This window comes from Magnolia sinica, chromosome 19, assembly GCF_029962835.1.
Source record: "Magnolia sinica isolate HGM2019 chromosome 19, MsV1, whole genome shotgun sequence".
NCBI classification, from domain to species: domain Eukaryota; kingdom Viridiplantae; phylum Streptophyta; class Magnoliopsida; order Magnoliales; family Magnoliaceae; genus Magnolia; species Magnolia sinica.
This window is the reverse complement of record NC_080591.1, coordinates 67,744,870-67,889,048: the sequence shown is the minus strand read 5'-3', so window position 1 is coordinate 67,889,048 and position 144,179 is coordinate 67,744,870. Positions and strand designations below refer to the sequence as shown.

At 40.4% G+C, this 144,179-nt stretch overlaps 3 protein-coding genes across 4 annotated transcripts; all 3 read left to right on the top strand.

The window, feature by feature from the left end:
* Window positions 1–8,209: 8,209 nt before the first annotated feature.
* Window positions 8,210–9,910, top strand: LOC131235196 (dof zinc finger protein DOF3.5-like). Its single transcript, XM_058232342.1, has one exon. It carries the CDS (start codon window positions 8,231–8,233, stop codon window positions 9,122–9,124), a length of 894 nt encoding a protein of 297 aa, XP_058088325.1. The 5' UTR covers window positions 8,210–8,230; the 3' UTR covers window positions 9,125–9,910.
* Window positions 9,911–38,073: 28,163 nt separating this feature from the next.
* Window positions 38,074–89,060, top strand: LOC131235707 (uridylate kinase PUMPKIN, chloroplastic). Of its 2 annotated transcripts, none has more exons than XM_058233012.1 (7): window positions 38,074–38,334; window positions 50,974–51,154; window positions 60,596–60,649; window positions 74,638–74,729; window positions 86,509–86,735; window positions 87,513–87,689; window positions 88,655–89,060. In XM_058233012.1, exons 1-7 carry the CDS (start codon window positions 38,168–38,170, stop codon window positions 88,759–88,761), a joined length of 1,005 nt encoding a protein of 334 aa, XP_058088995.1. In that variant the 5' UTR covers window positions 38,074–38,167; the 3' UTR covers window positions 88,762–89,060. The 2 variants fall into 2 exon arrangements, with proteins under 2 accessions (XP_058088995.1, XP_058088997.1); XM_058233014.1 differs by having other exon boundaries at window positions 38,079–38,334; window positions 51,010–51,154.
* A 31,696-nt stretch (window positions 89,061–120,756) lies between these two features.
* LOC131234397 (actin-like) lies at window positions 120,757–125,492 on the top strand. The gene is made up of 5 exons (XM_058231245.1): window positions 120,757–120,909; window positions 123,489–123,559; window positions 123,669–124,062; window positions 124,153–124,766; window positions 124,873–125,492. Exons 2-5 carry the CDS (start codon window positions 123,500–123,502, stop codon window positions 124,936–124,938), a joined length of 1,134 nt encoding a protein of 377 aa, XP_058087228.1. The 5' UTR covers window positions 120,757–120,909; window positions 123,489–123,499; the 3' UTR covers window positions 124,939–125,492.
* The last annotated feature ends 18,687 nt before the right edge of the window (window positions 125,493–144,179 follow it).

Here is a 144,179-nt window from a genome sequence, read left to right as displayed (position 1 = left end):
TTATTAGATTAGCTTTGTGCTACCTCTCTTATTTTATATCTTAGACATGTGTCTTGGAGTTCCAAAACTCTCATGGTTTGACTTATTTCTATATTGATGTAAGTCATGTATTGAAGGACTCACAACTAGTGACTTGTGTGTGTGTGTGTGTGTGTGTGTGTGTATTGTGGATGTAATGCACTCTGAGTAATAACCCTTTTGGTCGACGCGTAAATCCTTTGATTTAGTTAGTGGTGCACAAATCAATGTACGTAATTTGCAAGTGAGTGATAGATCACTTTCCTAGGATTAGATCTCGCAATTAGTCGCTCCATGAGCAAATTGTATAACGCAATTCTTCCAATTCATGAGTTGTACCGTCTCGAGATATGCACATAAATCCACGGTAATGTCGGACATGCTAACGAATCTCCATAGTTATGGGATGTGGAGCAAGTCAAAATTTTTATGAATTATTTTCCACAATGTGCTGATTACTATGTATGATGAGCTACACATGCTATGCTAGGCATGCATTTATGTAGATTGGTTGCGCATATTGATACTATTTGTAGTGGTAGTGTACGGAAAGTATTGGAACCTTTATATTATCTTACTTTGAGGAATTACTTGAATTGTGTTAATCTTTAATGATAACCATAACTTTTAGTAGGGCATTAACCCTCCCGAACCATATAGATAATGTAGTTGATGCACAGGCTGGAGATATGAGTGATACATGATCTCCCTATAAATGACTACGAGTGACGTGAGATTAAGTTGATGATGCTTTCATTTTAGTTTAGCTTTATTTACGTTTCATGCTATGAATTTGGATATTTGTAATAAGCTCCCACCTGAGTGAGCATTAAATGATTAGTTGAAATTTTATATTAAATGGAATAAAATTTATAGTATGATTGACTTTATTCTCTTGATTAGGTACTTTCATTAATGTGATCTTTAAAAAAATAAGGTGCAATTATGAAGTATTCATTCATTAATTTTACTAACACCTGGAATTCTCAGGCATGAGTATGTACTCAGGCCAGGAAAATTCAGGGTGTTACAAATATAAGTTCTACCATCGAGAAACAAAACTGAGCTCCAAAGGTTTCTCAACAAAGTCAATTTTATATATCAATTTATTTCTAATTGTGCAGAAAGAACTAATGTGTTTTCTCCATTGTTGAAGCAAACAAGAAGATGAGTTCAAGTGGGAAGCGGAACATTAGTTGGCTTTTGACAAAATTAAAGATTATTTGACAAAGCCATTGATGTAGATGCCACTAGTTAAAGGTCGACCGCTCAAGTTGTATGTTGCAGCTTGTGCACAATCGGTTATCATCTTATTAGCACAAGATGATGATAATCGAAGGGAATGAGCCATTTATTATCTTAACCGAACATTATTGTATACCAAGAGGTGGTATTCTTCTATAGAAAAACTATGTCTATCATTGTACTTTGCAACCACAAAATCATGTTATTATTTATTAGCCATGTCAGTCAATGTAATTTCAATAACTGATTTAGTTAAATATATGTTGAATCGGCTGAGTTGGCAAATCGGTTTTAGCATTGTCAGAGTTTGATCTGACGTATGTGTCGCAAAAGGCGGTGAAAGTGCAGGCCATAACAAATTTATTAGTTGATCACCCTTCAAATATTGAAAATCAACTTCCTCTAGAAGTGTTGGACATATATATGATATACCAAACACCTTGGAAATTGATATTTGATGGTTCAAGTATCGACAGAAGATCAGAAGCAGAGATCATCTTGATTAATCCAGCTGAAAGGAAACATGAATATGTATTCTAGCTCGAGTTCAGTTGTACTTATAATCAAGTTGTAACAACCTTGATTTTCATGACCTACTTGAAACCCTGACTAAAATAATTAATATTTAATTTCATGTTATTAATAAAAACTAAGCACTTAGCCTAGTTAGTAAAAAAAAACTCTTAGTATAGGGATAGGTCAATGAGTTGAATCCCTACGCCACAGGAATTATATTTTTACTACAAAAATTCACCAAAACCTAGTGGAATCTTCTAGAATCAGGGCTCCCAGTCTATTTAATGATGAGATTTGTAAAAATTCCCATAGAAAACCCTAAACCTAAGAGCATCCAAAAGAGAGAAAGAAGCCCTGAGAAAGGAGAGCCTCCACTAGTAAGATTTCATCTTCTTACTTTTATTTTCCTATAAATTCCTAACTAAAAACCCTAAAGCTAACCAATGGATGTAGCAACTTAACCATACGTCCATCGTTTTGATCTATGGAGGAGCTTTTGAATAAGGAAAACAATTCCTGCGATATTTTTGTGTATTTGGAAGATCAACCTAGAGAAATCCGATCGTATCAGTCTAGGAGATTCAAATCTATGGATCATAAACTCGAACCATGTTAGGACCCCGAATCTTAGAGTGATCCGACTGAGGAATCCCACAACGACTTGTGAAGTCGTATAATCTATTAAGAACTTTTTTTGAAAATAGTTTTCAACTATCAATTATGCCATATATTCGGATTTAAGCAATTATTTGGTTTCTCCGAATTCGACTATGATAAAAACCAATGGATTGGTTAGACCCAATTCCACAATCAATGGAATCCATCAAAACTAAGAAAGAAGAGAAACCCTAAAAAATTTTAAAAAGTAGTATGTATAAGTGAACTCACTCTACTTCGGTTGATCGATCAAAGTCAATGTGTGATCGATCGAGATAGGTCAATTTTTTCCAGCAACCAATTTTTAAAATTCATAACTTATTATTTATAGTAACTGTTGAGGGTCAAATATTGCATATTAGACCCCATTGATTGCATGGATTTACGATTATAATATTGCTTAACGGCCTGAATTAATCGTGTTTGTAATGCAGGGTGTGTTTACGAGCTTGAATGGAAAATGATGCTAAAAGGATGGATTTAACACTTCAGAATGCACCAAGGTAAGGGACAGACTCAGGGACCAAGATCTACGGAATAACACGCCAGGGATCCGCGAAAATCGAGAAACTCAAGCGGCCTAAAAGTCAACTAGAATACAAGATCACAGGTTTCCACCATCTGTTCAGTTCGAAACTTTATACATGGTTCGAGGACCAAAACTAACCGTACACGCCAAATTTCAGCCATTGGATCCCTCGGAAGTGGCCCAACGACAGATCAGGCCATAAATCGCTGATTTGAGGCCCACCGTATCTGAAAATGCTTCAATTTTGTTCTCAACGCCTTAAATGGAGTGACACAGCAAATGGATGGAGCAGATGTCTCACAAACATCACTATGGATCCCACATGTACATTGAATGTACGTAAGGTGCAAGTGCACCCACGGCGCACCGGACGAAGTCCCTTGGTCAAGTCGGTTGACCCGACCTTCTTCACAAAGGAAACAGCGTGCATGATCAGAGTTGTCCATTCACTCCATAGATGGGGTAAAACCCTGTCTTAGCTTTCCTTTTCAGCCCATACACGTGTACGCACGTGGATCGTCAAAAATGCAAGATTAACGGCTAGTTGATTTTATACAATGGACAGCATTAAAACTCCACAAAAACTAGTCATTTCTGACCAAAATTTCAAGAGGAATCCAGTGGACGGAATGGATTTCTCAAAAAAAATCGAAGTGGGCCCCACCGACTTCAACAGCGAACCCATCCTTGCGCAGGGCTTGTTTTCCGCGTCCGGAAAAACCAGAAATTGCGGACAGTTGCGGGCCACCGTCCGTGATCGGATCGATGATCCATACCATTCAATCTCTTGAAAGGGTGGTCCTAACTCTATCCATGATGTTAGTTTCGAAAGAATTGAATAGTCAGTCGAGCAAACAGAGTTCAAAAGCAGGGCGTTTTCACTCATTTTTGTGCACGCCGTTTCTCTACTGCGGAGGCTTCTCATCGACTGTTGCTGCGAAGGCTCTCCACCACTCCTAGCAAACTATAAAAAGAAGAGAGAGTGAGGGAGAGGGGGATTTTGGGGAGGGATCTACGGCTGGAAGGTGGAACGTTAGACAGGGAGTTAAAAGGAGTTTTTATTTTTCTTTTTTTTATTTTATTTGTTTTGGATCCAGCCCATTCATGTTGGGCTGAACCTCTTAGCTAGGGCCAAGAGGTGAAGCTTGTGGCGTGATGGGGTTGATCCTACGGCTTGGATGCATGTAATGAACTGACGTTGATTTTAGTTTGATTAAATGGAATGCTTTCAAGTTTTTAATGATTTATTGTGACTTAAATTACAATATATTTGCGATGGCTTTGAGTATGTCCATTCCCTTATTGTGATTATGCAGTTAGGAAACCTTGTTGTTCACCATCGCCCCTTGGACATGGTCGGATGATGGAACTCTTCCTGACATTCATACATCACTCAGATTTGCTGTGAATTGGTTTAATTTTGTTGTCTGCTTTGTCTCATGGGCATGGTTTTGTGATGGAATCCATTCTAATTTACACCGTCCATCTCTTAAAACTAGATCAAGTAAGTTCGGTTTAATTTCCATGATTCTTGATGCATAAGATCTCCCGATCTCTACAAGTGGATCCTCCGAATCCCTAGTTTCTTACCTCGAATTCTTTAAGTTTTAGATAATTATTCCACAATTATTACTTAAATTCTATTTGATTTAGGTTACATCTTAGTCTAGTTCTAGTTCTACTTCAGATAACGTACAAGTTTCTATCCCTTGGGATTCGACCTCGGTCTCACCGAGTTTATTACTACATCACAACCCTATACTTGGGAGTGAACAAGTCCTGAGGTTCGATCGATCAAACTCATTCGATCGAGGATGATGAAAGTATTCTAACAAGCGCATTGATTTAATCCAACCATGCTCGATTGATTAACGAGTAAGGTTCGATCAATTGAAGGTGGCCAAAAGTGTCCAGTGACTTAAAAAAGTTAATTCAAACTTTCATCGATCCATGGTCGGTTGATTAAGAGATCGATCGAGGGTTCTGGAGCAGGCTCAAACGATTGATTATATTGATTAACTGTCCCTTTTGTTTTTCAAATTTGAAGTTCAGAATTTATGTTTGGTCATCATGCTTGGATCAAGGGTGGACCCCATTTGTTGGAATAATATGATGTAATTGGAACATGCTAAATAATCTTAATAAGGATTTGAAGTATAAGTTTATGAAGTGTTTGATTGATTTAAGGCATCGACCCTACCTCAAATAGGTGAGTGAATCCCAACATGTCTCATATCAATATGATTAAGATAGATGATTTAATGACTGAGATTGTTTTGATTGATATGATTGTTGTGTTATATTGTTTGTGTTGTTCTTACTTTATGATTCTGGTATTGAGAGAATTTTTTTATCATGAAAACATGTCAATCATTGATAATATGATGATTCATTATTCCTCTCAGAGAGAGATACATCTATTGACAATACGTACTGATGCATAGACATTAAGCATATATTACATGCATCCAAAATGGAAAGTATTGGTCGATCAACTCCATAAAGTTGAAGCTGCTACAAAGAGGAAGTCATTGGTTGGGTATTCCTGCAATGAAAGGCCAATACAATTATAGATACCAATATGTTTCCATCTAAATGACGACTTATTTATTACCATAACAATCCAATAAAGAAGGAAAATGTTTGAAGAATAGCTATAGAAAAAATATCTATAAATAGAAAGAAGATTAGAAGGATACAGATATCCAAATCCAACAAGCAAATCAAATATATCAATTTATCTTAGCTCAGTATATCTTAAAAGTACTGATAATTCAGTAGCGGTAATTTCTTAGTTATAATCCAAGTTTATCTCATACGTTGAACTTGATCATTATCCAATACAAGTAGTTCTTTCAAGAAATGCATTCTTGAAGTTGTTGATCAACTATAAGTTTTTCCTTTTCTTTGATTGCAAAGGTATACTGAAAGGTCATCTTTGGAAGAAAAACCCCACTCTTTGATTATCGCTTGATCATTATAGATATTCTACAAGTGACTGAGTAGGTGACTGATCACCTCAAATTTGGTTATATACTGTCAAATTAAATTTGATGTATCTACATATTTTTGTGCTTGGGGTTAAAGTAGATCGGTTTGAATCGAGCCGCTATATCGATTTTGGCATGCTAACACACACCACATGTGACAGGAAACAAACTGAGTGCCAACAATCTCAGTCCAAACTCCAGGTCAAGCCCACCAGGCTGGACATCTCATTGCTACCCCTACTTCATTTGTATTTAAGAAAGGAAGAGTGTGAATTATAGTTAGTTTAAGAGACTTTCCAAAAGATAAAACGCTCCCTTGGGAACGGTAACAAATTCTTGACGAGAGGGAGGTGTATGGCCCCCTATGAAAGCCTTGCCAAGCAAGTTACATGTGAACCCCACTAAAGTGGTTGCTTAATGCAGGCTATGCGGTTGATTCAAGAGATGCCCAAGCACAAAAATCACACATCGTGCCATATATTAGTTGAAATTCCACTGTACAAATTGCGGGACCTACATATAATGGTTCATCATTCAAAAAGTCAGGTCGATTAAATTAAAGGATCATATCCTTTACTTAACACCACTGGATATCCAGCAATCGGCTAGTTATAATGCAATTAAATGATTGTAATTGGTTGGTTTAAGAGTAATCTAAATTAAGGCTATGAAACTTCCGTTTCTACAATTGTTAAAAAAAAATGAATAAATGAGTCATACATTCTAATTATAAGAGATCTAACCTTCACATTATAGTATAAGAGATGAAGATATAAAATACAATATACTTTATTACTTTGTAAACACTATCTCTCAAGTCTCTACACCGGCCCTCTCCATGTTTACAATTCCTCTAAAGGCATGATTATTATTTTTTTTCCATTGTAAATAATAATAAATCAACAATATGACTTCTTACCATTTGAAAGAGAGAAAAATAACTAAGTAATTATGCCTGAAAAATCGAAATCATGTTCCAGAAAATCAGACGGGAATTGCATTAGTAAAATCTATGGATTCCACACCGTCCATCCATTTACTAGCTCATTTTAAGACATTAGCGAAATAATGAGGCATATTATAAATTCAAATAGACTTCGTAACAGAAAACTAGGGATAATGATGTCGACTGTTGAAAGCAAAAACATTCTCAAAGTCCACGGTGATGTGTATCTGTCATCCAAAACCTGTTCGTAAGGTCACGCGGACATAAATGAGGGGAAAATACAAATATTAGCTATTTCTCACAGTATGGTTAATTGCATCTTGAATTTGCCTATTTTTGGGCTCATGCCCTAAAATGAACCGTTAAAACAGATAGATGGCATGGACCAAACACACACTTCACAGTGGGCCCTACAGAATTTAGGGATATTGTATTTTACCTCCCTCATATATATTATCGCTAGCACCATTCCAACATAACATTGTAGGTGTCAACGTTGCAGAGTCAGCTACATGAATTTCTCAAGTAAATGATAATCACTTAATTACAATTATTTACAGGTATTTACTAGTAGTAATTACTTAATTACCACTTTGTACGGGTATTTACAAATAATTAAGCAAATTGTGAAGCAAGACAACTCATACTTAAAAATATAAATTAATTTCAACTCTAATTTTAAAATAAAAATTTATTAAAAAATAAAATAAAAATTAATTAATTCCAATACATTCTAATCTAACTTGGAAATCAAATTTACTTGACTTGTGATTACAAAGTGGCTGTAATAGTTTGGGACGGCAGGTTCGTTTATAGTTGCCAGGTATATGCAATTTTCACAGTAAGTGAATCAAAGTCAACATCGGCCCACCTGATGAAATGATGGAATGCGGCAAATGCGCTTCAATTCGGGAGGTGCGGCGGTTGGGTTGGGCGCGTGCATGCGTTTCTGCCAACGACGTCCTCGCGTTAGTGAGGTCGAGGCCATGCCTCCCTCTCTCCCTGACTCCTTCCGCAACCTCTCGGGTATGCCACCAATACAATATTGCCACGTGTAACCATCAGGGACACGATCTATCCGCCTACGGCCCAGTAATAAATAACGCCTTCCCTTCCTGTTAACGGCTCTGGAACCGCCCACGTCTTCTAATCTCTCGATACTCGATCCAAACATGCACATGCACATGCACATGCATATGAACATGCTCATGTAAAAATATACATAAACTCTTCCTCTTTCCCAAAAACCTCTCTCACGTTGCTCTCTTCTTTCAATCAATCTCCTTCCTTCGCCCATTGTTCTAATCTTTAGGAATGAGGTGAGAGAAAATGAACCCATGCCATCCAAGACCTCTTGTAATGGACAGAAAATGGAAGGCTAATATGGAGTTAGCCCCTAATTGCCCTCGCTGCGACTCTTCCAACACCAAATTCTGCTACTACAACAACTACAGCCTCACCCAACCCCGCTACTTCTGCAAGGGCTGTCGACGATATTGGACTAAAGGTGGCTCTCTCCGCAACGTACCTGTTGGTGGCGGTTGTCGTAAGAACCGACGCGGAAAGTCTGTGAGGATATCAACTGACCACCGTGTCTCCGTCGGGAATTCGAGTTATGGACGTCTGATTTCTGAACCAGATTGTTCCGTTCTTGTTGCCAATGATCCAATTAGGAATTTTCGCCGATCGAATGAGAGCTCCATGGTTCCTTCAACCGACACGTTGAGGTCTGATTCTTCGACCATTGACTTGGCGGCCGTCTATGCTAAGTTCTTGAATCAACACTCGGAACCTGATTCAGGAATTCCTGTGCCTGAATTTCTAAATGAATTCGATGTGTCCTCATTCGATGACTTGCCTAATGCTCCTTCAGATCCAAATCATCAGCTACCAGTACCCATCCAATTCCCACATGAACAAAACGTCTTCGAGTGCCAAGGGACACATGATCCCATTCCAGGAAATTTTGTGGATGAATTTGTTGGGAGTCAGAAGCATCAGGTTTCAAACATGAACATGATCAGCAGCCTTGGGTTGGAAGCACTGCCGGCTGAAGGCGTTGTTCACTACATAGATTGGTCATCAGATATTATGTGGCAATTACCACAACAGCAAGAGTTGGGATCAGTTGTGGAAGATCATCTCAATCTTCATTCCAATCTTCTAAATGGTAGTTGGAGCTCCTTCAATCTACCATCCTTTGATGCTTTCTCTAGGCCCTGAGGTTGTATTAATGTGGCCACACTTACCCTTTCTTTTCCCACTTCCTCTTTTTTTTTTTTGGCTCCTTATTAAAGTTACATATAAACAAGGAAAGTAATTCAAGGAGAGAGTCTGATACACATGTCCATGGAATGATCTGTGGTGTAAACGAGTAGACATTGATACTCGCAAAAATTACAATAATATAACGGATTCTCTTTTGGAAGCTATCTCCTTCTTTCTTTCTAAATCATTCTTGTTTCTCTGATGATCACTATTCCTGTCTTCTCCTTAATCTTTTAGAGCTATCAAAACCCATGATTGGTTGGATCTGCCCCTGGATGGTCCATGCATCAATGATCCCCCAGATTGAAAATTCCTACCAATACAATACTGGGGTTTTCTTTTTATTGATTCAATAAGAATTAGTATTGAAGGGTTAGGATTTTTCCAACAGCCTTTTTTTTTTTTTTTTTGCATTTGCATCTGCCATCCACAGTGGGACCCATCAATAATAATGATTTGGATCGATGAACCGTGGAGCCCAGCCTACTTGCAGAAAACTGAAAGCCAGAATGGATTGTCTTGTACCAACAACAACATTAATCACACAAGTCTAATATATTCATCATTCTTATTTAGTGACAAGCACATGCAAGATGAGTGGCACTGACGTTAATAGCAGTAAAATAGCGACGGAGGAGAAATTATCTTCTCGGAGTGTTTTCTTACCCAAACTTAGATTGATTCTCAACACATCTCTCAATCCATCGTGAGTTGCGTCCAATATTCCAAAAAATTGGCACAGTCGAGTTCAGTCGTTCCTTTAACGGTCTAATTGTCAACCTCGACCATTGGTTAGTTTTGGCCCACTTTTCTTTGACCACCACGAAAATCCAAACATCATTTGCATCCAATAAATGTCATATAAACTGGTCCCCATATAGATCGTCGAATGGATTGTAAATTCAACAGAGTCCATTTCATAAAAATTATGTCTCCAAACAATCATTTTCTGGGTATTTTCAGAGTTATAAAACTCGATTTGTTGAGTCGAGTCGAGTAACTCAGATGAGGTTTTGTGTGTATTTTACAAGTTACATAATAATATACGAATGATCGTAGGTAAGAGTCATAGTGAGTCAAGTCAAGTTTCATTGACCTTTTTTTTTTCTCGAGTAGGCTCTCCTTTCGCTTTTCCAGAGTCTTGATAAAATCTGCTGCAGTCAAGTCGAACTCAGCTAAGTCGATTTTCGTAACTAGGCTATAAATGGGAAGGCCAATCTTTGGAAGGTTAAGATCCTCTGATCACGGCGACCTTTTCATGATGGCCCATTGAATAGGCCGCCATCCAAATTGATGATTAAATTATCTACATGTCTTGATTAAAATAGCCTCAAAATGGCTCCATTCCAAAACCTTGTCCACTTCACTTATTTCCCGGATTCGAACAGCTAGTTCATCCTTATTTTAACTGGACTGCCCTCCACTGGTACCAGTACCACCATAAGCAACCATGGTACAAGCATGGTTTGCTTGACATCTAAGGCTTCTAATACGTGAGCCCCACTATGATGTGCATCCACGTAAAAAAATCAAGCAAATCCAATCACAGGTAGGCCACATCATAGAAAAAAAAATAAAAATGGACAATTGCCTTTTAAAAAAACCCTAAAATTATACGTTAAAAGCCCATGTGATGATTGGATGGGATTGATTTTTGGGTTGTCCCATTTCCATAGCGGTGCAACCGTGCAACCTATTTTGGATGGGTTGCATGCCATACACACACTCTAAATACAATTTGGAGGCTTCCGGGGGCAACTCTGGCCCACTCTATATAATTCGACTTATCCTTTCTTTGGGACATCATGATGGGGCTCACCTGTTGGATGGGTTGGATGTCTCACACACACACATCATATGGGCGTGTGGCGGTGGTGACTCTTCAACGTGTACATGGCATGGTTTCACGGCAGCTCAGTCTGTAGATCGAGCATAACCCAAGACTGCAGTGGGAGGATGATAGTAACTATCTGATCCTTCCTTGGAATTTAGATCCCCGATAAGTATGTTACTTTTAACCATCCATTTGATAGCCATTAATCGGATGGTTAGGATGGTTTCATCAGTGTAATTCTAGATATATGCTCCATCGTGTACTCACAATTTGGAAATTCTGGATAGTCAAAAGTGTTGGGGACCACGGAAGCACACATATTAACCATGTACTCCAATCGTGCAATAATTCAAATACAAACAATCTGATTTTAATGTGCAAAAACCCTTGCGGGAAAAACTTATTGTACAGAGTGATAGTAATGCACTATGAAAGTAGAAAATTACAAGAGATAGATATTACGTTATTCGAACAAGCCTCGAATCTCTCTTACAAGTCCTTAAAACCCTTTGGAATAAATTAGAAAGCTCTGAGATACCTCTATTCCCGATTACATCCATATTTATAGTTTAAATGAGAATCACAATTGAAATAAGAAACAAATTTCATACTTACGCAACTCCGCGCGATCGTTCAATGGCACTTTGATGGCATCGACAGACTATCGATGACATCGAATATCTTCAACGTCATCAAACCAAACACTAAAATGTTCCAACGATAAAACATGGATTTTTCAAAATTTTCTGATGGCATCGAGCAACCTTCGATGGCATCGAAGTCTTCTCGATTGCATCAAGTTATCATCGATAGATCTGTTGATTTTCATATCTGAAGACATCAACAACAATATCCACAATATCTTCAATTATCATTCTTCATAGATTTTTTTTCTCATCTCTAATTTCGTCTTACATTATAGCTCTACCATTACTTCTCCTGCACACTCCGTCTTCCTTTTACGCCTTCGCCAAGTTAAGAGAAGTTGCACGAAACTTGAACTTCTCTATGGGAACCACCTTAGTGAGCATGTCCGTTGGATTCACGCTGGTGTGAATCTTCTTTATAGTCACGCCTCCTTCCTCAAGCATCTATTGGATAAAATAATGACGAACATCAATATATTTAGTAAGTTAGTAATAAACATAATTTTAGCTAAATTGATCACGCATTCAGTGTCACAATTAATCGGTATGGCCTTCTGCTGAAGCCCTAACTGATTTATTATCCTCTTCAACCAAACACCTTCCTTTAATGCCTATGTCACTGCCATATACTCAGTTTCAGCCATGGAAAGAGCCACCATATACTAAAGTTTCGACATCCAATTAATTGCTCCACCCGCTAGCGTAAACGACTAATCGGAAGTCGACCTTCTAGTATCCATACTGCCTGCATAATCAGAATCCATATAACCTACTAACTTGGCCCTTAATTTCTCAAAAGATACGTACCTCAAATGTATCGAAGTAGCAATTTCACCACTTTCAAGGATTAGATATGTATCTGCTAACAACACCCACTGCATGTAAAATATCCAGTCTCATATAATCTATGACATACATCAAACTGACAACTGCATTCGAATAAGGCACTCGAGACATATCATACGTTTCTTCATTTATTTTAAGACACTGTTCCGAAGAAAGCTTGAAGTGAGCTGTGTGGGGAACGCCAATCGGTTTTGCCTCGTCCATCACATACTTAATTAATACCTTTTTAAGCTATTCAGCTTGAGATAACTAAAGTCTGCTCCTCTTCCTATTTTTGTGTATATCAATGCCAAGAAACCTCTTTGCAGCCCCGGATCTTTCATCTCGAATGTCCCTGATAACTGAGTTTTTAGTAAATTGATCTCATATATGTTATGATTGGTGATCAGCATATCATCAACATACAACACCATGATAATAAACTATCCATCACTCAGTGTCTTGTAAGAGATACAATGATTATATTTACTTTTAGTAAACCTCTGACTCACTATGAAAGAATTAAACTTTTTATACCACTGCCTAGGTGACTGTTTCATGCCGTACAACGACCTCTTCAATTTGCAAATCTTGTTTTTTGCCATTTTATTTCAAAGTCTTCTGCTTACTCCATGCAGATATGCTCTTTCAATTCCCTATACAGGAAAATAATCTTCACATCCATCTGCTCCAGCTCGAGATCATATTAGGCAACCAATGTCAACATAAATATGATAGATACTTACTTCATCACAGGTACAAATATCTCCATGAAGTCGATGCCTTCTCACTCACCATATCTCTTCGCTACCAACCTTGCCTTATACCTATCCTATTTCTTCTTAAAGATTCCCTTGCACCCGATTTCATTACGGCCAACGAAAAGCTCCACTAACTCCCACACCTCGTTCTTATACAAGGAGTCAATCTCATCACCCATCTTTACTTTTCACTTTTCAGCATCTAGCTTCCTAAAGGGTAGACAGATCCCCCTCATCTGTAATAAGGGCATGTGTGATATTTGAGTCATTCATATATCTTACTGGTAACATGTGATCCCGTGGCGGATTCCTTCTCACATGTTGGTGCTCCACCTGTCATTGTACCTGTCTATGTCTTTGTCTTAGCTTGTATCTCATCTCTGTCTAATTGAACGTTAACAACCAAATTTTTTATTTCCTCATGCTCATCCTTACAGAACAATGATCCTTTGTCGAATTTGACGTCACGGCTAATGATGATTTTTCGTGTAACCTAATCATACAGCCTGTACCCTTTCACACCACCACCCTAGCCAACAAAGATATATTTCTTGGCTCTTTAATCCAGCTTATCTCTCTCAATTGATGGTACATAATAGTAAATATCACAACCAAATACACGCAGTCCTAAGTAGTCTACCTATTGACTAATCCACACTTCCTCTGGAATTTTACATTCAATGGCCATAGAAGGAGACCAATTCACTAAGTAACAAGCCGTGTTAACGGCCTTAGTCTACAGGTCTTTGCCCACTAATCATGCATTGGGCCCTCTCCAAGAGAGTTTGATTCATCTGCTAAGCCACATTATTTTGTTCTGGTGTGTGGTGCACCATGTTGTACCTTACAATCACTTCATCTTTGCAATACTTATTGAATTCTAAAGAAGTGAGTACCCACTGTTATTTGTCCTTAGTACCTTCACTTTTCACCCTATCTGGTTTTCCACCATCGCCTTCCACTACTTGAAATTGATGAAAACATCGGATTTATTTTTCATAAAATAAACCCATACCTTCTTAGAATAGTCGTCAATGAACTTAATAGATCATAACAACCCTCTACTAGAAATCACAAGCGACGACCCCCATATATCAGAATGTACATGATCAAGAACACCCTTACATACATGTGTTTCTGAATTTAAAAGATAATCTTGAATGTTTAACATATATACAATGCTCGCATATACTTTAATCAAAACTTTTAAAAGTTGGAATTAAACAACGGTCAGAAAGTACCATCATGCCCCGCTCGCTCATGTGGCCCAAGCATGCATGCCACACACGTGCAGACATGGAATCCGCTATAGCCACTGTAACTCCACCTGAAGTGCTTTCTATCAACCTGTAAAGATTTTCGTTCCTTTGTGCCTTCATTACTATGAGTGTCCTCTTTGAAACTTTAAGGATACGATCAAAACTGGTGAATTTACACCCAAGCGCCTCGAGCGCTCCAAGAGATATCAAGCTCTTTATCATTTCAGGAACATGTCTCACCTCGGTTAAGGTATGCTCCATTTCATCAAACATTTTGATGCGTACCAATCCAATAACCATAATATTATAGGCGTTATCATTGCTGATAAATACCTAGCCACTATCACACTCTCTATAACTGGTGAACCAACTCCGATAAAAAGTCATGTGATATGATGCCCCAGTATTCAAAATTCACTCATTCCTACGATCATCGTATAAGTGTCCGACCATAGACACTGACAACACATTATAACCACTCGTACCTTCATAAGATTCTGCAATGTTAACCTCCCTGAAAAAAGTCCCTGAGTTCTTTTTCTTAATCTTAGGATTTGTGCAATCCTTCTTCATGTGCCTGGATATCCAACAATTCTAGCACTTTAACTTCCCTTTGCCCTTGCCCTTAGATTTGGACCTCGATCGAGAAAATCTATTGTCCCGCTTAAAATTTCGTCCCCTCGTAACCAGTGCATCAATAAAGGTGCCCACATCACCACTTTTCTTTCTCATCACCTTTCCTTGAAGGGCTAAGATAACGATATCAACGCTAATGGTTGATCTAGCGATGCATAACGAGTTCTTGAATGACTCATACAATGTCGGGATAGAATTTTATAGGACACATGCTTAATCCTTATCTTTCATCGTTTCTTCCACATCTGACAATTTGTAAATAATCTTGTTAAAATTACTAATGTGGGCCTCAACATCAACCCCCTTTGTCATATTCAAATTAAACAACTGCAACTTCAAATACAGGCAATTCTCAAGAGATTTCTTCGTGTAAATGTCCTCTAATTTTTCTCATGTACTTGTTACAGTTTTCTCTCTCATGACATTATAGAGGACCTCACCTATTAGGCACAATTGGATATAGGTTCTTGCTTTCTTATCCATCTTGTTCCATTCTTCATCTATCATAGATTCTAATCACTTCTCAAGGAGTGCATCATCCAATCCTTGCTGAACTAGGATATCGGTCATCTTGACCTTTCATAGTTTAAAGTTATTTTTTTTTGAATTATTTCTCAACATCAAAGTTAGGATTTGAAGCCATCAATATTATGCTTTCAAATTTAATCTGCGTCCCAATGTTTACTCTGGTAGCACTTGTTGGGGGATCGTAGAAGCACATAGAGATGAATCAAGCAAAGTACTCCAATCACACAATCATGTTCAAACACAAACAATCCTATTTTAATGTGGAAAAACCCTTGTGGGACAAAACCATGATACAAAGTGACAGTAATGCACTACGAAAGCAGGAAATTACAAAAGATTACCCGATTCACACAAGCTTCGAATCTCCCTTAGAAGCACTTGAAGCCCTTTGGAATGAATTAAAAAGCTCTAAGATACCCCATATTCCCAATTACACCCATATATATATATAGCCTTTATAAGAATCACAATCGAAATAAGAAATAAATCCCGCACTTACACAATTTTGTTTAACTCTGCCCGATCGTTCGATGACACCTTGATGGCATTGACAGATTATCAATGGCATTGACAGGTTGTCAATGGCATCGAACATCTTCGATGTCATCGAACTAAACACCAAAATGTTCCAGTGATAAAACATGGATTTTTTTCAAATTTTTCCGATGCATTGAGCAGCCTTCGATAATATCGAAGTCTACTCCATGGCATCAAGCTCTCATCCACAGACCTGTTGATTTTTAGATTTGAAGACATCAACAACATAAAGTAGGTTTTTAAAAGGAAATTCTAGATAGTTTAAAGAAGCTTTAATTTAATTTTATTTTAAAAAAACCTTGTTAAAGTGCAGGTGGCCCGATAAAGAACCAAGAGCAAGGATGGGCACATGATAGGGTTTGAGAGCGCACTAGTAATTATGAAAATGGTTTTAGGGATGCTACCAAATCAATTGCCTTAGTATGCGTCCAAATCAGTTCCATTCAATCAATCATATTCTACCACATGGCCATCTTTTTATATTTAGCATATACATCTAATATCATATGTGTTGTCCTGAGGCATTTGCTATCTATGGTTATGGACTGTGTGCACTTGTGTGGAGGTTTAAAGGGAAGTTTCATATGTAATTGTAGCCTACATATGGGATATCAAACAATCATCACAGTTAGTTTTTAGGACAGCATATGCGCCACAGTCAATTTGATCAGTCGGTGCCCTCTTCATGGGTAAGAACCTTACCTGGATGAATACCGCTACTATATATTGAACAGAAAAAAGAAAAAAAAATCAAAAAATCAAAAAGCACGCTTCCAAGGAAAGTGTTACCTATTTATCTGAACAATTGATGCAATGAACCACCATATGAATAGGTAATTGCTTAAAAAATCACTTATGAGTAGCAGCTAGGCTGAGAAACTTTCCTTAATTTCCATAAAAGTTGCCAATTATTATTAGTGAAGGTAATTGCAACCATTAATCAAATCGGTCGCTCTTAGCAGCAACTTTATGGGAATTCTACATAAATCATTTCAATTATTTGTAATGATAATCAATACCATTAATTTTATGGCTCAACTTGTGGTTATAGCTCAAAATTCATTATTTAAGTCAGTATTAAAAATTTCATGACTTATAAAAATGCTAGCATGTATAAAGTAAAAAGAGTCCAAGAATAATTTAGTTTATGAGATGAGAGATGGGAACTAAATCCTATAATTAAGGGATACTTTGATTCTCCATCCAAACTGAAAAACGTGAGGCTATCCATCTTTAAGCCCACACTTGAGAGGGAGAATTGAGGAGAATGTGAGCTAAGACTGTCAATGCAGTGAGATACCTGGAGTGATGATCAAAGCCCTTGATCTTTAAGGACAAGTAAGGAAGGAGACACCATGCATCATTGATTTGGCATGGCTTAAGGTATGTTGTTGATTTTCTTCTAGTCTGTAGTTTTCTTTCTAATTGATATAACTGCATATATGTATGCATTTCACAATTTTGGATTAGGAAATCATAACACTTCATCTAATTTTATGAAAATTATGTTGGGATTTGTGTTGTGGAATCACACAGATATGGATCTAGGATAGCAATCCAAGAGCACAAGCAAACACAAGAACACAGAGATTTAAGATGGAAAACCCTTGCGGGAAAAAACCATGGAATAAAGCGATAGAAATTCCACTATAAAAAACACAGATTACAAAGATATAGGACTTACCTGGCTTGAACAATCGTCAAACCTCTCATTTTCTCTACCCTTTGAAACCCTTGAACCCTTTTAGAAACCCTAGAATGTTTTAGAATTCCTTTAGAATACTCCCTAGTTCCGTATACAACCCTTTATATAGCTTTAGAAACAAGTAGAACCAGAATAGGAAACAAAAATTGCAGAATCTGCGTTTCCGCAAATGAATCTGCATAAACCTTCGATGGCATCGAACTACCTTCGATGTCATCGAAAAATGACAAAAATAGTCCAGCGACCGGGGCTAAAAATCTCAAAAAACTCAATGGCATCAAACAGCAATTGACAGATTTAAGACATCTGTCAACAACAATCTCCACCATGTCTTCAATCTTCAAATACGTAGCTTCTTTTCCTCTTCTCTTATCTCTGCATCGCATCATAGCTTCATTAACGCTTCTCTTGTACACTCTGTCCTCCTTTTACGCCATCGCCAAGCCCAGAGAAGTTGCATAGAACTTGAACTTCTCTGTACGAATGACCTTAGTAAGCATGTCTACTGGATTCACGTTGGTGTGAATCTTTTCCAGTGTTACGACTCCTTCCTCAAGCACTTGTCAAATAAAATGGTGATGAACATCAATGTGTTTAGTATGTGAGTGATAAATAAAATTTTTAGACAAATTGATTGCTCTCTCGCTATCACAGTTAACCGACATGGCCTCTTGTTGAAGTCTCAACTAATTTATCATGCTTCTGAGTCAAACATCTTCTTTAAACGCTTCCATCACTGCCATACATTCTGCTTCGGTCGTAGAAAGAGCCACCATGGAATGAAGCTTCAACATCCAACTAATTGCTCCACCCGCTAGTACAAATGAGTATCTAGAAGTTGACTTTCTGAAATTCACACTGCCTACGTAGTTTAAATCCACATACCCTACTAACTTTGCTATTGTCTTCTCAAAAGTTAAGACATAGTCTTTTGTACCTCGAATGTATCGAAGTAGTCATTTTACCGCTTCCCAATGTTGCTTGCCGGGGTTTAACATGTATCTATCTGCTCACAACACCGACTGCCTTTGAAATATCTAGTCTCATACAGACCATGACATACATTAAACTGCTAACCGCATTCGAATAAGGCACATGAGACATAACCTACTTTTCCTAATTAATTTATGATATTGTTCTGAGGAAAGCTTAAAGCGAGCCGCGTGGGGAACGCTCATTGGCTTTGCCTAGTCCATCACATACTTGATCAACACCTTCTCAAGGTATTATGTCTGTGATAACCAAAGCTTGCTCCTCTTCTTGTCTCTATAAATATCTATGTCGAGAACCCTCTTTGCAGCCCCCAGATCTTTCATCTTCAATGTCCCTAATAACTGAGTCTTCAGTATATTGATTTCAAACATATAATGACTAACGATCAACATATCATTAACATACAATACTAGGATGATGAATCTTCTATCACTCAGTGTCTTATAATAAACACAGTGATCGTATTCACTCCGAGTAAATTTCTGACTTAACATGAAATAATTAAATTTTTTATACCACTGCTTAGGCGACTGTTTCAGGTCATACAATGACCTCATTAACCTACAAAATTTTTTTTCTGCCCTTTAATTTCATAACCCCTTGGTTGCTTCATGTAGATCTGCTCTTCCAACTCTCCATGCAGGAAGGTAGTCTTGACATTCATCGGTTCCAGCTCGAGATGGTATTGGGCAACCAACGCCAACATGAATTTGATAGACACCTGCTTAACCACCCGCATGAATATCTCTGTGAAGTCGATTCCTTCTCTCTGAGCATAACCATTCGTTGCCAATATAACTTTGTATCTATCCAATTTTCTTTTAAATAACCACTTGCATTCGATCACTTTTTGGCCCATTGTAAGCTCCACCAGCTCCCATGTGTGATTTTGGTGCATCGAGTCCATCTCATCGTCCATAGCCACCTTCCACTTTTCTGCATCACACTCACTGAGAGCCTCCTGAATAGTAGATGGATCCCCTTCATCTGTAATGAGGGCATATATAATATTAGAGTTGTCCCTTTATCTTGCCAATGACCTGCAATCACGTGGTGGGTTTCTTGTCATAGGTGGCTGCTTCACCTACTCCTATACCTCTGTCTGCGCATTTGTTTTTGCCTGAGTATCATCTTTGTTAATCTGGACATTTATGATTAACCTTTCAGGTTCCTCTTGCTCCTCCTGATCATTCTTGCGGAGTAGGAAGCTTTCATCGAATTTGATGTCACGACTAATGATGACCTTGCGTATGACCTCGTCGAATAACTTGAAACCTTTCACACCAATAACATAGCTAATAAAAATGTACTTTTTGGCTCTATGGTCTAGCTTATCTCTCTCAACAGCTGGTACATTAGAGTAAGCTTCACAACCAAATATGCACAAATCAGAGTAGTCAATCTTATGACCACTCAATACTTCCTCTGGGATCTTACATTCAATTATCATAGAAGGAGACTGGTTCACCAAATAGTAGGCGGTATTGGTGGCCTCTATGCATAGGTCCTTGCCCAATGTAACATTACTTAACATGCATTGAGCCTTCTCCAAGCGAGTTTGATTCATCCGCTCAGCCACACCATTTTGTTCGGGCGTGTGGCGCACTGTATTGTGTCTAATGATTCCTTCATTCTTTCAATATTCATTAAACTCAGTGGAAGTGAATTCTCCACCATTGTCAGTCCTTAAAACCTTTATTTTCGCCCTGACTATTTTTCCACCATTGCCTTCCATTGTTTGAATATGATGAAAACTTCAGACTTACGTTTCATAAAATAAACCCAAACTTTTCGGTAGTAGTCGTCAATGAATTAAAAACAAACCATGACGACCCCCTAACGAAAATCTCTGGTGATGGCCCCCATACGTTAGAGTACACATAATCAAGCACTCCCCTACATACATATTTTTCAGATTTAAAAGATAATCTAGATTGTTTACCATATATACAATGCTTGCATATATCTAAATCAGAATTCTTAAAAGCTGGAATCAAACAAGATCAAATAATACCTTCATGCCTTGCTCGCTCATGTGGCCCAGATGAGCATGCCACATACGTACAGACATGGAATCTGCAACAACTGATGCCCCTCCACCTGCTAAAGTGTTCCCGATCAACTTGTAAAGGTTTCTGTGCCTTTGTGCTCTCATAACCACGAGTGCCCCCTTTGAAACTTTAAGGACAACATTGAGACTAGTGAACTTGCACCCTATAGCCTTGAGTGCACGAGAGAAATCAATTTTTTCTTCATATCAGGAACGTGCCTAACATTAGTTAAGGTATGCTTCATTCCATCAAACATCTCGATGATCACCATACCAATAGCCACAACATTACAAGCATTGTCATTGCCTATAAATACCTGTCTACCGTCGCATTCTTTGTAACTGGCGAACTAACTCCGATGAAGAGTCATGTGATATGCCCCTATGTCAAGTATCCACTCGTCTTTATGATTGTCGTGTATGTGACCAATTATGGAAACAAACAGTACATCACCACAACTTGTCTCTTCATCAGATGTGACAACATTGGCTTCCTTGGAAGAAGCCGCTGAATTTTCTTTATTCACTTTAGGATTGGTACAATCCTTCTTCATGTGTTTAGACATCTCACAGTTCCAGTACTTTAGTTTTCTTTTGCTCTTACCCTTGGATTTGGATCTAGGTCTTGAAGATCTTGTACCTCGCTCAGAATTCCTGCCTCTCGTAAACAGTGCATTAGAAGATGTCCCCATGTTGCCATTTAGTTTTCTCATAGCCTTCCCTTGAAGGGTTGAGATAACGGTGTCGACACTCAGGGTTTTATTTGCGGTGCACATCGCATCCTTGAATGACTCATACGATATCAGAAGTGAATTCAGCAACATACATGCTTGTTCCTCATCTTTGATCACTTCCTCCATATCCAGCAATTTGCAAATCAATTTATTAAAGTTGTTGATGTGGGCCTCCAGATCTTCACCCTCTGCCATCTTGGAGCTATACCACTATAGCTTCAAGTGTAGGCGATTTTTATAGGATTTTTTTGCATAGATATCCTCTAACTTCGCCCATAACTTAGCCATAGTTTTCTCCCTTAAAACATTATAGATAACCTCATCTGTGAGATATAAACGGATGGAGGCTAAAGTATTACTATCAAGAGTCTCTCATTCTTTATATTTCATAGTCGATTTTCGCTCCTCAAGAGCCTTAACTTCGCCTTGCTTAGTTAATAGACTAATCATCTTAATTTTTCATAACTTAAAATTATTTTTGTCTGAGTACTTCTTAATATCAAACTTGGTGTTTCCTATTATCGCTAATCCTGCAGATTCAGATCTATGCCCCAATGATAGCTCTGATACAGCTTATTAGGATTTGTGCTGTGGATTCACACAGATATAGATCTAGTATAGCAATCCAAGAGCACTAAGCAAACACAAGAAAACACAGAACTTTAAAGTGAAAAACCCTTATGGGAAAAAATCATGGCACGAAGTGATAGAAATTCCACTATGAAAAACACTGATTACAAAGATAGAAGACTTACCCGACTTAAGTAATCCCCAAACCTCTCCTTTTCTCCACCCCTTAAAACCCAAGAACCCTTTTAGAAAACCTAGAATGCCTTAAAATTCCCTTAGAATACCTCCTAGTTCCGTATACAACCCTTTATATAGCTTTAAAAATAAGTAGAACCAAAATAGGAAACAAAAATCACAGAATCTATGTTTCCGCAAATGAATCTACAAAAACCTTCGATGTCATCGAAAAATGACAAAAACAGTCCAGCGACCGGGGCTAAAAATCCTAAAAAAACTCGATGGCATCGAACTGGCTTCAATGACATCAAAGCTAGTTCGATGCCATTGAACAGCAATTGACAAATTTAAGACATTTGTCAGCAACAAATTAACACATGGAATATTTAGCAAGCACATACGATGCTTTCATATTCGAGCATTATCAAGCTTTTGTGAAATTTGTTATAAAAATAGATTTTGAAACATGTACACACACAGGAGGTTTCAAGTCCAACTGGTTGGACCATAAGTTATAGTTCACCCAAATGAGAAATATCAATATAATAAGAAAATTTAAAATCCAACCCTTCCAATAAGTTAGTCACGTACGGCATGAACATCTCTTGCAAAAGTCAATCTTACTTGATCATCAAGTGTACCATACCGTATAAAACAATTTCTATCCATGATAGATAACAAAACATGATTTTGGTCCACTTAATGAGTGGATGTTTTTTATTTTTGCAAAACGTAATCGTCATAATGGGTCCAACCTTTTGGAAGGTTTGGATGCTTTATACACATGAGAGGTTGGAACTTATTTGCTGGTTAGGCTGTAACTTATTATCCAATAGGTTGGACTTCTACCTCTCTCTCTCTCTCTCTCTCTCTCTCTCTCTCTCTCTCTACACACAGATATAGATATCTAGTCCAATTGGGTGGACCATAGTTTACAGTCTGTCCTATAGATAACTTCCAACTTGTTAAGTGCTTGTGACATCCAATCTTTCTAATTGGTTGGCCCCTCCATGAGGATCACCTAGTGTAAAAATTAGCCTTATCAAATCATCGAGTGAGAAACACCATAGAAAATAGTGTATAATTATTGATAAATAGAAAAATACAAGTGTGGTCCACCTGATCAATGGATGTGGCTTATTTTTGCATGAAGTGTTCCTCATGGTGGGACCAATCTATTGAATGGGTTTGATGTCCTATGCACTTAGCAAGTAAGAAGTTATCCATTATACAGGGCTACAATGTAGTTTTAACTCGGTGAGACCGAGATTGAATCCTCATGGACTTATATTTTTGCATTTTCAAAACACTTTAGAACTATAATTAAAACTATAATTAATTATGAATCTTAAATTTAAAGAAGCAATGATAATAATTAAAATAATGTATAGATAAAAGTAATAAAACAAAACATTAGAGCGCCAAGGATCCACTTGTAGCTTTCTGCAATGCCTAATTCACTTGATTCAATTAAATAACACAACTGGAATCAAAGTCATATTCTATCCAGTCGGATGATAGAGCGGTTAATTTAAAATTCATAACTCAATATAAATATGAACTTCATTTGATTCAGTTCCCACATGAAGTACCAAGTTACTGATCACAGTGAATTCAAAGTATTTATCGTGCCCATAATCTATAATAAATATATGAATTTTATAAATTAATCACTTGCAAAAGAGATAAGTAAATAATCTTAGCCTTCCTAAGCATCCAAAGTGCCCAAGGTCGATAATGGATCAAAGTAAACCAAAACTAAAGCTTTATTCAAACTAAAATTAATGAATTATTCATCATTCAAACCAATAAACTTAAATCAAAGTAAACTAGAACATTAAAAGTAACTATAAGCTTTACCTTTTACCCCTAACTAAAAGATTTAGCCCATCATAGTCATAATTGAACTAAACTAAAAATATATATATAAAAACGAATTTAGAACCGAAAGATTGGAGAAGAGGAAGGATTCCGTATTATCTCCACAACCTCTTGCTCTCTCTCAAACCCTAGTTCGTATCTAGAATAGCCTAAATCATCCATTTAAATAGAAAAATTCTCCACAACCTCTTAAATTTTCACACTTTTGTTCTGCTTCAGTCGCATCGATGATAACCTTCGATAGCATCGAACATCATTTTCATTAATGGGTCTTCTGGTTGTAGCCGTATTTTCCTAAAACATATCCAAACTCTCTGTCTCCTTCAGGTTGCATCAAACCCTCCTTCGCCAAACATCACTTTGGTCACACCTAAGAGTCGAGTCGAATTAAGTCTCAAAATCATTATTTCTTGGTAGATTGTTTTTAGCACATTTGGTCATATTGAACCTACCTTAGGTGGGACCGAGCAGTCTGTTATTTCTGTTATTCAACTATATGATTTTTTAGACTTTTCTTTATCTTTTATTTTTTATTTTCTTGGATCTTTGGTACTTGAATTATTCAATATTGTCCTCCATAGATACAATTCTCCTCATGATCATTTCTTAAACTTTAAATCATTACTTTAATCATCCTTTTCATCTTAGCTCTCAAATCACTTTGCATAGTAAAACACACGTAATTAAATCAATTTAGCACACCTATGCTTATAAAAATAATGCACAGGTAGGGAAAAATATGCAATATTTCACACACAACACACCTTCAACCAACATTTTACTAGTCTTGAGCAAAACAAGTAAAAACTTAATTCAAATTCCAAACTTCAAATGTCTTTCAAAAGAACAATATTTTGTATAATCCAAGGTATATGTAGATATAATTTAGAGACACGGGGATAAGAGATTGTTAGTCTAAAACCTAGTATGATTAGTAAATAATTAAACTAAGTTCTCATTCATCAATTAACTAATAAAATGCATTCAAACATCAAGTTTCTAGTGTGCTCAGTAAATTCCAACTCATCATCCTTAAAACTTAGTCTTCCCACCATAAGGTTAATTATGACGATTACCTAGAAGTGGTCAGATAAATGCAAGTCACTGATTCTGAACACATCTCCTTTACCAGTTGTTTTTCCAGCTTTTAATTTTTCATCGATGACTTTCACACTATCACTTTTCTCATTTCTTCTTTTCTTTCTCCAATTAAACACATGCAATAGGTAGCCCTTATCAATTATACTATTTTTAATTTTTTAATTTTTTTTTTAGTTGATCCTTTTCTTCTTCTTTTTATCAGAGTAGACAGGGATGTCTAGGCTTGGTTCCTAGTACTTTTGAATACTAATCAAGCTAAACACTAGGAGTTCAAGTTGGCCTTAAGGACTATGAGTCAGATGTAAATTGTGAACTAGACTCCATCGATCTTTAAATCTTCCTATTAATTAATTTACCAAAAGAACTTGTTCAAAAATCTACTAATCAACTAGAATCTAGACTTTCAAAAATTACTTTGTATCTTATTATACCATACCTAAATACACTCAGGTACACCAAAAAAATTAATTAATTAATTAATTCAAAAAAAAGTATTTAAAAAGGTTTTTAAAAAATTGCTCAAAAATCACAAAGATAAAGATAATTCCACCGAATCTCACCCCTAACCTAAAATCTACATCGTCCTTAATGTAAAAAAAATATGTAATACATCATAAAATAAGACCACAAAAATAAAAGAGTAAGTGAGAGAGAGAGAGAGAGAGAGAGAGAGAGAGAGAGTACCTGAGAAGGATCAAATGAATTGCATGAAATCTCCATCAACTAAAGGGACTTTTTTCAGGTCATCAAAAACAAAAACAAACTAACAAAAGAAAAACTAAACTACTCTAACTTAACCTAGGAAAGCAGTAAATAGGGAGAGGGACCTCAATTAGACTTGAAGGTCAGTCCTAGTAGACATGATCTTTCAAAGGAATGGACATGTCATCTAAATCAAAGTTCTAAGTAAATGGCTTAAGGTGATGATCGTTCACTTTAAAAATATTGTCATTTTTCGGATTCTCTGTCTCGACAATCCAATGAGGATAAACCATTTTGACTACAAAGGGGTCGGTCCAACGAGATCTCAATTTTTTGAAAAAAATATGAATTCTCAAATTATACAAAAGGACTTTCTAATGTTGTTCAAACTTTTTTCGAATGTTCTTGTCATAAAACACTTTCATCATGTCTTTGTATATCCATGAATTATCGTAAGCCTCATTCCGGATTTCATCAAGTTCATTCAATTTACGCAGCGAGCCAACTTTGTCGAGATTGAAATTGAAAGTTTTTATAGCCTAATACGCCTTATGTTCCAACTCCACAAGCAAGTGACAAGCCTTCATATAAACAAGTCTATAGGGTGACATACCAATAGGGGTTTTATAGGCCGTACGGTAAGCCCACATTGCATCGGTTAGTCAACGTGACCAATCCTTGTGATCTGGGTTAATCATTTTCTCCAAGATTTGTTTAATCTCCCTATTTGATATTTTAGCTTGGCTTCTCATCTATATGTGATAGGGGGTGATCACTGTATGCTTAATACTATATTTCTTCATTAATATTTCAAATGGCCTATTTCAAAAGTGAGATCCTCTATCACTAATAATGGCTCAAGGCATTTAGAACCTAGATAAGATGTTTTCTTTTAGAAACTTAACGACCGTTCAATAATCATTATTCTAACACGGAATTACCTCAACCCATTTAGAAATATAGTCGATGACAAGGAGATTATATATTTTTTCAAATAATTGGAGAAATGGTCCCATGAAATCAGTGCTCAAATAATCAAATGCTTCGATGATTAAGATGAGATTCAGGGGCATCATATTTCGATAGAATATTCCTCCCAATCTCTAATATCTCTCACATGCTTTACAAAATCCATTGGTGTCCTTGATCATAGTGGGCCAATAAAAGCCACAGTGTAGAATTTTTGAGATACTCTTTTCATCCAAAAAGTGACTACCACACACATATGAGTGACAAAAGGAGATACACTATGTTGATCATGATTGGGAACAAATCTATTTATAATATGATATGGGTAATCCTTCATCTCGGTTTATGTGACCTATCAACAGGTTGGATGGCAAATAAAATTACCTGTGGACCTAGGAAATTTTTAATTATAAGCGTTCAATGATCACTATTTCCTAGTTTGAAAAAGATGGACTTAGATTGGTTTGAATAGAAGTTCAAACCAAACCAAGCCTCACAGTCAAGCTCGTTTAAAAGAACAAACCAAACTCAGACTAGGGTAGTATCGGCTTAGCTCGGCTCGATTCGGCTCGGTTTGATTTGGCTCGTAGATTGTATGGACAATGTTTCTTGTGGTGTGATCCTCTTGAGCTTTGGATATGATTCAATTTTGGAATCATGTCCGAAAATGATATGTACGAACAATGGATGGTGCGGATAATACATATACATGATGGCATGGATAATACATAATACAAATACATGAATGCACACTATTTCCTGTAGTTTCGTCTACTTGAGCTTTGGATATGATTCAATTTTAGATAATGCCCTAAAATAATATGTTAAAATGGATAGACAGCAAGGATAATACATATATATGACAGTGGGCCCACGAAGTTTCCTCAGTAAGCTAAAGCGGGATTTGAACTTGGCTTGGCTTGACTTTGATATTTGGACCAAACCAAACCAAGCTCAAGCTCGTATAATTTGAACCAAACCAAGCTTAAAAGGTATGGATAGATTCGAAGCTCGGCTCTTGTAAACTCATATAGGAAGTGTCACGTAAACAAGCTAAAACAAACTTGGGCCAAACTTGATTTGACTCAGCTTGTGTACAAATCTACTGTTTCCTATGGTGTGGTCCACATAAGATTTGGATTTGGTTCATTTTTTGGCCAATACTTTAAAATGAGATGACAAAATGGATGATAGAGTAAATATACATTAAAGTGGGCCTTACTGTCATGGCATTTTCGGATTAATTGTTTCTTAACTAAGCATATTTTTTAGACAAGGTGTTTTAAAAATATATTTACCTAGCATACTTATTTACTAATAAAGTAGAAATTAAGATAAACTAATTAAGGTATAAATAACTTATTTGAAGTAACTTGTTATCTAAACGCACTGGTGCTGACTATAAGATTTGATTGGGACATCGGACTGCTGTGAGAAGCGGCCGGATCGAGGACACACTCGACCCAACGAAAACATGGGGCAATCTTTGATAGCAGCAACCGGCCAATCAACCCCCACCGCGCTATGGCACCACCCAGCTGCGTGGTGTTGGGGCGTCACCACGCACTCCGCGCACGTAGTTGAAACGGGTATCGGGGGATTCATTTCTTCATTCCTCAGAATTTCAGCACATCACGTGATCCAAGGTCACTTGGCCCCTGATCCAAGACGCCTCGCTCTCCTCGCCTTCCCTTCCTCGTGGATCGAGGAAAAAACAAATACCACCGTCAATCGCGCCCATCTTTCTACAGTATACACATGCCCTTTCAATTCTGCAAATGGGGACCATCCTTCGTTAATCCACTCCACCATTCTCATGGACCACGCGTCATCATTCGACCCTATATATATATATATATATATATATATATATATATATATATATATATATATATATATATATATTCACACCATTGTGTTTCTCCTTTTAATCATCTATGCATCCGGAGGCCACGAATTGAAAGGCTAAAAATTCATCATTAAGGCTTTCTAGGTCATACTCTATCCACGGTGGGATTCAACGGACACATCGTCTTGATTACCATACATGGCCCCACTTGTCAGAGTTGAAAACGAATGTATGCATTATGGTTAGTCTAATTCCTCGTGAGAAGAAAATTGGTCGCACGAGGTGAACTACGGTTACGTGCCGTACAACCCACCATTGCCTCTGGTCAAAGGGATATTATATTGGTGCGTCTCTATCACCCTTATTATACAGAAATGCACCGGTTCTCTCCGTTATGGTCCTCCTACTTGCATCTGTCACTTAAGACAGTCCAATCAATCCATCTTAACTCTCAGTCCAGAACATATTCCATAATCTACTGTGAAGAAATCACTTAATCCAATGATCCAGTATATCTTTGATATGTACCACTTTTCTTAGTAGCCATCCTCTTTTGGAGCCATCAATGGGATTGTTAGGATTTCAAAAAAAAAAGAAAAAAAAAAAAGACTTCTAAAATCCTAAGTGGTCTATGATGTGATCCAACTAATAGATTGATCAAGTTGTTAATGGGACCTTTTTTTTGTTTAAATGATCTGGACGGTCCAAGCTAAAGGTTAACGATTATATAATCATCATCGTCAGATTAGTGCAATATTTGCATGTTAGCTCATAAAATTTGTGGTGGACCTAATGTACGGTCTAGATGAAGCAATTGGAATGTCAAAGAGACACAGTGAGACTAGGAGCACTATAACTAACTTATAGTGATGCGAGAGGACTGGAGCATTTCTGTATTTTGTCATATCTCGCTATATGCATATATCCAATGGCTGAGGTTTGCTAGCCCTGCTTGCACCTCTGCAAACAGCACACCTACTACCCTGGCAAGTAAATGGGAAATCAGAGCAGCGCGTAAAATTCATCGTGGCTCGCATTGTCCGTGAGGCCAACTCCATTCCTATTGTGAGCTTTTTTTATTTTTTTTACACACGCACACACACCACCACACACTCACACCATGGTGGGATTTCACTACCTATAGTTACTCGAACCCGCAACCAGGTGTTGAAACTCCTGAGAGTCTACCACCTATTGTGAGCTTGAGAACCGGTGGACAGTGGATTTCTCGTGGGCATCTATATGGGCCTCGCATACCTTGCAACCCCAGGACCATAGGCAATCGGCCTCCCACCGTGGAATGGTCGGGAGCATGGCAATGTTTTTAAAAAAAAAAAAATAATCAAATGGACCATCCACTGACAAATTGCGCCAGCAGTTCATGTTGGCCAAAGAAAAGCAGTTATGTGTTGGTATACCCATATGAAATATGGAAATGAAAGGTAATCGTACCTAATCTCTCAACAACATGTGGCCTGCTAAATGAGATCACACTCAGAATTGTACCTACGTCTACATTCGAAAAGATAGTCATCATTGGTAGGGCACGTGATTGGCGTATGCCACACGCATGTGATTCCTGAGTTAAAAACAGTTTGTCATCATCCAACATGTACATGCATGGCCGTCCCAGATCTAACCCAAGAGAAAAACTTTCTCAAAGGGACGTCTGAGACTCTCACCTAAACAACAGTGAATTAGAAGCAAATTTCGGAAGGCCATTCAAAAATAAAAGCGTAGCACATACGATGACATTACACAACAAAAAATTCCAAATCCTAATGGAATACGGCTGCCGTGTTATAAAAAAATTGACACAGATTTCACATGACTTACGTGCAACTATCACCTCTCTAAAGTCTATAAGAACAACACTCAAAGAAGAGCTCCAAATCCTTGCCACAAACAATCAATCAATCCCTAATTGGCATTTACAATTGATAGTTGAAAATTGTTTTCGATAAAAGCTATTATAAATTATACAACTTCGCATATAGATGTAAGAAATTTATTTATCAAATCAATCTAGGAATTGATGTTCTACTATGATTTGACCAAAAGATCTGTAGGTTTGGATTTTCTTAGATTAGAACAACTAGATTTCTCATAATTGATAATCATTCTTACATAAACTTGTTCAAAATAGTCTTCTAGTGATCAAAACTACTCTCTTAGATCAAAACAATAGACGTAGGGTAAACCCACCATGTCCATTGGTTGAATCCAGTGTTTTTATTAGAGATTTAAAAATAATAATAATAAAGGAATATTAAAATTTACTAGCGAAGGCTCTTCTTTTGCAGAGTTTTTTTCTCTGCTACGGCTAGAGGTAGACACAAACTAACCTGCTCGAAAGCTTGGCTCGATTGGTTTGAAAAAGCTCGACTTGAATTGGTTCGAATAGAAGTTCAAACCAAACTAAGTTTCCAAGTCAAGCTTGTTTAAAAAACAAACCAAGCTCAAACAGGGTAGTACCGATTCGGCTTAAAGCTCGGTTTGATTCAACTTGATTTGGCTCGTACATTGTATGCACACTATTTCCTGTGGTGTGATCCACTTGAGCTTTGGATATGATTCGAATTTGGGATCATGTCCTAAAATGATATGTAAAAATGGATGGATGGCATGGATAATACATATACATGATGACGTGGATAATACATAATACACATACATGAATGCACATTATTTCCTGTGGTTTGGTCCACTTGAGCTTTGGATATGATTCAATTTTGGATTATGTCCTAAAATGATATGTAAAAATGGATGGATGGCATGGATAATACATATACATGATGGTGGGCCAACAAAGTTTACTCAGTACGCTAAAGCAGGATTCGAATTGGCTAGAAACCTCAACACCCACCACACAGCTGTTGTCAAAGCTTTATGGGGCCCACCATGATATATGTGCTTTGTCTAACCATCTATCAAAAATTTCAGCTCATTTTACGATATGAGACCAAAAATAAAGAAGATCCAAACCTTTGGTAGACCATAACATAGGATCCAAACTTGTTGGGGGACAGAAGTTTTGGATCAATACCGTTTTCTTGTGGTGGGGCCCACCTCAATGTATGTGATGCATATCCATGCTAACCATCCATTTTTTAGCTCATTTTGTAGTTTTATCTTTGTATAAAAAAATTCATATTATATATATTGTTTATTTAACAAAAAAAAATGAATTGACCATTGTTCGAACTCGGCTCAACTTGGCTTGGATATTTGGACCAAACCAAACCAATCTCAAGCTCATATAATCTGGACTAAACCAAGTTCAAATAGTAGGGATAGGCTCGAAACTCGATTCGTGTAAAGATCGAACAGGGGGTGTCACATAAACAAGCTAAACTAAACTTGGGTCAAACTCGACTCGATTCAACTCGTGTACAACTCTAGGCTATTATTTTTGGGTTTAGGGCTTTCTATAGGGATTTTTTGCAACCTCCCATTTAAATAGAGTGAGAGCCTTGATTATAGAAATTCCACTAGGGTTTTGTAGATTTTGGTAGAAATAAAATTCATGCAGGGTGGAGAATTAATCCATTGACCTATCCTTTTAAGGAGAGTGTTTCTACCAACTTAGCTAAGTGCTTAGTTTTTGTTAATGAAGGAAAATCAAATTATTAATTTGTTCTAGTCAAGGTCTCAAGTGAGTCATACAAATTAGGATTGTTGCAAGACCTACTTGATTTCTTGGGCTGGGGCTTCTTTGATGATTGCCTAAATCATGTACAACCTGATTTGGGTGGCCTGCCTAATAGACTTTCCAAACCACCTTCGCACATCCACATGGCCCAACTATGCCAATGATCATATAGAAAAATTATGGTTGGACAAGGTAGACAAAGGCATATACATGATTGCAGTGAGTAGATTTAAATTGTCCAATCTATAGCGTTCATCTCTTACAAAAGAAAATCACCATCAATAAAATGAATGAAAAATACAGAGAGCACAAAATAAAGAAGAAAGAGAGAAGTATAGTGGAAAAGTAACTATGTTAAGAGAGATTAATGGTTATAATGAGTGAAGGGGGGAAATGGTTATGGTTAGTGGTGGATACAGGCGATTACATCTTTTAAGTCATCTATCATCTATCATGGAGTGGATGCATGAACTCATGGAGAGAGGATAGGTTGAACGCCGTACATAATCCTTTAGAATGAGGATTATTCACAGTTCGAAGTATTGGTATCGCCATAAGTTTTGCTAGTCGGTGATACAAAAACAATATCGATATCACTGATAATATTGTCGATAACCGAAAATGCGTGGAACATGGCGGAAATTGTGGATTTTTCAGTAAAAATTCAGGAGATGTTGAAATACAAATATTTGTATATTTATGAATAAAAAAAATTACAAAAAGAATGCATACATAATACGTTTCCATTTAATAGGGGCCCAAAATCATACGCTACCATAAAAAATAAGTCCAATTTTCCCTTCCAACTCATTTTATTCATCCAATAATCCATTTAACCTTCCATCCAAATATCTATCGATATTTTGAAATATCGATAACACACGATATTTCGCTGAGAAATGTCAATAACTAAAATGGAAATGGAAAATTGTGGTCTCGATATTGCCCATGTTGCAATAACGATAATATTACGATACGATCGATATTATCGTCAACAATTTGAACATCACATATAACCATGAGCCCATATAACTTGTATGCCATCAAGTACATTCATCATGTTAGCCACACCATGGTGATATGATATCCCAAAAACCAAGACTCTTCCAATCATCATATAAAATAATGGAAAACCACCTTAAAAGTCGAAGTTGATGTGGTGATCCATATGATGGTTAAATGGTTCTAATTTTTGGGGGCATCCCATTCATGATAAGGTCCATCATATGAATGGTATGGTTCATTGTTATATATATATATATATATATATATATATATATATATATATATATATATATATATATATATATATATATATATATATAATTCCAATGCCCTAGATACCATTTAACAACAAATATAGATGTATTGTAGCAAAGGTCCGAGGGTTAGAAAGATTCTTCTTAGTTATTTTTTTCTCATCATTAAAATCATAAAAAATTATGACAAAAAACAGAGAGGGGAGTAGGTTCCATATATGATGTTTGACTTACACTAACATGATACCACGTGGGGATAACTTGTTTTAGCTCCACTTATCCATCTGGTGCCTCATGTCCTCCCCATAGCTCAAAAATTCATCATCACCGTTATCATCATCTAAGCCTCATCCCAAGTATAGTTACATAAATCCTGTCCAATGTTTCCCTTGATCAAAGACCAGATCTTCAATTAGACCACATGTCATCAAGTCTTTTCTTACTTATACCCATGGCTTGGAGTTGAAACTCTTATGAGTCTACCATTGAGGGATGAGTAGTGGTTTTTCTTACTGCTTCTATTCATGTCCTTTTGAGCCTTCAACTTATATCAACACACTACTTCTATCTAGCACAACTAGCACATGGTTCTTGGTCTACGCTGGTGTCACTCCTCTATTCCCAAACCAAAACAAAAAATCACAGTAATTCAAAATTCCTATGGGCCACGCCATAGAAAATGGTGTAAATTCATGTTTAAGACCTCTAAATTCACATGGTATGGCTTTTATTAGTTTAGCAATGGGCAATTTTTGGGCGTCCCTCCATCCTAGCAAGGCATGTTATATGAATGGGTTGGATAGAATGTGCATACCATTATGGGCCCCACATACAATGCCACAGTTTTTTAATGACGCTCTTGGTTGGTTATCCATTTCCATAGGGGCCACTTGTCGGCTATTGATGAATCTTGTGGCCTGTTGCGACTCCGTTTTGATGAAGTCGTCTCTTGCCGATAAATAATGGTATTTCTTTGCATAACCCCTCATTGATTGGCTATCTTGCCAAGAATTTTGGTTTTGTTGGAATAATATATGATCGTAATCTCAAGAGAGGAATCGCATGCATGATAACTGCTTCATCTGCGACCCCGTACGAATTGACACTTTTATCTATCTTGTCCGCGTGAGTTGAAGTTGTTCCCACCAAGTTAAAACTTCCTCCTTAAACTTGCAAGCTATAAGTTTAACTTTCTTCTCTTCCACGATATCCATTAGTTGAAGAAATGTTCGACTTCAAGCAACCAATCAAGGAAGTCCTTGAAGTGGAGTTGGCCGTTGAAACTAGAGAGATCGACTTTTATCTTGAATTCTCGATCCTTTCGATCTATCTTGATCAATGCCTCGTTCGAGATATTGTGGAATCATGTCGTTAGATCCCACATTCTCTGGAGTGATTCTGTGGTTCACTATTGGCACCATCTTACAATCAGTGCGATTATGAGTTCCAACACCTGTTGGTGCCGGATCACTACTGTGAATATGGAGTTTCCCTAGGGCCTCCATCATGCAGTCGGTGGCAGCGTGCAGCCCTTTCATGACTCGTCAATTCTCTCGTTGTGCTGCTTTGAAAGCTATCGTCGTTAAAGGTAAATTCTGAGCACCGTTCATGGGACTATTACCCGACCCATCGTTAGAAGCCATTGATTCAAAGAAAAAGCCTCGCTCTGATACCAAACTGACATAGAGAAGAACGTGTTGAGGTCGAGCACCGTCTTCCTCAGGGGGATAACTACGAAACCACGGAGCTTCTCTTGACTCCTTACAGAGATGCCTTGAATCCACGATGAAAGATAGAAACTATAAGTAATTCTAAAAATTTGAAATAAATTGCTTGATGATTGTTTGATTTGTATGTGTCCTTGTTAAACCATTAATATAGAAAAAAACTAAAATTCGTAATTACCAAAAATAGCAAAATTCTAACTCTAGTAAAAATCTTAATTCTAATAAATCTCTTCTAAAGCATAATTTCTAAAAAAAAAAATTTCAAATAAACTTTTGCTAGAAGAGTCTTATCATGATTACAAGTTATTCCTAAAAAAGAAGAAAAATCTAAAACTCTAAAAATAATAAAAAAATTAAAATATTGGAATTACTAAAAATAGTAATTTTTCTTAAATTTTCGTTTTTGATTTGAAAGTGTGCATTTTTTGGCGAAACAGATAGATGCAACCCACGTTGTGTGTCGGTTCACCTCAGATGGCCCGTTTCAATAAAAATTGATAGGTTGTGCGTCCCATAATGATACTCGGATCAAAAGTTATGATCAATTTATGGTCCACTATCTTCTGATCCAACCATGCTAGGGATGTACCTGTGGCACGCCCTACATCAAGCAATCACCTTTTCTACCGGTCAAATCCTACTTTTGTCCCTTCAATTAAAGGAATATATCTCTAGCTCCCAAAAATTCTACAAGCACCTGACCTTTAAAATAAAAGCATCTACTCCAACGACATGGGTTGTTTTTTTCGCACGGCTTTCACCAGGCTCGCCAACTTCTTCAAACTCCATCCATCAGCCTTAGTGGTTTGGTTTGGAATTAACTAAATGGGCACACGTGGTGCTACTTCTTAGAAAGTCTACCTAAGCCGTCAATGTATACTAAAGCAGGATTACTTCCTTTGATTGCCTTGGCAGTCACAGTAACATCGGTTTATTTCTTATGCATTTTCCTTTTCACCCTTTCATGTCCCAAAGTGTGTATATCCCCTTGCAGAGTTTAGTGGAAACATAACAACCTACAATCAATGTAAACAAGCTAATCAAAATACATGGTCAATGTCGATGGTTGTTATAGAAATACACCCTTCCCTAAATGGGCTCTAATCGGGCTGATGATAATTTTGGTAGGAAGTCTTAGTGAGATACTTCATCCATAGTGTGCTGGGAAATCACACATCTTTTTCTTATATGTGCAAATAAATGAGTTTGACAATAAAAATTATAAAAGATTTAAGAGATGATAATTATTTCCAACGCAATTAAGTAAATCATCAAACAAATAGAATGCTTGAGATGCATTTTTTATGTAAAAAATCCACCGATGTGAAGAAAAAATCACGGGACCTACTTTGACACAAATCTATTATAATAGAATAATGGAAGTACGATTATTAAGAGATCAACCTCTCTTGATATCCAAATACATTACCCAAAGGTAAATTGCAAGTAACAATATAAGAAAAGAGTTCTCATCAAAGATTGTAAAAACTCCCAACACAACTTAGGAGAAGACAATTGAAGTAACTGACCTTGTGGATGTACCCTCACAAACTTGGATTTGAAAATTGTGGTGGTAAAAAGATGTTGTTCTTCATTTTCTAAGAACTTCTCCTTTTTTTTTTCCCCTCCGTGGTCCTCTCTCTCTCTCTCAAATATTGTAACAAACCTCTCCAAGCAAAAAAGCCATTTCTATATCTTTACTTAGCATGGCCAAAAGATTAAAATACCCCTCACATATATATTGCAATAAAATACTTCTTAAGACCATACATGTGGGTTCCACTTCTACATGAGGAGGGACCCAACATGGTGGACTCATCAAACCATTGGTTTGGATGACTTAACCTTGTGCCCCACTTGCTGCAATTGGAACTTTTATATACTGGCAAAATGCTTGAGTGGGCTTACCTGAGATTAGCGGGATAGGACTGGGGGTGGTAAAGGGAGCTGCTGGTTCTGTTTCGTTCAAAGCCCAGTACTGAAGACAGGTTGGTCTCGGACCTGTATCATAGGCCCACGAGATTTAGAGCCTGATCAGTTGTTTAAACAACCAGGTTGTACAAAATATTGTAATAGGTCCCTTTGGACAGTCCAATCGATTTTAGCTGTCTATTAAAATTAGAACTCATTTCATGAACTACCATGCAAAAATCACACTAAGTGGATCATCCAATCCATCCTTGATTTTTAGGCTTGTTTTCTCTAGCTAGCCATCCTATTTACAAGCCATGGATGGGATGGCTAAGGTTCCCTAACAAAAGTGATACCCATGATGGGTCATAAAAAATACAGGGATCAAATTGTTGAAGTGGCCTATCCAGTATAAATGATCTTGACCGTCCATATTAGGGGCGATTGATCAAATGGTTAATGTTTATCAGATGAGTGTGATGCTTTGTATGGTAGCACATGAAATGCGACCAAATGAACAGTCTAGATAAAAAGGCTTGGACTGTCCAAGTGAACCAATTCAAGCAAATGGCACGAGGGGGGACTATAAAGCACTTGCGAAAACTAAAATAAAGAAAGGACAAAAAAAAAAAAAAAAACCAAAAAAAAAGAAGCTTAAGCTTCATCTTCTTCTTGATAACGTTAATCCTAAATGGCGACTTCGAACGGCTTTCTTCCTCTGCTATCGTCTCATCTTCGTCCTAGTGCCAATAGTCGTATGATGTGGAGTTGTAATCAGAGCAGCAAACCTCCTCCTCGGATGGTCATCAGCTGCTCTTCTTCTGATATGCTGCCTCTTCCCGATTCCACCAATTTCAGGTATTTAAAATCAAAAGCTACCTCATCTTTTCTTTCTCTAGTCTGCTATTGATATACATAGTAACAGAATACTGCTTTTCTTTCATATACGCTCAGCCAGATTGAGACACTGGAGCTCCTACTGGCATTACTAACAAGATTTAATGAGTGAGAATGGAGGGATTGGTTTTGGGTTGACATGTATTCTAGAGTAGATATTAACTGTTTGCAAATTCCCCTTCGTGGGTAGCGCTCAATACCTGTGTGGGGTTCCATGGTGTTACCAACCATGTATTGGCAGGTCCCTAGCTATTTTGTGCAGCCAACTACTGGAGCATCACCTTTCACGTCCCACGGTGCTTTATTCAGATTCTCTTATTTTGTTAGTGATTATGGCCCTTGATAGAGTGGAATGGGTGGAACATGATTCGCTATCCAACCCCAATTAGTTGGGATAAGGCTTAGATGATGATGAATTAATCATAAGAAAGATTTAGTTGTCCTCTCAAACAGTAATGTTGTGAGTGGACCACTGCCTCCTATTGGCTACTAGAATAGGGGAGTGCACGGGGGCGTTGCTTCCCAGTGGACTGGAAACTACTATTTGAAATAACAAGCATCCTAACTCTCTCTCTCTCTCTCTCTCTCTCTCTCTCTCTCTCTTTTAAATAAATAAATAAAAAAAAAACTAAAATGACTAAAGTCTTCTTTTTTAACTGCTATATCCGAGTAATGTATTCGTTGGCCTGCTCTTGGTCTGACACTTAGGTGATGGGAGGTCTCCCTATGTTGACTCCTCTTGGTGAGTTGATGAAATGCATTTTTCATATATGTCAAGTTGATGTGTTGGAAATCCTCCTTAGAGATACTACTGCAATTAAATAGCTGTCATCCTTTCCACTTGACGAGAAACTTCAGATAGTTGCCTCAACATGTAGAAACCGATCGATCATGAGAAAAAAAATCTACAGTTGTCTCTCCAATTTCTTTAACACTTGAGGCATCTCAATGCCCTCTCTTTGAAACTTTAATCTTAATGACATCCATCATAAACAGTTAGATACTCAAAGCATTGGGGAAACATAGGAAAATGGTGGAATTTTTAAGCAGAACTTTGGGAGATGTAAAAGACTTATGATTACACACATAGAACTCAAAGCATTACGAAATGTGCATCTTATTTTTCTGTTGTTTATGGGACAAAACCATGCACTGTCAGACAATTATGCTCTGAAATCCCCCTCCAATTGCTATTTCTCCTCCAAATTCATGTTTGATATGAAACAACTCAAGTCAAGTTGTTAAAACACAACTACAAAGAAAATCATCAACAAATTTGGGTCAAAAGTATTTTTTCCTTCTGATTTTCACTAATTTACGTTGGGTTTAGTCAAAATGTTGGAAATACCATCTAGATATTAATGGCAGCAAAATATTGCAAATATAGCACAATATTAACATCTACATGTACATGGGGATTTTTTTTTTCCCCGAATGGTTTTGTATTGATGACATGTGATACTAAAACTATTGGCTGATACATTCGATACATTGAACATGATTTTCTTCCTTCTTTTTAATTACAAACCTAGATCTGTTCATACCTCAATCATCCTTGTTCAACTTGATCTCAGAGTAGTGAAGTGGTTCTTATTAGAGGCAGATCTAATGGGGCCCTCTACCGATGTGACGCAGGGATTGGCGTGATGAGGTCGATCACCGTCTTCCTCAAGGGGATAACTATTCCGAATCCATGGAGCTTCTCTGGACTCTTGAATCCACGAGGGAAAATAAGAAAATAGAAATAAATTCTAGAAAACTCGAAATTTCATTGGTAGATAATAAAAACGAATTTACAACCCTTTAAATAATGATACCAAACCTTGGAAGAAGTTTCAGAATCAAACTCTAACTCAAACTCCCTAAAATTCGTAACTTACTATAAATAGTAAATTTACTATTTATAGTAAGTGTCTGTGTGTCTTAATTACATTATTATCCGAATTTTTCTAAGCACTTTTCATGTTGGACACAACTCCTAAAGGTCAAAGGATGAAGAGTTATAATCAAACTAAAACATGTTATAAATAGTAAAAATGAAAATAAAACGGAAATTCGACCGTTGATTTGATGGAATCTCACAAATTCGGCGTGGGCAACCTGGCATAGCCGGGTTGGGTGGCTAACGTAGCTCGTCCTACCCCAAAATCATATATGGCACGTTGGATAACTCATTCCAGTTTGCGAGATACATTCGTTTTAAGGTTCTAATGGTCCGGATCACTTCCGCCTCCGATCGGGCCTTTTTTGGTCCATCTTGGCCATGAAATCATCCGCGACCTGCTCTACATCATGATGTCATTAAACCAACAGATGACATTAGCTTCATATGACCAGGGTTTCACTGGGGGGAGGGGGGAGGGTGGCGCAGATGAACGTAGAAGAATTGTCATGAATTTTTTAGATTTTTGGGTAAGATTTTAGAGGTGTTTTTCCAGACCTTCAAAAATATTTGAAAAAAAACCGTTTCAATGAGAAGGCCACTAGACACAGAACAGTGTTTCAAAAAGCTAAGTGGTTAGTTGTAGAGTGGGCGAGAGCCTACAATGCCTTCATTGGGTGCTTGGTGGAGGTTTTCTAGGGTTGGTGGCAGAATTCAGTGTTGTAGAGTGGATGATATCTCATCATCCTTTTTGCTTTTGTTCCCCTTTTGCTTTGAATAAAATTTTCTGTTACCCTAAAAAAAAACCGTTTTTAAGTTTTGGGCTTCCTGGCCTTTACAGATTCAATGGGTTTCTTCATCGCACTTAATGCATTGATTTGATCCATATGACAAATTGGAATCTCTAGGATGTGGAATTTTTCAAATCCATGAAATACTTAAGGTTTTGTGATTTTTTTGGGCATAGCTATGCTGTGTTGAGCATAAAAGAAACCTCAGATCTAATCAAATTGGTAATAGAGAATGAAAAATCCAAGCAAACACAGAGAACACATGACATTTTACATGTACAATTCATGTGGGAAAAAAACCACAGTACAAAGCGATGATCAATCCTCTATAATCAGAAGAAGGTTACAAGAGATGGAACAACTTATAGTAAAAACCCTAGCTTTCTCCTTAAACCCTTGAGTATTCATGCTAGGCTCCAAAACCCTCGTTTATGCCCTCTGACGCTTAATCCTAATCGCAATTAGGAGAGTGATGGGGACATCACATTACGGACGCCATTACGCACATATTAGAGGAGGGTCCGAGCCCCAGTGTCCCCATGGCTAGGCGAGTACCCGTTCGAGTCTCGAGGAGCCGAAGACTCCACATAGCATGTGGGTTGCGTGAAGGATGTTTTCGGACCATTGGATGCGACTTGATCATGGCCTGCCATGATCATGGACGTCTTTAGAGTTCATTGGATAGTCTTCGTTTCTTAGGATTATAGCGATTTTTGTTTTTTAGCACTTATGTTTACTTTTTGAGACTTTATTTATATGTTTATTGGTTTTAGCTCATACAGGGGGTATTTGTAACTTACAAAGTAGGGGGTTGAAAGCAAATAGGTCTTTTATTTATGGTCTTTTTGTAAAAGACCAACTTTTAGAATATAAAGGCTTGGACGTCCAACCCTAGCATTTTTTTATGATATGATGTTAATGAAAAAGCTTGAAGTTCTCTTCTCTTTCTCTTGTGTTTATGGAGAATGTGGTGTGAAACCCCATTCGGTGTGAATCCGAATGAAAGCTACCTTGGTGTTAAGCCTTATTTATCCATCTCTTCTCTTGTCTCAAGCTCTAAAGGTATTTTCTCTCATATCTTCTCTCTCTCTCTCTCTCTCTCTCTCTCTCTCTCTCCATTTCAAATCTTCTTCTCCTTTATCTTTTTTCATTTTCTTCTTAAACCCAAGCGTCCTCAACCCATCCATAACCCATACCATCCCAACCTATACCCAAATAAAAAGTCCAGCCTGTACATGTGAGTCCTTATGTCTGTATGAACTGTTTTGTGGACCCCACTTCAACCCTTTTCTTACATCCTTCCTTATTCTTCTTTCTTCAATCAAACCCTAACCTAAAACCCTAGATTCCCCTTTAAAATAAACCCCGATTTCAGATTTCCCCAATTTCCAAACCCTAACACTAATTTCCCTAAACCTAGAATCCTTTAGAATCCCTTTAGGACTTAGTTGATTCCCTTTAAAACGGTTCTACCCTCATGTTTTGGATGGAATTTCTTAATTCCACTGGGCCTATTCTGAAGTAACATCTTACTAGTTCCTTCGTACAAGCATGTGGTAGCCTAAGATTACATGTAATTGCTTATTTGATTTATTGTTTGGTTTATGATGATGTTGCTGAAATTTCATACTTTTGTTGCTCATTTTTAAACTGAAAATCTGATTTTATCCATCATCCTATGTTAGAAAACCATCCTGCATCAAAGAGTATTTATATTATATACTCTTGTACAAGATTAGCAAATAAAACCTGCACTTACGTGTTCCGTCAGTCGAACCGTTGGGACCTTCGGTTGGGCCAAAATGATCCAACTCACACACATCGGTCGAACTGAAAACGTGCAAAAGTGGATAGTGTGCAATCTGAGAATCAACCACAAATTCGGTCAAACTGAACGGGACACTGGTTGAACTGAAACAGGGGTCTTCTCTGCACTAGGATTAAAGGCACTCGATCAACATGCTGCCCAGTCCTATAGAACAAATTTTGGGTTATAGTTTAAATGGATCTCGAAATCTAATTTATTGTGTTCTGTTGAAATGTTTGAGTGTTCATTCTAATGTTAGTGTGAAGTCCTAATGGTGTATAGGGAACTGTATGAATCATGGTTGGTCAGTTGGGGTATTTAGAGGTTTGTTATATACTGGATTTCAACTTTGAAATTTTTGTGATTATTTGTGGCTGATTATCCGTGATTCACGTCAATGGAAACGGTAGCAGTTCAACAGTAGCTATATATGTTCAAGTGCAATTTTGCAAGCAGTTCCTCATGCAATATATGAAACTCAAAGGGAACCCTAGTTTCGAGGGTTGTTGAACACTCAGGTTTGTAGATCACTACACTAAAGTTTGATGGAGAAAATTACTTAGAATGGTCTTAAGTCTTCAAGGATGTTTATTGGTGGCAGACAGAAACTGGGTTATTTGGATGGTCAAATTCTGGAACCACTGGCTGACGACACATCACATGCAGATCGGGAGGCAAATGATATTGCAATTATGTCATGGTTGCTTTATTTAATGAAGGTGGAGATAAGGGGAACTTTATGTATTAAGAGAGGACTCTGTTGAATCATCTTACTCTTAGAGACAAAATTTTGTTAGGTTGTTTTATCTAGGTGGATTGCTGATTTTCGGTAGGGTGGCATGTCTTTGGGAGATTATTCTATGACTATCCGCATAATGTTGCTTGAGTTGAGCCTTCATTAGCCTATAAGGATTCCATAATGTGGCTTGTGTTGAGTAATCTTTTCTATGGCAATAGTTTCTTTTCAAAGCACTCTATTGTAGAATCCAAAGTTGAATCTGATCTTGGGTTGACTCTGATCAAGATTACCAAATACTTCATGGGCATCCCATGCGAGATGCAAAGGAAGTCACCTGATTGATCCATTCTCATTCCTGCCATGGCGCTTTTACTTAAATTTATCTGGAGTTCGGACATTGCTTAGAAAGGCTGGTGATGCAGGACATATGATTTAATGCTAGCATGCAACGTGAATATTATGAAAGAGTCCATAAAGTAATTCAATTAATAAAAGATGTTAATCCACCAAGTAATTAAGAGTAAATAATAGGAAATAAAATCTGATTTAACTTAAATCACATGCCCGCATGCTAAGAAATCACATAAATCAATTAAAACTAGGCTCGATGGAAGGATAGAACTTCCAATTTAGTATAGACACGTTCCACACTCAAGGGAACGACTAGTAAGTTTTATGATTAGGGTTAGGAAGGGAAAAATCTGAAATTTGGAAAATTAGGGTTCATGGGAATTGGGAATTTTGGAATTAGGGTTTTTAAAAATTGGGAACAATAGGAAATTGAATATCTAAGGTTTAGAAAGCTGTAATGGAAGCGAAAATATGAAGAAAAGGGAAGAAGACAGATACCTTTCAAAGAAGAGAGAGGAAGGATGTAAGAAGAAGAATGCCTTTCGAAGAAGAGAATGAGGAAGGATGTACCTTGAGGAATCCACTACCAAACAAGCTTCTACCCTTCCACAATTTAATTGGAAGGGAGGATTTTTTTTTTTTTCCAAAAAAAACCCTAGAAAATAATGAGGAAAATTCCTTCACACAAGAGAGCTTCTCTCTTCTCTTTTTCTTCTCAAATCTCCACTAGGGTTGGAACTCCACTCCCCTTGTGGTTTTATAAATAAAAAATTCGGAATTAAAATGCAACATAATTACAACTATGCCACTCACTTAAGTGAAGTGGCTCATCGTCCAAAATAAGAAAAGTAAAACATTTACTATCAATCTCAACCATCAAATAAGTCTTCAAAATAACAAAAAATATGAAGAAAGCAAGATCAGAGTCCAAGGGGCCCAAATCTAAAAGATCTGGTGGCTCGATGGCCCAATTGACAAAATCCAACGGTCGAATCGACACGAAATAGAAATCTTATGACAAAAATGATCTCCTAAGTAGCCTACATGCATTCTCCCAAGGTGGGGTCTTCCTGATGCACGTCCAATGCATGTGGGCTCTTCAAAATGGCCCGACGGGCCCCATCTGGAACTCGTCTTCCATCCATGAAGAAATCTGCTCTAATGTGGGTGGTCGTCTCCGTCTCTGGTACACCTGAGTAGTTCCTCTGATGTCTCCATCAGCTGGGCATTGCTTACAAAATTGTTATTAGCTTTAAGGGTATCAACTCGTTGTGGAGAAGCATCACAAAAACTATATATTATCAGATGAGAGGTAGGCATACTTGGATTGCCAACAGCGAAGCATGTTAGTATGCCAAGTTACATGCTGCAATGATAAGAGCTTCTACAACAATTGAAAATAAGAATGGGGAGAGTGGATTCCCTTGTCTGCTCTCTCAAACTTTTAAAAGAACTTCTCAGAGTTTCATTAATCAAAATGGATAAAAGAGCTGAAGAGATACATGTCTCCATCCACTTGCACCACTTATTCCAAAACCTATTTTTCTAATAAGGTACAAGAGAAACTTCCAATCTTCTTTATCATAGGATTTTCTGATATCAATTTTGCAAATGATCCTCAGTTTCTTGTTCTAGACCTCCAATAAATGAGTCATTGGTTATGAAGCTGCCATCCAAATTTTTTTTCTATCCATGACAGAAGCCCCTTTGGAAAGGAGAAATCACAAACTCAATTACTCTTATTAACCTTCTAGCTAGGACTTCAGCTGGGATCTTGTATAAACTACTCACCAAACTTATAGGTTGAAGTCTGGAATTGTTGAGTCACCTTCTTTCTTGGGAAGTGGAGTTAGCCCCTCTGTGAATACACCCCCCATCATTCAACTCATTGAAATCCTTCATTAGGTTGTTCTTTGTCACTTCCCAACACTTTTTCATTGGAAGCCATACTAAATTCGGTTGGTCCGAGTGCTTTGTTGTATTCGATGTAGAAAATCGCATCTTTCACTTCATCCATTTCAAAAGGCCTTTTAACAATTATGCTTTTGTCAGGTGGAACAAATTTAAAAGCTAAGCCATCCAAAGAAAGCCTCTTAACCTCAACTCTACAGAATGAGCTATAGCATTCCACTATTGCATTTTTAATCCCAATTTTTCTTTGATGGAGGAGTTATTCACCCAAGCTTGGAGGTCATATTTATCATCCTCCTTAGGTTGGTGAACCAATGAAAGAATGAAGTATTTTTGTTTCTTTCCTTCAGTCAAGTTGCTCTTGTTTTCTGTCTCCATGAAATTTTGTTGCTTCTGAGGATCTCACCATATCGCAATTCGCATCCCATCTCAAAGAGTTGCTCTGCCTCCCAATCTTGCCCTTGAAGGTAGTATGGAACACCCATGATTCCTCTTTCCCTACGATTCACAAATTAGAGGAGATAACAACTGCAATCTTTTTTCTTGAATGAGGATGTCCACTTTCCTGTTATGAACAAACATAGTTGCAAAAAGCTTGAAGCGTCTGTTTTAAAATGTAAACAGGTATAATCAGTGTTTTAAATATCGACGATATCGGCCGATTTATCCCATGATATATCTTGTATCCCACCTGTGCAATACGAAATGCATAAGTAATGGGATATATCCCACATGTTTGATCTGGTGAGCATTTTTTATTTTCGATAATTTTTTTTCCTGTAAATTATGTAAAATTAGTGTCAAATTGTTACAAATCAATGATTTTTCATGTTTTGCATAAAAAATCTTAGATTGGGAGCTTTGATTTCGAGATTTGGAGGAGAATGACCGAGTTGTGGAAAATTGAAAAAAATAAAAAATTTCCCAATTTCATGCAAATCGGTTGCAATCTTTATGTGCAAATGTAAAATCAAATATTTATGTAACCTAATCTAGTGATTCTTTTTTTGCTTTTGAATGTATTGCTTGTGTTTCCACACGTCTTCTTACATTTATAAATTATATGAGTAAACTTTGAATATACTTGCATCAATTCAGTTCGACAGTGCATATATTAGGACCCCATACAAAGAAAACCTATTATGTGCACTTGTTTTTTTGTAATGTTTTGATTTGTAAGTGTGTATTGATGTCTTTTTTAACAATCATTGAAATTTCATTGAAAAATTCGACCAATTTCCAATGTTTCCCCCCATGTTTGCAACAACAACGATACATTACGCGATACAACCGATATATCCCATGCGATAACCAATACGTATTTGTATCCCAAGGGTGCGATACGTAACATGATACCGATATTTCGAACACCGAGTATAATTAGGTTGGTAGTAGTAGGAGCAAGAGTGCAAAGAGTGATTCTAAGCACCAAGTAAGGAGGATCCTGCAAGTAAGGAACAAACTACTTCACCGCCAATCTCTTCTTACCTCCTTCAACACCTCTTATATTCCATGAGAGGATATTTGATTCTTCATTTCAAGCTAATTTTGTTTCCTAACCAGCAACCTGGTCACTTTAAGCATGTCATTTCCTTTTCATTATTCACTGAACATGACAAGTTCTGGATTTCTCTTTTCCTCTTTAGGATACTTCTGCTGACATGTATGCCATCCCAATCATCTAATGAATGGAAGAGGAATCTCACGCTATCAACCAGCCTATCATTTTTTTCGAAGATCGAACTTTAATAAAAGGAGCCAAAGGCAACCCAAAAGGAACAAAACAAGACAAAAACAAGAAGGAAAGGAAACAAAAGAACAAAACAAACAAAGATCTAACCAGCCATACAACACAAAACAAAAACAGAAGGGAGAAAACAGAGAAACAAAACAAATCAAGACCTAACCAGCTATTCAACTCAAGTTAGACTATACAACTCCTGACTGACCAGAAAGAGCCATGCCGTTACAATCCAAGGAAGGAAGAAACGTACAACAATCAGATATCTGAAGACAAAGCGAGCAGTCCGCTACATCATGGAGAATCAAATCCACTACCTTGGAGGAAGGAGAGGAAATACCCTGGATTCAACGACTGTTCCTTTCTTTCCAAATTGCCCAGAGAACTGCCAAAATAGCCAAATGCCAGATAGCCTTGAGATCTTTTCTGACACCACCTCTGTGCCATGCGAACGAACGGTAAGTCAACAACCCTATTAGGCATGGCCCAGGAAGTGCGAAATCTGGCGAAAATGGAGGACCTCGCCCCCAAGCTAAGGGGCAGTGAAGAAAAGGTGATTAATGGATTCTGCATTGCCCAAATAGAGTAAATAGACGTTGGGGAGCACCATTTCGCGGTGTTGCTGGTTGTACATGGTGAGGAATCCCCCCCGCAAGAAGCCAAACAAAAGCAGCCTGATGCAGGACAATTAACCACTTGCTCTAAAAGCTCGAACTGTTAGAGTATGACGAATTAATCCTTTTATCTCATAGCCTAGGCTCCACATCTCATGGGTTTTAGGACTTCGGCCGAACCCCCTTCGTGGGCCCCAAATCACATGGGCCGCTCACCCTGAGTGTGTCCCCGCATCCCACGGGCTACCACACTCGAGCCCGGTGTAACATGCGCATTAATCACCCTTGGTGAGGAGTCTCGAACACGAGACCTCCTCCGTGGGCTGCACCCATCCCGAGTGTGCCCCTGCATCCCACAAGCGACCCCTCTCGAGCCCAGTGTGAAAATGCTCCTGCATTAATCACCCCCGGTGAGGAGTCTCGAACCCGAGACTTCCCGCTCTGATACCAATTTGATGCAGGACAATTAACCACTTGCTCTAAAAGCTTGAACTGCTAGAGTATGGCGAATTAATCCTTTTATCTCATAGCTTAGGCCCCACATCTCATGAGTTTTAGGACCTCGGCCGAACCCCCTTCGTGGGCCCCAAATCATATGGGCCGCCCACCTCGAGTGTGTCCCCACATCCCACGGGCTACCCCACTCGAGCCCGGTGTGAAATGCGCATTAATCACCCCTAATGAGGAATCTCGAACACGGGACCTCCTCCGTGGGCCACACCCACCCCGAGTGTGCCCCTGCATCACAGCCACTTTTCGCAGAGCTCCATATGACCAAACAAAGGAGGGGAAAGCAGGAGTCAAAGCAGAGGCCAGAGCCCTTAGGAGCGTGAAAAGCAACACAAGGAAGATGGCGACCAGGATAGAGAGTCTCATCTGCACTCGGAGAAGGCCGAATTCCCCCAAGAAGCTTCAGAAGGTCTAGAAATTCTCCTAGCTCCGGCTCCAGCTAAGAAAAAAGGCCTCTTGCGAGGAGGGCACCACACCCCAGACCCTTCGTTAGAGAAACAACTAGCAATTGACGTGGATAGGTTCGAGGCAACCCTGGCTAAGGAGGGGAAAAGAGAATAGTGAGGCCTGTCATGGCCAATTGGAAACCCGGTGTAGCAAGCTCAATTCCAACATCTGACTGCCTGAGTAAGATCTCACATTTTTTTTTATTGAGTCACTGCTCTGGTGCAATAAGGCCTTGGTTGAATCTTAACGTTTCCTTGAATCACTATAATGACAAGGAGTTTCGACAGCCATAACTATTTCTCCGGGTTCTTCTGATTTAGTTAGTTCAACAGTTGACTGGAAGCCTTTTGACATCTCATCCTTCCTACCCCAACATCTCTCCTGTGAATATCAATTTCATCTCTGACCAATAAGACCGACGCTGGACGAATTTCCTGAGAATTCAGTTTCACTAATTCCATCTTCCTTTACCTCTTTATTATTTCCTTCAATAACGAGGTTGAAGAGATTTGGCAGCACATCCTCTTCAAAATCTTCACACTAATTTTCTTCATCTGAGAGATTTATTGAAACAGTCTTCCTCACATACACTAACAGAGTTGGAGAAGTTCTCTGAATTGTAAAACTGATAGCTATTATCTTTCTGTACAAAGCGTGAGTCGTTTGGGATTTTGTGGTAGTGAAGCCCAAGATATTAAATTTGTTGTTGTCTCTCCCTCTTGTATGCATGCATGGGAATCTGGTAAATGTTTTTGTTTATTTTTAGTTCTGGACTTCAAGAACAGATTGGCTACCTCTGAGGCCCAGCATTTTCATGCCTCCAGATTGTGTACCAGACAAGTGGCACCTTTGTATGAAGGTCTGAACCATACACCATGTGGATTCATACGTCAATAGACCATTAAAATTTCATTTGATGATACTATCTTAACCATGTATAAATGGTTTTTTTTTTCACTTAACAGATGCCGTTGCTGGTTTTTGTCTTTTTGTGTTCATTTGTATGCCAATTGCCACCAAGTGCTATAACCATCTAAACACTGATTTTTGGACCATGAGTCAATCACTATTGGAAGCATGAAATGGATGGTTTGATCTGATCCATGTGTGCCACAAATATGATGAAATGGAGGCACAGAAAATGAATCGTGGGAGGCATGAATCTGCTCTCCTGGACTTCATATGTAGTTGCTGTAGAAGTTTGATTAAATACTGGAATTTATTGCAACTCTCTGGGATTTGGTGTTTAAGTGCCGCAACAAAATTATAGCTGCTGAAAATTGGGAATAATTCCAGAATTCTGTGAGCATTGGTCTCGGGAATTAATATACTGGTGCTGAAAATTGGGCATCGCTGGAATTACGGTTTCTTGTTGAATTTGTTACAATTTCCTTCGAATAGTTAAATTGTTGTGAAAAAGAATCGTGGGCCTTCTGTTTTGGGACATCCCAGCAGGATATACCCATGAATTTTATTTGAAATGGATCAGGATGTCTAGTACCTGGATCAATCTGCTGCAGGTGTTGATTGCAAACCATGGGCTGCACTCTTGCACGTGTTGGTGCTTCAAGACACATCCTGATGCTTCATGGCCATATAATTCCTTGGCTGTGATTTGCCTTTGATGTTATGGCATAGGCATCTTGATACTGTGCTTCACTAGGATCCAATTTCTTGGACATTTTCTCTTCTATAACCACTCGTGGCCTACTAGTATGTACATTTTGTCGATTACTTTAATTGGAAAAGCATAATAGGTTTACAAATTTACAATAATAAACTTTTTTTTTTTTTTTTTTTTTAAAAGTTTGCTTTCATTTGTTAACTTCATGATTATAAACAGAACTCAAGCATCAACCATGATGCCCTTTGAGTTGCAAACTGATGAAGCTGCCATGTCCAAGCCATCATATAAATGGCGTCGAGTGTTGCTGAAAGTAAGTGGGGAAGCACTTGCAGGAGACCATGCACAAAATATTGATCCGAAGGTGGGAATGGGGAAACTAGTAATATGAGTTTGTAAGTCTATTTTGATGTGTTCAATAATCTTGTGGATCAAATTGTCGGAAAGAACATCAGGCACTTGTTTCATCTTTGTGGCTATGCATGTATGTGGCATGTTGGAATCTATGTTTCTCAATTAAGAACATTGAAAATTGTGCAGGCTACCTGCAAATCTGGGCTGTGGCTGGGCATGTGTTTTTGATCCAATGCATGTTTCTCATAGCCTGAAAATCAGGCTGTTTCTCTCATTTGATGGGGGATGCTTGTATTGAATGAATGAGTGGTCAGAGAAAAACCACAGGCAATTCCACATTCTTTGCATTTTTGTGGCCTGCCTGGTGACCTGATTAGCCTCATTTTTTGGGCCATGATGCTTTAACGTCAGATCTTGCCTAGTAAATGACTGAATGACAAATATTGCATAATTGTATCCTTGGTTGCATGATCCTTCTAATCAGGTGCCCCTGCTTCAAATCACGCTCCTGCTCTCGCATCCTAGATGTTTATACTTGCTAATGTTTTGAAACAGACGCTTCCCTGATCCTGCACCTGAATCTGTTGCTGCTTCACTTCACACCATGCGTTAATGTGTGTGACACTGGTAGGCATGGCAAGAGTTGGATTGAGAGCTGAACTCCCGTTAATAGCCTTTGGAAGGCTAATGGCCAATTTATAAGAAATGCTTCATTACTTGATATTAGTCACTTGCATCTTATCCTTGATGAACCTAATTTTGTTCTTTTAGCAGAAGTATTTCATTCTCTACAACCAAAAATAGATTATTAAACTTGGTTGATTTTCTCCAAGATGTACTTATTGGAATCAACGATCTAAAATGCCGGTAGATGGTGGTGCGGCCCTGAAATCAGCCCGACCAATGGGAGCTGACAACCCCAACAGAAGGTCCCTTCCATGACCCAAGAAGAGGATAAAAAAGGGTCCTAAAAGGTCAACTAATCCCTCCCCAATGGTTGCCTCAGGTGATTTGACTGCCCTAGTTTGGAAATTAACTATGGTTTGGTTGGTTTTCAGGTTAAGACAATTTTATTAGAAAGCTAATCAAGAAGAGGATAAAAAAGGGTCCTAAAAGGTCATGTAATCCCTCCCCAATGGTTGCCTCAGGTGGTTTGATTTCCCTAGTTTGGAAATTAACTATGGTTTGGTTGGTTTTCGGGTTAAGACAATTTATTACAAAGCTAATCAAAGTTCTCTATGGGAACTTGTTTATGGAGCTAGATTTCCTAGTTTAATTTTAGTAGGTTCTGATTAGGATTTAGTTCATTTTAGGAAGGATCTTGAAGATCTTTAGTTGTTGGGATGTTCTACTGAAATTTAAGACTAATTTTGGGATGTCATATATTTTAAAAAGTACCACCATGATATTTGACTTTTTAATGCTTTAGATTTAGTTTCAGCCACCTTCTTTTCAACCAATGCAAATTTACACAACATCTTTCCTGATAATAGACATCTTGGGCTTTTTATGGTGGATATTGGTGCACCAACTTCCATCTTCTATATTTTTTAGAGAGGGAATTGCTATATCATCTTTTGAGTTGCTGCATGTATGTGAATTACGCATATTCACTTTCATGTTAGGGGAGTTGCTGCCTTGCTGCTGATCTTCCTTGTCTGGGCAATTTTCAATATTCAATGAAGAATGGAACTGACACCATATTTATTATGTTTCCTAGTGTTCGAAGTGCAGAATAACCCTAAAGGCCGGTTTGGGAAGCAGGAAACTGTTTTGTGGAAAACGGTTTTCTGCTGGAAACTACATTTCCACTGTTTGCGAGCGTGGAAAACATATTTTTGGAAATGGGGTAAAACTAGTTTTCCATGCAACCCCCCTATAAGTTTTCATTTCCAGAAAAAATCAGAAATTAGATTTCCCAATCACAGGGCAAACTCACAAAGGCAAACCTCCCCCTTCCTCATCTCTTTCTTTCTCTCTCATCTCAAATTTGGCAATTAAAGATGTGCCCCACGCCACTATCTCCATTATAATCAATATGGCCCCTACTTCATTTAATGATAGAACATCTTTGCCACTCAAAATTTGCTCATGCATTGGCTCATATTTTGGTTTCAAGCTAGACAGGAACTTAGCCACACGAAACTTTTCATGGTGTTGTTTGATACACATTCAACTCTTCCACATTCCTTCGAGTTTTGAGAAATATTCACCAACAGATTTATCTCCTTGTTGAAATGCGAAGATTTCTTCAAACGACTGATAGGTATAAGAGACGTTTTTCTCTGATGAATGCATCTCCCATAGAGTATCCCAAACTCTTTTGCCTTACAAAAAAATAACATTCACAGTCATAGATTTTTCCATATTGTTCCACAACCATGTTGTAATCTAAAGCATTTTTTTTAAAATTTTTTTTATTTTTAAAATTTAAATTTAAATTCATTCATCATACTTTTGCTTTCATCCTATTTCTCCATGAAAAGTATTTTAGCCTTCCCTTTTTTGTCACAAATAACTTGTATAGATTTGGACGACTAGAGATAATTTGCTCCATTTAACATAGTAGAGGATAATTTTGCGCCCTTAAAAAGTTGGATGGATTCACGTAACTAGGCCTATCTTTTCATCATCTCCATTAAAACCAGGTACAATAAAGAAACAAGAACTTGAGAAGCATTGCTTACACTGCTCCCAAAGTGATGATTGCTCTAGCCACATGCTTTAACAAGGTATATGCTTGACGTTCCCAACACTTCCACGATCGCACACTGGAATGTATATCAATCACCTACACATCACCTCACTCTCACAGGCAGGCCATACAAGAGGGCACCAAAGAAGAGAAACCCTGGGTGAAAATGAGAAATGGAATAGGAGGAGAAAGATATTTAGAAAGTAAGAAAGTTGAAAAAAAAAATATGAGTTTGATCGATTACTGCTCTGATACCATGAAAGTTTGTGAGAAAAGAGAAAAGGAAGAGGCAAGCGAAGAGAGAGAGGAATGAAAAGAATTGGAAAGAAAGAGGAAAGAGGGGTTAGGGTTGGAAACCCCCTCAAAAGTTATAAAATGAAAATACCGAAAATACTCCTTACTTCATACAATTTACAACATAAGCCCCTTAGTCTAAGAATATAAAATATGCATAAAGAGAGGAACTAAAGGATAAAATCAGAGGAGTAGGTGGAGTGTATGATCATATGACCCATATTAATCAACTTTAACGAGGAAGATGACCCATTCTTCTTCACGTAGAATCAGAGAGCCGGGGCACCATTTAGCTTTGAGCTGGTGTGGATGGAGTTAGATGGCTTTCCTGGTTTGGCGGAAAAATGGTGGTGTTCCTTTCAGGTGGCTGGGTCAACAGGCTCCTGATTACATAAAAAGCTGAAATTGACAAGGGAGAGTCTTAAGTCTTGGAACAGGGATTTTTTCGGGGCGAAAGAAGCTGAGTTGGCTGGTATATTGGATGAGCTTCATATTATAGATCTGAAGGAGGAAGAGGATTTGCTGACTTCCAAAGATCTAGAAAAGCAGACTTTTCTATCAACAGATTATGAGATGTATTTCAAGAATGGGGAATTTAAATGGAGGCAAAGGTCACGGGAGTTATGGTTGAAAGAGGGAGACACGAACATCAGGTTTTTTCACGACATAACATCGGCAAGGCTTTGAACTAACAGAATTTCCTCCTTGGTTGTGGATGGATCTCATATCGAGAAGAAGGATCAGGTGTTTGCGACTATAGTGGAATATTATCAGAAGCTTCTGTCTAAAGAGGATTGGGTCCGTCCAAGGTTAGATTACCTTCACTTTAACAACATCTTAAAAGAAACAACTGAGTGGTTGGAAAGGCCAATATCGAAGTTAAGAGCGTTATGGACAGTTTCAGTAGTGACAAAGCTCTTGGCCCCGATGGATTTCCCTTAGCATTTTCCCTAAAGTTCTGGAATGTGGTGAAAGAAGATGTTATGGAATTCGTTAAGGAGTTCTTTGAAAGAGGTCGATTAGCTCAAGAGTTGGGAGCCTCTTTTATTGAAAGATTTTATTGTGGTTAAAGTGCTTGCCTTGAGATTCAAAGAAGTTTTGGGGAGTGTTATTTCCTTGAATCAAGTGGCCTTTGTGGAAGGTTGTTAAATTTTGGATAGTGTTGTTATAGCTCACGAGTGCATAGACTTTTGCTTCAAGGAGAAGAAGTTTGGTATTATCAGTAGGGGTGTACACAAACCGAGCTAGCTCGGTTAGCTCGCTTGACTCAACTCGAAAAAGATCGATTCGACTCGGTTCGAAGCTGAGTTCGAGCCGAGTCGAGCTGATTTTTTGAGCTTGAAAATGAGTTCGAGCCGAGTTCGAGCAGGCCCCAGCTCGACTCGATTCGGATTGAATCCAGCTGGAATCAAACTCGGATCGAACCAATTCGGTGACTCGGTTACTTTGCCATTGATGTTGCTCACCAAGTGTTTGATAAAATGACTCAACGAAGTGTGGCTAGTGGCAATGAAGTTATGTACATGAAACAAATACCCTTTTTTTCTTGGTTTTTCTTGGTGTATATGTTGCTTAGAAGGTGTTTGATAAAATACCTGTAAAACCATTGCTTTTGTTTCACATACAGAGGGATTTTGCAGGTGCAGTCCAGATGTTTGTCGAAATGTTGCAATGGTGAACTCGGCTCGAACTGGCTCAAGCTGCTGACCGAACTGAGTCGAGCTGGCCGAGCCGAGTCGAGCTAAGGCCAGCTCGACTCGGTTTGACTCAATGTACACCCCTAATTATCAACAAGCTTAATGTCGAGAAGGCATATGATCATGTCGACTGGGCTTTTTTGGACATCATGTTGGGCAGGTTGGGATGTAGAGAGAAGTGGAGGAAGTGGATTTAGGCTTGTGTTTGTTGCCACTCTTTCTTGATGCTTGTAAGTGGATCCCCAAAGGAGTTTTTAAGCCTTCTAGGGGTCTTAGACAAGGGGACCCGCTTTCCGCATACTTCTTCCTAGTAGTTGGGGAAGCTTTTAGCCGTATGCTAGCCAAAGGTCAAGAAACCTATCTTATTGGAGGGTTTAGGGTGGCGATGTGGGGAGTATGATATCTCATCTTTAGTTCGCCGACGACACGATCATCTTTTGTGAAGCTGATTCTTCTATGGTCGATAACTTGCAAAATGGTTATGCGCTTTGAGGCAGTCTCGGGGTTGAAGGTTAATGTTGGGAAAAGTGAAATGTTGGGGATTCATCTTTCTAAAGGTGAGGTTTTGAAGCTAGCATCGTCCTTTGGATGCAAAGCAGGGTCTTTCCCCTCCACTTACTAGTGGCTCCCGTTGTGTATGGGAAAGCTAGCCAAGCATCTATGGTATAAGGTGATCGAGAGGGTAGAATGTAAATTATTTAAGTGGAAGAGCCGTTATTTGTCTTTATGTGGCCGGTCAACTCTTATCACAAAATAGCTTTTGCCAATATGCCAGCGTATTTTATGTCCTTGTTCAAATGCCCTCAAGCAGTCCGAGAAAAACTTGATGAGGTGCGGGATTTCTTATGGAAGGTATCCAAAGAAAGCAATAAATTTCACTTGTTGAAATGTGAGGAAGTGTGCAGGCCGATGACTTGAGGTGGGGCAAGTTTGAGGAGCCTTTCTGGTATGAATTCAACCCTTCTAGGAAAATGGCTATTGTGGTTTAGGAAGGAAGAAGGCAATATTTAGTGGGAAATCATAGTTAGCAAGTATGGGACTCGAGAAGGTGGTTTGGAAACAAAGAAATCCTCCTTGTATAGGGTTTCTTACATCTGGAAATCAGTTGCGACATCTAGAGAGGTGTTTTGGCTAGGGATTTCATTCTATGTAGGGGATGGATCCAAAATTAGACTTTGCGAAGACTTATGGTGTGGTGGCTTCCTATTGAAAATTGATTTCCACAGTCTAGCTTGTCTTGCTCCTGTAGAGGGTCTTAAAGTGGTGGATTGTTACTCTTCTTGAAGCTCTGTCATGGTTTGGGCTCCACTTTATAGGCAAAACTTATCGGAGAGCAAGAACAAGTTCGTTGCCCTTTTGTCCCAGTTGCAATATGTTCACCCTATGGGGTGGGAGCGTTCAATGGTATGATCGGCTCATAGTTTAGGTTGATTTTGATGAGGACATTAGACCCTTCAAAGTTTATCAAAGACGAAGGCGGCTGACTAATACATCTTTGTGGCTTAATGATGGTTCGTGGCACAACCAAGGAGGATTTTGAAGACCTTACATGTGTTCCTGGATTAATTGAAGGCCCCACATCAGGAGGACACATGATTTTTTATTTTATTATTTTATTTTGTGACAGGGGTAGTTTAGTCATTTTTTTAATCCGAATTTTATAAATAGGATGTTTTCTACCCTAAACCGGGTGATGTTTTTTTAAATGAAAAATTGGTGCCTCCTTCCCCTTCTCTCTATGGTAATTTCTCTTCCCCTAATCTCTTCTCTTCTTCTAAATTCTATTTTTAACCCTCCAACCTTCTTCTTCTCTTTTTATGCCTAGTATTATTTGATTGCTACTGTTTACAATTAGATTCTTTGAAGTTCCCTTACCCTGAAAATCTGAGAATTGATCCCAACCCTCTCTCAGATTTTCCAGCCATCCCTATTCCAGAAATCCTTTGATTTCCTGGACTAGAGAAGTTGCATTGATTGTTGGATTGAAACCATGCAAAATCGGGAGGTCCCATCCCTCGCCGGATCCAATCCACGCATGATTTGAATACGGTACTTTAGGATTGTGATGATGGTCTTAAACCATTGCATGTTTCCTTTGTTATTATCTTTGCTATGATGTGGAATGTTGAATATTTCAATTGATTTGCATAGTTTATTTTGCTTGATAATTTCTGTGCTCACACATACATTCTAGTTTAGACCGTCTTGCATCAGATTCTCTGTCAAGTCCTTTTATAAGCTCATTCAGTTTGAAGATTTTGAGGGCCCAAGGGAGCCATGCCTTCCACTTGTGGTTTTATGGAGCTCTGCTCCAAGGTCGCGGCTTTCATGTGGTTGGTGGGAAGGAAAAAGTCGTTGAAGGATTAGATCCACACCCAACTTCTTGTTCTATCGAGAAGATGGGTATGGATCCGTTCGATTCAGTAGTGTTTTACTCACCTAGGCATTTTTGCCATTTTCATTTCTTTATTTCAACTTAAGAAAGGTATTGACAATCGATAATTCTCCAAAAGAGATCTTTGCCTATCCTGAATATGTGTTATATGTTTAAGCAAGATGCTGAATCTATTTATCATTTATTTATTTTCTCCTCCTACACTCAATCAGTGTGGGATCCTGTTCTTGTGGCATTTGAGTGGATTGGATTATGCTGAGCATGGAGGTATTGGGGTAAGAGAGACCAATCTTCTTGGCTATTGACGCTTCTCACTGTGTGGTGGTCCATTTGGGGTGAGAGGAATAGAAGATGTTTCTGAGATTCTTCTCAACCAATGAAAGCGGTTGTGGAGCAAGTTAAAGGATTGGTCTCCCAGTTGGAAAGTTTCCAATTGTAGTTGGTAGTTTGTGGGTTGCGCTCTGGGGGTTGTTTTTTTTTTTCTTTATATTCTTTCCTTGTTTTCGCTATTTTGAGTAGGCCTTTAATAAAATTCCATCATCCTTCAAAAAAAAAAGGAAGAAGAAAAAAGAAGAAGAAAAAAAAAAAGAAAAGAAAAGAAAAGAAAAAGGAAAAAAAGATGTGGATTGTTAGGATTGGGGATACCCAAGAAAACTCTCAGAATTTGAATATTTCAACCCTTTGGCCGTTTAACTCTTTTCCTTTGAGCTTTCCTCCATGGGGCTATTTATTGAAAGTTTAGGACCTTCCAGTCTTGAAGATCTTCAAGGAATCACTATCAACTGTATATCTTATCAGATGATTGTTGTGATCATTGACCATGATCCCCATCCAATGGCTAGTTTTGGCTTATCCAATAACAATATGTCAAGACATATTGTAGTAAACTTTGGTGTCGATTACAGGGATTCACTTAATTACCTTAATGTCCTTTCTTTCGGTTAAAAATCCATCTCATAAGCTTTTATATTGTACAGTTTAATAATCTCAAATAACTAATGCAACAAATTTTTTGCCCCAAATGACTCTTATTATATATAATGCTACAAGTTTTGTGAAAATAGAGAGAGAGAGAGAGAGAGAGAGAGAGAGAGAGAGAGAGAGAGAGAGGATATAAAATATGCACAAAGGAGAGGATTTTATGCCCTTTAGTTACAAAACCAAAATACTGAAAATACCATCGCTTTATACAATGTACAATATAAGCCCCAAAGAATATAAAATATGCACAAAGGAGAGGATTTTAAGGATAGAACCAGAGGATTAAGTGGGCAGCATGTACACATGGCCCATATTAATCAGCTTTAACAAGCACTACAATAGAATTGGGGACATGGATATTGGATATTGAAGTGATTAAAACCACGGCCAACCACTTGATGCTTACTAAAACCACCGCCCAAGCAACACACCACCAAAATCAAAACACCCCTTCGATTCTAATGGCACACGGAATATGCGAGGATCGTGTACAATAAATAGAAAGAAGATAATAGAGAAAAAAACAAAACCACAACCACACAAGAACACGAGATATACGTGATTCACTTCTTGGGCTACATCCACAGGCAATTTGGCAAAGAAAATTCACTATAACAAGGAGAGATCACAAAGCTCAAGGAATAGAGTACCTTCTTCAATAATGCAACAAAAAATCCATCGATGCCATGCTTAAAAAGACAAACCCTCCACCATTGCAATGCTAGCAATAAAATTTCTCACCTTATGTACCTTGAGAAGAAAACTTTGGAGCACCTCTTGGAAAACCTTGGAGCCTTGAATCAAGCCTTCAAGAAGAAAACTCCCTTCTTGAAACTCTCCTTCTTGTGCAAGAGAAAACCCCTCCTTTTCTCTCCAAAATTCGTAACACTCTCCTAGCCCCAACGCAACTTACCCTAAAAGCCCCCTTTCATGAGGAAAATGTCAAAAATACCCTTCCAAGGGTCCACTAACAATTGGGCCTTGTTACCATTTGAAACATGGGTCATATGGGCTTAAAAGGTGGCTAAACCCATAGTGATTTTGGTGTCACTATTTTAACAGATGTACAGATGGGTTTCAGGCCTTATAATATATTTTCCTTCATTTTATTGTGTAATTGTTTACGAGGATATTGGATTGAAGGATACATCAAATTTTCACTTGCATGATGAAGAGATTTGTAAGCTCAAAGCTTGGTTGTTGAAGAACCTATAAAGAATTATGACAAATTCTTCTCGCTGCATGTTTTTCCTGAAACTATGTGTTAATCACAATACATTGGCTCAAAGTTTGCTTATTGACTAACTTATCATAATCACAACAGAATGTTCTTGCTGCCTGTTTTTCCTGAACTTTTGTATTAATCAGGATACAATGTTACATTTGTAGATTACAATGTCCATTGCAAGAGAAGTAGCATTTGTGACTCAGCTTGGAGTAGAGGTAGGTTGTCTAACTCTTTTTACATACATTTGAACTCTATTATGATATTAATTGCTCAAAATTTCTTGTGGATCAGATAGTGCTGCACTGATGTGATTCTTCATTGGGTTCCATGAAGTGCAGAACAAAACTTCTCTATTTCTATATTCATATGTGGCACCTTTGTATGATGATCATGACTCCTGAAGTGCAGAACAAAAAGTCTCTATTTCTATATTCATGTGGTGGCACCTTTGTATGGTGATCATGACTCATGAAGTGCACAACAAAATGTCTCTATTTCTATATTCATATGTGGCACCTTTGTATGGTGGTCATGACTTGATTTGGAGGCCCACTTTTAAGGGCTCATAGATGCAACCCCCCTCCCCCCCCTTCATTTTTCAACTTAAAAAATCTGGGTAGAGGGACCAAAATGCCAATCCTTCAGGCACTCTGCCCATTTTTCACACAAAAGTTTTGATAAAAGTTCCAAAAAGTCAATCTTGAGGCATTTTACCCACCTTTTCAAGTTAGAATCTCATTGGGGGCACCAAAATGCCGATCCATGAGCCATTTTACCCTTTCCTAGAAAAAAAAATCCGCACCAAAATGCCAATCCTTGAGGCATTTTGCGCTCTTTTCAAGGTAAAATTCTCATTGAGGGTATGGAAATGGCAATACTAGAGGCATTTTGCCCACTTCTTAAGATAAACATCAAGGGCACCTAATTACCTATAGTTGGGGCATTGTGCCCACAGTCCATGTTGATATAGCTGTATATTGATATCCTCTACTCTAACAAAATCAAAGGGCACCTAAGTGCCTATCTTGAGGCATTTTGCTCACTTTCCAAGTGAATAGTCTGGGTAAGGGCACCAAAATGCCAATGCTTGAGGCATTTTGTCCAAGTATTGATAATGGCAATTAGATGCCTATCTTTGAGGCTTTTTTCGCACTTTCCAAATGAATGATCTAGATAAATACTCCAAAATGCCACTCTTTAAGGCATTTAGCCCACTTTTCAAATTAAAAATGTAGGAAAAGGGCACCTAAATGCCTATCCCTAAGGCATTTTTGCTGATAAAAATAGCGTACCTAGTTTTTTAAATAGTGTGTAACATATAGCATAGCGTTCGGCCCTTTATAACATGTAGAGTAAGCCGAATGATCAAGGTATTCTGTAACGGTAATGGTGGTCATAACGGCTACCCCCGTTACCTTTACGATTCAGGTTGTAGCAGCTGTTCTGGCCCTTGTAACGGCCTTGGTCTCTCTCTCTCTCTGTTTTATATATATATATATATATATATATATATATATATATATATATATATATATATATATATGAAAACCAAAAAAGCCGAAGAACCTATATCGGTCCCGTAATGGACCGTTATGGGGTTGTTATGGCCAATGTTCAAAGTATAGGTATCACTACAAGTTTTGCTAGTTGGGGATACGAAAACAATATCGATACCGTTGATAATATCACTGATAATCGGAAATGCGGGAAAATATGAGAAAACGGTGGAATTTTTAGTGAAACTTCATGAGAAAATACACATTTTCATATTTAGGAATAAAAAAAATTTGCAAAAGGAATGTATATACTATAAGTTTCCATTTAATGGGGGCTTAAAAGCATGTGTCATCGCAAGGAACAGTCTAATCATCCCATCTAACCATCCAATCATCCATCCAACCTTCCATCTAAACATCCATTGATATTGTATAATATCGACAAGTCACTATGTTTTGCCAAGAATTCAGCAACAACTAGTAAGGAAACGAAAGATTGTGGTCTTGTTATCACGCATGTTGTGACAATGATAATATTGAGATATTATCAATATTAACAATGACAAATTGAAAACTATATATACCAATGTGCTCATTAAAAATTTTGAAATAGATTTTTTTTTTTAATAGACAAACTTTCTGTGATATCTCTACACTGGCGATATTATTAAAATGTCGCCAATACACTTGTGAGACAAGTGTCACCTAGAATTTACACAGTCGAAAATAGTAGTGATCCATTGGCGATGTTAATACATTAGCAATACAAGCGACCCCTGGAATTTACACAATTGAAAATATTGGCAATATTGATATGTTGGCGAGACTTAGCGATACATTGCTAATGCCTGAAATTTCTAATACTGTCGGTGTTATTGGTATCACAATCAGTGTTGTCGGTATTGCCAAGCTCGAGATAACAATAATATCAGAGATATTTCGATAATATCGGAGATACTTCAAACAATGGTTACGACCTTTACAGGGCCGTAACGGACCATTACAGGGGCTTTAACGGTTTTTATAGGTCAGTTTTTCCGTAACGGGCGTTACGGCCTTTATGACTCCGTAATGTGTAACAATTGCCGTTGTTACCCTTGGCCTTTATTGCCCTGTGATGGCCTTTATGGAACACCATGCTAATTATGCTTCTATTTTAAAATTAAAATAATAGAAAAATATGATATATATATATATTATTTATTTAAATATTTATCGTTCAAAAATATGATAAATAATAATTATAAATATAAAAATAACAAAAAAAGAGAAGTTATAGGAAAAAATTTTCATTTTTCATGTAAAAGTGTGTTCGGACTTCGGAACAAGTTATATGCAGCTAAATCAATCACATCAACAAGTTTCTAAGAAAATTAGCTTAGTTAATGTCTAAATGAAAGTATTAAAGACCAACAAAACAATAAAAACATAGTATCAAGTTCTACAAAGTTACGTGGAATCAGCTTGCTAAAGAGGAAAAAATGAAAAAAAATTATGTCAAAATTAAAATCAATCATTTAATTAATCAAAATAAAATAAAAACAATTAATTTAGATTAAAAGTTGGATACACACCTCTATTTTTCTTTAAATGAAAAAAAAATTTAAGCTCCACAACTATGTGGTCGTGAAATGAGGGAATCTTGACTTCTTTATTTGGGCTCTAGTGCCCATGAAATTTTAGTGAGAAGATCCTCTCATCGGGCCGATCAAATCCTAGAAACCTCTTTTTAAAATGGTAGTATGGATAGGGAGAATCAACTGACAAAATTTTTGGGGCTGGAGGGGTATTTGCATGGCTTTCAAAACCTTCTTTCGAAACCATTCGTACACTTGCATGCCCACCCATACACAGATGGTTAGAAATTGTGCGATGGGTGTGATTACAAAGACATGCCCCATTCGACGAGTGGAAACTAACCTAGGATGCAAGACGTAAGATCAATTACGCATTAATTTCAACATTAAACATGTAAAACCAAACATATCCACATAATAGATTCAAAAAATTTAGATTTGTAACACAAAGGGCCTAGGCTATCACATACGCGGTGTACGAAAATATAAAATATTATGAGAGTGACCCACTTAGAAGTAGGGATTTCCAATCTAGCATGGGTAGCGTAAAAAGACAATGACGCCAATAAAATTGGGTTTGGTAAAGGGATTTACAAAAAAAACAAATTTTCGTTAGGGTTTTGGGATTTAGGGATTGAGATTTGGGATTTTTTTGGGAATTAGGGATTAAGGGATCTAGGGATTAGGTAGGGTTTGGGAGGGGAATCAAGGAGGGGAAAGTACTAAAAGGGGCCCACACGTGGCAGCTCGTACAAACGCACGTGCATGCGGGTCCACGTGTGGATGGGTAGGGGAAAAGAGAAATGAGGTGGATTGAGTTGGGTTTTGATGGGTTTAGAAGAGTTGTAAGGGAATGAAAAGAAAAAAAAAATAGAAGAAGTGGAGTACCTTGGTGGAGAAGAGAAAGGAGAATAATACACATTGGAGGAATCCATCACCAAGTAAGTCTCTATCCTTCCACAATTCAATTGGAATGGAGGGTTTCTCTACCCTTTCAACACAAGGACTTTTTTACCTTCTTTTTTTTCCAAAGCTCCCATTAGGGTTAGACGTCCACCCCCCCTTTGCTTTTATATTAAAACTTCAAAAAAATTACAAATACACCACTCACTTAATTGACATGGCCCATCATCCAAAATAAGCAAACTAAAATGCTTACCATCAATCTAAACTGTCAAATAAATCCTAAAAATAACAAACAACATAAATAAAAGAAGATCAAGGCCTAAGGGGCCTAAATTTGGAAGATTTGGTGGTGCGATGGCTTGCCGACAAGGTCTAATAGTCGGATCAATACAAAATAAAAATCTTATAAGTAAAATCGTTTCATAAGTAGCCCACATGCATCATCCCTAAGTGGGGTCTTCCTAATGCATGTCCAATTCATGTGGGGTCTTCAAAGTGGCCCGGTGGGCCTCATCTGGAACTTATCTCCCATCCACAAAGAGAGTTGCGTTGATAGGTGTGGTCACCTCCGTCTCTAGTACACCCGAGTAGGTTCTTTGACGCTCCCATCAATTCTCCCCGGCTAAGAACCCTTCGCCACTAGCGAAATAAAGCTGTGGTAATGCTCGAGGAGGTTGGGATTAATGTGCTAGAACTCTGCCTCTGTAATTCAGGTATTGTTTGACTTCGGCCCATTCTTCCACTTCACGGGGTATTTTGATATCCTCCATGGTGAGTAGAGACCTCTTGGTGGTCCAGAACATCCTCGATCTCTTCTGTCCATCCAAGTAGTGATGGAAGAGAAGGCAATGGGTGAGAAGTAGGGTCTGGTAAAGGCCATGGGCTAAGGACGGGGTCAGGGACACCATCATCTAGGGTAGGAGAAAGGTTTGCAGGCGGGCTAGAAAATGGAGGTTTGGGTCCGTCACAAGGCATAAGGTCCTCCACGTTGAATGTTGCACTAATGCCCATGTCAGATAGAAGATCCACCACATACGCATTAGGGTCCACTCTTGTCAAAATTTTATATGGACCTGCACTGCGGGCATGCAATTTCCTCACGGTTCCCTGTGAGAATCATTCGGGCCTAACGCAGACCATGATGTAGTCACCCACATGAAACTCCTTGAACCTACGATGTGAATCTGCGGAGATTTTATAATGTTGATTAGTAGCATTAATGCGCCTCTTGATCTTGCTATACAAGTCATGAATATGCCGTGCAAATGCTTCTAAGGACTTTAGATGGCCTATGTGAGGCGGACATGTGTATGAAATCTATAGGCGTTCTAGGCTTGTACCCAAATACTATCTTAAATGGACTCATTCCTGTGGAGCTTTTGATGGAATTGTTGTATGCAAACTCAACTACGGGCAAAACCGCATCCCAGGTCTTAATATGGTCTCCCACCAAACATCGTAGCAGATTCCCTAAGCTTTGATTGACAACTTCTATCTGACCATTTGTTTGAGGATAGTATGCCGAAGAGAACTGTAGCTTAGTTTCCATCATGTGTCATTGAGTTTTCCAAAAAACTCATAAACTGCACATCTCGATCTGACACAATGGTCTTCGGCAAATCATGTAGACGAACTACCTCCCCAAAGAATATTTAGCCATGCTAGTGGCATCAGACGTTTTAGAACATAGGAGGAAGTGAACCATTTTCGAAAAACAGTCCACGAATACAAAAACAGAATCATGCTTTTTAATCGTCTTGGGGAGCCCAAGCATGAAATTCATGCTAATATCAACCCATGGGGTGTGTGGGATTGACAAATGTGTATATAAACCGGTGTTTTGCTTCCTCTGCTTTGCTAGTTGACAAGTCCTACATTACCCTATAATGTTCGCCACGTCTCACTCGAGACTTGGCCAATAAAAATACTCCTCAACAAAGGCAATAGTCTTGTCATGCCCAAAATAACCGGCTATCCCTCTAGCATGAAGCTCACAAACGATAAAGTCACGGAGAGACGTATGGAGTATACACAATCTATCGCTTCTAAACAAAAACTCACTGGCCACGACAAATTCACTACTACTAGATTGACCATCTAACAACAATGCATACACCTCTTCAAAATCTGGGCAACTAGGATAATCTTCCTTTAATCGTTTAAACCCAGTGACTTTAACGTTCATGGATTGGAGTAATGCAACCCTATGACTCAACGCATTGGCGGGTTTATTCTCAACCCCGGCCTTGTACTTCAACACAAAACTATACTTCTGAAGAAATTGGACCCACTTGGCATGCCTCAAGTTCAACTTCTTTTGCGAGTTGAGATAGCGCAAAGCCTAATGGTCAGAGAATAAGACGAACTCCTGCGGTAATAAATAATGTCGCCTATGGCGCAAAGACTGCACTACTGCATAGAATTCTTGTCATAGGAATACTTTTGTTTCACTTAATTCAGCTTTTCACTAAAGAAAGCGATAGGGTGCCCTTTCTGACTAAGCACTCCACCTATACCTACATCAGACACATCACAAGCAACCTCAAACGCCTTTAAAAAATCCGGAAGTTGCATGACAAGAGCTTTAGTCATCTTGACTTTAATCTCCTTGAACGCCCTAGAGGTTGTTTTAGTCCATTGGAACTCCCCCTTTTTAATGCAATCGGTAATGGGAGTCATGATGGAACTAAGCAGTGAAAGTTACGCACCTCATGAATATTATGCGGCTTAGACCAACTGACTGTGGCCTTGACTTTCTCGGGATTTGCAGACATGACCTTGGATGACACGATAAAACATAAGAAGATGACATTACTAGACAAAATGGAACACTTCTTGAAATTGGCATACAACTTCTTTGCCCTAAGGATCCCACACACTTGCCTTAGATGGAGGTGTAGTTCCTTAGTCATACTATAAATAAGGATGTCATCAAAGTACACGACTAGGAACTTCCCCATCAGGAGTCTCAACACCTGGGTCATCACTGCATAAATGTACTTGGGGCATTGGTTAACCCAAAAGGCATGACTAGCCACTCGTACAGCCCATCTTTCGTCTTGAAGGTAGTTTTTCATTCATCACTTGGGCAAATACGGATCTGGTGATACCCACTCTTGAAGTCTATTTTGGAGAAAATTGTGGCATTGGCCATCATGTCCAACATATCCTCAAGACGCGGTATAGGAAACCTGTACTTAACGGTAATCTTGTTGATGGCTTTGCTATCCACACACATACGCTCTGTGCCATCTTTCTTGGGCGTCAGAAGGGTGTGCCTGGCACATGGACTAATGCTCTCCTGGATAAACCATTTCTTAAGAAGCTCATCAACTTGCTTCCTGAGTTCCGCATGCTCCGTGGAGTTCATTCTATATGAGGAAGGTTTGAGAGATTTGATCTGGGGATGAGATCAATGGCATGCCGGATGTCCCTCATAAGTGGTAGCTCATCCGGGAGGTCGTCACGAAAGACATCACTGAACTCCTCCATCACCGAAATCACCTCACTAGGCAACTCTACACCAACTTGGGGGTAGCCTCTCTACTCACAAGGGCATACACCTCCGAATCTTCCTTAATTGCTCTTTCAAATTCTTTTGCATTAATGATGTGAATAGATTTAGGTTTGGACTTCCTCGAAGTTTCAGGATCACTTTTTTTATGGTCTCCTTCTTTTCCGGCATGCTCTTGGGTGGAAGAGGACTCAATCTAATTTTCTTGCCCTAGAACATGAATGTGCAAATATTCGAGCAACCGAATATTGTAACGTCCAAGGCAAATATCCAAGGCCTACCCAAGATGATGTGGCTCACTTCCATGGGAACCACATCGCACCACAACGAATCCTTATACGACTTAAACTGTATGGGGGATACAACATCACTGTGAGACTGGAATGGAGGACTCATCAACCCACGACACTTTGTAGGGTTGAGGATGAGACTCGACTTTCAAGCTCAGTTGACTCACGGTGCTGGTAGAGACCACGTTGGCACAATTGCTACTGTTCATGATCACTTTATAATTCTTTTCTCCACACTTGGGTATAAGTGTAAAGGATCATGTTCGTATACCAGTCATCATTTTCTTTAGCTTAGGCAAAGGCGCATCTGACTACTACAAGAGTGTGGGTCTCTTGCTCATCAAACTCCTCATCACTAGCACCAATATCAGGCTCATGTTCCTCTACATTGCAATTGCCCTCGGCATCCCCATCTACCTCATTTATCATAAGAGCTTTACCTCTTTCTTTGTATGGGCATTCCTTTGCGAGGTGACCATAACCATTGCAACGGAAACACTGCATGTGCTCACTTCCCTTCGAACTAGTGTTGACTGGAGCCTTACCTTTAACATCTCTGTTATAGGTGGGAGCACCAGTTGGGACTTTAGTTTGGCTCCTAAGGTTAGGTTTGGCTTCTTGAGGAGCAACCCTACCAATAGAATCACGAGACCTAAACTGCTTCATTGTCGGCTGCACTAGGTATCGTTCAAGCTCCTCTACCCTAAGGTAGGCCTCCTCTAGTGTACCAATGTCGTGAGGGATGAGCTCACGCCTAATCTCAGGGTGCAGGCTTGTCTTAAAACGAGACAGGGTCACAACAGGGAACTCGTCGACATCACATCACATCATGCACTCCTTGAATCTCTCGATGTAATCCAATATAAGCATTGACCCTTGTCTTAAGGACCAACACTAATCCAAAAGGTGATCACGGTGGGAGACGAGATGTATTTTTCTCTAAGAAGTTCTTTCATCTCAACCCATGATGTAATGGGTTCATTTCCACGCTGCTCTTCCTTCCACTCTGTATTGGTCCAGAATAACTTGTCTTGAATCGTCAACTTCATCTTAGCGAACCTCGCTCGACGGTGATCTGACATGTCATGCCACTTGAAGAAGTGGTTCTTATTAGCTAGCCAGTCAAGAAAATGCTTCGAGTTCAAGCGACCATCAAAATTGGGTACATTGACTTTGACGCTCTTCATAACCCATTCCTCATGGTTGCAACGATCCTGCAACTCTCTAGGAGGCGCTTGGGCACACGGTCCTACATGACGCTCCCTGACCAAAGTTCCTATAACCCCTAACGGGTTCTACTAGGACTGGACCCTGTTCAACTGGGTCCTTATCCACTAGCTTTCCTGCTTAAGACTGGTGGTCTTCCTCGATGACGGGGGTATCATGAAAGGTAGGCTCTAACCACGTGATACGCTGGTTGCTGGTAGTCAATTGCGCAGTAGTGGTCCTATTGTACGTCTCAATGGCCGTTAGAAGGCGGTTAATCTTTTTGAGAGCCTCTACAATCTGATCCGGGTTCATGGTGGGGAATAAACCAAAACCACGACCTGTTTGCGTTTGCATACTCTAAACGACCCTAATGAAAGGTAACCTAGCTGTATGTGTATAATATGATGAATGCGATGAAAAATTCAGAGTTGATGACGCTTAATATGATACTATATGATGCACCTATACTTTATGTATAATGACCATAAGTACCTTAAACCCTATGGACAGTCCTGGAATGATTCTAATAAGGCCAAAATTGAAAATTCAGCAACTAGGTGTCTTAAAGTTACTAAATCTAAAAATTTCAAAAATATATGACTTTTTAAAGTACCCAAGCAAAAAAATTTAGCAAGTCAAATCAGAAAATTCAACAAGCTATATGCAATCTGTATGCTTTACTATTGGTATAAGAATTTTCTCGAACACCTACCCTACACTAGACCTAGGCTCTTATACCAAATTTGATGTAGGACGAGTGGAAACTAACCAAGGATACAGGACGTAAGATCAATTACGCATTAATTTCAGCATTCAACATGTAAAACCAAACATATCCACATAATAGATTTAGAAAATTCATATTTGTAACAGAAAGGGCCAAGGCTATCACATACGTAGTGCACGAAAATATAAAATATTACGAGAGTGGCCCACTTGGAAGTAGGGGCTTCCAATCTAGCATGAGTAGTGCAACAACCACGTGAAAAGACAATGACACTAATAAAATCAGGTTTGGGAAATGGATTTACCAAAAAAATCATATTTTCGTTAGGGTTTTGGGATTTAGGGATTGAGATTTGGGATTTTTTGGGGAATTAGGGATCTAGGGATTAGGTAGGGTTTGGGAGGGGAATTAAGGAGGGAAAAGTACCAAAAGGGGCCCACACGTGGCAGCCCATACGGATACACGTGTGCAGGTCCACGCGTTGATATGTAGGGGAGAAGAGAAAGGAGGTGGATTGGGTTGGGTTTTGATGGGTTTAGAAGAGTTGTAAGGGAAGGAAAAGAAGAAAAAAGAGAAGAAGTGGAGTACTTGTTAGAGAAGAAAAAGATGAATAAAACACGTTGGAGGAATCCACCACCAAGCAAGCCTCTACCCTTCTACAATTCAATTAGAAGTGAGGGTTTCTCACAAACCCTAAAACAATTAGGAAAATACCCTTTCAACACAAGAAGGACCTTTTTCCTTTTCTTTTCTCAAGCTCCCATTAGGAGTGGACGTCCACCCCCCAAATTAAAACTTCAAAAACATTACAAATACGCCAATGACGTAAGTGACATGGCCCATCATCCAAAATAAGTAAATTAAAACACTTACCATCAATCTTAATCGTCAAATAAATCCTAAAAATAACAAAAAAAATCATAAATAAAACAAGATCAGGGTCCAAGGGGCTAGATCTGGTGGCCCGATGGCCTGATCGACACGAAATAAAAATCTTATAACTAAAACTGTCTCCTAAACAACCCATATGCATCATCCCTAAGTGGGGTCTTCCTGATACACGTCCAATGCATGTGGGGTCTTTAAAGTGGCCCGGTGGGCCCCATCTGAAACTCATCTCGCATCCACAAAGAGAGTTGCACTGATGTGGGTGGTCACCTCCATCTCTTGTACACTCGAGTAGGTCCTCTAATGTCCCCATCACATTCACAATAGGACCCACAATTTAGATGGTCTGAATTGATGCATTGTGGTGTTGATGTAGGTTCATGGCCCACCACAAGGTCCAACATGTGCTGATTTTGGACTGTTTAGTTATAGATTTTGGGCCTAAATATCAATATTTGCACTTTGCTATTTGTGGAAAATATGAGGGCTAATGTAAAGATTTGATTGAAGATGTGGGGAGATGTGATTGAAGATTTGCACCACCAACTTCCACCAAAGAAGAAGATTTGTTGTAGAGAAAGTGCAAAATCCAAAGGTCGAGATTGGTTTCCAACTTGAGGACACATTCTTTCGAGTTTTTCAAAGTGTGGGTTTTTCCTAAGTATTGTTGGAGAAGTTAGATATCAATAAAGTCATCACCATTTTCAAACATGTGATGAACTAACAGGGAGGAAAGTATATAGGAAAAAAAAAAGGTTTTCACGTAGTGTACACTACTTTTGCTATTTGTATACACTACATTTTTTTTTTTCACACACATACTCACACCCCCAAACACACCCACGACCTTGTGTTGAAACTCTTGTATACACTACATATTGCTTTAGCTATGCTACGCCACATAGCATACATGACGCACTACTCTACTATTCTATTTAAAACACTGAGTGTACCTGAATGCCTATCTTTGAGGCTGTTGCCCACTTCCCAAGTTAAAAATCTACTAAAGGGCACCTAATGCCTACCCTCGAGGCATTTCGCCTAATTTTGCAAGTTAAAATTCTAACGACTCCTAAATGGTTATCTTGAGTCATTTTTCCCCTTTTCAAGTTAAAAAAATCAGAGGGTTCCTAAATGCCAAACCTCAAGTACTTTTGCCTTTTTTCAACTTAAAAATCTGAGTAAGCTCCCCTAACAATGCCTGTCCTTGAAGCATTTTGCCTTATTTTCAAGTTCAAGAAACTTGGCCAGGTTACAAAAATTCCAATCCTTGAGGCATTTTGCCAACTTTTCAAGTTAAAAGTCTAGGCAAGGGCATATAAATGCCTAGCCATGAGAGATTTTGGCAACTTTTCAAGTTTAAAATCCAAAATAAGGTCACTTAAATGCCTAGCATTTAGGAAAATTTCCCACCCTTTCAAGTTAAAGATCTGGGTAAGGCAACTTAAGTGCCTAATTCGTGAGGCATTTGTCCACTTTTCAAGTTAAAAATGTTGTTAAGGTCACATAAATTCCTCTCTTTGATGAATTTTGCACTTTTCCAGTTAAAAAAAATCTAAGTAAGGGCACTTAAATGCCTATCCTTGAGGATTTGCCTACTTCTCAAGTTAATAATCTGGGTAATATGCACCAAAATGCAGTCCTTGATGCATCATGTCCACTTTTCAAGTTAACAGTATGGGTGTGAGCACCAAAATGCCAAGCCTTGAGGCATTTTTGTTCACTTTTCTAAAAATTTAGGTAAGAACACCTAAATGCTAATCCTTAAGGCATTTTACCCACTTTTAAAGTAAAAAAATCTGATTAAAGGCACTTGAATGCCAATCCTCAAGGCATTTTGCCAACTTTCCAAGTTAAAATCTGGGTAAGAGACCAAAATGCCAACATTTGATGCATTGTGCCCACTTCTTGTGTTTGATATTTGGGTGAGGGCATCTAAATTTAATACCTATCATAGAGGCATTTTGCCCACATTTTAGTCTAAATATCCAGGATGCGAGGCTCCCAAAGGTCTTCTATAGTGACAATGAGGTGGCTATTTACATATCAGAAGCCTAGTATTTCTTAAGAGAACTAAGCACATAAAAATGGATGTCATTTCATTACGTATAAGTGACATCCTAGATTATTTATATATCGCATGTCCTCACCTTGGTTGCTTCTAACGAAGTGTCGCTCCTGCCTTGAATTGCGCTCATGCTCCCTCTTCCTAGGTTTTTTTTTTTTTTTTTGGTTTGAGTGGTAACAACCACTTTATTAGAAAACTTGCAAAAAAGTGAGGAAAGAATACAAGCAGGCAAAAAACAAAAAAACAAACAAATAACAAATAACAAAACAAGAAGGCTAGCCTAAGCCGACCGAACAGAGCTAGCCCAATTCTCCAAAAGAGCTAAAACCCTCGTAATGACCTCCGATCCATACAATGATTCTAAAAACAATGTTGATTCCTAGCCCCCTAAATAGACCACAACACCGCCCTAAGTAGAAGCCTCCACCCAAATTTCCCATCACTTCCTAGTCCACCATGCCACGCCTATAGTAAATCCCCGACGAATCTCAGCATCACCCAAGCCGTGTTAAACGAAGCAAGAAAATGATTCCACACCTTAGCAGTGAAGGGACAATGGATAAAGGAGGTAATCGATCGACTCTCCATCCTTCATACACAATAGACATATGTTAAGGAGAATCATGGCCCTTTTCTGCAAGTTATCTATGGTGGACAATCCTCTTCCTTCCCAACAATCAAACAAATATTGAAACACGAGGCGAAGCCCTGTAGGACCATTGGTGGAATGGGAGGGTCCTTGATATTTATACTTGCTAAAATGTTAAAAAAGATGCTTCCTTGCTCCCGTTGACAAATATGTTGCTGCTTTGCTTTAGGCTTCATGCAACTATGACCTTTTTTTTTTTTTCTGAAAGGCCATGCAACTACGATCTTTACTAGCCCTGTAGAACGAAACAAAATTGATGAGCTACTTGACAAGCTAGGCATGATTGGTATGTATGCATTAGGTTGAGGGGGAAGTATTGGAATTGTTATATTTCTTTTGCTTGTGCATTCATTTAATATTGCTTCTTCTCAGGGTTTTGTTTTTTTTTTTTTTAAATCCTTTTTCTATAACTAGTGTAATCGCTGGTTTAAATAGCTTCACTATGTAGCATGTAGCTTAGCCTTAATGCCACGTAGCTCGTGAAAATAGCCTAAGTCACGTGTAGCCTACACTACATGCTAATTTTGCACATGTTACACACTACATAGCCCACAATACATGCTACGTATCTTACACTACAATTTATTTTTTACTAAAATCATTTAATGTTTTGAATTATTTGTTACATTTTTCATTTTTTAATAAATTTTGGTTAATCTTTTCAATCATTTTAGTAAAATTATTTTTTTGTAATAGTATTAAATCAGTTAGGTTGCTTTTACCTTTATACTTAATCTTTGCCTATCTCTCTTATTATTTTAGGTTGTTTGGTTGCACCAAATGTCATTAAATTTTATTAAATTTCATTATTAATCTTTTCTTTTATTTTCTTCTTTCTCCAAATCTCTTTTTTATAAAATCGTGTCATGTCTCTTTTAGGTTGCTATAGTTGTTGGTGGAGGTAATATCTTTCGTGGAGCCTCTTGGGTAGGATGTAGCGGGCTTGACCGTTCATCTGCTGACCACATCGGGTATGTAAGCATTGAAATTTTACAATGGATGCATTATAATCTCGTGATAACACTTCCTAATGACTGGCAGTATATATATATATTTATGGATGTAACGTACATATAGTTTTGATCTCTTCTTCTAGATACGGGTTCTCATGTTCTTATGTCTATTTCTCTACATTGTGATAATCAAGTTGTGATCCATATTGCCTCCAAGCTCTTATGTACTTCGTTTGTTCGTTTGGATCATCAACTCATGGATAATCCCATCTAGTGATTTAAATATCGGTATTAATTCACGTATCGTACCCTTGGGATATGGAAACATATTGATATTGCATGGGAAATAGATTGGATTGTTTGCTATGTGAAGCATCTTTATTGCTAGGTGTGAAGCTGGTTGATTGTCACAAAATAACTGCATAGGTAGGTGCATTGTAAATCCCATTTTTTACAACAATTTTTTTTATCCACATCAACTCACAGAATGTATGAGCCATTGCTTTGTACTTTGCTTCGACACTCAATTGGGCCACCACACCTTTTCTTGTTCTTCTATGTTACTAGATTTCCTCCCACAAATATACAATATCCAGTAGTGGCTTGTCTATCTAGGTAGGAACCTGCTTAGTTGCATCTGAATATCCTGTGATCCGAAAATAATCATTCCATTTATGCAATATCCAGTGGTGGCTTGTCTATCTAGTTAAGGGATCTGCTTACTAGATTTCCTCCCACAAATATACAATATCCAGTAGTGGCTTGTCTATCTAGTAAGGAACCTGCTTAGTTGCATCTGAATATCCTGTGATCCAAAAATAATCATTCCATTTGTACAAAATTCCTTGACCTGGTGCTCCTTTTAGGTAACACAAAATTTGAATAATTGCTTCCATGTGAAGTACTTTTGGAGAACTCATTATCTTGTCGAGTAGTAGTTAAGTAAATAAGTTTCCCAACTAATCTATTGTACGTCTCCGGATCCTCTACTACATCTCCTTGATCACTCACAAGCTTGTGATTAGGATCCATTAGAGTGTCAACGTGCTTGGTCCCAAGAAGACACGTCTCAATGAATAAATCTAGAATATATTTCTATTGAAATAAACTCATTTGGATTTGGCTACTTCTATACCAAGGAAGTATCGAAGATGACCCGGATCTTTTGTAGGAAAATGTTGTTAGAGCTACTGCTTCAGTTCTTCAAACCCATCGTTGTTGCTTCCTGTAACAACAATATCATCCACATATACCACAAGCACAATGAGACCTGAGATACCCTTTTGTACAAAAATGGAATGATCAGTGTGACTTTAAACAAAGCCACGGTTTAATACAACCTTGCTAAACTGTCAAACCATGCACGTGGGAACTGCTTTTAACTCAAAGATTGCCTTTTGCAATTTATACACTTTGTCAGACTCCCCTTGAGCAACAAATCTGGGAGGTTGCTCCATATAAACTTCCTCTGTAAGATTATCATGAAGGCGTTTTTTACATCAAGTTGGAAGAGTTGTCAACTATGATTAACAACTACAAATAGTATAACTCGAATAGAATTCAACTTGATAGCATGAGAGAAGGTTTCACTAATCAATACCAAGTGTTTGAGTATACCCCTTAGCGACCAAGTGAGCCTTCAACCGTTCAACCATACCATCACATTCCTTTGAGTTTGGAATAATATTCACCCAACACTTTCTCCTTGTTGGAGCTCGAATATTTCTTCATATCAAATAAATACATCTCTTGTAGAGCATCTCACACTTCCTTAGTTGTATCCAAAGTATTCCGTATCGGTAACAGTGGTCATAACGGTCACCACAGTTACCGATACGGGGGCGTAACGACCATTATGACCCCTGTGATGATTGGAAAAAAAAATCACCTGAAAAAATTTAGAAAATTAAGAATAATGTAAATATTGTAAATCTGTATTCATTTTTTGTTTTGAACATGTTTATGATAGTGTAACGGTACACTCTTTGGTGAGAGTATTGTATTGGGCTGTCTGGTGAATTTATTAATAAAAAAAGAGGGTGTACAGAGTTTTTTGCAAAAAAAGGGGAAAAAAAGAGAGAACAATGGAAACGCCTAGGCCGACGGAGGTCCCTTTGACTCAGGGGCAGGGTCGGCGTCGGCAGCAACATTTTCCCCTGAGCCCACTTCCTCATCCAGCCTTGCAAGGCTGAGCTCGAGAAAGTGTCCTTGAACCTCTTCCTACCAGTTGGCGAAGCCTGCGTTAAAGACCTACAAGCTACCAACGTACCTTGAGGGCTGAGGTCACCACCACTGAAAACAGTCGCTCTGGGTGCAAAGATAGCATGGAGTTTACCTCTTCCTCGGGTAGATGACCCCACCCCCAATTCAGGAGTATGGCCAAATGCCTTGAGATTGAAGAAGAGGAAGATGAAGAGCCCTGGCAGTTGGAAGCGCCAGCAATATCCCTGGCCTCCTCGGCCCGAGCTTCCTCAAACCTTGGTGAGGGTGCATTGAGCTTTACCACTTCAAGTGGGTGAGCATCAACAGGAGCATTGGCAACTCCACCCTCGGATCCAGTCGGGCCCACAGTAGGGGCAACGATGGTCGAAGCCTCGCTCGCCCGCAAGTTGAGAGCGGGGGCAGCGACTCTAAGTGGAGTGACAAGAGGAGCTGATGGGGTCGCCCTTTTCCCCACGCTCTTCAGTCTCTTTAACTCGTCCCTGAACGGAAGCTTTCTCTTTCGAGACTGAGGGTGTTCCGACATCGTTGCAAGAACAACATGGAAAGGTCAGTACGAGAGAGCCTATCTACATAACCAGCAACCGAGAACTGACAAGGGCCAAAGAAACTTACTTGCGGGAGCGAGGCCAAATTGCTGCAAGAGCTGCGGAGTGACTAGCCTTCTACAGTCCCACTAAGCTGCTGGTCGCTCTCGAGCGATCCTAATTTGGTGCAGAAGAAAGAGAAAGAGGCTGGGCTAGGATCTGGGAAAGGCTACAAAAGAAAAGGAGTCAAACAACCACACGAAATGAGCAAGTAAACGAAAGAAGACTAAGTACAGTAGCTCGGCATGTATTCCGACTTGGGAGGGCGAATGAGGTAAGAACTCGAGCCCGTAATCCCCCCAGCTCTGCCGCAAGGACCTCCCACTCTCTGGTTTTTTTAAAGAAAACCACTTGTCCTTCCATCCTTTGTTGGAGGACGGGCTATTGGTGATAATGGCTTGACCCTTGCCTAACCATGAAGAACAGTAGTACCAGCCTTGAGAGCAAGGGCTGCTCTTGGCCCGGTACAAGAAGAAGAGCTCATCCATAGTGAGCTTGGAATTGCCAACCTGCTGCCAGAGAATACAGCAGCCGAAGACAGCTCGCCACACATTGGGGTTTAGCTGCCCTGGGGTAACCCTAAGGCGGTGGAGCATTTCTCTCACCATAGGATGGAAAGGCAAGTGAAGACCGTAAGCGAAGAATATCGGGTATAGGGCAACCTCCCCCGCGGGAGGTTGGCCAGGAAGTTCTCCAGCTTGAGGATGTCGAAGCCCCACCGAGCTGGGAATCATGTACTCCGACCTAAGGGCCTGTAGGTTGTCCATCCTCAACCTAGATACAAAAAAAATTGGCTGTATGGGCCATATTCCTAGAAGATGAGGAGGTCGGCTCTGCTTGTCGCGAGGAGGCCTACTATGTTTGTGGCTCCACCCATGATGGTGCTTCTGCCCTAAGTGAAGGGGTAGGCTCCCGAGACCCGGACTCCAAGGATAGTGCAAACTAGGAATCAAAGCTACTGCCCATTGACTCTTCATGAAGTGCACCGGAGACGGTAGTAGCTTCAGAATCTTCCTCAAAAGACATAGAAAAGAAATGGAAGAGAGGAGGAGGAGAAGTAAGTTCTAGCGTACCGGAAAAATTTTCAGCACGTGGACTTCGAACTAACGGACGTTGGAGAAGAGAAGACCCTTGGACCGAGGTGAAGGCTAGATGCTGGTCGGCAGAGCTCGGGCTTCGCAAAACAATCTGATGGGCCGAGAGGGGGGATCACTGTATTTATAGAATCCCCTTAACGGCGCATTTACTCTTGCGCAGTGCCACATGAGCCCAAGGTAACGCTTCAACTTATGCGCCCCTCCACGTAGCAGAGCAGGGTTGGCCCGAGAAAAAAAATTTGACGGCTCGAGTGACAGCTGCTGATCTATGATTCGTCCAAAGTTTGAACGGTGCTTCGCCATTAATGCATATCTCCTCGTATCTCTTGACAATAATCATGCATTTTCAAATTCCACGTCGAGCGCCAACTTTTCAACTCCCACCCTACCTAGCAAACGACAAACCTGAGCTTGATTTAAAATTCAGAAAGGACCAGGCTGCTTAAAATTTAAATTTGGGTTCCCGCGCTTTCAGATCAGTTTAGGCTCTTACTTCCCAAGCACGTGCAGGACGAGCTTGAAAGTAGGGGGGGGGGGTTGCAACTGTTGTAGGGGAAGCCGAACTAGCCTACCACACGAAAAGTGTAATTGACCAAAATGTCTCAAAGCTAAGCTGACAAAAAATGTCAGGACGAGCTTCTCAAACTGATGGGGCACGAAGCTCGAATGATATAGTTAATGATTCTCCCGACAGAAAGATGGGCCCTGAGTTGAGTTGCTTAAGGGTAGAGCTCGGTTAAAATAGCCATCTCCTGAGCTAAGCAGATCGACCACAACCAAGGCGGGGCGAAGATCTTGGAGAGGATCCTGCCTCGAACCAAGAAGAACATATCTGATACGATCCTATCCAAAAATCATGTCGACCGAGGCAGGCTCGACGATATATTCGGGGGAAGATTTGTATCTAGATAAGATTTTCCATTGATTCCAGCGAATCCCGCAAGATACGCAAATCTCAACACCGCCTGATGGACTCTATGAGTACCCCCACTATGGTCGAAGGGAGGTAAGAGACAAAAACCTAAGCTCAAGCCTTTTCAATTCGAGTCTACCTACCTGACTTAGGCATCGGAGAGTCCACAGTCATTATCGGCACCCCAGTTGTCTACTTCGTCCTATCTTTGTAGGTTCACTGGTGGACTCACCTCTGCAATCGATCATATCTGTTTGGCCAGATTTTGGCGATAACAGCCTACATATAGATGGGGAGTTACTTGTACCACTTATATTCTAGAATATGATGTTCATCACTGAGAAGGATTAGAAGTGGAGTCCACACCTTCCATGGATCTGGTTGATTATCACCTCTTTTGTCTTTACCATATGAGTTTTTGTTGCATATTTTAGTTTAAGATAACTAGAATCACCATTCACCATAGATTATGCATAATTAGAATATATGTGATTACAATAACAACTATCATGAAGCACTAATATGCATTGTATCCCCAGTTAATCCAACATTATGACGGGGGCATGCCCACCTGCACACTCTTAGCAGTGGTCCGGGCCATTACGCCTGGAACATAAAGTATATGTAATTTTACTGCATAAAATTTCTATTTCTGTGTTTTTTTTCCCACACACACACACTCACGCCATAGTGGGATTTCACCACCAATGGGCACTCGAACCCTTGTCCTTAGGGGTGCACATTGAACCGGTAGAACCGTGGAATCGTGGAACCGGACTGGAACCAACCAAACGGTCCGGTTTGGTCTGGTTCTAGAGTGCACCGGTTCTGCTTCCAAAAATCAAAGAACCGGTTACATTGGTTCGGTTCTCGGTTTGGGGGTATGTAGAACCGAACCGAACCGTGAACCGATCCGTAGAACCAAACCGTGGATCCGATCCGTAGAACCGAACCGTGGAACCGAACCTGGAACCGAACTTGGAACCGAACCAAGAACCCTTTGATTGTTTCCATATTTGACTCATGATTTATGGTTTATAATGCACCATTTAATTATTTTCATAAATGTATTTTTGCACACCTTATACAATATCTAAACCATTCATCAAATGGACCACAACATGGATGGACATGGGCTAGATAATAAAATTAAACATGCAATTAGGCTGGATTATAAAAAGCCCAGAACCATGGAACCGATCCGGAACCGAACCGGTTTTAACGGTTCGGTTCCGGTTCAGTTCTAGGGTGCCAACGGTCCGGTTCCGGTTCTGAAAATCCTAGAACCGTTAGGAACGGTTCGATTCCGGTTTCACCCCAGAACCGGACCAAATCGACCCGTGTGCACCCCTACTTGTCCTGGTGTTGAAACTCTTGTGAGTCTACCACCGGGGCAAGCCGAACTAGCCTACCGCACGAAAAGTGTAACTGACCAAAATGTCTCAAAGCTAAGCTGACTAAAAATGTCAGGACGAGCTTCTCAAACTGATGGGGCACGAAGCTCGAATGATATAGGTAATGATTCTCCCGACAGAAAGATGGGCCCTGAGTTGAGTTGCTTAAGGGTAGAGCTCGGTTCGAATAGCCGTCTCACGAGCTAAGCAAATCGACCACAACCAAGGCGGGGCGAAGATCTTGGAGAGGATCCTGCCTCGAACCAAGAAAGAACAGATCTGATACGATCCTATCCAAAAATCATGCCGACTGAGGCAGGCTCGGCGATATATTCGGGGGAAGATTTGTATCTAGATAAGATTTTCCAATGATTCCAACGAATCCCGCAAGATACGCAAATCTCAACACCGCCTGATGGACCCTATAAGTACCCCCACTACGGTCGAAGGGAGGTAAGAGACACAAACCCAAGCTCAAGCCTTTTCAATCCGAGTCTACCTACCTGACTTAGGCATCGGAGAGTCCACAGTCATTATCGGCACCCCTGTTGTCTACTTCGTCCTATCTTTGCAGGTTCACTAGTGGACTCACCTCTGCAATCAATCATATCTGTTTGGCCAGATTTTGGCGATAACAGCCTACATATAGATGGGGAGTTACTTGTACCACTTATATTCTAGAATATGATGTTTATCACTGAGAAGGATTAGAAGTGGAGTCCACACCTTCCATGGATCTAGTTGATTATCACCTCTTTTGTCTTTACCATATGAGTTTTTGTTGCATATTTTAGTTTAAGATAACTAGAATCACCATTCACCATAGATTATGCATAATTAGAATATATGTGATTACAATAACAACTATCATGAAGCACTAATATGCATTGTATCCCCAGTTAATCCAACATTATGATGGGGGCATGCCCACCTGCACACTCTTAGCAGTGGTCCGGGCCATTATGCCTAGAACATAAAGTATATGTAATTTTACTGCATAAAATTTCTATTTCTGTGTTTTTTTTTCCCACACACACACACACTCACGCCATAGTGGGATTTCACCACCAATGGGCACTCGAACCCTTGTCCTTAGGGGTGCACATTGAACCGGTAGAACCGTGGAACCGGACCAGAACCGACCAAACGGTCCGGTTTGGTCCGGTTCTAGAGTGCACTAGTTCCGGTTCCGGTTCCAAAAATCAAAGAACCGGTTGCGTCGGTTCGGTTCTCGGTTTAGGGGTATGTAGAACCGAACTGAACCGTGAACCGATCCATAGAACCAAACCGTGGATCCGATCCGTAGAACCGAACCGTGGAACCGAACTTGGAACCAAACCAAGAGCCCTTTGATTGTTTCCATATTTGACTCATGATTTATGGTTTATAATGCACCATTTAATTATTTTCATAAATGTATTTTTGCACACCTTATACAATATCTAAACCATTCATCAAATGGACCACAATATGGATGGACATGAGCTAGATAATAAAATTAAACATGCTAGGCTGGATTATAAAAAGCCCAGAACCATGGAACCGATCCGGAACCAAACCGGTTTTAACGGTTCGATTCTAGGGTGCCAACGGTCCGGTTCCGGTTCCGAAAATCCTAGAACGGTTCGATTCCGGTTTCACCCCAGAACCGGACCAAACCGACCCGTGTGCACCCCTACTTGTCCTGGTGTTGAAACTCTTGTGAGTCTGCCACCGGGGCAAGCCGAACTAGCCTACTGCACGAAAAAGTGTAACTGACGAAAATGTCTCAAAGCAAAGCTGACTAAAAATGTCAGGACAAGCTTCTCAAACTGATGGGGCACGAAGCTCGAATGATATAGTTAATGATTCTCCTGACAGAAAGATGGGCCCTGAGTTGAGTTGCTTAAGGGTAGAGCTCGGTTCGAATAGCTATCTCCCGAGCTAAGTAGATCGACGACAACTAAGGCGGGGCGAAATCTTGGAGAGGATCCTGCCTCGAACCAAGAAAGAACTGATCTGATACGATCCTATCCAAAATTCATGTCGACCGAGGCAGGCTCGACGATATATTCGGGGGAAGATTTGTTTCTAGATAAGATTTTCCATTGATTCCAACGAATCCCGCAAGATACGCAAATCTCAACACCGACTGATGGACCCTATAAGTACCCCCACTATGGTTGAAGGGTGGTAAGAGACAAAAACCTAAGCTCAAGCCTTTTCAATCCGAGTCTACCTACCTGACTTAGGCATCGGAGAGTCCACATTCATTATCTGCACCCATGTTGTCTACTTTGTCCTATCTTTGCAGGTTCACTAGTGGACTCACCTCTGCAATCGATCATATCTGTTTGGCTAGATTTTGGCGATAACAGCCTACATATAGATGGGGAGTTACTTGTACCACTTATATTCTAGAATATGATGTTTATCACTGAGAAGGGTTAGAAGTAGAGTCCACACCTTCCATGGATTTGGTTGATTATCACCTCTTTTGTCTTTACCATTTGAGTTTTTGTTGCATATTTTAGCTTAAGATAACTAGAATCACCATTCACCATAGATTATCCATAATTAGAATATATGTGATTACAATAACAAATATCATGAAGCACTTATATGCATTGTATCCCCAGTTAATCCAACATTATGACGGGGGCATGCCCACCTACACACTCTTAGCAGTGGTCCGGGCCAGCACGCCTGGAACATAAAGTATATGTAATTTTACTGCATAAAATTTCTATTTCTGTGTTTTTTTTTTTCCCACACACACACACTCACGCCATAGTGGGATTTCACCACCAATGGGCACTCGAACCCTTATCCTTAGGGGTGCACATTGAACCGGTAGAACCATGGAACCGACCAAACGGTCCGGTTTGGTCCGGTTCTAGAGTGCACCGGTTCCGGTTCGAAAAGTCAAAGAACCGGTTACATCGGTTCGGTTCTCGGTTTGGGGGTATGTAGAACTGAACTGAACCGTGAACCGATCTGTAGAACCAAACCGTGGATCCGATCTGTAGAACCGAACCGTGGAACCGAACTTGGAACCGAACCAAGAACCCTTTGATTGTTTCCATATTTGACTCATGATTTATGGTTTATAATGCACCATTTAATTATTTTCATAAATGTATTTTTGCACACCTTATACAATATCTAAACCATTCATCAAATGGACCACAACATGGATGGACATGGGCTAGATAATAAAATTAAACATGCAATTAGGTTGGATTATAAAAAGCCCAGAACCATGGAACCGATCCGGAACCGAACCGGTTTTAACGGTTTGGTTCCGGTTCGGTTCTAGGGTGCCAACGGTCCGGTTCCGGTTCCGAATATCCTAGAACCGTTAGGAACGGTTCGGTTCCGGTTTCACCCCAGAACCAGACCAAACCGACCCGTGTGCACCCGTACTTGTCCTGGTGTTGCAACTCTTGTGAGTCTACCACCGGGGCAAGAGTAAGGACCCTCTATTTCTTTGTTTAATATGCACAATTCTAATTGATATATTGTCATCATAAACACTACTACCAAATGAATTCATCTCTACTTTGATACATGGAATCACACTCAAATTACGTTTTGATCCCAAAAATAGATCTAGATCTAACAGAAAATAAGTTCCTCTCCTTTCTCTTTGTTGAAAATGTAGAAAATGCACAAACGTTTTGAGAAAAGTGAAAAGAATAAACAAAATGGCCTCTGATTGGCATATCGACTATTACTTTAGGGAACCCATTTAAACCCTCTCTCCCGTATTGAGCCCGGCTTGATATGACCCCATCGGCTGATTTGATATGGATATTTGGATGCCTGAGGTGAAGTTATTGAGCTTTTTTCGTTTGAGTTTCTTGCATTAACAATCGAATTAAAGCTATGGAGATAACCATTCAACATAAGAAATTGTAGAAAAAAAATATATTGGAAGTCCATGTGTAAAGGTTCATCACGTAGTTGCTGCGATAGAATTCTTACAGATTTATCTACTATGAGTTTACATGAACTAATAGGTTCTCTTCCATCACAAGAGCAAAGCATGAGTAGGTTTACTAAACAAGACTTGGTACAAGCATTTCACTCAAAAGTAAGCACTTGTTTGGATTGGGGTGAACTAGGTAAAGGCAAGGGAAAGCAAACTTGTGACATAAGCGAATGCTAAACTGACATCAACACAGGAAGCAAACCCCTCGGACCTGTTTGTTTCACTGGAGAAATTGTGAAGGAAAGTGCTTCCCGGATCAAAGGGAAACCACTTTTCCTTCCAATTTTGCCATTCAAAATGTCACGCCAAAGGAGAACCTGTATTCTCACCATTTGAATTTTTTAATTTAAAAAGAAAAAAGGAAAAGAAAAAGAAAACAAAAGCTTTTCCTCACTTGCCAAGGAAAGCAAATAGGTTTCCTTCTCTTTCTATGTAATCCAAACAAAAGAAATGTCAAATAAAAAGGAAATTGTTTGCTTCCCCTAGTTTACCCCCAATTCAAACAGGCCCTAAATGTCTTGGAAAAGAAGAATACGTATGCTACAGAGAATAATCAAGTTTTGCGTCATCATAATTTGAAATTGGTCTCAAGAAGGCAAACTTCACCATGATCAATTGTAAAAGGAAGGGAAACATATGGATACAGCAACCAAAGAAATTCATCTTGTAGTGACAGAGAAAAATGAACCCGGTTCTCATTGTGTTGTATGCAGGAAATTTGGATGTCTTACTAAAAATTGCTGTAATCATAAGAAAAAGGATGGATCTAATTTTTTTTCTGAGAAAATGGAATCGATGTATCGACCGTTATATCTATGCTCGAGTATTGACAAGATAATCTTCTATTTGGATAGTGGCTGCGGACTGCAGTAACCATACATGATACAACTGCAATGCAAAGTGGCTCACTAGTGAAAGTTGGTGATAGAAAGCATCAAAATGTTGAAGGAAAAGGAACATAGCCATATTGATCAATGGAGATGACTCTAAATTCATCTATTATGTGTTTTATGTTCTTGCATTAGCCTGAACTTAGTGTTGGCCAACTCATGTAAGCCTATTTGGTTAAGGATGTGTTTGGTGGCGCCAAATTTTATGAAAGATAATGAAACTTTGCACCAAATTAATCTGATTGTCATGAAATATCATGATATTTGTTGCAACCAAACACACCCTAATTTGATGAAGATGAATGTGTTATTGGATAAGGAAAATAAGAAAAAATTTGGCAAAAGTAAAAATGGCAGGAAATAAGTATTGACATGTTTCCTATCTTGCCAATGGGGCAAAAGTGAGATTAAAATCTCTTGGCTATATTATTTGAGACATGGTCATTCAAATTTTGAAGGCTTAAAATTATTGAAGTAGTAGAATATTGCGATGGGTTTCCCTTTTGTTAATAAAGAAAGTTATGTAAAGATTTGTCTATGGGGAGCAATATAGATTTCCTTTTCTTTGGTTGAGTGGGCGTTGTTTGTTTTCATTACTGCTATTTCCTATGTTTTGACATGTTTTAAATAGGGGGGAAAAAGAGAGAGTCTTGATTCATTCTGTAGTTGAAGACATCTGAAAACTTGTTTCCCCACTATTCAATCTGATTTTTCTTGGTTTAGCATGCTGGCGACTGTTATGAATGCAATATTCCTGCAAGCAACGATGGAGAGCATTGGCATCCCAACACGTGTTCAGACAGCATTTCGCATGTCTGAGGTTGCAGAACCATACATCAGAAGAAGGGCAATTAGGCATTTGGAGAAAGGAAGAGTTGTGATCTTTGCAGCTGGAACTGGCAACCCTTTCTTCACAACAGATACAGCTGCAGCCCTCCGTTGTGCAGAAAGTGAGTCAATTTCTATGTATCAATGTGAATCGAATGCGACTTATTGTACATGTTATTGCAGTTCCCATGGGAAGACATGGAAAACATGTACAAGACCCATACTACTAATCTGTCAGGTCCTTTATATTGGACAGGGCTGCAACTTGGGTTCAGGTCAACTTGTACCCCAACTGACCCAACCCAAGTTCAGTCAGGTTGTCAAGGTCCTTGGGTTGGGTTAGGGTTGGAAAACTCCATCCTGATTTGAAATCAGGTTGAGCAAATCTGAGTTGGGTTAGGTCGGGTTGGAAATAATCCCATGTATTTGGATCAGTCAGTTGGGTTGAGTATCGAGGAATTTGGGTCAGGTTGGATTTCGGGTTGGGTCCTCCTGAGGTCAGGACCGGCTTGGTTGACCCTCAACCCGACCCAACCTGCCCAAGTTGCTCCCCTAATATTGGCCATGGCCTAAAGTTAGGTACTGGAGAATCAGAACCCCTGTATGTGGGACAGAAGTGACCACTCCTCGTTATTGGGCCTTGTTAAATCGACCATCTGACCTGCCTGATTTTTGGGCCATGTGGCCATATATTGTTGGTCTTTGGGGCCATTAGTCTAGATCTTGTAGACGTGACATGTCCCAATGGGAACTTGCATACAGTAACTCCAACTCTATGTTATGAAGCAAGATTAGATTAATGCAGGCATTCCTACATATGGTTTTACATTCACATAACGCACAAAAACAGATGTCAGCCACAATTTCTATGTTCTGATAGCACATTATCCATTATTCAGTAAATGCTGAGGTCGTGCTGAAAGCTACAAATGTCGACGGTGTCTATGACGATGATCCCAAGCTTAACCCGAATGCCCGCCTTCTTGAAACTCTTAGCTATCAGGATGTGACTACGAAGGATCTGTCAGTCATGGACATGACTGCTATCACCTTGTGTCAGGAAAACAATATCCCTGGTATGGTTGGATAATACTGAGTTGGAGAACTTTTCATAACCTTTACATTATGCAGTGTTCTCTTTACCCTACGTGCTGCTATCAGCATGAACCTGGACCATGTCGGACAATGGAGCTGTGCCGCTGGCAGTCCCCATCATGTATATGACCTTGCAAAAAGTTGGGCTGGTACACTCATCTGGCGAGCCATGCGTACCATGAATTTAGACCTTTGCTAAAAGAAGCATGGCAACTGTTTCTATATATATATATATATATATATATATATATATATATAAAGATTGGAGCATGGTGATTATTTCTTATTTTTGATAAATGGGGCTCGCTCATATTGGACAGATGGGGTGTTCACTGAATGTTCATGGAAACCTGCCCGTCCATCAAGGTGGGCCATAGCACATGGAACATTTTGAGAGGGAATGATCGCCATTTATTAGACTGGGGGACTTACCATGTTGTATATATCAAATCCAGTCTGTTCAGATCCTTCACCCATGCCTGATGAAGAATCAGACTTAAAATCAGGCTGTTTTATGACTCAGATGTGTCCCTGTGAAATTAAAGGGTGGCAATTCAATTCCCTCTTAGCTTGTTTCCTTTGCTGTGCGCTACTTCAGTTTTGGATCAGGCTGAGTTTTGGGCTGTAGGGCCTTTTCGAGGTCACACATCTGTTGGATGAGTTAGATGGTGTGAATACATCACGTGAGCCCCTTGATAAATTGGACACCTGGAAACTGCTTCTTCTTTTTTATATAAATTGGACAATTATATATGTGTGGCCCACCTGATGAGTTGGCCCAGCCAATTTGGCCAGGTCATCAACATTATGGCGTGTACCTGATGCATTGTTTAGATGTGTGACAGGCATGCCAGGTTGCATGTATGGCTATGTCTGGGTTGAGTAAAGTTCTGTTTATATCCCACTTAAGAGGGATAGAACTGATTAGTGAGCTTTCTTGCTGCAGTTGTTGTTTTCAATTTAACTAAACCTGGGAACATCTCGAAAGCTATTGTTGGCGAGAGGGTAGGCACCTTAATTGGCAGGACATGGCATTCAGCACTCACAGATTGAAAGCTGGGATGATTTGCTTTCAGAAAAGCATAATGCGTTCAGGTTTCAAAGACAAATGATTTGAATTTGGTAGACGGCTTTTACGTGAGGCTCCCTGACTTAATGATGTAGCCGCCATTTGTTTTTCCAGGTATGGGAATCTGGTTGATGTACATGAATTTTGTAGAATTGAATGTTTTTAATCTTTACACAATGTTCAGCTTCGGGCTGAGAAGATTCTTTGTTAGCCTGGTAATTTCATGAAATGATAAAGTAGCCCGCAGTCTACTTATGATATGTAAACTAACAGTTTTTATTCATTGTCTGCTCAAAAAGAGAGGGAAAAAAAAATAAAATCAAATGATGGAAGAGGTAGCTAGCAAATGCTGTCACACCAAGTCTCAATCATTCAATTGAAGCTATTAACAGAGACCTTACTTTAGAGTTACGTAGAAGTGAAAGGAAATGGAAGACAGGAAGAAAGGATATGGGAAAAAGAGATTTGAGAGAGAGACAATTAGGGTTGTACGTCCCTACTCTCTCCCTTTTTATATCAAGTCAAAAAAGCAAAAAAATCCTCACCTACTTAAGATATGACATGTTCATGTTAAGTGTGCCTAATAAATTAAATAAATGTACACATGGACAAAATTAAAGATTAGGTGGGCCATACAACCCCTTATTAAAGGGAGACGGATTGGCTACTCCCCCTGACACCAGCCCTGTGGCTGGTGGTCGGTGCTTCGTGGGCCCCACTATGATGTATTTGTTTCATCCATTTTTACAGATCATTTTATGGATTGATGAAAAAAATGAAAGGGATATAAATCTCAGGTGGACCACACCACAGGAAAACAATAATGATTGGATATCCACCATTAAAATCCTCCTAAGGCCCACTGTACTGTTTATTTGACATCCAATCTGTTGATTGGGTCATAAAGACCCAGATGAAGGGAAAAAATAAATATCAGCTTGATCCAAAACTTTTATGGCCCCCAAAACGTTTTTAATGGTCACCGTTCATTCAACACTGTTTCCTGTAATGTGATCCACTTGAGATTTCGATATACCTCATTTTTTCTCTCATAACATAAAATGATCTATAAAAATAGATGGACGGCATGGATGAAACACATACATCATGGTGGGGCCCACAAAGCACCGACCACCAGCCATTGGCTGGTGTCAGGGGGAGTAGCTAATCCGTCACCTTATTACAGTCATCCAAGTGGGCCCATATAGTCATATGGCCCACTATAGTCATATGGCCCACATCCACAGTCATCAACACTTACCAATTTTATAAAGTCATTAGTACAGGTCCTTAGGTACTGGGTCCATTTCAATGGGGTTGGTAGCTCATTTGCAGCAAATGAAACATGCTGCCGTAAGGGCTCAGTTACCTTTTTTCTTCCCAATAGTCAAGTTGGGCTTGAACCTGAGATTCTAATGTTGAACGTTCCTGTTTACCATTGAGCTACAGGTTTGAACCCAGGACTCATTACCTCATGTTGAGCTTGTGGCACAACAGGGATAGCTGCCACAGTGGGATCCTCAAATTCAACTAGGATGTAGCTAAACATTTTGCATATCATTACCACAGCATTGGTGCCGTCATTTGACAGGAGACTGGTTGAGGCACCTCTCTCTGATGAGTGAGTATATCCATCCACCTTGGGGGAATACCAGATTCCACACTTCACCTTCTTCTCACATTGTCATTAGTTTTTTTTCTTTTTTCCAAGTTAAGGTAGACTTTCATGTCACTCGCTAGTCGCTAGTGCTGCCTTCATTCTGATGAAAATAATCAGTTACCAAGGTCATTCAAGACTGCATACTTCGAAAGGACTAAGACCTTCAATACATAAACAACATTGAACAAGTAAGGACCTTGGGATAACAACTGATTAAAAACCTGGGAAACTGAGAACTAATACTTTAGAGGCGTGTTTAGATTTTTGGAAAGAAAACATCATTTACCACAAAACTAACTTTTCTTTCCTTGTGGGAATTTGTGGGGAACACCATTTGCCACTTTCCCTTTTGTTGGAAAATCAACAAATTTATTTTCTCACCTTTTCCCCTAAGAAAGGCATTTTACGGCAATTGAAGTAAAATGAGATTCTTAATAGTTAAACCCATATGTGCCACCATTCATACTCAATCACGTCACCTGCCTCATGTGCCAATGTTCCACGGTACATCTTCTATTCTACTACACGTGCTATTGTGCCACGTGCCACCATTCATCTGAGCATGCACCACACATGTGGAAAGTGCCCACATGTTCCATGTGCCATTGTGGCATATGTACCATTGTCCATCTTGAAGCACTCCTCATGTGCCACCCTACACCGTTAAGCGCCCCACACGTGCAATGTGTGATGCCATCCTTCTTCAAGAATCCCAAATGTGCCACATGCAAATTCGGCACATGCCAATAACTACCAGGAAATTTCTCTCAAGTTTTTCTTTTATATATATATATATATATATATATATAAAATCTTGCCAAATGATAGATTTTGAAACAGTGCCACAGTTTTATGGAAAATGTTAAATACAAACAGGGCCTGTTTGGATTCATGGAAAAAGATTTGAGGAATAACATTTCTAGAAAAAAAGGAAAAGCCATGGGTTCTTGAAAAATCTTGTGACCCCATGGCTCAGTGGTGGACTCACAAGAGTTTCAGCATGAGCTCATGGGTTCGAGCACCTATTGTGGTGTGAGTGGACGGCCGTGTGTGGGGTGTGTGAGTGCACGTGATTAAAAATAAATAAATAAATAAAATTGTTTTGAAAATTTTTCATCTATTTTCAAGTAAGGTTTCTTGAAAAACACTATTCTTTTCCCACACTTTTTACTAACCCGATAATTAGTGGTTTTGGGTACAAAATTTAAAATCCATGGGATGGGTCTAGGTCTAAGAGTTCAACCTGAATTACTAAATGGGTTGGGTCAATTTCCTCTCAAAACCAACCCAACTTAAAGCCACTTTTTTAAAGGGTGCAATTTGACTCGTATAAAATGGACCAGACCTAACCTAACTAGACTCTTAACTTGCCCAAACCTAAAGAAAAAAATAACAATTAACTTATGTGGGCTCTTTTTCTTTCTGTTTTTTTTAAATAATTTTTTGGGACTAAGACTACGGCAAAGATTGGCCACATTTTTCAGTTCTAGATTGCTAATCATTACCCCATTCTTGATGTTGAGTTTGGATTGTTGGGCATTTTATTCTTTATCATCAAAATTGATAGCCATGACAATTTGATGATTTGGGACATTATTTATGTGAAAACTCAATTATAATATTTATACTCTATGTACGCCTGGCCCTGACCTAGTAAATACATGTGTTGACCTATTGAATTGTAGGACCTATTTGGATACCACCAAATAAATTACCTTTTAACTTATGGCAAGTCATTAAATTACATTTTTCACTTAAATTAGTTTTGTAAGCTTTATTGTACAAGTAACTTACATGCTAAAAGCTACTTATCTCAATAAGTTTTTTATTGTACCTTTTTTTACTAATAACTTTTCTTCCTCCTCCTCCTCCTCCTCTCTCTCTCTCTCTCTCTCTCTCTCTCTCTCTCTCACGGTCCATATCAAAGGAGGCCCCACATGATGGAATGACCCCATATTAATGTGGGCCCATATAACGGATGGTCTACATTAAAAGTCAATCCATAATGATAAACAACCCACATCCACGGGCTGATATGATGGACAACCCACTTTAAAGGTGGGGCTTACATGATTGACGGTCCACAGCAAAGGTGGGCTTCACATGATGGGTAGTGGACATTGAAGTTGGGCTCCACATGATGGGTGGCCCATATTGAGGTGGCCCCACATGATGGATGGTCCACATCAAAGGTAGGCCCCTAATGATGAATGGCCCATAGCCAAGGTGAGCCCCGCATGATGGGTAACCCACATTGAAGGTGGGGCCCACATGACGGATAATCCACATCAAATGTGGGCCTCACATGATGGATGATCCACATCAAGGTGGGCCCCACGTGATGGGTGGTCCACATCAAATGTTGGCCTTAATGATGAGTGGCCCATGTCCAAGGCAAGCCAGGCCCTGCATGATGTGCAACTCACATTGGAGGTGGGGCACACATGATGGACGATCCACATCAAAGATGGGTTCCATTTGGTGAGCAGTGAATATTGAAGGTGGGCCCTACATGATGGACAGTAACATTGATGGTGGGCTGCTCATGATGGATGACCAACATTAAAGTTGAGCCGAACATAATGGTGATGCACATTAGAGGTCGGTCCCTAATGATGAATAACCCAAATCCAAGGTGAGTCCTATATGATGGACAACCCACATCAATGGTAGGTCCATATAATGAATGGTCTACATCAAAGGAGGCCAAACAGGCTTGAAGAATAAATACTTATGACGCTATAAACCATGTATGCTTTTCTACTTTTTGGGTGATAAGTATATTGTTTGTTGGCCCATTTGGATACCAACAAATAAGTCAATAAGTAACTTATTTGAGACAAGTAAGCTTGGTTAAGATCAATGAGTCAGATGGGTCCTTACTCATGATTCAATGGCGGTAGACTTACAAGATTTTCAACACGAGGTCATGGGTTCGAGTACCCATTGTAGTGCAATCCTGTTATAGTGTGAGTGTGTGGGTGTGTGTGGAGTGTGAGTGCATAAAAAAAAAAGTTCAGTTTAAAATTAATTATAAGTAACTTTTTTTATACTTAAAGGTACTTAATCACTTCAACTTAGTAAGTAGAAACCAAGAGCAACTACTTGAGACATAAGCAGCTTATCTTAAGTAACTTACGATCCAAACACTCCAAATCATACTGTGCATGCTGGGAAATCAACGTCCACACTTTGGCGTTTGGAAAGAATGGGTTATGATCTTTTGATTTGTGGGGGTGGCCCGATTGATGTAAGTTTGGAGTCGCCACTAGCTACTTAATCTTTAAATCTCGCAGTCGGCTAGAACCTGCAGAATATGTAAAGCTAGAGAATCTGAAGACTCTCTCACTTTAAGTTGACTCCTGGTCTGCGATCCGAAATTCCGAGTAAGGGACCTCGGTTACAGAGAGGGAAGGTGTTAGAATCCCTCTCTGTTTGTACAGATGTACAGTCTCTACTCTGTGTGGTAAGTAATTTTAAAAGATAAATGATATAGTCAGAGTAGGACTAGGCACACACGTATTTCTGGTGTAGTAAGATCTAGAATTCCGGCAAGCCACAAAGCATATGTCTGAAGATGTGTTTAGAAAAGTGGATGTAATTATGCTTATGTAATAGTAAAGAAAAAGTGGACTAGATTACTATGAGTTTCTGATGTGACAGGATTCGATATACGGCAAGTCACAAAGCATACATTCGCTAGCGATCTAGAGTAGCAAGGGGGTTGAGAAGAGAGAAGATGATATACATGGAATGCACCATGACCAATCTGGGCTAGACTGTGGATCGAGATGGCTTGGAGGAGGCTAAGAGGTAGTTAAAAGATCGGATCTTGGAGGCTTGGAGCTCCTTCTCACCCTCACTCTCTTCCCCTCTCTCTCACTCTCTCCCTTAAAAAAATTAGGAATGGGATAGTTGTTGTGTATTATTATTTTTTTAAATAGCCTTTTGTGATGGCATTTTGGTAATTGTTAGGTTTATGATGGGTAAAAGTTTACATAACAGCTTGTGATTGGTTGAGGAGAGAGAAATGTCATGTGGCATGCTCTTATAAGCTCTTGGGGTTTGGTAAAAGGGTAAATATGGTGAACTTTAGGGTTAATTCCATATGAAAGTTGACTTTGGGACGGGGGACAGCTGTGTGCTTAGAGGGGATAAGGGGCAGTAATCTGATTACCGCCTGGGCTGGGTTCTCTTTAGGCTTTGGCCGGTGGGCTTGCTTCGGTATTTTGGCTTAGTCCAAAGTCTGTTTTTGGAGTTTTTGCTCAAAATGATTGGGTGCATTTTAAGGAATTGTACTGATTTGCATGTAGGCATTGGCTTGGGTGGTGGTTAAGGTTTAGCCTAGGGTTAAGGGTTTAGGTCGGGGTTAGGCTGGGGTTAGGCTAGGGTCAGGGTTCAAGCTGGGATTAGGCTAGGGTTAGGGTTCAGGATGGGGTTAGGCTAGGGTTAAGGCTTGATTAGGGTTTTCTGATTGTCTTTATCTTCTTAAGATGCTAGCCTGGGTGGGGTGTCTACAGATGCCCCTCTTTGTCCGAGGTTGCAAGCAAACGAGTGCTAAAGTGAGTGGACACTCCACTATTTTGGTCAGAAGAGGTAGTAGTTCAAATCTATTGCCTGTCATTGTATCGTGGTCAGTATACTGTTTGGAAAAGAGATGATTACACATATCATGAGGGTTGAGAAAAACGTTGTGATTGTCTCTGCACGTTCTGCGGCATTACGGACCACGAATCACAACCCTTTCACGTCGGATTGTTGGTAGCATTGGAGGGTAAGTCTGAAAAGTAGAGTCTCTGCACGTGCATGGGGCTTTACGAGGATTATCGTACTGTTTGGATCTGTTGTTTCCTTTTGCTACGTAATCACACTAGAAGTATTAATTCTGTTTTATCGTCAAAGTGGTTAGCTGCCGTACACGTTGATGCGACCTTACGGGGAACTCACTACATCGACTTGAACTCAATCAAACTTTCCGAATATCCCGGACTAGGTATGTGCGGGTAATCTTTTGCCATACAGTCTGTTGATTATGATACTTTGGTTACAACTGACCTTCTTTACTTTGAGTTTGATTATTCTTATCAGAGACTGATCAAATCATTATCACTTGCATTCGATTTGTACGATTGTCTAGATATTGAGATCAGGCCAATCATACTTGTGTCATATACGGATTCGATTGTCCTCCGGGGAGATCGAAAAGGATTGATTCTTATTTTGCTATTTGCACTGGCCACAACTGGAGAATATGTAGGATTCCTCAGTGTACTGCGTGTCGTATGCATTTTTGAAAGTTTTGTTTGAAAGCTATCCTCTTTAGAACTACATTCCTTAGGGATTTTATCATAAATATTTTGAGATTTTAGAAAAAATCCGTTCGATCTCACGAGAGGGTGTCGTCGTTCGGTTTTTTTTTTTCGCAAGTTAAACAGTCGTGTTACTTCCATTAATTGATTGGTGGGGCTTTAACTATGATTTATTGTATTTATTTTTTGCATTTTCTTTTCTTTTTCTCTTTTTTTTTTGTATTTTTCTGCAATTTATCACTTTATTTTATCAAGATTTTCAATTTCTCATGAGATTTTACAATTTCTCATGAGATATTGGACCTTCTCATGAGAAGATTCATTTTTCTCCTTTTCCGTCCATTATCCATTGATCCATGGCATTTTCCGGTTGTCCTATCAACTCAAGAGGGACAAGCGTGCTGATCCACGCATGTCGGCTATGGGCGGCAGTCCGACTATCGGGTTTGCCAGTTAGTCAGACGCTGGTGCTGGTCCAGGCGTGGTCCTCTCCTTCCTATTTCTTCTTCCCATTTTTGTTGTCCAGAGATGCCATTTTTACTCCATTCAAGCTCTTGTTTTCCTCTGTTGAATTCCTTATTACTTCTAGCTCCTTCTTGCTTCTTCTCTCAAATCTTGTTTCAGGTGGCAGTTTCTTTAGTTGGCTGATTGCTTTATTTGCTAGATTTCAGTATCCATGCTTGTGGAGTGTTTGAAATATTTCATTTGTAGCATTGGATCTTCCTCTTGGACAGAGGAGTCTATTGATTTGGATTTTGGAAGACATTGCCCAAAATTCCAGCCTTTGGATCTTGCTGGAAATTTTTTATTTTGCCATGCCAGCTGTATTTTTGTAATTTTGATTGAGTGGGGTATGATAAGAAAGGGGCCCCACTATTATTTTGTGTATGGCCATTTTTTTTGTGTGTCTTTTTTTTTGTGTGTGTGGAAGAAGATGATCCTGATCATAAGATGGTGAGCCAGGATGGATGATTCGAGGTCCACTCGGATCTTCCAATGACATGGATCTCGATGGTGGGCCAACATTTGTGGAGTGGATCGCACTCTTTGGCTTGATTTTTGGCTCCATGTGCGGATTGGATTTTCAAGTGGGCCTTGGATCACAGACTAGAAACATGGGCCTTTGGATGGGCTTTGGACTTGGAGACATGGGCTTTGAACAATGGGCCTTGGAGTGGGCTTTGAAGTAGGCTTTTCGATGTGAGCCTTGGAATGGGCTTTGGGCTCGGAGACATAAGCCTGAAACCTTTTGAACTGTGGGCCTTGAATTTTTATGAATTGTGGGTCTTGAAGTGGGTCTTGAGGTGAGCCTTGATATGGGTTTCGGGCTCGGAGACATGGGCCTTGGAATGAGTTTTGGATTTTCTGATATGTGGACCTTGGATCTTTTGAACTGTGGGTCTTGGATTTTTGAACTGTAGGCCTTGAAGTGGGCTTTCTGAGGGGCCTTCAGTGGCCCATTCATAAAGCGTATCCTTCTTATAGAATATTTATTTTATGGAAGTGAGAGGGATACTTACTTGTGAATGTTTGATCATGTAGCATGCTTCACCGCGGCAGGAATGAGGCTAGTCCTTCTCATTAGTCAATTGATCCTTATTACATGCCTTGAGAGGGTCGACACCTTTCTGATGTGGCCCGGAAGGGAGGAGCTCTTGCAATCTTGAGGGATCGCGGGGTCCGCACCCACTGGCTAGACTGGTTTAAGGATCCCCAGGCTTTATTCTTTCAAGTGTTAGAGCGCACTCCCCTGTCCAGCTTGTTTAGAGTCAGTATGAGCAAGACGAACATGGCTCTGTTGTCCGCATTAACCGAGAGGTGGCACGCTGAGACCCATACGTTTCATTTGCCCTTTGGGGAGTGGGGGATCACCCCCTACAACATTTACATGCAGCTGGGCCTCCAGTACGAGGGAGGATCCACCCCGTTTGAAGAGGATCTCCCTATCCCTTCTGTTGATGATTGGATGAATTTGTTAGGAATGATGCCGGATCCTTTGGATTTTTTGGGACCGCGGTTTAAATTACTTTGGCTGTTCACGAACTTCTCTCGACGCATTCCTACGACTAAGGCCGAGGCCATCGTGAAGGCCCGTGTCTTGATCTTGTATACCATGGGGGCCATGATTTTCTGCCATGGGAATGAGCTGGTGAGCTCCTGCCTGTTGTCGCTCATTGTGGACATCACTTTTCCCACGCCGTACAACTGGAATACGACACTCCTGGTCCATTTGTATAATGGGTTGGACAAGACCAACCGCTGCAGCTACAGATCTTTGACTGGCTTTTACCCGGTTAGTGAGGTGCGTGTCGGTTCCTTTTTCCTGTACCATACCCTTGGATGATCGATGCATCTTCTGATTGTGGCTCTTGCGCAGGTCTGCTTTTTTTATATAATCATTTTTTCTCATCTAGGGCCTAGTCTAATCGATCACACACCTCCTTTTCCGCGTGTGATGCTGTGGTATAAGGATAACCGTAACCGCACTTGCCTGTTCTCCGATATTGCTTGGAGGTCGAACGTGGATGCCCTTGTCCCTGATGACATAAGTGATTGCCCTTTGTTATCTTTTTTGCTCGCCCTTTGTCTCTGACTCTTTTATACTTGCCAGTTCCGCACCAGACCTTACTCTCGGTCGGCCGCTGCTCTTACTCCTGTGGCTCAGGAGGCTTTCTAGGCCTCATGTCGGCACCGCATTTTAGAGGATCCCCGAGTAACGAAATGGTATCTGGGTGAGAGGCTTTTCTAGCAGTTGACTAGTAGTCCTTTGGTTTCGTTCAGCCCACCATCCGGTCTGACAGACTGGAGGATAGTGCTTGAACGGGAGTTGACTACCGCTTTGGAGGGCTACGAGGCTAGCGCCTTTGTCGATCCATCGAGGGAGTACAACTCCTGGTGCAAGCAGTATAACATCAGCCCAATCCTTCAGAATACTTATGCTCCAAGTGGCGGTGCGCGCTTTACCGGGGGAGGCCTTTTGAGGCCTGAAGTTCATCCGAAAGATATGGACGATTATGTACCTGATGAGTAGTGTTCTTGTATCATTCTTTTGCGTGTATCATCCATTGTACAATCTTCCATATATATCAGATTTCATTTACCTAATGTTGTCTTTCTGATCTTTTCAAGCCCTTTTGTTGATCTAATCCATTAATGGTTGAAGATTTAGACCCCTCTAGCCCCTTAGGTGGGCCACACTTTTAATTTGCGTGAGATCTAGGCACGAATGGTAGTTAGACTACCGCAGGTGGTAGTCTGACTACTGCCCATTGACATTTGCCCTGGCTTCTAGCTCTGTCAGGTTGCAGGCGCAGAAAGAGCACCCGGGCTGTAATCTGATTACCACCCCTGCTCATCTTTTATTCCAGAAAGGTCCGTTCTTCTCTGCTCATCCAAGGTTGTTGTCTCTGTTATTCCCTCTTTGCTTAGATCTCTAAATCATTTCTTTTGTCCCTTTTTCTTTCTTTTTGTCCTCTCTTTGTCTTCTTCTTCCCTTTGTCCTCCTCTTCTTTGTCTTTTACTTCATGGCTGGCCTTGGAGATCATGTTGGTGGATCCCACAATGATGAGATGGTGGGTCTTTTTGAAGTAAGTGGTGTGTCTCCTTTATTGGCTCATGATGGCATGGTGGGTGGGAGCCCATTTATGGGTTTTGATGGTGGATTGGTGGGTAGTGATGGTGGGTTGGTAGGGTCACTTGAGGAAGTGAATGCCATTTATGGTGTGGCTCCTACCACCATTAATGGTGGGATAGGTGGAGATATGATGTTGGAGGAAGGTCTGGATGGTTTGGCATTTAATGGTTTGAATGGTCCCATGCTTGGTGGGCCTTTTGATGGGCTATCTTTTGGAGGCGTGGGCATGGATGTGTCATCGGGTGGTGTGGATGGTGCTATGATGATGATGGATGGACCAGATCTTGCCATGGTTGATGGCATGGGTTTTGATAATGATCTGATCATTTTGGATGGTTTGGATGGGGTGGATGGGGCCATGATGGGTGGTGTGCCCCACCTTGACGTTCTGGGCTTAACGGGCGATTTTGATTAGGCGGGTGATGACCCCTCTGTCGACGACTAGGGTCGGATATTTGGCACAGATTACGAGGCGGTGATGAGGGGTGCAATTATTGTTGGGGATCGAGGTGGCAGTCCTGTCAGCTACTGCAACGGCTCAAGTGTCACGGCTCCTGGGGCATGTACTTTTCAGACAACTCCTGACGTGGCGGTAGTTGGCGGTTCTGGTCCACCTATTGCTGCCTTTCAGGATACACTCCGTGAGGCGATGAGAGAGTTAGGCTTCTTTCAGCATCATGAGATTGATCTGTTGGACGAGGGTATACCTATTTTTGACGACTCGCCAACTGACTTAGGCCTCCAAATTGTCGAGGGTGTGCTAGTTCGTACTTGCCGCCTACAACCATGCAATACTTGCTCTAAGAGATTACGCGCCTGAATAGAGAGTCTAACAGCTTTTAAGATTTTCGAGTTGGATTCTTTGGGCTTCAGGGAGTTCCTCCACTTTCACCGGGTTCGCCTGGCGGTTATTGAGCGTCGTGTCCTATGACTGGGTCCCAGCGTTGAACTTGTTCTCTTTCAATGACCTGGAGCTGGGTCCGTCTTTAGAGGAGTTTGCCCGCTTGTCTGGACTACCTCTCTCTCAGGAGCCGTACATTCCTTCATCTCTACCGGTACATCCTTCAGACTTGGAGCCGTGGTTCGGGTTCTCAGCTACTTTTCCCACTGTTGATGATAGAGCTGATGAGTTTTCCCTTGAGCTGTTATATGATCGATGTTCGACTGATTGAGGGAGCGAGGGATCTAACCGCCAGCTCCAGTGCTTGAATGCACTGATATTCTGCATTCTTAGGTTTATCTGAGTATTCGCTCTAGCAAACTCGCATTCTCAGGGGCTACTATTTGTTCCTTCAGGTACCTTCTGCTCCATCCCTTTTTCTTTTTCGCTCTTTCTTTTGCACATCTCTCATGTACAGTCCTACATCTCTTAGGTATGGTTGTGGGAGCATTTGTACATGACCCCTCTCCTCTCATGGCCGGATTCCTGTCGCATTGACATGTTGTCTTTGCTGTTAGATGGACTCCCTCTGGGTGCTAAGGCTACGGAGTCCCTTTATCATTGTTTATTTTCTCAGCTCCGCGGATGGGAAGTCAGTGGGAGGCTTCGTGGCTCTGTTGTCTGCTATTAATCTGTTGTGCGGCTCGTACTCCTCTGTTGTTGCTAGGCTTCCGAGGGTACTGCTCTTATCATTTAGTGCGGTTCCTTCGGCAGTTTGGGTTCTAGCAGGACATCCCTAATTTCACTTTTTCAGGATTCAAGCACACTTCCCTTCCTTTGCGCATACCGGCTCTTTATCATCGAGTCTGGTCTTCGTGGCAGGGTTGCTTGGATGCGGCGGCTTTGGAGTTCAAATCCTGGGCTCCTCCTCTGGCAACAATGCCATATCAACGATGGGTGGCGAAACAATCACTTTATCACCAGGTTCCCGGCTGGCACTTGGCTGATGATGCGGATGATCGAGACATTGTCAGGGACTCTGCTTCATCTTCCTCAGGGGTCGATAGCTCCTTTGAGGCTTTCGAGGAGAGACGCTTCATTGACCCGTCATTTCTGCTAGCCACGCACGACCACCTTATATCCAAGCTTTCGGTGCTCCATCATGTTTGCGAGGATATGGCCCGTCGTCTGGTAGTGGGGCGATGATATGATGAGAGTATGATCGCGTCGTGCCATTTGGAGAGGAATGAAGTCTTCTACCCGCGCATGGAGGTGGACAGACTCAAGCAGTGGTTGTCAATGTATGAGGGATGAGATGGAGGCTTACCTAGCAGTTTTTGACTCTGTTAGTTGCCACCTTGTATATGTATATTTTTTGTTTTGTTTTGTTTGGTTTTGTAGAAAAACAAAAAGCTTTTGAAATGAATGAAAATTTTTGTTTGTGCCACAGCTTTGTCGGTATTTGTTTGTATTTGGATTTGTGCTTTAGATGATTGAGATCAGAATATTGGGCTCAGCCCACGTTGAGTTCGGTAATCTGAATTGTGTACTGGGAATCTTGGTTCACTGAAAGTGGTGCGTATTATGATTGTGCCCTTTGGATTTTAGGTAGAATCTGATAGAATGCATGATCCGGAGTTTATCTTCTTCCTTGCATCTCTTCGCCTTGCTTGTTGCCCCGACTTCCTCTATACCTGCGCTTTGTTGTTTGTTTTTTTTGTTATTTTTGCCCATAGCGCCTTTTCAGGTTTTCACTACAACTGACTTTCCCGTCATTTTTGCCAATAACGTCCTTTCAGATTTTCATTATGTCCCAAGTTTTTTGTTCTTACCAGCCCCTTGGCAGCTTGTGCTTTTCTTACCTTTGGCGCCTTTTCAGAATTTCACCAAGTCCGTTACATGCCTGCTATTTTTACTCGAGCCGCCCTCTCGGGTTTTCAACTCACCCTTCTTGCTTAGACATATTTTTCTCTTTTCTCTCTCTCTTTATTTTTTTTTAGGGAGTGTTGGGAGAGACGAAGAGATTTCCTTCGTAGCCAGCCGATTAATTGTCATCCTGCCCTTGTCTTTGATCACAATCATAAGCTGTTTTATTTTGGTCGGATTATTTGGAAATGTATGATGACCTTATTTTCGTCTCCCTTTTTGCTTTCTTTTTAAGTTTTTGATTTTTTTTTTGTTTTTTATTTAGTTTTTCTTTTCATGTGGGAGGAATAATGGGTGCTCTTTTTTCTCATTTTTTGTGTGTTGTTGATTAGCTTTGCGATTGTAATCATTGACAAAGTTAGGTGTGGTTACCCGTGATAGATTTTCACGTTGTCGACATTGATGGGCTCAGGAAGATCTTCTTCTCTTAGATTGGTGAGCCGAAGGGCGCCTCTTGAGAGTACTTTTCAAATGACCAGCGGTCCATCCCATGATGGTTTGAACTTTCCTCTGGGGTCTGGTAAGTACGGTGGTAAGATACAATTCATGACCATGTAGCCGATTTTGAAGCTCCTCTTCCCGACCCTCTTGTTGTAGGCCCATGCGATCTTTCTTTAATAGCACTGCGAATGGCTTAGTGCGCGCGTGTGCTTTTCATCTGCCAGATGCAATTGATCATATCTTGCTTGTTGCCACCTGCCTTCCATGATTTCACTTTCCAGCAATACTCGGAGTGATGAGATTTTGATTTCTACTAGTAATACCGCTTTCATTCTGTATGCGAGCTCGTAAGGAGTTGCGCCTATAGCAGATCGTACAGACGTCCGATAAGCCCAAAGTGCGTATAGGAGTATTTCCGACCAGTCACGATACGTCTTGACTATTTTCTCTAGTATTCGAATGATAGTCTTGTTTGCGGCTTCGACCCCACCTTTCATTTGAGGGCGGTAGGGGCTTGACCGATAACGCTGTATCTTAAACTTGTCGAGGAAATTGCCCATCCTTTTGTTGACAAATGGAGTCCCGTTGTCTGTGATAATGGCCTGAGGAATCCTTTATTGGCTAATGATATTGTTCTTCATGAACTTTACCACGTAAGATGCTGTAGTGGTAGTGTAGGATCCTACCTCTATCCATTTGGTGAAATAATCTACTGCCACCAGGATATATTTATGCCCGTTTGAAGCTTTGGGGCTGACTTTTCCGATGATGTCAAGTCCCCATATAGAGAAGGGCCATGGTGTCATTAGGTTGTATAGTTTGGAAGCAGGCGCATGGATTTGGTTCGCATACTCCTGACATTTGAACCATTTTCTGACGTGTTTACAGCAATCTGTCTCCATCGTTAGCTAATAATACCCAAGCCATAAGATCTTCTTTGCCATCATATGTCCGTTCATGTGTGCGCCATATAGTCCTTCGTGGATTTCCATCATGATTTAAGCTGCTTCTTCTTCATCCACTCATCAGAGAAGGACTTGATTGAAGGATCGTTTGTAGAGGATACCACTGGTGATTGTGAATTGGGCTGCCAACTGTTGAATAGTACAACGATCGGTTGCCGCCGCTCCTTCCAGGTACCTTTGATGCTTGAGGTATTCTTTGATGTCAGCATATAATGGCTGATTGTTTGGGGAAGTCTCGACTTCAAGAATTCCATCATCCTCTGCTTGTATTCTGGAGGCAAGGATCTACCGATGCGCACTTCTCTAGGGAATTTCGTCGATCCCAAGTTCACAACTTCGAAATCGTCCGCCACAACATTGGCCTTTGTTTCGAATTTTTTAAGGGAATCCTCTAGTTCGAGAGTCGGATCATCATTTCCCTCATCTTGGGCTTCATCCAAACCCATGAGTTCAAAGTCTAGCTCTAGATCAAAATCGTACGAGTCAACCTTGAACTCTGGTGTTGTGAGTGGTGGATTCGCACATTACTGTTTGTGAAGTTTTCTATTTTATTTTTTTTTAAGAGTTTCTGGTTTTTTGTGATTTTGAGAAATATCTGATTTTTTTTGTGATTTATGGAATATTTGTTGTTTTTGTATTTTGAAGGTTTTTTTTTATTTTTTTTTGTTCCAAGGGATCCTAAATAGGACGGTGTTGCAAACCATGATTGATCCTGTCCTGGTTCGGGATGCCAACTGCTATTTACAATGGCCTTTTTTTTAGACTGGTACCCTTTGATGACTTACCGGTCGATTCGACTGTCAGAGGGATAGCTGACCAGCTTGGTTCTTTTCCCCTTCTGATTCTATGAGCTTGATCTGGCTGTGTTGGTGGGTCATCCGTCCCAATGACCATGATGTCTGTTGGACCAGGTTCAGAATCTGTGTCTGACCGAATTTCTTTGTTGAGGAGCTGGAGCTCTTCTGGCTCCTCAGATTCACATTGCTATGGGATCTTCATGTTTGTCTAGTTAAGGGAAAGCTACTTCCCTTTTTCGATCTAATGGAGGGGCTGTTTTTGCCCCTTATGATTTTGAGCTATTGGTGGGGGTACCTCCCCCTGGCTGTTGATGGGGATGGGTGACTCCCCGTTCCTGTCTGTCTGTCTTGTTGTGAGCACCTCTTGCCCTTAATCTTTTGTGGGTGATTCTGCTCCCGTGCCCCCGACATCATCTTATGGGTCTAAGGGTTTTGCCTCTAGCATTGGATGCGCTTCTAAGGCTCTGAGGATCTTGTCCCATCGTATTGGCGGCTAGATGGATTCCTGGCTAAAATGTTCTGATAGCTTTAACTTTTGGAAATGATCCTCGAGGGAGACCACCGTGTCACCACAAACCACCCCAGATCTGACAAACTGGATGGGTGTGCACTTGAATGGTTGTCTCTTTTTAGGCCTTGTGGCTTGATTATCTGGCGGCGGTTGATATCCCAGTCCCTATCTTTCCTCATTTGCCGGAGCTTGCCTTACTACCGTACCTTTCCAATGGAACTCGGTGCGGTAGTTTAGGATTTGATGTTGAGTAGGGGGAATGACATATTTTGCAGTGAGTGGGTAGGGGTTGGCGATAGAGTTCACAATTTCGAACTCGAAACTGTTATATGATATGTCACCCTTCACATGTTGAATGTCAATCATCGAGATGTCGGGTTCCAGGATATTGACCGCTGCTGGCAGGATGATTTCCGGTTCGGCTAGTACAAAGATAATTCGATTTCCTGAAGGGAATTTAACCCTTTGATGGAGAGTGGATGGGATTGCTCTAACAGTATGGAGCCAAGGTCGCCCCAACAAAAGGTTAAATGAGGTAGAGATATCAAGGACTTGGAATGTGACCAGGGATACATCGGGTCTGATCTATATCTCTATGTCTATCTCTGCCTCTACCTGCCTTTGGGAGTTATCGAAGGCTCTGACACTCATGGTACTGGGCCCGAAGGAAGACGGTTCGATCCCTAAACGTTTAGTAGTCCTCATGGGGCAAACATTTAAGCTCAATCCATTGTCAATGAGGATGAGGGGGACCTTGAGATGCTTGTAACGGACGACTATGTTGAGCGACCGCCCATGTTTTCGACCCTCTGGTGGTAGCTCGTCATCAAAGAATATGATTGCTTTTTGTGCAAGGAGCTGTCCTATCATGTTTGCCACCATCTCGGGTGGTACATCAGGAGAGATGTGTGCATCGTTCGAAGTCTTCACAAAGACTTCTCGATGCGACCTTGATGTGCACAAGAGTTCCCAAATGGAGATTTGTGCAGCAATGGTCTTGAGCTAAGCTGCTATATCATAAGCAGCATCAGCCTTACCAACTGTTCTTGACAAAGCTCCCTGGGTTTCTTTCTGATTCTGGTTATCTTTCCTGAAGTACCGTCTATTAGGGATTCATGTTGCCTACCTCGGCACGTTCCGGGTAGTGCCATAGGACTGCCTTTGTGTTATAGTATGTGACTGTTCTTCCTTCCAGATATACTTGTTCTTAAGACTGCTGAGTGGTTGTCAATCTTGGCATGGTTTGTGGTGAACACGAGGATTTTCCTTGGAGTACGACCGGACCCTCACGGGGTTTTGGTCATTCTACGATGGGACTCTCCTCTATTCTTTGAGGTGTATTTTGTGAGGAAGGGATCCTTTGGGCATGTGCTAGTTGATGGGGTAAAAGAAGGAAGCTGGGAGATTGTTCTTGGAACAACTTGCAAGACTAATGGGGCAAGATCAGGGAGTCCTGCCTGTAAGATGAGGGGTTTAGAGTTTGTCCTGTTTGGATATGCAGGAGATGATGCTGGAGGTGCCTCTTGGAGAATGAGAGGCTGAGAGTTTGACCCATTTGGATATGCGGGAGATGATGCTGAAGGTGCCCTTTAGAGAATGAGAGGCTGAGAGTTCGACCTGTTTGATGCTGGAGATGCTCCTTGGAGGATGAGAGGTTGTACTACTGATGCTGGTTCGAGAAATACATGTGGTTTAGGCGGAGGAGTCTGTCGGTATTCCCATGACTGATTTGCCCTATCGGGCATTACTTATATGGAGTGATGTGGGAAGGAGTACGCGGGACGTCCTTTCTCAACGTTGTTGATGGTAGAGGTGCCTAATGTGCTGGGCCCTACTTGATGTGGTGGTAGGGGATTCTGGAGAATGTTGGTGTAATGTCTCAGAAAAACCCGTACAAGGACCCAAGTACCATTTCAAGCAGAAATCACCCAGGACCAAAACCTTTAGAAATTAGGTTAATATTAGCAAGTGTTAAACTAGAGTACTTATGAAATTAGCACTAATCACTTTAAATATGATTTGCAAGACCCAAACCGTGTAGTATCATTAACGCTACATTACTCTGAAATCTAGAATCCATCCCTAAACCCGGTTGCTCTCGGGAGCATACCAAAACTCCGTATCGGACCTGCACCGCACGTCGAAATTTTGATAACCGCAAAACTATATAGTTATGACCGCATTACTAGACTTGACAATCCCTTCGAAAATCAAGTCTTAATTGTGTCTAAAAATGAACAACTTGAGCCCGGAGCAAAGTGTGTGAGAAACGTGAATATCATTAGAAATAAAATTTGAATTTAAGTAATTTGAGTCGTGTCACTTGCAGGCCAAATATAAGGATTAAGACCGTCAGAATCTGACCCAAATACACCCTTAGATCAGGAAAAATGTCCCATACATGGCAATGTACTTGTGGCCCTAATCGAGTGACCGTGACCGTTGAACTGAAACTGGTCCGCCACGGTCGATTTGTAAACCTGATCAGAGTGAAAACTTAGCCTGACCTAGATCCATGGTTAGGGAGCTTAAGTCCGACTGCACGTGAAAAAGGGGCCACCAGAAGTGCTCCGTTGGGCTGAAACAAATGCCCTTTGGATATAACTAAGTATACCTTGGCCCTGGGGCCATTTCCATCAGACCTGGGCCTATATAAGGGCCTTAAACCCTCTCTCTAATATTCCATACGAATTTTTAAACCCTAAAGAAGAGAGAAAAGGAAAAGGAAAGGAAAGAGAGAGAAAGTGAGAGTGAGAGTTGGAGATTCATCCTGTGATTTGATCCCGTTGCTCCATGCACTTAGCCACCCTATTTGTATCGCTATACGGGCGATTCCAATTCCGTTCTTAGGTAAGAAAACCTAACCCTAACCTATTATAGGGTTTCAAACATTGTAAGTAATGAAATAACTAACCTATTTCATACTGTAGGTTGCCAATCCGCCGTTGACAAAGGCTAAGTGTCTAAAACGAATCTGTTACGCGTTTACCGACGTAAGGTGCGGACTATAAACGTTTAGGTTATGGTTTTCAAGGCTTTCAATGTCAGTTAATGATTTATGACTGACTTGATTGCTATCACATGCTTAAATACGACGTTTCCTGCGCTTTACACATATATATGAATTATGTTGAATATAGTATATTCCATGTGTTTGTTGATATGATTGAATGAATATGGAATTTGGATCTGTGCTTGCCATGATTATTAACCATGAATATATGCTCGTTGTGTATGTGGCAACTCCGTTGTAAAAGGGCTTACCAGGATATATGTTATAATCAACATATGTTGTGTATGTTGATATGTGTAGTATAAGTGTGTGACACAATGACTGTATGTGAAGTAGTTAGATGAATTGTACTTAATAGGGTTGTTGGGATAGGATTCCCAACTACTGTAGTTATATGCATAAATTCCTTCAAGTTGTTGTAATCAAAATAGCGTGGTTTATGTAGAATACATAAATGTAGAATGGCATATTATATGTGTTTCATTATACATTCAAATGCTTTCCATATTTGCATTGATTGTTAAATGCTGTATGATTGTCATGTGTATATATTTCTCATATCCGAATGTGTTTAGGGCTACGTTGTAGTCCAGGCAATCGGTAATGATTTACGACTGATGGCTTAACTGTTTTAGCCATGACAGATGCGTTCGACGAATCCGAGTCGTACGTCACTTGACGACAGTGGCTAGGCCATGCGGAATGCTTATGCACTCCATGTCGTTTAAGTCTACGTGCGCTCGTATGAGTCGAGCTCCTCAAGTAACCCGATTAACCCAATGTATGTTCACTATATATGGACGTTACTGCTTGAATCTAAGGTACCAAACTCACCAGTAGAAATCCCTTTAACCTTGGTACCTCGATCCGCTAAGACTCATGAGTCGGGCATGGTGATATGGGACACCGTGGTCGAGCTGTCGGCCTACGCTGGGGTGACGAGCCTCCCTGTAGTGATCAGTGAGCAACCCAAACTCGTGAGCCCAATACGGTGGTATGAGACACTATATTCGAGCTGTTGGCCTACGACTAGGTGACGAGTCATTCGTAGTGACCTCGAGCATACTCTAAGACTGCGCTGAAGTGACGAGCCTTGCCGTAGTAAACAAGAGTATAAACCAAGCATGCATCGAGGTGACGAGCCCTTTGTAGTGACCTGTAACCGCAACATCGTATGAGATTAGCCAGGACTGAAGATCCTAAAATGGATCATTGTTTGGAAAATGATATAAGGGAGGTACCTTAGTTTCTCAATCCTGATGTATGAAAAGGCCTAATAAGAACTTGATAATTACGCTCATGCACCGCATTGCATATGCCGTTTGGTGTTGGGTAAAGCACTGAGGAAGTGACTGACATGCCGCGACCGTGAGATGAAGATCACAGAAGGAGTGCAGGCGAGGGCATGCATTATTATTATATACCATTCTTGCATTAATCACAGTACTTAGGGATGTTCGATTGTATTGCGTTATCATTACTGCTTGACTGAATTGATAATATGTTAACCTTTGCTTTATTGTTCCACTGAGTTGATCACTCACTCCCACGTTACGGCATGGTCTTGTACACACCAACCAGACCCTGTTGTAGGTTCAGATGATGGCGTAGCCTGCGAGGCGGAGCTGGACTTTGAGGATGACGAGAAGGCATTTTCATATATGCAATATTCAGGCAGATTTACGTAGACCGTTCTGAATTGACGGGACTTCAGGGTTCATGCTTGTAGAGGACTACCAATCTTTTGACATTTTGTATTTTAAATCAATACTTATAACTATTTTAACCTGGCAATGTGTTCATACTTTGGGGACCTACAATGGTATATATATTGTATCTACTTATCACAGTCTTTCGCTTGCGTAAATTCAACTGTTCTTGGAGTATGATTCACTATTTTAGCTTAATCTCATTCATGTTTTATGCACTAACATGGACAACATCAAATCATCATTATATATGTTGTATAAGCAATGCGTTAGAACTCGGGAGTTGGGTACCTACTCGACCCCCGATTTTCAGGGCGTTACAGTTGGCCTAAGTCGTAGCATTGGCCTGTGGGGTGATCGTGATCTTTTGGCTTTCGATCAAATCTTGGACCGTGTGTTTCAAGGCGAAACAGCGGTCTGTTGAATGGCCTCGAGATTGATGGTATGCGCAATACTCATTTTTATTGTAGCTGACGGGCAAGGGATTCGGTGGAGGCCGAGGTTGGAGTGGTGTAAGAAGTTATTTTTGCACTAACATTGTCATGATTTGACTGTATGTTTGTGTCAATGAAGTGAATTTCTTGGCCAACATTGCTTGATTGTTCTAATATGGATATTGCACATTTTCCCTGGGCTGTTGCTGTTACTGTTAAGGTGGCTATGCTTGGTATACTTGTGAATTTGTTGTGGTTGGTATTGTCGGTTTTGATGTGGCTCTTGTTGTTGAGCATATTGGTTATCTTGAGCGGCTGCGACGATATTGTTTACCTTTGTGGCTCGTTGCGCGGGAGCAGTGTCGTTCCCATTCCCATATCCGATGGGCTTCCCCTCAACTTTGTTTCTTTTGATTAAGGGGGCTTGATGCAGCAATGGGGAGATGGTTCCAGCTATTATCACGACTTTTACTTGTACTTCAGCCTAGATGAGCTGGGAGAAGTTCACATATGGGTACGAGATCAGGTATTTAGAGATGTTCGAATTTGCTGAATGGACAATCATAGATATTTACTCCTCATCATCAATGAGATTTCTCATCCGAGCGGCCATGTCTCGCCATCATCCCACATATGTAGACAATGATTCGTCGGCTTTCTGTCTCAAGGCAGCCAGGTCTGCTCTCCTTGGAGCCATGTTCAGATTGTTGGAGAATTTGTCAATGAATGCCTGGGAAAGTCTTTCCCAAGTCCTAATCTGATGGCTGTCGAGTGACGAATACCAATCCAAAGCGTCACCCTTGAAGGATTTCTTGAAAAGCCGTATCAGGGCTCCATTATTCCCAGCGATTGCATTGAGTTCCTTACAAAAGGCCTTTAAATGTGTTGTGGGGCACCCACTACCATCGTATCTTTTGAATTTTGGTACCTCAAAGTTTTGAGGTACCTTGGCATCTGGAAATGGACATAAGTCCCTGAATTTAGTGGATGGATGATCCACTCCTTGTTGCCTCTGCAACTGATTCTGCATCATTTGGAGCTGTTTCCACAGCTCCTCGATTTCTGATTTGTTCGTCTACAGATATCTTGTCCCTTGCTGCATGGCTTGGGCTGCTTCCTCATCATAAGGGTCTATCTCGTCGACCCTCTGATTTCCATGAATGGGGGTTGTTGGAAAGAAGATGGACTCCCAGTTGCGGGAGGTAACTGAAATTGAACTCCGCTCCCTTTCGGGGGAGGGTGAATTCGAAAATGGCTCCCGTCTGGGGTTTCTGCCAAATCCGGAATGTGACTCCTGTTATGGGGAGTAAGTTGGACTCGAAATTGGCCCCCTTCGTGGGCATCTGTCAATTCTTGTCTGTGACTCCTATTAGGGGGAGCCCGTGTTATGATTTGATTGTTGTTGTTCTCGTTTCCGGGGAGATGTGCTGGAAAATATGTTGGAAGATGTGTGGGAAGGTTGTTCCCGTTTGTAGGAGGATGTTGGTGATCTTGCGTTGATTCCATAGGGAAAGGAAAATGGGATTTGTTGGTGGAGGAAGAGAAAAAACAAAGGGAGGTTGTAGGATTGAACTATTTTAAGCACTAAGCTGTGCTGCCTGCATGCTCGATATGATGCCTAGTACCAGACGAAGTAGTAGTTCCTGCATTGCCTTGAGATTTTAAGCCATCTCGTTCATAGTTGCAGTAGCTGGGGAATCTATGGGATTTGCCAGGGGTGCCGACGTTGGTACTAGTGCTTCGGGAGTTGGCAAAGCTGCCAGCTCTTCTTCTTGGGTAGCCATAGTTACGCGAGATCGGGTAGTTATAGCTAGGATCGGTATCTAAATAAGTGTAAGCCAAAGATTGATTTGTTTATTTATTTATTTTTTATTTTATAGGGTACAATGTATGAAGAATGTCCCTTGAGATTGGAGTGCCACACGCTTTCGAGTCCGGTCTCAGCTAGTGTGCTCTAGCAAATCCTAAGTGGAGTGGTCATTCTGTGCATGCTGGGAAATCGGCGCCTACACTTTGGCGTTTGGAAAGAATGAGTTATGTTCTTTTGATTTGTGGGGGTGGCCTGATTGATGTAAGTTTGGAGTCGCCACTAGCCACTTAATCTCTAAACCCAGCAGTCGGATAGAAACTGCAGAATATGTAAACCTAGAGAATCTGAAGACTCTCTCGCTTTAAGTTAACTCCTGATCTTCGATCTGAGATTTCGAGTAAGAGACATCGGTTACAAAGAGGGAAGGTGTTAGGCATCCTTTCTGTCTGTACAGATGTACGGTCTCTACTCTGTGTGATAAGTAATCTCAAAAGATAAATGATGTAGTCGGAGTAGGATTAGGCATACATGGATTTCTGATGTAGTAAGATCCAGAATTCCAGCAAGGCACAGAGCATACGTCCGAAGATGTGTGTAGAAAGGCAGATGTAATGATGCTTATGTAATAGTAAAAAAAAAAGCGGACTAGATCACTATGAGTTTCTAATGTGACAGGATCTGATATACAGCAAGTCACAGAGCATACATTTGCTGGCGATCTAGAGTAGCAAAGGAGTTGAGAAGACAGAAGATGATATGATGAATGCTTAAATGGAGAATGAGTTGATCTTTGGTTTGCTCTCGAGATGACTAAAACATGTAATGCACCATGACCAATCCGGGCTAGACTGTGGGAACAAGATGGCTTGGAGGAGGTTGAGAGGTAGCTAAAAGATAGGATCTTGGAGGCTTGGAGCTCCTTCTCACCCTCACTCTCTTCCTCTCTCTCTCACTCTCTCCCTTGAAAAATTTAGGAATGGGATTTGATGCAGGACAATTAACCACTTGCTCTAAAAGCTCGAACTGTTGGAGTATAGTGAATTAATCCCTTTATCTCATAGCCCAGGCCCCACATCTCATTGGTTAGGACCTCGGCTGAACCCCCTTCGTGGGCCCTAAATCACATGGGCCGCCTACCTCGAGTGTGTCCCCGCATCCCACAGGCTACTCCACTCGAGCCTGGTGTGAAATGCGCATTACTCACCCCTGGTAAGGAGTCTCGAACATGAGACTTCCCCCGTGGACCCCAAATCGCATGGGTCACCCACCCCGAGTGTGCCCCTGCATCCAACAGGCGACCCCACTCGAGCCTAGTGTGAAAATGCCCCTGCATTAATCACCCCCGGTGAGGAGTCTCGAACACGAGACCTCCCGCTCTGATACCAATTTGATGCAGGACAATTAACCACTTGCTCTAAAAGCTCGAACTGTTAGAGTATGGCGAATTAATCCCTTTATCTCATAGCCCAGGCCCCACATCTCATGGGTTAGGACCTCGGCCGAACCCCCTTCATGGGCTCCAAATCACATGGCCCGCCCATCTCGAGTGTGTCCCCGCATCCCACGGGCTACTCCACTCGAGCCCAGTGTGAAATGCGCATTACTCACCCCTGGTAAGGAGTCTCGAACACGAGACCTCCCCCGTGGACCCTAAATCGCATGGGTCACCCACCCCGAGTGTGCCCCTGCATTAATCACCCCCGATGAGGAGTCTTGAACACGAGACCTCCCGTTCTGATACCAATTTGATGCAGGACAATTAACCACTTGCTCTAAAAGCTCGAACTGTTAGAGTATGACGAATTAATCCATTTATCTCATAACCCAGGCCCCACATCTCATGGGTTAGGACCTCGGTCGAACCCCCTTCGTGGGCCCCAAATCACATGGGCCGCCCATCTCGAGTGTGTCCCCGCATCCCACGGGCTCTCCACTCGAGCCCGGTGTGAAATGCGCATTACTCACCCCTGGTAAGGAGTCTCGAACACGAGACCTCTCCTGTGGACCCCAAATCACATGGGTCACCTACCTCGAGTGTGCCCTTGCATCCAACAGGCGACCCCACTCGAGCCTAGTTTGAAAATGCCCCTGCATTAGGATAGTTGTTGTGTATTATTATTATTACTTTTATAATTTTATGAGGAGAGGTGAAGGCTATTTATTGTCTTTTGTGATGACATTTTGGTAATTGTTAGGTTTGTGAAGGGTAAAAGCTGACATGACAGCTTGTGATGGGTTGAGGAGAGAGAAATATCATGTGGCATGCTCTTATAAGCTCTTGGGGTTTGGTAAAAGGGTAAATAGGGTGAACTTCAGGGGTAATTCCATATGAAAGTTGACTTTGGGAGGGGGAACAACTGTGTGCTCAGAGGGGACACTTGTCGGATAAGGGGCAGTAATCCGATTACCGCCCAGGTTGGGTTCTCTCTAGGCTTTGGCCGGTGGGCTTGCTTCGGTGTTTTGGCTCGGTCCAAAGTCTGTTTTCAGAGTTTTGGCTCAAAATGATTAGGTGCATTTTAGGAAATTGTACTAATTTGCATGTAGGCATTGGCTTGGGTGGTGGCTAGGGTTTAGGCTAGGGTTAGGGTTCAGGCTGGGGTTAAACTAGGGTCAGGGTTTAGGCTGAGGTTAGGCTAGGGTTAAGGTTCAGGCTGGGGTTAGGGTTTGATTAGGGTTTTCCGGTTATCTTTGTCTTCTCAAGATGCTAGCCTAGGTGGGGTGTCTACACATACTAAACTGTTTAATAAGTAGAAACCAAGATAAGGTACTTGTGGAACAAGTAGCTTATTTAAAGTAACTTTGATCCAATCACTCCCTTAATGAGTTGCCTTTGGGTCTAAAATTCGAATTGGGATTGAGCCCTTACCTAACCCATTTGTAACCCTACAAATGTAAATGAGTTACCAGCCATTGCCCATTGAACAAGCGATACCAAATAAAAATGGTACAACATTTAAGGTCGCATCGACCACCATTGTATAACCATTTCATCAAAGGAAGGCGCTTCCGACATCAAATAAAAATGGTACAACATTTACAATAGTAAAGATTGCGATTGAAGAACCATTTCAATAAGGGGCCGTTGGATTTTTTATTTTCCCAGCAAATACATGTAAATAAGTAATTATGACTAACTTTACCTGGAATTACATCTCAAAAATCGGTTTGCAAAAACCATACCATTACTGATTTAACTTGTGGGTCCCATTGTGATGTATGTGACTTTTCCACACCATCCAATCATTTTAACACAAAATTTAGGGTGTTGAGTCAAAAAATGAGGCAAATCCCAAGGTCGAGTGGACCACGCTTTAAGAAACAATGATTGTAAAGACGTCAACCGTTGAAAGCTATTTTCTCCCTGGGACCCACATTGATGTTTATTTGTTGTCACAGAGCAAGGAAAAATAAAAATAACAGCTTGATCCAAAACTTCTAGGGCCCTCAAAAAGCTTTCGATGATAGGAGCTCAATTTCCATTGCTTCCTATGGTGTGGTCCACTGGAGCTCTAGATTTGTCTCATTTTTCAGCTCATGCCCTAAAATCAGCTAATTATAGCAATGAACGGTGTGGATAGGACATGTAAATCATGGTGGACCCCACAAATGTTGTAAGCCCCGTATCCTAGACTGTACCGTTCCATAGGCTTCCGCGGTCTTCCCGGTCGAATTCCTGTAACCTTCGACCCTCATCCGGTATTTGCGCGCGACCTGGATTCTCGCGCCGTCAACCTGAGTCGACTCAACCCAGGGCTTATACCTTAGCGACCGCGTCGTCGCCGCGGTTCCGATGCCGTGACTCGCGCGCTGATGCGATGCTCTGGTCGGGAGTTGTGGGCCAGCGTTCGGTGCGAGGAAACGCCGCGCGTGCGAATCCCGAGAGAATCTCTACGAGGTGTCACATCAATCAATCAATCCCATCATGTCAAGTACACATCAACTTTCACCCTTTCCCAAGCAAGCCCCAAAAGTCAAAAGTTTCTTACAACCCATAACTCCTCTTACACATTTTGCCAAAAAAGTCATAAAGTTCTTACACCCCCATCCCTCTCTCCCATCCATCACTCCATCACCCATCATTCTCTCTCTCTCTCTCTCCCTTACAAGTCTCTCTCTCATTCCATACTCTCCCATAAGCAAGTCCCATACGTATGAGTCCCCCATGGTGAGAAAATGGCATTTGTGAGGCCCACCTTTCCTACCCCTTCATCTCTCATCTCAACCATCCATTTCTCATCTTCCTCCATCAAAGAGTAGCACAAGGAGCTAAGGAAGCCAAGGGAGCAAGAAGATCAAGTGGTGGGTGCCTTGGTAGGGTAGATTTTGATATTTTTAAGATGGGCCAAGTGAGGCCAACCGATCAATGGTTTGGATCTCACTTTGGACCCTAAGATGTGGCCGATGGCCCACTTGGATCATCATGATCATTCCATGATGGGGCCATTCTCCATGGACCCTATCATGATGTTTATTTCTTTATATGCTTAGGGTCATCTAGACCATTTATTTTAGTGGAGAAGGGATCTCCACCGTTGGATTTTGCTTTCATGGATCCACATGTAATGGGACCCACTTGATGTATGATTTAGTGCAAGGGAGGGCCCATAGTGCCGGGGTCCCTCCATTACGCGGGTCTCACTCTCTATCTCTCTCCCTTTTTATTTTATTTTTATTTTATTTTATTTTATTTTGTTGTATGATGATAAGGTTGTGAGATCCACTTGAATGGACCCACCATGAAGTAGGTATTCTATCCGGCCCATTTATAAGTGGGGCCCACCTTATATATGTAGTACCATGCCCTCATCACTTGGTGGCCCACCTAAGCAAGGCCCACCTCCAACCAACATAGAAAGTCCAGCGTCCAGGGACGTTGGACGTTGCTAGAAAGACACAAATATCAGCCTTTTTCCAAAGGTTTGGGGTGGTCCACTTGTGTAGGCCCCACCTTGATGTATGTGTTAAATCCACACCATCCATTCCTGTCTCAAGCCATTTTTAGGCGTTAAGCCCAAAGATGGGACCGATCAGATTTTCAGGTGGGCCATAACATGGCAAACAGTGGGCTTACCATTGAAACATTCCATATTGCTTCTATACACTGAAACAGGCCCAATATTGGGCTTGTTTTGCCTGTCGTGACGCATGGGGAGCCATTGGACGGAGTGGATTTGCAAGATGTGGACCCCACTTGTAAAATTCATAAGAAAACAGAAAAAAATCAAAAAAATAAATAAACTGCAGCAGCAGCTGCTGCTGCTGTGTCAGTAACGCAGCAGCGCTGCCTGCGCATTTCAGTTTATTTGTCATCTAATCCATTCATACAGTGGGCCCTAACGTCAGTGGATCACTCCCCAAAAATCAGGCTGATCCAAGACTCAGGTGGCCCACACCGTAGGGAACAGTGGGATTGAACCACTATCATTGAAATCCCATTTTGGGCCCACAGAAGTTTAGGATCAGCATGAAATTTGTTTTTGCCCTTCACCTGGGTCCAGGCGACCTTATCAACGGTCTGGATGGAATATAAACATTATGGTGGGCCCCACATGGAGCCCACAGTGATGGGGCCAGCAATGATGTAAGTGTTTTATTCCCACCGTCCAGGGACGGTGGGCCCGTGAGTGCGTGCGTGTGTGGTGCGTGCGTGTGTGGTGCGTGCGTGTGTATATTTATTATATATATATATATACATATATATAATATTATATTATATATGATATTATATGTACTGTATACATATTATATATTATATCATATATAATGTAATGATGGTGGGAGGCCCATCTCGTTGGCCCATGATTGAGGCCCACTTTGATGTGTTATGGGCCCATGGGTCGAGGCCCATTTAATGTGTTAGGAGCCTATGGGTTAAGGCCCGTTAAGAGGTATTAGGACCTACGAGTTAAGGCCCATTTGATGTGCATATGGGGCCCAATTGGCGAGGCCCATTTGATACACATAAGGCCCATGTGAGTAGGCCCATTTGATGCACTCTAAGGCCCACGGGTCATGGTCCATTGCAATGCACATAAGGCCCATTGGTGCGGCCCAATGATGTGGCTCACTTGATGAATATAAGGCCCATATGATATGGCCCATTTGACGTAATTAAGGCCCAATGGGATGTACCTAAGGTCCATTGCAATGTATGACCCCAACATGGGTTATGTAATGATGTTTACGTCGGGCTATGCCTTGGGAGCAATGATGGTTTGACGTCCACATTGCAAGTATAGTGTGGTTAAATGTCCGCATTATGACTTTTCCTAAGGCCCATTGTTAGGCCCGTACGTCTAATGTGTAGGTCGTCTAGGCCCATCTTTGTTATGATTATCATCCATCATATTTAGCATGTTTAGTTCCATGATTCATGACCATATGCATCATACGTATGCTTGATATGAGGAATGACTGATCATCGCATATGCCTTTGGGCAGATTGTTTAAGGGCTTCCGTACAGGGGGTGTTGCCCTACATGAGCGCACGATACGCGCAGGATTGCTGCATGACTGAATAGTGTGATTCATGCATTCGCATTGTGTGATATGGTTACTATACGCCCTAGCGACATCAGGGCCGTAGCCTCCACAGACGTATCGTGGTTGGCAGAATTGGATACCGGAAATACTGTTCTACATGGGGTGCGATAAATATCCTTGGGTGAAAGTCCCTAAACCCTTATGGTACTAGGAGGTTGCTCCAACGTCTAGACCGAGTGGATGCATGAGCGCTGAGTGTCGATTACCAGACGGTTGCGCTTTCCACTGTGTCGTGGTCGGTTGGAAGGGGGTGCGGCCTTACCTGCCCGAGAGTAGGGGGCAATGCTAGGCAGGCGGATAGTGAGGTCTTTTCCACTCACCTTATTGCGCGCGATGGGGCGGCAATCTGGCTTGGAGTGTACTAGACCTCGGTGATATTCCAGATTTGAGCCGTATTGACATGTGGACTTAGATGAGGATTTGTATGCTTGACTTGCATTTCGCATTGCATGGCCTTGGTATGGCCGACATAATTCTTTGCACCGCATGGCCTTGGTACGGCTAATCGGATTCTTAGCATTCATCAGCATGTTCCGCATTACTCTGATACTGCATAACTACATTATCACCTTGAGCATACACTTTCACCACCCTCTAAGCTTTCTATAAGCTTATGCACGACCGTTGCATGCGGAGCGCTGAGGCTTGGACGCGTGGCTGATCTTTTGGAGCTTTTTGTCTATCATCATTGTATTTCCCTTATGCTCATTGTACTTGTAAAGTTTTTGATTATAGTGGAAATGTGATGGAGTTTTTGGTTGTTGTTTGTGGGTTATGCCTTTGGTTATGCTTATTACGAATCAAACTGATGTACAAAATCCTCCTTGTAGCATCCCAGGATCGGAACCTGGCGAATGGGCGCTGGGAGTCGAGAATGGGGTTCTACGGAGGCTGTCAGCGCCGGATTCGACGATCGGGAATTTTGTGAGCCCGGTTTCCGAGTTTGGGGCGTGACAAATGTAATGTTTTTTTTCCCAGATGACATGAGAGTGCTATAAATGATGGTTGCTGTCAACATCACCTTACCTTACGCAACGGGAAATTTAAAGGTAAATTATTATTACCCATTTATCTTGAATTACCATTGCAATTAGAAAATCAAATTACCCCTAAAGGAAGGTTCTTCCCATTTTACCTAATATTGTGAAGTGGGGATAATGGCAAAGTTTTTTTGATTTATCACCCTCACACCCACGCACATGCCACATTGGTCTCAAACTCCTGACCTCAATGTTGAAGCCCCGGGGATCTACCACTAGGATGCAGATTTCCTGTGAAAGCCTTTGATATAAAGTTCCCGTGCAAGGATGGTGGGTCGGGCCTGTGAAAATGTATGTGAGAAATTCATTCTATCCATTTGTTTTGCAAGCTCATTCCAGGAAGTGATGAAAATGAGGTGGGTGCAAAACTCTAGAAGGTCATAAGAAAGAGAAAATTGGGGAAAGAAATTCTTATATTTAAAACTTACTTAGTCTCTAGGTTGATGTTTATATGCTATCCAAATAATTTATAAGATTATTCCCAGTGGGAGATGGAGCCTGATACAAAACTTTCATGGTTATAAGAATGCTTCAACAGTGCTCACTGAATTCTCGTTATTTCCTCTTGTGTGGCCCACTTAAGTGTTGGATACACTTCATTATAGGTTGCATGTACTGAAATGAGCTTGAAAATGGGATGGATCAGGTGGATTTCTCACAAATATTTCGGTGGCCCCCACATAGCATCCTTGCCCAGGAACTTCGTTCGACCAGCACTAGCAAAGGAGATGATACAGACAGAAGTTACGGTGGGTCTCACACAATTTAAAGGTTTAATCTTGCCCATGGACCTACTTATCAAACACGACGCTTTGTCAGAATATCATACAGCTTCCCATTAAGGAAATGACCAGCAGCTTATGTTCGATTCAGAGACGTAGATGGGGCGAGCCTGATTTTGATGCAAGGAAAGTTCACGTAGGGGACCCACGCGATGAGCAGCCAGGATCTCACGCACGCATGCCACCGTGGATGACATACAAATACCTGAGCCGAGACGAGCTGAGTGGAACGGAGCCAAGCCAGCGGAAAAGGCTCCGCTGCCGGCTAGCGGATGGGAGCATGACCGCAGCGACGCCGACCAGACGTCCCGGTCATGCCGCCCATGTGACGTGGCAAAGGCGTGCGAAGGCCGAAAGACAGCTTGGACGGTCCAGATCTTCCCCTTTAATCGACATCCGACGGTCCTAATCGCGTAAAGGGTGTACGCCAGGCCATCCTATCTTTTCTCGTGGACGAAATGATTCCTCAACTTTGGTAAAATTGCATTTCGTTTCATTTCATTCGAATTTCACAAGCTCGCTATTTTATATAAATCTCCTTCCCCCCTCTTCCTTGCTATTTCTAGCGTTTCAGAGAGAGAGAGAGAGAGAGGCTCTTTGCATCGGAGAAGCCAAGGAGAAGGGCGAGCCCTAGTCTCCTTTTCTTGTCCTCTCTCTTTACATCGCTTCTTCAACAAGGTAAGCAGATCTTGTCATCCGATCATTTTCCTTCTGATTATTTGATCTGTGCTGTGCTTTTTTGGTATGATTCCGATCAGATCTGGCTAGATTCTTCGTCTTCTTAGGTTTTTTTTTTTTGCAAATCTTGTATTTTGAAAATAATAAGCTTTGCTGGAAAACCTTGCGATTTCCTTGCATGTTTGCTGTGATTCGAGAATCCTAGCTTTTACTAGGGTTTGATTGCGATCCGGGGTGGGTTTTAGGACTCTTACAGTCCGGATCTAGGTTTTTCTTGCTTATTCTTTTGTTTGATGAACGATTGGAATTGAATTCTGGAGGCATATTCATGAGATCTCTGGCTGTCAGCTGATATTAGATTAATGCTTCTAAAATCCCATCTTTTGTCATGGCATGGATAGATCCACCTCTTTTTTCTGTTGTTTTGGTGGTTATCTAAATTTGTTTTTCCCTTCTTTTTGTTTTTTCCATCACTGCATGTGACTGATGCCTATTGTGTGTTTTTCCCCTTGTGATTGGGTTGTTCGATGCATTTACTATGTAATATTTTTTTCACTTACGTCAGGTTTCTTGATTTCTCCTTCCCCTTTTTGGATGGATCAGTGCCTTTTTTTGAATTAGATTGGAGGACCAAACTGCGTTTTTTTCTGATCAACCAACTGTGCTGATTTGAATTAGATTGGGGACCAAACTGCATTCTTTCTGGTCAACCAACAGTAAAGGCGGGATTCAGCTTTTACTCGTGTGGATTGATTATCTCATTGGCTTCATAATGTATCTGTCCTAAGTGGGATTCTGTAGCAGAGACACTTGATGGTGGGCCAATTAGATTGACAGACAACAAAAAGGTTTCAAATGGCCTTTTTGCCCTATGGAGCCATCATATAGCTGCTTGGTTTCATCAATCAGATCTATTTCTGTTCAGCAGCTACTTGAGCAGTTGAACTGATTGAAGCCAGTCTTGAATTGGGAGAGCTTTATGTGTGGTTGCTGTTTCAAAAATAATAGAAAAGGCATTGTCTTTTATGTATTTTCTTTCTTTCTTTCGTTTTTTAATCTCTGATGTGTTTAAAAACCTCTGTGCTTTATTATTATTTTTTTTAACAGAACTATTTTTGCTAGATCTGGTTGCTATTGGTACTCAATATCCATTGAATTAAATGCAGACAATCCAATCAATGGATCATCTTATTGAAGGGCCTGACCAGAATATTGCACCAATCAGATGATTCTTAATTCCTGCAGTCAATGGAATTTTATTTTGCCCCTAATTTTTCCTAGGCTGTCCAATAGTAGGGTTTTTTTTTTTTAAAAAAAAATAAAAATTCTTGGATTGATATCTATAGGCTAGTAATTAGATGTGTAACATGATGTTTGTGCAACTTGATCTGATCATTGATTGAATGCTATGGATCTCTCAAACTTGTGAGTGGGGCTGGTAATCATTGTTCTTTAGTGTAAATTTTCCAAGCATTTATTCAAGACTGGTAAGTGGCACGTTCAGTGCCCAGCACTGTATGAAATTTACATGCAATGAGTGTTATGCATGCCCTTTTCATAAGTTTTCTAATTCTAATTGATAAAAACACAACAATGATTAGGGAGGAAAAAATTACCTACCTTACCATGAAAAGATTGAAAGAGAAATAAATGATTACGGAGAGTGAAAAGATTGTAACATATACCTCTTTAATAGAATCCTAAAATTTTTAGGAACATTTTAGAAAACAACAGCCATGTTTACTTGTGTTACTACAAGACCATTTCAAAAAGGAAACACAAAATTTATCAATTTCTCAACAAAATATTGAAATGAAAGAACAAAAGATAGAGGACTGGAAGAGTGCTAACCTTTCTGATACGGTTGGCTGCGAGCATTGAAACTATGAATCCAGAGAAATCATGTACTTGTATAAATTGAAGTTATAGGAATCAGGGAAATGGGATGTGTACAACATAGTAAATCGTGCCTTTTGGACCCTAGAGGGGGTGACAGTTTGAATTTTGGAACCTTATTTAAGGAAGACATTAACTCTTGTGAGTTTTTTTTATTGGCATAGACCTCTATAGATTAGTGAGGTCATTTCATAGATTGATAGGCAAATTAACTGAGATATGAGAATCAGATGCAAAGTGCAATGAGAAAAACATGGCACAATGTGATGGATGATTTGCAAGCACTCAGAAATTGAACCCACTTTACATGGTTTAGGTGGCAGCAAATATATGGAAGTGATGTTAGTTAGTATCTAATGGACAGTCAACATTATCACAATCATTCTAACCCATGTACAGTGGGTTACATGATTTGGTTGGTTTAATTTCAGCTTCATATTTGCCATGCTTACAAAGGGAAGTGCCTGTTCATAATCCACCATATCCATACGCCTGTTCATAATCCACCATATCCATACTCTGCCAGAGTATCAAATAACTCTTGAGTGTTATTTGCGTGCATGGAGTTGCTTTAAATCAAAGAAGAAACATGTTTACAAGGTTTACACATCACAAGAAAAAAAATCCTCCTTTCCCAAAAAACGAAGAGATTGTTTTCCTCATACGCTCTCTTTCTTCTGCAGGTTTATAAAAGATGGCTGATGCTGAGGATATCCAGCCTCTTGTCTGCGACAATGGAACTGGAATGGTCAAGGTTGGTTAACCTTCATTGAACTTCTGTTCATAATCTCAGTTGTGTTTCAAATATTTTTTAAATCTTGAGCAAATTATACTACACTGATGCCTGCTGTTACTTTGATAAGGCTGGATTTGCTGGTGATGATGCTCCAAGGGCAGTATTTCCCAGCATTGTGGGCCGACCACGCCACACTGGTGTCATGGTTGGCATGGGCCAAAAAGATGCTTATGTGGGGGATGAGGCCCAATCTAAGAGAGGTATCCTCACCCTCAAATACCCCATTGAGCATGGTATTGTCAGCAACTGGGATGACATGGAGAAGATTTGGCATCACACTTTCTACAATGAGCTCCGTGTTGCTCCTGAAGAGCACCCAGTGCTTCTCACCGAAGCACCTCTCAACCCCAAAGCGAACAGAGAGAAAATGACTCAGATTATGTTTGAGACCTTCAATGTACCTGCCATGTATGTCGCTATTCAGGCTGTCCTTTCTCTATACGCCAGTGGCCGTACAACTGGTTTGCATCTATGACCCTATCTTCAATTGAGATTTCTCCTCTACTTTTGTTCATTTACTTAAAATCCTTCTTCTCTTCCTTTTTGCGCAGGTATTGTGCTTGATTCTGGTGATGGTGTGAGCCACACGGTGCCCATTTATGAAGGATATGCACTTCCCCATGCAATCCTTCGTCTGGATCTTGCAGGACGTGACCTCACAGATGCATTGATGAAGATCCTTACAGAAAGAGGTTACTCATTCACAACCACTGCTGAACGGGAAATTGTAAGGGACATGAAAGAGAAGCTTGCATATGTCGCCCTTGACTATGAGCAGGAGCTGGAGACTGCCAAGAGCAGTTCCTCAGTTGAGAAGAGCTATGAGCTGCCTGATGGGCAGGTGATCACGATTGGAGCTGAGAGGTTCCGTTGCCCTGAGGTGCTCTTCCAGCCATCCCTCATTGGAATGGAAGCTGCTGGAATCCATGAGACCACATACAACTCCATCATGAAATGTGATGTGGATATCAGGAAGGATTTGTACGGCAACATAGTGCTGAGTGGTGGTTCGACCATGTACCCTGGCATTGCTGATCGTATGAGCAAGGAGATCACAGCACTTGCTCCTAGCACCATGAAGATCAAGATCATTGCTCCTCCCAAGCGCAAGTACTCCGTGTGGATCGGTGGCTCCATCCTGGCCTCGCTGTCCACCTTCCAGCAGGTTAATTTCCTATACGTTATGTGGGTTTTGCTTTAAATTCTGCAAGTACTTGGATGGTTATCGTTCATACCTGCCCCTGATGATCTCTCTGTGTTCCAATATGCAGATGTGGATTGCCAAGGCCGAGTATGATGAATCTGGGCCGTCCATTGTGCACCGGAAATGCTTTTAAATATTCTCATCAGGTGGTGAGTTCTTCCTTTAATAGTTGGTTTTTGGTTGTGTCATGTCATGGCAATGCGACCTCGGGTTTGATTGAAAGAAGATTGTGCGCCGGTGCTTCTGAGAAAAATACCTAGATGACTTTTGCTGCTGCTGCAGCCAAACTAGTAGTAGGTATTTGTCTAGATTTTAGATTGGAAGAGGGTTTTTTTTTTTTTTTCCTAGAGTCCGCCTTGCCTATTAGTTAGTGTGGATGCTCTGCAAAGTCATATTTGCAGGCAAAATGGGGCATGGCTTCTGCTGGCAAGCAGAGCACAAGAGTATTATTACTACTCTTCTCCTATTTTTACCCTTTCAGTGGTAGGAGAAAAATGCCAGCACCCATTCTTTTGATTGTGGTGTGGCTTTTAGTTCCCGCACGTAGCTAGCTGTAGCTGCCTGCTCTGTGTGATTTCCCCATTGCTTTTCGTTGTTCTTTTCCTTATTTTCTAGCATATTTCTGTTAATATTGTATGAGAAAATTTGTTGCGGTTATGAATTATATATGATTATGGGTTTTGATTATATTTAAGAGAGCTGATGGCACATGCTATATGATTATGGGTTTTGATTATATTTGAGGTTGTAACAAATCACTTTCATTGGAAAACAGTCGGTGGATGGAATTTGTACGCTAGCAGCATAGCATGTCACTTGTCAAGCAAATCTGTAACTCAGGCACACTCAACAGCACCCATATATGAGATCCCGACTGCTCATCTGCTGGCCCCAATGGCAAAATGACACCTTCCTAGCCACTATCTCTGATTTCTAGGGTTTGCTTGATGTCCCGAGAGAGGAACCCTGGTTGTACAGTGCAAAGGGGTTTGGATTAGGGTGCTCGTATGGTCTTCAACAAAGTGGAGCCCGCAAATGTTATTTTATTTATTTATTTATTATTATTATTTTTTTTTTGAAAGATAACAGTACCAGAGATTGAACCCTGGACTACTCCACACACACTGCAGGCTCCACCGGCTCATCTAACGAGTAGGGCTTGGAAAATTTCAGTTAAGGTGGGGCGTGCATGTGTGAGGGAGGCCCCTGTTTTCAGGATGAATTCAGATTTAACACCGCAGAATGGTCTAAATGATGATGATGATATCAGTGTCATTGTCTTCCCCACCTTATCAGTCAATGCAAAGCTGTACCTCAGAGAAGTTATGGCTTGGATTGTCTTAGGTTTAGCATATGATGCATTCATTTGACCTTGCAGGCTGATTTAACGTTGTTCCATATGGTGTGGCCTATGGAGTTTTGAATCGGCCCAAATGTATCATGAAACACCGAACGGATGAATTGGAAATTGTCTATCAAAGGGGGACAACTAATCTGCAGTCTGGTTTACAGAACCATGAACCTCTAAAGTGCGAGAATTTAAAAACCATGTCCACCATTGTAAAGTTGATATGTGCACTTGAGCACAAATAGTGAACCTCTCCATCTCTAAATCATTTTCTACATGGAGTACCTTTTCTTCTTCTTTTTCAGTCGGAATGCGTTCATGGACCAACATTGATAAAATTTAGATGGAGAAAGCTGGTGACAGCCAGTTATCATGACATTCTGTTACAGGGAAACTCATTTGAAGACCCTCAGAACAAGAAAATTACCACTTACTCCTTTGATGGATAAAGCAAGTGTTTATGCGGGCTGACTGATCTGTTATAGGAGTATCCTTTTCTTCTGGCAAAAATAGAATTGGTTTAGTTGGGGCAGGTAGGTTGCCGCTGCTTCTGCGGGGGCCTAGCTGGCCCCTCTTCTCAAAACCACTCAGGCTTGAGCAATGCAAGAAAGCCCAACTTGACTCTCCAAACCGAACCACCAGCAGCTTCAACAAACTCCTACCCCCCTGCGTACTAACAAGCTAACCCCCCCAAAAAAAAAAAAAAAAAAACCTCCTTCCCCCTAACTGTCACCCTAATACCTGAACAAAATCCAAAAGTCAGTTTCTCCATAGTTTGTTGTGTGCCAAAATGACAACTCATGTACCGGTTCCATTGGATTGTCTTAGGGGTAAGCCATTAATCTTCGAGATGAATTGGCCACTAGATAGGTTCAGCAGCAGTCCATCAATCTTATGTAATCTTTAAGCTGCTTTCCTATGGCACCTGTATACTATTGTCTAAAAAAATTAAAAAACAAGGAAAGAGGATAAATGTCTCAGCTAAAGTGGGCACCATAAGCAGTTGATGATACTCCTAAAACGAAGTACCTAGAGAGTTTTCATAGTATTCAGTTTTTTTTTTTTTCCTTGAGTCCCACTGGCTGCTCACAAAGACCATGAAAAGACTGATAAGAAACAACTACTCCATTTCAAGGGACTAAAATCAAGCACGTTTCATGTTGTAAATGGGAGCCAAAACATCCATACCTCCCAAGTGAGCAGATTCAAATGTGTATTAAGGGTCCATTTGGATTGAAGGAAAAGAAAAGAAAATTGTGATGATCATTCAACGATGGATTCCCTTCGACTCGATGAACACCATTGAAACATGGATTCCATTTTTGGTTATCTTGTTTAGGTGGCAACTAGAGATCTCACATTCGTCTCACAATTTTCACCTCATGTCTAGTATGAGAATTTGACTATGCAAAAGGCTAAAGATTGCTATTTCTAATTTCATTATTTCCTTTACTACCTAAAAACCAAAAGGTCCAAACAGTTAAAAAAAAAATAAAAAATTCTCTCTTCTTTTCTTTCCCCAGAATCCAAATAGGTCGTCAGAGAATTTGTGAAACAACAACAACAATAATAATAATGTGGCATACTTCATAGCAAGAGATGGAGCAACCAATCATCAAGTGTTAGCACATGGGTTTGGGTGACCTTTCTAGACCATGGCAATATGAAAGAAGTTGATTATAGCCTATCCTTGTGAATCGTTTTAAGTGAAATTCTAGAGGGTGCCCCACACTCAATTATTCTAGCAAAAGATGAGTTTTACATATTTATTTATTTATTATTATTATTTTGAATGATAAAGAAATTTTATTAAAAGAAAGAAAAGAGAAACAGCCCAAGACAACCATAATATGAGGTAAGATGTGAACGATCACCAATACAGCAAATCAAACCACAACTAGAACCGTAAACTTAACACTGGATTGTCCAAAATCTTCCCATTTCATCTCTTCTATAACTAGCACGAGCTCTAATGCCTATAGCCAAAGCAACCATCCACCTTTGACCAGTCTCATGAGAAGAGCTAATCTCCACAAGGAATACCTCCTGAGACCTAAGTGGCCCCCATTCCATGCTTCAAGAAGAGCACAATCAGTCTTGGGATCACCCAGGCCAAACCAAAAGGATTGTAAAACCACCACCAAACCTCTTACATAAAAGAGGGCAAGAATAAGCGATCCACCAATACTGCATTCTGCAAGCATAGGATATACATATTAGTACTTGTTAGATGATCAAACATTAAGACCTTGCCCTTGTCAACATGCCACTCAAAAGCTATCCCTATGGGGTGCAACCTTCCTTACACCGTCTCCCCAATCCCCACTAAGTGAAGAAAGAGAACAACTTCACCAAAAAGTCTCCCAATCTTTCAAAGAACTGCTTTCACTTGCACTTTCACCTATGGGTAGTAAAAGCCTACTGAGAATGCCCTAAGACTTGAGAATTATTCAGTGTCATCTTCCGTTAGGTCTCTTCAAAATGGTGGCATCATAACCACCTGACCTCGAAGGACGAAATAACCATGACGGACCAAAATATTTCCAGGAAACACCCCATACAGCAGGGAAAAAACTTAGCACTAACTGTCAGTCACCACACTATGCATCCCCTCAGAAAACCACATTCTTGAGCCATCCCAAAAGCAGCACACTCCATTAAAGAAATAGCTTTTGTACACTAAACACCGTTTTCTACCAGCCTGGCGCCCTGTGAAGAGGCATGACCTTGATAAATCAACCCACTTACTTCACCCTGTATTTACTCTGGATCTTATTTATTTATTTTTATTTTAATGGTAACAACATATATATATATATATATATATATCGAGAGAGAGAGAGAGAGAGAGAGAGAGAGAGAGAGAGAGAGAGAGAGAGAGAGAGACGCTTAGCTACGCACCGGTTCGCATGTCATTACGTGCGAACCTTTCTATCAACCATCGGATAAGGCAAACGGTCTAGATGAAGGCGCTCTTAACGCGAGTTTGAGCGAGCGAGTTTCTTTTTCTAGCACGCCTCTTCACCCTATTCTCTAACTCTCCGAAGGATGTGGCGGAAGCCTTTCACATGAAGTTCTTCCGTTGGAAACCTAAGTGGGACCCATTGTGATGTTTTTGAGAAATCCAATCCGTCCATCTGTTTTGTGAGATCGTTTTAGGACATGAAGCCAAAAATGAGCAGGATACAATTCTTAAGTGGGGCAAAAATGTAAGGATCGAACACACACAGTTGAAATATTCGTGGTGCCACAAGAGCTTAGAATCATGCTAATATTTGTGTTTTCAGTTCATCTCAGTAGTAATGACATTACAAACGGTATGAATGACATGTAAACATCACTGTCGACCTTAGGAAGGTTTCAATGGTAGAAAATTCCCTACCCACCTTTTCCTTTAGTTCGGCCCACTTGAGTCTTAGTGGTAATGACATTACGAACGGTATGGATGGCATGTAAACATCATTGTCGACCTCAGGGAGGTTTCAATGGTAGAAAATTTCCTACCCACCTTTTCCTTTAGTTCGGCCCACTTGAGTCTTGCATCCTGCTAATTTTTGGTCTCAGGTCCTAAAATGAGCTCAAAAAACGGATGGACGGGGTAGATTTCTCAAAATCATCATGGTGGGCCCCACCTAGGTTTCCAGCACGCGAAAGGCTTTCGCAGGAAATCTGCGTCCGAAAAAACCGCACCGTGTATTTCCTGCGAAGGCCTTTCACAGGAAGTTCCTATGCTGGAAACCTAAGTGGGACCCATCGTGATGTTTTTGAGAAATACAATCTATCCATCTGTTTTATGAGATCATTTTAGGACATGAGGCCAAAAATGAGCAGGATACAATACTCAAGTGGGCTAAAAATGTAAGGATCGAACACACACACATAGTTGATATATTTGTGGCGCCACAGGAGCTTTGAATTAGGCTAATATTTGTGTTTTCAGTTCATCTCAGTGGTAATGACATTACGAATGGTATGGATGGCATGTAAACATCACTGTTGACCCCAGGGATGTTTTAACTATAGAAAATTCACTATCCACCTTTTTCTTTAATTCGGCCCACTTGAGCCTTGCATCCTACTACGGTCTCAGGTCCTAAAATGAGCTCAAAAAATGGATGGACGGGGTAGATTTCTCAAAAACATCATGGTGGGCCCCACCTAGGTTTCCAACACACGAAAGGCTTTCGTAGGAAATCCACGTCTGAAAAAACCGCCCTGTGGATTTCCTACGAAAGCCTTTCGCAGTTCACCGGAAACCTAAGTGGGAGCCACCGTGATGTTTTTGAGAAATCCAATCCGTCCATCCGTTTTGTGAGATCATTTTAGCACATGAGGTCAAAAATGAGCAAGAGAAAAAACTTAAGTGGGCCGCACTAAAGGAAAAGGTAGGTAGGGAAATTTCTATCGTCGAAACCTCCCCAGGGTTGACAGTAATGTTTACATGCCATTCATACCATTCGTAACATCATTCCTGCTGCGATGGACTAAAAACACAAATATTAGCTTGATTCAAAGCTCTTGTGGGGCCACGAATATTTCAATTGTGTATGTTCAATCCTTACGTTTTTGGCCCACTTGAGTATTGATCCTGTTCATTTTTGGCCTCATGTCCTAAAATGATCTCACAAAACGGATGGATAGATTGGATTTCTCAAAAACATCATGGTGGGTCCCACGTAGGTTTCCAGCGCAGGAACTTCTTATGAAAGGCTTTTGTAGGAAATCCACTGCATGGTTTTTTCGGACGCGGATTTCCTGCGAAAGCCTTTAGCGCACTGGAAACCTAGGTGGGGCCCACCATGATGATTTTGAGAAATCTACCTTGTCCATCCATTTTTTGAGCTCATTTTAGGACCTGAAACCAAAAATTAGCAGGATACAAGACTCAAGTGGTGAACTAAAGGAAAAGGTGGGTAGGGAATTTTCTATCGTTAAAACCTCCCTGGGGTCGACAGTGATGTTTACATGCCATCCATACCGTTCGTAATGTCATTACCACTGAGATGAACTGAAAACACAAATATTAGCCTGATTCAAAGCTCCTGTGGTGCCACAAATATTTCGACTGTGTGCGTTTGATCCTTACGTTTTTAGCCCACTTGAGTATTATATCCTGTTCATTTTTGGCCTTGTGTCCTAAAATGATCTCACGAAACGGATGGATAGATTGGATTTCTCAAAAACATCACGGTGGGTCCCACTTAGGTTTCCAGCGCATGAACTTCCTACGAAAGGCTTTCGTAGGAAATCCACTGCGGGTTTTTTCGGACACGGATTTCCTGCGAAAGCCTTTCGCGTGCTAGAAACCTAGGTGGGGCCCACCATGATGATTTTGAGAAATCTACTCCGTCCATCCATTTTTTAAGCTCATTTTAGGACCAAAGACCAAAAATTAGCAGGATGCAAGACTCAAGTGGGCCGAACTAAAGGAAAAGGTGGGTAGGAAATTTTCTACCATTGAAACCTCCTTGGGGTCAACAGTGATGTTTACATGCCATCCATACCGTTCGTAATATCATTACCACTGAGATGAACTGAAAACAGAAATATTAGCCTGATTCAAAGCTCCTGTGGCACCAAGAATATTTCAACTGTGTGTGTTTGATCCTTACGTTTTTGGCCCACTTGAGTACTGTATCCTGCTCATTTTTGGCCTCGTCCTAAAATGATATCATAAGATGGATGGACGGATTGGATTTCTCAAAAACATCATGGTGGGTCCCACTTAGGTTTCCAGCGGAAGAACTTCGTGTGAAAGGCTTTCGCCGCATCCTTCGGAGAGTTAGAGAATAGGGTGAAGAGGCGTGCCAGAGAAGGAAACTCGCTTGCTCAAACTTGCACTAAGAGCGCCTTCATCCAAACTGTCTGCCTTATCCGACGATTGATAGCTCGCACGTCATTACGTGCGAATCGGTGTGTAGCTAAGCGTTTCTCTCTCTCTCTATCCAAAACATCAGTAGCCCTAAGAAGCTTTTAGGATAGGTTTTTGATGTAGAGCGGGTCGCGGATAGTTTTATGGCCAAGATGGATCAGAAAAGGGCTGGTCGACGATAGAAGTGATCCGAACCGTCGGACCTTAAATCGGGCGTATCTCACAATCCGGAATGAGTTATCAGGCGTAAAATATATGATTTTGGGGTAGAACGAGCTACTTTAGCCAACCAATCCTGCTATGCAAGGTTACGTAAGCCGGATTTGCAAAGTACCCCTGGATCGATGGTCGTTTCCTTATTTTAATTCCGTTTTTACTATAAATAGTAAGTTTTAGTTTGATTATAACTCTTCATTCGTTGGGCTTTAGGAGTTGCGCCCAACGCAAAAAGTGCTAAGAAAAATTAGGAGAGCAGCTTGGTGAAGCCAAATAGGACACTATTTTTGGCCGAAAATCGTGCGCACTATTAGACATCACGACCGTCTATAAATAGTAAGTTTATTATTTATAGTAAGTTGCGAATTCTAGGAGTTTTAGTTGTAGTTTGCTTCTGATTTCTCTCCCATTGCTTGGTATCCCTATTTCAAGGGTTGTGAACTCATTTATTTCATTCATTAATCAATTTCAAATTTTATAGAATTTATTTTCTATTTTGCTTGCTTTCTTTCTCGTGGATTCGATAAGCCTCTGTGAGGAGTCCAGAGAAGTTCCGTGGATTCAGAATAGTTATCCTCTTGAGGGAGACGGTGCTTGACCTCATCATGTTCATCCCTGCATCAATTGGTATCAAAACGAGGATTCCCATCGGGCCGATGGTAAACAACGAAAGTATGAGCCAAAATCCTGTGGACGATGATCCAGGGATTCGTGATATTGCGGAAAGAATGGAAGCTTTCCACTGGGAGAGTCAGTTGACCATACAAGGGCTGCAGGCAACCCTTGACCATCTTGTGGATGTGCTACTTCCACCCCGAGCCCTAGGCGGTGCTCTGCCGCCTATGGTTGTTCCACCGCCCATGGTTACTGTACGACACAACCTCGATTTTCGTAGAGCACTACCAGTGGCAAACTGTAGGGCTACACCAGATAATTCAAGTTCTAACGATAAAGACCTTAATGAAGGTTTTGCTTGACAACCAATTCATAGAGGCGATCATCTAGATTGTGTTGAAAGAGACTATCGAGGTAAGGCTGAACTTTCTAATTTTAATGGTTTATTACGCATAGAAGATTTCCTTGATTAGCTAGCCAAAGTAGAGAAATATTTTGATTATATGGACGTGTCAGATCATAAAAAAGTAAAATCAGTAGCATTTAAATTAAAATCTAGTGCTTCTGCATGATGGGAGCAATTACAACTCTCACGAGCCTGCCAGAACAAGGCGCCCATCTCATCATGGCCACAGATGAGACGTCTTCTTTGATCATGATTCCTCCTCAGTGAATATAAGCAAATATTATTCCAGCAATACCAGAATTTCCAATAAGGAAATCGAACCGTCACAAATTATACTGAAGAATTCCAGCGGTTGGCAACATGAAACGATTTGTCAGAATCTGAGTCACAGAAGGTGGTGCGATTTATAGGTGGGTTGCGACTGACAATTCGGGACCGAGTTTAGATGTACCCAGTCGGGACCGTAGATGAAGCAGTTCAATTGGCGGGTAGGGCATAAATGTAACTTGCAAGAGTTCCTACTCGACCCCATCCTTTAACTCGACCCCCCATGACGGGTCCTATGCAGGATCCAGTGCTGGCACGAGGAAAATATCCAGTAGGAGAACGTCCTTAACCCCGTGCAACGACAAATCGTTATACGGGGAGCGGCTTATCCAGACCTCAATGTGCAGTACCCACAATAGCGAGCCCAAGTAGGATTCCAAATCCTTATGCTCGGTCAAGGTCGAACAATTGTTACTCCTGTGGCTAACCAGGTCACTTATCAAACACCCGTCCTCAACGTCCCTTAGCACACTTGGCCATAAATGAAGGGGGCACTGAATATGAGGCTGCAGAAGAAGACTCTAGCTTTGATGAATATGAACAAGTCATTGAAGAAACAACAGATGATGATGAATTAACGGGCGATGATCATGGCGAATCTCTAGTTGTGAGGAGATTACTATATACCCCACGAAAGGAATTACATCCATAACGACACAGTACATTCCGTACTGGGTGCACTGTCAACGGAAAGGTCTGTGATGTGATCATAGACAGTAGTAGTAGCGAGAACATCATCTCAAGGGTGATGGTGGACAAGTTGCAACTATCAACGATAAAACATCCTTCTCTGTACTCAATTGGCTGGATAAAAAATGTGAACGAGACCAAGACAACTGAACAATATACTATCTCATTTTCAATTGGCAAAAATTATAAGGATTAAACACTTTACAATGTGGTCGATATGGAAGCATGCCATATGTTATTTGGTCAACCTTGACAGTAGAACCGTAATGTGACCCATCGAGGACGAGACAATGTTTACGTATTCATCAAGGATAGTTGAAAAATAATCCTTGCCCCTATGGCACCAGAGAACCACCCTAAAGCCTCTAAAGTAGAGGGGAGTTTCCTCTTAACTATTCGGGATTTCATGGAGGAATCTAAGGAAACTGACGAGGTATACGCCGTAGTGGTGAAGGGCAAGGAATTGGAACCCTCGAACATTCCTCCAAGTTTAAGACTATTGTTAAACAAATTCAAAGAAGTCTGGCCTAACGATTTACCTAATGGATTGCCCCTCATGAGGGATATCGAAGATCACATAGACCTCGTCCTTGGGGCTAGCCTGCCCAACCGTCCTCATTATCAGATAAGTCCGAAGGAGTGTGAGATACTTCAGGGACAAGTGGAGGAATTGATCCGTAAGAATTTCTTGAGAGAGAGCATGAACCCATGTGTCGTACCATCGTTATTAACGGCAAAGAAAAAAGATGGAAGTTGGCGCACGTGTGTCGACAGTTGAGCAATTAACAAAATTACCATCAAATATCGGTTCCTAATACCATGGTTGGACAATATGCTCGATATGCTAGAAGGGGCCAAAGTTTTCTCTAAACTAGACCTAAGGAGCGGGTGCCATCAGATTCATATTCGACTTGGTGATGAGTGAAAAATGACATTTAAGACCAAGGGTTGTATGAGTGGTTGGTCATACCCTTTGGCCTATCAAACGCACCAAGTACTTTTATGCGTTTGATGAATCAAGTTCTAAAACCGGTCACTGGCCGATTTGTAGTAGTGTATTTTGATGACATACTGATATATAGTCAGGATGAGACGGAACATAGGAAACATCTCAGGCATGTGCTGTAGGTTGTACAAATTAACAAGTTATACCTCAACTTGGAGAAGCATAGTTTTTTAATGGATAATCTGTTGTTTCTATTATTTGTTGTAACGTCCACAGGCATTTGTGTGAACGATGAAAAGGTGCGAACCATAGGAAATGACTGATCCCAACAAACATTCATGAGGTGAGGAGTTTTCACGGGTTGACGACCTTCTATCGTCGATTCGTTCAAATTTTTAATACAATAGTCGTGCTTATTATAGATTGCATGAAAAACTGACTGTTTCAGTGGACTAATGAAGCTGACAAGAGCTTTCATGAGATCAAGTATCATTTGTCCACAACACCGGTCTTGGTGCTTCCTAATTTCGACAAGAAATTTGAGGTTGAGTGTGACGATGCATACGTTGGAATTAGAGGAGTATTATCACAGGAAGGCAGGTCGATAACCTTCTACAGTGAGAAGCTCAGTGAAGCTTAAAAGAAGTGGTCGACGTATGAGCTTGAGTTGTATGCAGTTGTTCAGTCGCTACGACATTGACAGCATTATCTAATTTAAAGAGAGTTTGTTTTATACACTGACCATCAAGTTTTAAAGTTTATTAATAGTTAGACTAACGTGAATCATGTACATGCTAGATGGGTTACGTTTTTATAGGAATTCACGTTTGTTCTGAAGCACAAGTCAGGATAGTAGAATAAGGTGGCTAATGCACTTAGTCATCGTGCATCACTACTTGTTACGATGAGCAACGAGGTGGTCGGCTTCGACTGTCTCAAGGAGCTGTATGTCGAGGATGAGGACTTCAAAGATTCTTAGATGAAGTGTCAAGAAGGTCACCCCAGTGACCTTCATATAAAGGACAGTTTCCTCTTCAAAGGGAATCGATTGTGCATCCCCTAAAGTTCTCTGAGAGAGCAGATTATTTAGGAGCTATATGGAGGTGGCCTTAGTGGACACCTTGGGCAAGATAAGACGCGACCTTTTATGGAAGAGCAGTATTACTGGCTGCAATTGGTACATGATGTGGAAAAAGTCGTACAACGTTGTCATGTTTGTCAGACTTCCAAGGGGCAATCTCATAATACAAGCTTCTATACCCCGTTACTTGTGCCTAACAGTCCTTGAGAGGATTTATCTATGGACTTCGTGCTTAGTCTCCCACGAACACAACGTGGCATGGATTAGATATTCATGGTGGTAGATCGTTTCTCCAAGATGACACACTTTATCCCATACAAGACGACTCTTAATGCAACACACATGGTGAATTTATTTTTCAGGGATGTCGTACGGCTACACGGGGTCCCCAAAACCATTACTTCTGATCGTGACATGAAGTTCATTAGCCACTTTTGGTGGACTTTGTGGACTCGATTCAATACACGACTTTAATTCAGTAGCGCATACTACCCACAGACTGATGGGCAGACCTGTATTTTATGAGAAAAACTGAAGTAATGGGATTTGATCTTATCTGAAGCAGAGTTTGCATTCAACAACATGGTGAACTGCTCGACAGGGAAATCACCGTTCCAAATTATTTACGGGCGAGTGCCTCGCTACACACTTGACTTAGTCCCTCTACCCAAGCTCCCAGGCATAAGCATTGAGCAGAAAATATGACAGAAAGGATCATGGGCATCCATGCGAAAGTGCAGACCAAGCTACATGCCTTGAATGAGAAGTACAAGGAACAAACGGACAAGCATCGGCGACAAAAAGTGTTCGAAGTGGGCGACCGCGTTATGGTCCATCTGTAAAGAGAGATTTTCGACCAGGACGTATAAAAAGTTTAAGAATAAGAAGATTGGACCCATCCCAATTATCCGAGAGATCAATGATAATGCTTATATTGTTAATCTTCCAGATGACATGGCGATCTCATGGACTTTCAACGTCGCGGACCTGACCAAGTATCATGAACCAGAGTAGGACGAGTTCTTTTGAAGTGGAGGGGACTGATGAAGAGCGGGATGCGGATAATTTCATGGCCAAGATGGATAAGAAAAGGCCCGATCGACGACAGAAGTGATTCGGACCATTGAACCTTAGATTGGGCGTATCTCACAATCCAAAATGAGTTATCGAGTGTAAAATATATGATTTTGGGTAGAACGAGCTACTTTAGCCAACCAACCCTACTATGCCAGGTTATGCATGCCGGATTTGCGAAATACCCCTGTATCGACTGTCGTTGCCTTATTTTAATTCCGTTTTTACTATAAATAGTAAGTTTTAGTTTGATTATAACTCTTCATTCGTTGGGCTTTAAGAGTTGCGCCCAACGCGAAAAGAGCTTAGAAAAATTAGGAGAACATCTTGGTGAAGCTAAATACCACACTTACTATTTTTGGCCAAAAACCTTGCGCACTAGTAGATGTCACGATTGTCTATAAATAGTAAGTTTACTATTTATGGTAAGTTGTGAATTGTAAGAGTTTTAGTTGTAGTCTGCTTCTGATTTCTCTTCCATTGCTTGATATCCCTATTTAAAGTGTTGTGAACTCATTTATTTCATTAATTAATCAATTTCAAATCTTATAGAATTTATTTTCTATTTTGCTTACTTTCTTTCTCGTGGATTTGAGATTCCACTGTGAGGAGTCCAGAGAAGTTCCGTGGATTCGGAACAGTTACCCTCTTAAGGGAGACGGTGCTCGACCTCATCACGTTCATCCCATTGTCAGGAAACACCACAAATTCAAAGCAATGAGGATCAAATGATAAGAAATCCTCCCCCAGACTCCTAGAGTGAAAATCTCATACAATCCACCATCAACAAACAACTTAAGATCCATAGCCTACTTGACTACCATATCCTCTACTCTTTAAAAGACCTCTTTCAATGATTTCGACCCATTGTTAAAAGATCATGTTGTTATGTTCCTTTCAAATTGACCAAAGACCTGCAAGTAATGCCAACCTTTGAAGAATCTGCCTTTTCTTGCCACCACAACCCCAATCCTAAGATTGTAAAAGCATAGTTATTGACTTTGGCATCACCTACACCACCTCTAGTGATCTGTTGTGAAGGATAATGATTAAACTAGTAATATACAATCTTGGCACTTCTCAAGCACATGATAAATCCCATTGCGATTATCATTCTCTTACTAAAATGGTTGAAAGTAAGGATAGTTTTTAGAAACTAACCAACAAATCCCAGAACCCTAGTAGACCTGTGTATGACCACAATTATTGTTGTTGGATCCACCACACTAGCCCCTACCATAATATGAGGAATTGTACAACAATTGATAGAAAAATTTCCAAAATCGATTGGAAGCCTATCCCGGAAAGGGAGGGCAGGGGAAAGACAAGGTGGTGACCCTCCTTCTATTGTTTCCACCACTAGAAGGAATATCGAAGACTTGCCCCCCAAAAGGTTTCCACTCTCTCAAAGCACCACTTCCACTTGTCGCTTTCACCTGCAGAAGGTGAGAACCAATGCTCCATGGGACTTAGGAATCCGTCAACCTCATCCTTTATTTAGTTTCTTCGAAGCAATGACATCGTAATCACTGGTCCTTAGATGAAACAACCTTGAGCGACCTTCACAGGAACCACCCTATGCAACAGATCATAACTAGGTGCAACGATCTACACACCATAAATCCTCTCAAAATGGTGTTCTCGAGTAATTTAACAGGCATTTCCGCACCAAAATTTCCATAGGCACGGCAACATGTACAGAGACATGAACTTAGTAAACCACCCCCTTACCTCACCTCATCTCACCTCATATTTACCTGATATCACTCACTTTCACAAACCTCACAGAAAGGAAAAGTTTTTCTTTTCTGAATAGTAACAATAAAGCATACAAGCATAGAAAGGTCTTCCCTTGTATACAAGATAGTTATACATTCATCCAATCCCTCAAAAAGTCTTCCCTACTACACTTCGTGAAAATGTTTAGCCTAGTTACGACCCTCCAAAAGATCTCTATCATAGTAGATCTGTTGTTAAAGGTGTGGTCATTTTGTTTAGCCCAAAGTGAGCACATCATAGTTAGGAAAGAGATTTTCTAAAGAGTGCCTTTCCTTTTTACTGGAAATTACCAATTCCATGCATAGGTTTGATCATCAATTGATCTGAGCATCACTCAAACCAAACCAAACTGAGAAAGGGAATTTTTCCTTTTTTTCTTTTTTCAAATTACCATAAGAACCTCACAGTGGATAAATAGGTGATTGACAAACTCTGCATCCGTGAAGCACACAATGCACCAATTTGTTATTACCATACTCCTCTTACCCAGGTTATCAATGATTAAAACATTATTCCTGGCCAAAATAAATACAAATGTAACAATTGTTGGTAGACTTGGGTATCATCAGGTTAGCACTTGTGGCTCCAAAGAAACACTGTAATCACTGCCACAAAGAAGCTGATAAAAGGAATTTCCCAAAAAGCTACTGAATGAGTGAATATATTGTCACCTATCATCGTGAGAAGGAGAACAACAAATCTCTCTAAGGCAATTTTGAAGCGGAATAAAATCCTCAAACCTATCACCCTTTAGGTTCCCTCGAAAACATGCAGTTAAAACCACCCAATTGCCATTGAGGGAAAAAAAAAGAAGCCTGTTGTCCAAAGGATATTGTCAAGCCTGAGAAAATCACTTCTAACAGTGAACTGCCAAACCAGGTGCATCCAAGAATTTATAACCCCATCTCCAACCATCCACAATCGCTTTCCAAATTCTCTCGGCCCTATACTGAAAAGACAGAAGAATGAACTGCCCTCCCTCCATCACCTCGTATTCTCATGAGATACCATTGGCTATTTTCCTTCAATCCAAACCCCCATTGCCATTTACAAAGGATGGCACAACCATAATCTTTAGATTTTGTACCTGTCCCTATAGTATCTTGAGATTTGCAAACCTCTTTCCATCCCACAGGAAGATATTCCTTCCGTAGTTTCCTCCGTCTTCATAAGAATTCCGAAGACCTTCAAGATGCTAAATAATGATGGCCAAACACTTGAAAAGAGACACAAGTATGAAGATGTCTTGGACTCTTGGGCAAGGCTACCTTAATTAGGGCTACTTGGCCTCTTAGAGACCGGTATCTACTCTTGCACAAGCTGGTAGTTTCTTTTCCACTTCCAATGAAAATTACCCACATACACTTCATTGCTTTCCCCACATAAGTGGAAGACCAAGATAAGAAGGTTGTCAACCTTGCAACTGAACATATTTGCTAATGAATGTAGTCTGCACTCCTTCCTCCCAGAGTCAGATCCCAACCTCTCACTTTTCTGCATATTGATTCTCTGACTTGACACTACTTCGAAACGTTTCAACACTTCTCTCAAATTATCAATTAGACTATCTTGACTCTACATAATAGGTATGTTGCCCTCGTACTGAGAATGTGCACTTGAAAATCATCCCTATTTATCTAGAATTCTATCCAAAAACCCTTTTACATTCACCTTATCAATTATTATGCCAAGAGCTTTTCCCACTGCTGAAAAAAAGAAGTGGAGAATCTCTGTTTTTCTTAAAAGATAATAGATATGTTTTTATTGAGAAGTTTCTAAGATAAAAAAGAAGTGGACAATCAAAATTACAACCCAAGCATGCGTGATACCACAGAAACATTTACATTTTAACCTTAGATGCCCATACTAATACATCTCTCTTGGATTTCCATAGTAGTTCTCCCCACAAGCCTTATTTATTGAGAAAAAAAATCACCTATTACACTCGCCCCCAAATATTCCATAAAACCGCTATCAGTACTAGGCGCCAAATAACTAACTTTTAATTAGGAAGAATCATGTTATGCCAGGCCCAAAATAGATCTTCTACTAATTTTGGCATTACCCAATTCACTTTAAAGGATGCTAAGAGCCTACACCACAATGAGCAAAGGAACAATGGATGAAGAGGTGATCAATTGATTCTACACCGTTCATACACATGAGGCATATATTAGGGAGGACCACAACCCTTTTCTGAAGATCGTTTATAGTCAAAATTCCCTTTCTTCCAACCAAGTAAAGGATGCCACCTTGGGAGGGGCACTGTAGAACAAAAAGGCATGAAAGAAATCCTTTCTTCTTGTATTCGATGGAATCCAAAGCATCTTGTAGAAAGATCGAACTAAAAATGATGGAGAAGCACTCTATACCAAGGAGTCTTTTGCACAATAGTTGAACATATGACTTTTGTCTTCGATTCTTTGGCTACCCACAACAAGACTACTAATTTGATTATTCTTTGCCTTAGCACTAGCAATGTTATGAAAACAGTGAGTGTTCTTATCACCTTTTTTAGCCACAATGCCCTCAATCTCTACCTCCATTTAATCTCTTCTTTCTAAGTGCTTGGAATAATTTTCTACTGAGGAAATGCGCTTGTGACGTTCTTCTTTGGATAACTCACTCGCCTCTTCCTTTATTTCGATTTCATGAATTTCCTCTAGATTCTTCTCACGTCATCATTCCTTTTACTTAAAATCTATTTTCTTCATCTATTCAGTTTTCCCTTGAGAGTTTTGAGCTTTTAAGACAATTTAAAGTTAGTCGTACCAATAATCTCGAAACATTGTCACCAACCTTTAATTAGTTCGGCAAAACCTTCCACTTCCAACCACATCAGTTCAAACCAAAATGGCTTTGGCCCCTGTCTACCTCGACCTCTAGTTATATAGGATTGTGATCAGATATAGATCTGAGAAGGCCACACACAATAACCAGAGGAAACTTATCAATTCAGTCATCGAACAAAATGAATCCATCAATTTAACTAAAGTCTCATCTCTACTACCATTCTTACTAAAGTTGGCATTTTGACTATCTTGGCTCCACATTACAGGAGTGTCACCCACGTACTGAAGATGCGCAACTTGAAAATCATTCCTACTGATCTAGAATTCTCTCTAAAAACTCTATCACTTTAACCTTATCAATCATTTTGCTGAAAGCTTTTTCCACAATTAAAAAAGAAGAAGTGGAGAATCTCTTGACCATCATTTTTAATTAAAGTCTCATCTCTATTACAATTCTTAGAGAAGTTGCATTCCAAATACTCCCTTGGTTCTACTAATGTTAAGCCTCTGGACTTTACCTCCAAACCTACAATTTAGCATTTGCCCCCTTTAGTGTGGTCTACCAAACACCACATCATACTCAAAAGCCTAGATGAAATACTAAGCTTTGAACATTCAAGTTAAACATACAATATGCATCAAAGCATGTTTTAGTGTATCCAAGTGTGTCTCACTGTAGTCTAAGTACATTGAACTTAAATAAGCTTAGATTCAGTTACAAAATTCACTTGCACTAAGATGCACAAGCTTAACTTAAAAAGCTTTGTGGATGTATCAATCTAACAACCATTCTTCCTCTTACAACAATGCTTGTACATGTCTTTAAAGATGTCCATGTATCCTCCTAGAACCCCTTTTCTTAGAATCACCCATCACATAACTTCCCTAGGAACTCTATCGTATGCTTACTCCAGATTTATGAAACCAAGTATAGATTCTTCCTCTTATCTTTATATTGTTCAACTAATTATCTAAGTTGAGAAATAGCTTCAATTGTTAATCTCCTTGGCATGAAGCCAAAATATATTTGAATATATCTTATTTATTGTATTAATCTTGTACTAACATCATCTTTCAGAACTTCACAGTGAAGGCATAAGTTTGATCCCCCGATAGTTTGTGCAACTTCATGCATCTCCTTTGTTCTTGTAAATAGATTTTATGATACTGTAACGTCTCGAAAAAATTCGTACAATGACCCGAGTACCACCTCAAGCAGAAATCGCTAAGGACCGAATCCTTTGGAAATTAGATAAAAATTAATTAAGTACTAAACTGAATTAATTAGTAGATTAGCTTGAACCTCTTTCTATACGAACTACAAGACCCAAAACCAGTAGAATTGCTAACTCTACATTACCTAAAAACCTAGGATCAATCTCAAAACCCAGTTGCTCTTGGGAGTATCTTGAAACTCCATATCGAACTTGGTCCGCGCGTTGAAAGTCTGATTACTGCGAAACTATATGGTTATGACCGCCTTACTGGGCTTTGCAACCATCTCAGGAATCAAGTTCAAATGGTATTCAGAAACGCACAACTTGAGCCTTAAACGAAGTGTGTAAGAGACGTGAATATCTTTAGAAAATGAACTCAAACTTAAGTGAATTGGGCCGTTCGCTTGTAGTCCAAATTTAAGGTTTCAGACCGTCAGAATCTGACCCAACTACACCCTTGGATCAGGAAAATTTTCCTACATAGGTCAGTGTACTTGTGGCCCTGATCGAGTGACGATAGTCGTTGAACTGAAACTGATCCTCCACGGTCAATCCATAAATTCGATCGGACTGAAATCTTTACCTGGCATAGATCCATTACTAAGGAACTTTCTTCAGACCATATGTGAGCAATGGACCTCCAGATGAGCTCCGTTGGCCCGAAACAGACGACTTTTGGCTATAACCTAAGTATACCATGGCCCTGGGGCCATTGACATCAGTTCTGGGCCTATATAAGGGCCTTAACCCACCCCTCTCTCATTCCATACAAATTTCCTAAATCTTAGGAGAGAGAAGAGAGAAAAGAGAAGGAGAAGGTAAGGAGAAGTGAGAGAGAATTATGGTTTGTTGTTGGGATTCATTCTCGCCATTTCACGTGCTGAATCTCCTCTTCCGTGTCGTTATACCGGTGATTTCGACTCCATTTTTGGATAAGGAATCCTAACCCTAATCTGTTTTAGGTATCCAAATAGGTAGATCGGTGAAATAGCTAACCTATTTCATACTATA

What these genes read in the sequence shown, in the direction of transcription:
- LOC131235707 (XM_058233012.1), top strand. Translation starts at nt 38,168, where the DNA reads ATGGCGACTTCGAACGGCTTTCTTCCTCTGCTATCGTCTCATCTTCGT. An exon ending in AGCCCTCCGTTGTGCAGAAA is followed by an intron (nt 86,736 to 87,512) that starts GTGAGTCAATTT and finishes TCCATTATTCAG; the next exon opens with TAAATGCTGAGGTCGTGCTG. An exon ending in TCAGGAAAACAATATCCCTG is followed by an intron (nt 87,690 to 88,654) that starts GTATGGTTGGAT and finishes TTCTTGCTGCAG; the next exon opens with TTGTTGTTTTCAATTTAACT.
- LOC131235196 (XM_058232342.1), top strand. Translation starts at nt 8,231, where the DNA reads ATGAACCCATGCCATCCAAGACCTCTTGTAATGGACAGAAAATGGAAG.
- LOC131234397 (XM_058231245.1), top strand. Translation starts at nt 123,500, where the DNA reads ATGGCTGATGCTGAGGATATCCAGCCTCTTGTCTGCGACAATGGAACT. An exon ending in ATGGAACTGGAATGGTCAAG is followed by an intron (nt 123,560 to 123,668) that starts GTTGGTTAACCT and finishes TACTTTGATAAG; the next exon opens with GCTGGATTTGCTGGTGATGA. An exon ending in CGCCAGTGGCCGTACAACTG is followed by an intron (nt 124,063 to 124,152) that starts GTTTGCATCTAT and finishes CTTTTTGCGCAG; the next exon opens with GTATTGTGCTTGATTCTGGT.